Here is a 144,179-nt window from a genome sequence, read left to right as displayed (position 1 = left end):
TTGAAATTTCTGTTTTCTGATTACACAATATGGAAGGTTTCAAAGAAAATATTCTTCCCCTTCACTGGAGATTCATGAGCAAAGATGAAAATTATTAATAAGTTGTATGGAATTTAGATTCTCCTAGAAGTATCATTTCTTATGAGAAATTGTATGTCTATGCAGACCCCTACAGGGGGTTTGTAGTGTGCACAGAGGGGTGATTTGAATGGTCACCCTCTCATGTGATTACAAGACATCCCAACAGTGCAACAGATATCCTGCAATGACATCAGAGCAGGCATGCTCTCAGTGCGTCCCATGAGGTGGGCTGGCTCATCGTGTAGACCGACCCAAAATTGATCTTTATCATTCTGAAGGGTATCACTGTTATGGATCTCAGTAGGCCAGAGCTGCACAGGAAAAAGGGGTGGAAAGATTACTAATTAACCTCAGAGCCTTTTACATATATTCTAACTGTCCCTATTTGGTATTTACCAGGGATAGTCCCTATTTTAAGTATTCCTGATAAATCTCATCCAGGCTAGTTAGTCATGATTAAGCACCACTGAAATCAGTGAGACAAGTAAGTCATGATAAATGTCTCATTCATTTCAGTGGGATCCAGTCATGACTAACTTGCTCTGTTGCTGCCCACCGTCCTGAGTTTTGTCCTGATTCCAGTTCTTATAGTATACACATTCTACTATATATACAGTGAGGGATATGCATAAACTTCAATCAGATGTGCAATTCACACTGCACAGAGGATGCTTAGGGTGAACTGAGGCCTACACATCTAAATGTATTTGTGAGTAAGACCATTCCACATGATCTGTGCACCCTCTTTTGAGGTGTGCACATTGCTTCAGTAGGACCTATTAACATTTCAGTGTAGGAATAGAAGCTCCATTTCAAATGAAATATCCTACACATTTTGTGGGTAGGGATGCAGAAGGCTCTGTAGTTTGCTTCTGCATCTGCCCCAACAGATGAAGGACATACATGAGAGGGCCATAGTAATTACTTATAGTAAATTCCAGGCAACTAGTCAAACAAACTGTATAGAAATACTAAGGATGTCAAAACATGAAGAAAAACCTATTTAAAATGTCTGATTGTCTGCCTTTCTTTGCAGGGTGTGGCTTGGCTTACATACATGAGCCCTCTAGGCTTATCTGTACTGTCAATACTGAGTGTATTACAGTGCTGTGTAACACACAGTTCTTTATTGTGCAGAGGAGGTTCTGTGGGAGGATGCTAAGATGATTCTTGAGATCCTGGGTTGGTCCTGAGAGACATTTGATCATTCCTGGCCTTGTAAATCTATAAAAAATATCTTTTATAGGTTTTCTTTAGTTAAAAAGATCAAGTTTCTCCATATGAGCTTCCTCCATTCCGTTTGCAATGACCTTCCACTTATCTTTTCTATCATGAGCAGAAAGTGTTCTCACATTTCAGTCTTATGGCATACATACTGAAATTATTTTGCCGGTGTTCTAATCTTTCCAAGGCCATGAGTATGCCAGTAATCTGCAGCCTAGGGCTATCACTTGCCATCTTAATGGGCCCTTAGAACACAGTTAATTACAGGGAGAAATTTGGGTATCCAACTGTCAAAAAAAGCTGATGCACTATGCCACAATGCTTGGAGTGCTCCTGCTGCAATGATCTCCATTTCAATGAACTTTAACATTCTTACACTCTTTCCCACTTAAAATGGAGGTGACCCAGAAAAGCCCAGGGCTTAATGTAGAACATCATAAGCATAATATTTGAGGGGGGTTTTCAGCAGTATCCATCTAATCACCATTACACCCCTTATTAAGCTACTTTAATGCACATATCATCACCTAATTAAAACTGGACCAAAGCCATTAATGAAACTGTGACGTGGGTCACTGGTTCTTAAAGCACTTGTCCTAAAGCGAAAGATGATGTCTGGTTATCTAACAATGCAGCCTCCACTACAGACAGCTCAGCTTTATATTTATCATAGCAAGAAGCCGTTCTTGTTCTCTTCTTACCCCAGCAGAGACTAGAGTCTAATGCTTTTCTAAAGGCATCTGCTTTGAGAACATTTCTGCTATTCCAGGTTGGAATCAGGCAGAAGTGAAGCCACACTAGTGAAGACTTGCCAATGGGCCCATACTACACATGTGAGGTGTGGAGGGATTATCTTTCTGCTGCCTCTTGGGAGAGGAATGGAGAAAGGGATGACAGTGCAGAGGTTCTGAGGGCATGCTTGCCATGATGGTGGGTGGGTAGGTGCAGCCAATAGGCTGGTGCCTCCCCTGTCAGACAGCCTGCTGTCTCAGGGCCTAGTGTAGGGGTGTCTGTTTTCAACCCCCACCTTCAGCGGCCCTGTTTTTCAGAATAGCAGATTTATATTATTTCATTCTCAGATTTAATAATGATTAAATCATGATGGTGTTACAACCCTGAACCCACTTTTGTGTGCACTTTCCCACTGAAATTGATGAGTTTAAGCATGTGAAAATTGGGTGCAAGATTGCTGCCAGCATTTTACATGTTATTTCTGATTCCCATATTACTGTTGTATGGGATGATGATGGTTATGATGATAATGATGATGATATGAATGTACTGTTTTTAAAAAAAGAAGGTAAAGAGAAATTGTTTAATTGGTGGGAAAATATCGAGAAGTTTGGACTACTTCAGGAGTTTTATAACATAGATCTAACGTTTGCTACTTCAAATAGATCTTCCTTTGCTACTGCCTTTCAAAGTAGCAAAGGAAGTCTGTTGTGGGTTATGAAGACAATGGCTTGTTTCCAAAGGTGGCCACAATTAGCAGAAAACAACTTCTGCTCACAAAGGACTATTTTGGACTTCATTATTTATTTATTTATCACATTTTCATACCACCAAAAACAAATATCTCATGGCATTTTTGTAAAGCAACCCCCACACTAAAACCACAGTTAAAACCAAGCAATTAAAGCAGTTAAAATACTTCACAGTACTAATAACATATTAGCTGATATAAAGGCGGCACAATACACCTTGTGGATCTGCGACAATACTTCTCTACAGACCTCCTTTATTGTGTAAAATTAAAACATAAGTTTTAATTTGTTGTAGTTGTAGTTTTACTTATGTTTTAATTTTTGCTGGTCAATGACCGAATAAACTTATATCTTATGTTTTAATTTTATGCAATAAAGAAGGTCTGGAGAGAAGTATGCCAGTAACAGTAAAACCAACTTACAGCTAACCAAAGGCTTGATTAAATAGTGCCTTAAGAGTTCTTCTAAAGACTGTTAGAGATGATGAAGCTCTTACAGCAACAGGGAGTTCATTCCAGAGCCTCTGGGCAGCTATAGAAAAGGCCTGACCCTGAATTTCCACCAGACAGGCTGGTGGCAACAGTAGGCGGACCTCTCCAGATCTTAATAAGCAATTGTGGGGGTGGGGGTCCTGAAGCAGAAGGCAGTCTCTTAAATACCCTGGGCCCAAGCCATTTAGGGCTTTATAGGTAATCACCAGCACTTTTAAATTTACCTGGAAACATAACTGCAGCCAGGGCATCCACTTAGCAGAAGAGTGTTGGGACCCCAAATGTAACCTCCAAAGTCAGATAAATCTTTATGTTTGAGCAAGCGTTTGCACAAGCTCTTTGTTGAGACCTTTTAATGACTTACTAGTGTTTACATGCTACAGCCTGCACCTTCCTTATTCATTATGTTATTCATACTTTAATGCAACTACCAATATATTGGAGCACTATACTGCAAGTCTTGTGCTAGCATTTGCACAAGAATTCACAGAAGAGCATAGATACATTTTCTCTTTCAGCTCAGAGTTCTTTGGATCTAAGCAAACGGCTGAGTTCAGTGGCATAACAAGCTCTAAAGAGGCATGTGTGCAAGAATTGAACATGGGCCCATCAGATAATTTCCCCATAGCGATCAATGAGAAACTCAAAAACATTAATAACTCTGAGAATTATTATCCCTCTTTCCAAGCTAGAACTCCCAGGATAGGACTGGTATAAAATATGTATATGTTTGTAGTGTAGACAGGTGCCCACCAGCTACATCTCTACCCAGTGCTGAAGGATGATGCCTTGCCCCCACCTCTTCACGTGGCAATTATGACATTGTGTGTGGTTTTTCTAGTATGATGCACTCATTGTCTTCTTGGTGATGGCTAAAGCTCAGGTTAGCCTCAGTGGTGTGGAGGATGCAGGGGAAGAAGCAGCATCTCAGGCTTGGTTCTCCTCCCCCTATCCCAAGAACAGAAGGGATAGTCATGGCAAAGCAGTGGTAAACAAATGAGTGATAAGTATCTTTCCGTTCTAGGGCAGGGATTTGTAATGGTTGGAAGCAGTTTCGAAACCAAGTGATCCAGCAGATGAGGCAAGTATTTCAACATCTCTAAATGCCAAATCTTTTGCTTCCTTTTTTCATTATTATTTCTTTCATTCTTTTGGCTCTGTAAATAACCTTTGCCAAGGCTTAATTCTAGAGACAGTAGAGGAAAAGATACTAAGGTTGTGCACATGAGCTTGTAGAGCCCTACTCAGGTAGGGCTGCTTATGTGGAGTGCTGGAATCAGTCCTGATCCTGGTGCTCTTCACCGGGGTAGCCCAGGTTTTGTACCCGAGCTTATAGTGAGGTAAACCACTCTTGTATTCTACCAAGAATACCACATGGCTCTGTGATCGCCAGGAGTCAATACCAACTTGACAGCACAATCTTTCCTTTCCTTTTATAGTGAGGTAGAAGGACATGAGTGAGGCATTGCACCCCACTCCCTGGTCGTGTGAACGCTCAGGCTGCCTGCAGCCCAAGCATCCACAGAGTCGGGCAGCGATGTGATGTGATGCATTGTGGGATGCCAGAGAACATCCTTCTCCAGCTCCTGGCTGTGCAGCTCGCTGCAGTGCCCCTCATGTGCCGCATGAGTGACAGAGCTTTGAGGGGAAAGACAATTGTGTGCAGGGAGACAGATAGGAGCCTGCCTTCCCACCAACCCTCCCCACTGTAGTCATGTGAATGATCTTATTATGTTGCCTGGAGAAGAATCTTGTTGCCTGGAAATAAAGCAACTTGAACAGGAAACTACAGGCAAATTGACAACAATAAAACAACCTTGGTTTGGGGAATCATCTGGAAAAGCTTTTTAAAAAACCCATTGATCCCACTAAGCTTAAGAAAATAGACTCATAACAAAAACCATGATGCAAGTAAGAAATGAAGCAAGGTAAGGAACATAAGATAAGGAACATAAGGAAAAAGATAAGGAACAAAAGTTGTTGCACTGTTTCACAAAAAGGGAAGTGAAAAACTTCAGATATTAACATCACCAACAAAAAGCTAAAGTGCTTTATTGCTAAAGAATGCAGCCATTTGCTTTCTTTCCTAGAGAATGAGAGGCAACACCATCACAATGGCTTTACCAGCAGGATATGGCTTGGCTTGAAATCCATGGTTGTCAATCAGTTTAAGGAAGCAACAAACTCATAACAAAAAGTCCAGTGCTACACATCATTGCACTGTTTCAGGAAGGAGGAAGTATAAAAGATCACAGATGGTCACTACTAACATGGAGGTAAGCCCTTTCTTGCCAAAGCAAATGGCTACTTGTTTTGTTTTCTGGCCCACTGACCTTTTCTAACCAATCACAGATGGCATCTATCATGGTTAAATGTTCACCTGACCATTTTGATTATTGTTTTTCAGACTGGAAGATAATTTTCCAGTTTACAGGGAACTGCTATCTATCTATTATCATGTGAGAGAGAAAGATATGTCTCGAAGGTAAGTAAAAATGCACCTCTGTCTTGCATAGGAACAGACTTGTGCAGAGAACTGGGTGGGTGGGTGAAGGGCAATCTTTATTTGCACAAAATGGTGTGGCTTGAAAAGCATAAAACATTTCATGGTTTCCCACAAATTTAAGAAAGCAACAAACTCATAACAAAATGACTGGTGTGAATATCAGTATTGTTACTTTGCTTCAGGGCATTGCCAACATTGAAATAGACCTTTAAGAAGTAAGTCGTTTATTGCTAATGAAAGTGGCTGCTTTGTTCCATTTCTAGCCACTGGGCTAAACAGGGCTGCTAAGAACTAAGTGTTCATAATTTCAAGGATATTGGTTTACTCATTGATTGTTAATGAACTTTTTAAAAAATAAAATAAAATCTAAAACTGTTTAAAAGTGTAATAACTGCTTTGTTTCATGGCAGAAAATGACAAAATGTTCAGGAATTTAATCCCCTGCTCTGTCCATCATTCAAGCCTGATTTTCAGGAAACTGCTCCTTGTCTTCATATAAAAGTAGTACCCCCGTTTTTGTACCTCACATTATAACTCTAGAATGACTGGGCAGAAAGTTCTCAAAATGCATATGAGAGTAGCATATGATGATAGCATTAAATGTGTCGATGTTCAAAGAGATCAGTCCACTTGATGATTTTTAATGGATTTTTTAAAAAGTTTGTTTTAATTTTTGTAATTAAAAATCAGCAAGTGTACTGATCTCCTTGAACATCTACACATTCAATCCTACAATTATGTAGGAACACCATATGAAATTTCAGACCTTTCCACCCAGCTATTTGGGAATTATCAATATTTTTGAGTTTCCCATTAATTCCTATGGGGAAATTATGATTTGTCAGAAATTCAGACACAGTTCCCCCTAGTGGCAGCCCATGTTCATTGCACACATTTGCTCAATTGTAGATCTGCCCTTGGTTGGGTTCTGGCATAACATGAACCACTGTGTTAATAACAGAATCTACATCATGGACTGAGCTTCCAGACAGACATACAAAAGGCAAGCTATAATTTAAAGCTGCTTGTCTGCTTTTGTTCCCTATCTGCTCAGGAGTCAGCTTCATAAGTTCTGTGTCAGCTGGAAGAAGAACCTTGTGGGTTTAGATCCTATTAACTTTATACCATTGCAGTATCCTTCATGGCAGCTATTTGGATAATTCTGCATGGTCCATTTCTGGCCAATTTATGTCACAAGTAAGATTTATAAGGGATGTGTTTTGGGAATTAGATTTTCCCAGGTTCATAAAAGAGCCTAATATGCACAAGAAACATTTTAAATAAAATCCAGTGATTCGGCATTGTGCAAGGAAACAGCACATGATCTTCCATTTCCACAAATAAACTGTCTTGTGTGTTCACAGAGACTGATATGAATGAGTTTTCCTTCTAATGATTTCAAATGACCCTGTGGTTTCACTATTTTGGCACAATGAAGCAAAATAAGTAATTTAGTTCAAATCCAAACATTATAACGTTATCATTGAAAGTATATGAGGGTTTGTTGTTGTTTTTTTGTTTTTGGTCTAATCAGGATCTGCTCTGCAAAACAGAAACAGAAACAAAACATCTATAGCTGCCAAGGAGATGATTCTTATGAACAGGGAAGCCAAGCAATGCCTATTATTGATCAGTAGACTCAGACATTAATGGAAATAGCTAAATTGGAAAAGATCCCCCTTACACACTATGGCAAATTGTATTTATTTGATCAGGTAGGGCAACCTTTTATTGAACGGCATAGATGCTTTGCTGTTAAAGTGGCTTATTTTCCCTTTTGTAATGTTCCAAACAGTTCTAGAGATAGAAGGCTCTCCTTTTTATTTTCTCTCAACTGCTCTTTTTCTGTCCAATTCTGGAATAAATTGTTGTTCTTTCTACAAGTTATGTTAAACATATGACTGTGGTTTAATTCAGTGAAAGTCTTATAGAGCATCTTAACTGAACCTGGGAGGTCATTTATTCCTACTCAAACAGGTAAATATTTCTAATCTACCTTTCATTAGCATGTAGAATAGGGTTCTCTCTCTCTCTGCCAGGAGAATAGATCTAAAGGAAAGACTCATTTACCCTTTCGTCCATGTTCAGAACAACTTGTTCAAAGTTGAGATACTTTGTAGATACTTTATCTTTTCAAATTTGTTTAAAAAATTAGGTATATAAGCTTTTATGTTAACTTCAATAAAACTACTTTTTAAGAACTAAAAAAGATATGAAACTTTGCCTGATCAAAATTATTGTTATGATAATTACACAGTGGTTGTAGGGGGCGGGAAATCACACAAGTACAGGTGCTGGCTCGGTCTGGCCAATTAGAAATTTATTTATTTATTCATTTAACATATTTGTATACCTCCCTAAACCAAGGTCTCAGGGCGGTTCACAAGAAAACACTAAACAAAACATTAAAATCAATTAAATGCTAAAAACAGTTTATAACAAATCAATAGACAATCTAAAATTTAAAAAGTTTGAAAGTTTAAAAGCCTGGGTAAAAAGATGAGTCTTCCGACACTTTTTAAAAGCTGCTAGAAACGGGGAGACTCCTATTCCCATGGGAAGAGCATTCCAAAGTCTCGGGGTGACAACAGAGAAGGTCCGTCCCTGGGTGGCCACCAGACGACATGAAGGTAGCCACAGATGAGCTTCCCCTGATGTACGCAGTGGACAATGCAGAAGAAGATGCTCTCTTAAGTACCGTGGGCCTGAGCTGTTTAGGGCTTTATAGGTTATAACCAGCACTTTGTATTTTGCCCGGAAATGTATTCGCAACTCCTATAATTGCAATTTACTCCTGCAACTCCAGGAGTAATATGGTCTCTTCGAGATGACCCAGAGACCAACCTAGCTGCCGCATTTTGTACTAATTGTAGTTTCCAGACTACATACAAAGGCAGCCCCACATAGAGCACATTGCAGTAATCAAGTCTGGAGGTTGCCAGCAAGTGTACTACTGTTCTGAGATCTTGAACCTCAATAAACGGAAGCAGCTGGCGTATCAACCAAAGCTGATAGAAAGCGCTTCTGACCACTGCCTCAACCTGGGGAACCAGGGAAAGGTATGGATCCAGAAGCACTCTCAGTTTGCGTACCTGTTCCTTCTGAGGAAGTGTGACCCCATCTAGAACAAGTAGATCAATATCGCTTCCTGAGTGATGACCCCGCACAATAAATACCTCTGTCTTGTCTGGATTCAGTCTCAGTTTGTTATCCCTCATCCAGCTCATTATTGCTTCCAAGCAGGCATTCAGGGAGGATATGCCATCTCCTGATGATGTTGACATGGAAAAATAGATTTGGGTGTCATCAGCGTACTGATAGAACCCTGCACCAAATCTCTGGATGATCTCTCCCATCGGTTTCATGTAGATGTTAAAAAGCATTGGAGACAGTATGGAGCCCTGAGGGACCCCATATAAAAGCTCAGATTTTGAAGTGCAACAGTCTCCAAGTGACACCATGTGGAATCTGCCAGAAAGGTAGGAGTGAAACCACTGCAAAGCAGTGCCTCTCACCCCCAACCTCCTCAGACGTTCCAGAAGGATACTATGGTTGATAGTATCGAAAGCCACTGAGAGATCCAAAAGGACCAAGAGAGTCACACTTCCTCTGTCAATTCCCAATTGGAGATCATCCATCAGGCCGACTAAGGCAGTCTCCACCCCATAGCCTATCCGAAAACCAGTTTGAAATGGGTCTAGATAGTCAGTTTCCTCAAAGACCATCTGGAGTTGGGAGGCCACCACCCTCTCAATCACCTTGCCCAACCATGGGAGGTTGGAAACAGGCCTGTAGCTATTAAACTCTGAGGGGTCCAAGGCAGGCTTCTTAAGAATAGGTCTAATGATTGCCTCCTTTAAACAATTTAAATTGTCCAATTTAATGGACAATTTGGGACCGTGACCAATTTCTCATTAGGGGTGTAAACAAAACCAGATTTGTCAGTTTGGAATCCAAACTGGTTTTGGCCTGGTTGAGCTGGACATGGTTTCTGTCCAAACTGAGCTGGCTCAGCCAGCTCAGAGCTTTACCGGTAAAGGGGAATCAGTGTATATTTACCAGAGGGGTAACTGGCAGAGGGGCCTTCCTAAGTACAGATGGGGCAGGCGGGGAGTAAATATGTACTTACAAGTACAGGCTGTGGCAGTGGCTCCCTCCCCTGCTGCCCTCCCCCTGAGAAGCACGTCCCAACAGCGGCTCACGTTGGGCCTTCCCTGATCCAGTTAGGGCCTCTGCGCAGGTATGTGGGCCATTTTACAGACCTCCATGCATGCGTAGAGATCACTTGTATGATCACGGAGTTTGCATGGTCATGCAAATGGCCTCTGCGCATGTGCAGAGATCAGTAATATGGCCTCCGTGTGTGTGCAGAGGCCCGAACCTGGCCACGACAACTGCAACTCATACTTGTAGGTACATATTTACTCCCCTTCTGCTCTTTCTATACTTAGAAAAGCCCCCCTGCCCCTGTTTGTCCTCACCAGATTCCCCTTTACCAGTATCGCTCAGAGCCAGCTCAGTTTGCACCTGGCCTGGATCAGCTTGAATTCGGACTTGCTGAGGCCAGTCTGGTTCAACCCCCAATCCATTGAGCTGAGCTGGCTCAACATCTAGCCCAGCTCGAACCAAGCCAGCTCACACACCCTACTGCTCATTTGAACCACAAAGTGTAACTTATGACGTGTGATCAATATTTATGTACAGTGCTGGTCTAGGACATTTCTCTTCCAGCAGTTTCATGTAGATTTTAAAAAGCATTGGAGACATTGTGGAGCCTTGTGGAACTCCACACTTTAGCTCTTTCTTTGAGAGTAACAGTCTCCAGCGACACCATCTGGAATCTGCCAGAAAGCTAGGAACAGAACCACTGTAAAACAGTTGCACTCTATCCCACCTCCCTCAAGCAACCCAGAAGGATACTATGGTCAATGGTATTGAAAGCTGTCGAGAGATCAGCAAAGTCACACTCCCTCTGCCGATAGCCAATTGGAGATCATTCATCTAGTTGGAGATGCCATTTAAAAACAGTGACCAACATTCTTCTGTGCATATAAAAGGCAGCCCCAGGGCAGCTGTAGAGGTGGACTGTTGCAAATCTCCTTAAAACAGTGTGTGGGCACCTCTGTCCCTCTACATCTGTGTTTTCCAATGGAGATAGCACTATTTTAAGGAGTTTTGCAAGAATCCCAGGACTGCCTCAGTGGCTTGCTAAGGGCAAGGTTTCACTGTGCAGAATGTTAGCCAATAAGGGGAGTTTCCCTTACCTCCCACTTTGTTACAGAGCACATGTGATCGTTCCTCAAGAACATCAATAACTCTGGCTATTATGGCCATTACAAAGGCTCTGAAATATACAATACTCTTGCTAGATGTGCACTCTGTACACTGTGTAAAGCCAGCACTAGAGTTCTCATCCAGATTCAATCACAAAAACACCAGAAGTCAGAGTATGTCATTGGCTATCTCAGTGTTACCCCACCATTTCTTCCCTTGCAGCAAGATTGACTTCCTCATCCTTTGTGTCTGGGAATGGAATCTTGTGCTTCTGGTGGTGGATTGTGGCTAGCACAACTATAGTGCTACAGATGAAACCCTTAAAAAAAAATCTGACAAGGCTTGAAAATGCAACTTTGTTTCTCTACTGCCTGACACAGCTTTACAGGTTAAACTTTTCCTTCCAAATGTCCAAAATCAGGAGAAGTTTTGTCAAAAAAGCATTTGACTGAAGGAGCAATGTGCTGGCAAACTGCACACTTCAGTTGAATTTGGACTTTGTCCATCTAGAAGGAACTGATTATGCATGCATTGGCTTGGCCTTTCTCCCCTGAATAAAGTATTAGAAAATTCCTTTATAAACTTTTGAACACAGAAAAAAAAAGAAGGATTTTACACACTAGGGATTAATGGTAGGAGGAAAGAATGGGTTCTATGTAGGGATGTGCAGAACGTTATGCGGTCAGAACATTCCAACTTGAAATGGGCCATTTCAAGTGTTCCGAGATCAGAACAGAATGCCTTTCAAATGAACGGCCTGTTCCAAACTCAGAGTGGAATGGCCCATTTTGAGTTGGAATGTTCCAAGTGTTCTGAGTGCCATTTTGGAATCCAAAATGGTGCTTTTTTGGCTTTTGCATAATGTGGCGGCCATGTGCATGGTCAACATCACCGTGCAAATGGCTGCCTTATGTGCACAGAGGCCAGAAGAACTCCATTTTGGAATCCAAAATTGCATTTTTCTGGCCTCTGTATCTGCACGGTGGCCATTTGTGTGGTCAGCACCACAATGCAAATGGCCACCACGCATGTGCAGATGCCAGAAAAGCACCATTTTGGGTTCAAAAATGGCACTCAGAATGTTCCAGCATGGAACAAGGTCAGTCCATCAGAACAACTGGCTCAACTGGTTGTTCTATCAGAACATTCTACAGAGTTTGTGTTCTGTTCTGAACTCAGAATGGAATGCTAAATAAGTCTGTTTCATGCACATCCCTATTTTTATGGAAATCAATCTCCTTCATACATTTCCAAATTATTCTCCTAAACGAGAGGCCCCCAGCAGCTCTGTCAGTCATGATAATGCTATCACTCTGAGATATATTACAGGTTTTATTTTCATGTTTTCTATGGAAAACATCCCACAGGTGTGTTTGCATTACCAGAAATATATGAAGATTAATTACATGACTGAAGCCTGAAATTTATCGACATATTTTCTACTATTTCAGCTGGCTTAAAATGAATGGCTTTTAAAATATGCTACCTAGAAAGTTTCAAGAAAAATAATGTACTTTCGTGGAACAAAAAATCCCAACTATTTTAACAACTGGCTTGAGAAATTATGTTTGATTTCACTACTGGCTGGACAAAACATGGGTGAGGAGCAAGATGGAGGCACACACTATGTTTGTATGCTCTCTAAAACCAGGGTTCCCAACTTGTGGTACATCAGTTGTTGCTGAACTACAACTCCCACCATCCTCAACCACAATAAATTGTTGCTGGGGATGGTGGGAGTTGAAGTTCAGCAACATCTGGATTACCACAGGTTGGGAAGTTCTGCTCTAAAACAAAGCAAACCTGACCATCAGAACTCATATTATATGACTAACACCAGAACTAAAATGTCTAGTCTCACTAGTTGGATCATTGTTATTCAACTATTCAACTCTCATTGTTATTTAACTTTCAGCCTAACCTCTCACAGGGTTGTTGTGAGGATAAAAATAAGCATGTACACTGCTCTGAGCTCCTCGGAGGAAGAGCGGGATATAAATTACATACATACATACATACATACATACACACAATATATCCTTGAAACTTAAGTTGTTGCCAAGGCTATGCTGAGGCTATGGTTGTAACTTTAAAAATACCTATTTGCCAACTCAGGGTTAAGGAGGTCATTGGTTGAAATGGAGAAGCTGGATAGGAAATACAGAAGCAGAGGGTACCAGTCTGTTGACCAGCCAGATGCAGAAAGACCGGTTCAAATGAGGCTGGGCCAAATAAGTGGTTTCTACTGCTTGGCTATCACACAGGCTGGTAGCATACCAATGTATTCTGTGCCTGAAGAGGGATCTGATTTCTAAATTCACAAAGCCCCAGCTCAACCTCAGCCCCTGAAGTCCCTGCTTCAAGATCTATATTTGACAGATTTAATTAGTATCCTGTGGATTTAAAAAAAACCATACATAAATTCCAAGGGTGTCCACATAAATAATTGGGGGCAGGGGGTAAAAGGCAGTGGCAGCTAGTGAAATGTTGAGTTGGTGTGACTATACTTGGGACACACATATGCAGTGTGTGTTCTGAAAATGTGTGCATGCTTTTGGACAGACCATTCTCCCACTAAATAATCACAGCCATCACCACCTCACTTCTGAAATCATATCTACCAAATTCCTAGTTGCATTAGACCGATTAGGTAGGAAATTGCTTACAAACATATGCAGGGTAGAGACGTGTAAGTCGATTTGAGTTGAATTGATTCAAGCGCAAATCGGGGTGATTTCAGTGATCTGAACTCCATTGTTGCCCATTGTTTCCTATGGACAAATCACTCAAATTGATTTGAGTTGATTTGAGCTGATTCATTGAAACAGCCGACAACGGCCACTGTTTTGACAAATCAATTCAAGTATTTGGCGATTCAGTTGGATCTCAAACCTCTAAAGTGTGTTTCCTTCAATAAATAGTAGCAAAGTCACCCGAGTTCAGGGATCATATCCACCAAATAGTATCTCTGTTCTGCTGAGCTGAATGTCTAGAATAAGTCTACCATTCTTTAAGTAGCTCAGCTAAAGCCCTCGTCAGACTTTCCCAAAGAAGGGACACTGTCCCTGTGTACCGCATCCCAAGAGTGTGCTGAGAAGCCTCATGCCATTGGGCTGTTCCCGCTTACTGTGCTCTAGCCTTTCAGTCACAGAGATCAGCTCCATATCACTTACGACATTTGCCTCTTCAAACAAACACTGTATGTGTGGACAGCATGGCCCGGTGAGGCTTTTGGAGTGTGTCAGTGCCAAAGTGGGGCTTCCAGAAGCATATTCGCTCGGAAGTCTCACCCTGGCACCGATATGTTCCAAAGCCTCCCTTTTTTTTGGAACAGCGGAAGAGGACTTAGGTTGAAAAGGTGGTGAAATGGTAAATCTTTACAGCTAGTAGAAAATGAAACTTTAGTGTTTGAATAATAGCAAGAAATGACACTTTAGATATTTGTAAACTGCCACCTTGTTTTGACGTTACAGCACTTGATGCAGAAGGGGAGATTCCTCTAGACAGCTTTGGGTGCATGGGCTAGAGGAGGAGGAAGAGACAATGGCGGCTCAGGCTCAAATTGGCATAGAAACAGGCAGCCCTTGTAGCAGTTGCTGGCTGATTCACCCATACAAGATTCTCCCCCCACTACCACTGATGCTGCTTCAGTTCCATCTGCAGGCTCAGTTGCTATGTTGTGACAGTGAGAGGGGGAGAGGCCTGGCCCATTCCCAGTCCACATGCCACTTCCTGCCCACTGTTCCTCCTCCCCTGTCTAACCATTTTTCAGGACAAGGGGGAGGAGATGGAGGTGAACTGCTCAGTTGCCTCCCTCCCTTCCACAGAAAGTGAGAGCAAGGAAGCGTGGGGCTGGGAATGGAGTGGGTGGCAAGGGCAAGCAACTCCCAATTCTCCATCAGCTTCTCTGCTGTACATCTGTGACTGACACTCCACCAGCTTTGGCAGTAGCAGAAAAAAAATAAGATATCCATCCTTGGTTCAGGAATCAAACCCCCATTTATAATATTGCTTCCTGTGTGAAAACAGATTCTGAGTTAAGACATTTCAACAATGTAAGACAGGTTTCAGGAACCAATTGTGAGCCAGCGTGGTGTAGTGGTTAGAGTGCTGGACTAGGACAGGGGAGACCCGAGTTCAAATCCCCATTCAGCCATGATACTAGATGGGTGACCCTGGGAGGAAGAGTGGGATATAAATGTAATAATAATAATAAGAATAAGAAGAAGAAGTCTGAGGACTTCTGGAGTGCTTTGGAATGCTTGCATACAGTGTCCTTTTTAATAATGTCTAGATAGCACTTTTCTCCTCCAGAACAGTACAGAAGATCTAGGTCTGGCAGCTGGGGGCCTGCTACTGTTATCTCAGTAGGCATGGTCTTGGAGGTTTCTCTAGGCCTCCTGCTGCCTTCCTAAGTGTACTAGAGCTCTGCTCCTTAATTTCCAATTAAACAAAATTCAGAAATATGAAATTGCAAGAGGCATATGCCCCACTCCGCCGCAGACATCCATGATGAGTCTGACAGCAAGAACTGAAGAGAAACTGGCAAAGGGTTGGAAGTAGATATAGGCTGGTCTGATCAAACAGTTTAAAAATATATATATTCATTGTTCAAATATAGTGAAAGCATGAATGTATTAGAGATGCAATAAAGGGAAATACTTATGCTTACTAAAAAACCCACCAACACCAGCTTAGTTTACTATTTGTATGAAACACTGACATTAATTCTAAGCAATCTTGGTCAATTATTATTCAAAATAATGTTATGCAAATAAAAATGTATGTGAACAATATTCAAAAGACTGCACAGCTTTTCTTAGCTTCTATCCAGAACTCCAGGGATAAGTTAAATAGTTACAAACCCTTTTTGAAAAAAAGAAATTAAATAAAAACAATTATAATAGCTACCGTAAAAGGAAAAAAATATATATATATTTAAATTGAGGTACAAATATAATCTGTATGTATAAATCTGACTTCCTCAGGGCTGGAGTGCAGAGAGTATGGGTGTGCAAACAGGTTTGATGTCCGTGTTTGACGTTGAACCAGTTTGGTTCAACTGTTCGGGGTCGAACCCAACTACCCCCTGTTCGGTCCGACCCCAGACTGAATGTGCGAACGTTCGTGCACATTTTCTTTTTTAGAGGATATATATATATTTATGGGGAGTTCCTGGAGGCAGCAGGGGGGTCTACAGAGGTTCCCCCTCCCCACACTGGCTCTCTTTATAGCCCACTCCTGCTGGTTTGGCTGGCTCTTTGGCCAATTTTCAGCCTTCTCCCGGCCGCTCAGCGGCCATTTTGGAGGCCACGCGCCTGTGCAATTGGCCTCTGCATGGCCTGGGCCATCAAAGATATCAAAGAAGTGGTGGGAAAGCAAGTGATTCTACTTAACCCAAAGGGATATAGATACTGTATGGTTTTAAAATAATATTTTAGTATGGGTTCAGTGGTGAGTAGGGGTGTGCATGGAACGATTTTAGCGATTTGGTTAGAATTTGAACCGCTGGTCCGCAAGCTGATTCAGTCAAACTGACCAAATGGTCTGGTCTATTCATTCAAACCAGTTTGAGGGGCTATGCTTCTAAAGGGGAATCCAGTGAGGATTTCCCTTTACAAGCAAAGGGGAATCCTGGCTTTAATAAGGCTTCTAAAGGGAGGCCGGGGTTGGGGGCAGCCAGAGGGGCCTGGGACCGTCCTTCCATTTAAATGTAAATGGAAGGTGCTTACTGGTCTGGCACTCCCCCCAGCAACCCGCCCATGCAGCATGATTCTGAAACTGACCAGGTCAGTTTTGGAACCACACCTTGCTGCATGGGCAAGCTGCTGGGGGAAGTGCCAGACCAGTAAGTACCTTCCATTTACTTTTAAAGGTGCCCTCTCACTGCCCCCCCCCCCCCGCCACCCTTTTGAAGCTTTATTAAAGTCAGGGAATGACTGGATTCTCCTTTACCCCTCGAACCATCGAACCAGTCTGTCACGGACCGGGCTCAGTGTGGTTCGTTTGCAGACTGGCCCACCTCTCCTGGAGGCCAATCCAGTTTGTGATCAAACCATCAAACTGGCCCGGTTTGTGGCGATCCATTTTGCAATCGAACGGTTAGTGCACACCGCAAGTGGTGAGGGCAGACTTTTGTCTACGATGATGATGATGATGATGATTAATATTTATATACCACTCTTCAACCAAAGCACATAAAGTAGTTCACAAAGAAAAATACATAAATAGAGACTGCCTATTGTGAATGCTTCCACTGAAGCCATGAACTTTCAGCACTTGCTTCTACACTACTGCTCATAACTGGTTTTGGAAATGTATAGCAGCAATTTAACTTCAGGAGGCGAGAGGAAAAACTGGTGCCTGATTTAAATAACCATCCTGACAAGCAACATCCAAATAATCTACAGTAGTTCAGATGTATTGGTCTCATTCTGGGAATTGAAGTTAGCCTGAGAAAGGTTTCTGATTTACTGCTTTTCAAGACCTAGACAAACAAATATATAACCATACATATTATTTATATACTTCCAATTGATGCTAGAGTAGCACTTAGGCAATGAAGTATGGGCTGCAATCTAAACAAGGAAAAGAAATCACTATACATTATACATCTTTGTTAATATACAAAAAACCAGAACACCTAGTCAATAGCACTCAAAATGGCCTGGGTTGTAATCAACAAAGTTCATGCTTAACACATTCTAGATAACTGGCATGCTAACTAGGGGTAAGCACAAACCGAAATTTGCGATTCAGTTATAATTCAGACCGAATTCGAACTGAACTGCTGATCTGTGAACTGGTTCAGTCAAACCAATTGGCCAGTCCTTAACATTCAACAGAACCGGTTTGGCAGTTTGAGAGGCTGTACTTGTCAAGGGGAATCTGTTGAGGATTCCCCTTTACAAGCAAAGTAGTGGGAGAATCCTTGAAAAGTTGTCTAAGGGCAGCCAGTGGCGGTGGCAAGAGGGCACCTTTAAAATTAGATTAAGGTTCTTACTAGCACAGCAGCTGCTGCCACTGCCCCTCAAAGCCCCCCTGGCACAGCCCAAGCGTGAAGCACTCCCTCCAGCAATCCGGCAGCTTCATTCCAGCCTCCATAAATCAGTAGAGGCTGGAACTGCACCACCACTGTGTGGGCGGGTTGCTGGAGGGAGGGCTGCATGTTTGGGGTGCTCCAAGGGGGCTTTGAGGAGCAGCAGCAGCTACCACTGGGTCAATTAGCAATAGCAATAGCAATAGCAGCAATAGCACTTACATTTATATACCGCTCTATAGCCGGAGCTCTCTAAGCTGTTTACAACGATTTAGCATATTGCCCCCAACATTCTGGGTACTCATTTTACCGACCTCGGAAGGATGGAAGGCTGAGTCAACCTTGAGCCCCTGGTCAGGATCGAACTTCTGGTTACAGGGCGGCAGTTTTACCACTGCGCCACCAGGGGCTCAATTAGAACGTTAATCTGTTTTTAAAGGTGCCCTCTCACCACTACCCTGGCTAGAATACATTTCAAGGATCCCCCTTGCTTGTAAAGGTGAATCTTCACCAGATTCTCCTTTACAAGCATAGCCCCTGGATCCTGAACCAGTCCTCCATAGACTGGGCTTGGTTTGGGATCAGCTCTGGTCCAGTTCATGATTAGACCGTCAAACCTGCCCAGTTGAAGGTGAACTGGTTTGGGATCGAACGGTTCGTGCGCACCCCTAATGCTAACAGCTTGGACCAAGAAGGGGAAAAAAGATTTTACTGTTTATTACTTCATTTGTGATAGTTGCAACTTGTCTTACTGCACAGGGTATATACTTGATAGTAAAGTGCAAAATATTCCAAATTCATATAAGAGAACAGGGAACATTTTCTCACTCATTGGTAACAAGCCAGATCTTTAAAAGCCATTGAGTAGACTTAATAACTACAGGGTAATGCTTCAACAAAGCTATCCAGACAGTCTGCTAGGAAATATCTGTGTCTGCTTGCTATCAATTTCAAATTGTCCTTTTGAGTGTCAAGTCATGAATGGTCTTTATAGCTCCTCAGGCTGCTGAAGAGTGCTGGCTAGATCAAACTCATTACGGTAGTGTTTAGTCTTAGTTAATAATTTAGCAATAAGGTGCAGAGTCATGGAATGAGTTGAGAAGTTGGGAGATCAAAGTATGCCAAGGGCTTCTTCTCATGTTACCTCAGTAGTATGGGAGCTGCTTGCTCATTCATGCAATCCCACACTGTTGAATTAACTATTTGCATATTGGGACCATGTGAAAGAGACAGCCATGCTTTTTCAAACCTGGGAAGGAAGTCCGTTGTTGGGTAAGAAAGACCTATGCAATGCGTCCCAGGAATCAGGAAATCCAGTGACTGACACCCTGACTAAGACTGGCTTCACATGTCATGGAAAACCAGCAGCTCAGCCAAATTTCCGGTTCCTGGATTGCATGCAGGAGCACAACATGTTGAGATGTCCTCCCCTACTAGCAGTTCCAAACCAAACACCTGTTACTTAGTTTTGAAGTAGGTTACAGATGTTGGGTTCAGAACTGCAAGCAGGGGGCAGGGGATAGACCAGCACTGGTGGGTTTAGATGACACACCCAATGTTGGCACAGCTGTCTTTACACTGAAAGTCAGGCTCCCTCCCTCACTCTGGAAACCGGTGGTTTGGCTGAGCTGCTGGGTTTTTTTGTTTGTTTTGTTTTGTTACATTTTATATCCCGCTCTTCCTCCAAGAAGCCCAGAGCGGTGTACTACCTACTTAAATTTCTCCTCACAACAACCCTGTGAAGTAGGTTAGGCTGAGAGAGAAGTGACTGGCCCAGAGTTACCCAGCAAGTATCATGGCTGAATGGGGATTTGAACTTGAGTCTCCCCGGTCCTATTCCAGCACTCTAACCACTACATCACGCTGGCTCTCATTTTCTGAGATGTGTGAAACTGTCCTAAATTTACACAGGAAGTCCCATGCCTAGCTTGTTCTTTTAATTTCAATGAATAAATGTAGGCAGGATGTCAGCCACTGGGCTCAGGAAGGGCTGTCAATTGGCTAGGTTTAGTTGTGCCTTAAATATAATCCGTTTAAATGTATTAGCGTACACAAATGAGCAAAGTTCAGTTAGGTATTGAAAGTGGAAAATGAAGGGTGTGAGCTGAGCCAGGAAGCAGGCAACAGAACAAAGAGCCAAGGAACATCTTTTTGTTGTGGGGCCTTGTTCCTTGATTTGTGTTCCAATAAGATGTCATTTCAAGTAAATTTCTCATTTTAAAACTAATTAAATACTAAGCACAACTATGAACAGAAACTAAGTACAGTGCCTGTAGCGAACCAATTCTTCCTCTTCCAGAGACTGCTTCCAATATGATATCTGTCACAAAATGTTTGAAACAAGGCAAAACAAAAGCCCATCTAGGCTTTATTGGGGGAAGTTTGTAAGGCAAGCTGATTGACAGTAGATAATTCACAGAATTAAGGATAATTGTTTCAGCTATTTTACATTAATTTTACACTTTCCACTTAGCAATTCAGGGAGTAAACAGGAACAAGTGTTGATCTTATTGGATTCAAATGTAGCTGTGGCCCAAAGTATAACTTTGTCCCTTTGTTTTGAACATGAATGGTAGCTACAACCAAATTTGCTTAAGAGTAATCCCTAATCATGTCACACCAACATACCTGTCTTGATATAATAATATGACATCAGGATGTCGCACTGGCATAGCAGTGACTGTGCCCCATTCTAAGCAAATCTGCAGTTGTAAAGAAACACTAGGAAATGCAATTAGGCGGAAGACACTGACTGACATCCAGACTAACACTGTGCTAGTGAACAAAGATGCACTGACACACGAATGTCACATAGCCGACTGGATGCACAAAGTTGCTCAATCTCTTGTGTTCTCAGTCCACTTGTGTAAGTAATGTTCTTGTGCAACAAGGACAGCAGATAGCTTGCAATATTCCCTGCAACATATATGTACGGAGGAAGAGGTTTCAGAGCAAAAGGTACACCACAGGTTGCACAAGCACACTCTCTTGTGCAACACCACTCCTGACCTAGCATAGCTAGATAGTTGATACTTGTGCAGGGGTGGAGCTGTAATTGTGTGCACAGGTTCTTGGAGGTTCCAGGTTCCAGCTGCTGCCAGAGCTGCCATTCCTTTCCATTCCTTTCTGGGGGGCTTCTCCCCCTGCATGGTACCCCTTCTCTTCCATAGCAGGAGAGAAGGGGTGCCCTGCAAGGGAGAGGGCATCACCAGGTCCCCACTGTGGTGAGCGTAGCACCTCTTTTCACCCACCATGTGAGGCAAGAGCCTCCCTGACAAAGCAGCCCAGGTAGGCTGCCCTGCCCTCACTGCTCAGCACAGCAGCCAGCTGGGTGGCAGGGACAGGGCTGTTCCCTCGAAGCCCAGGTGGCAGACTTGGAGAAGCTCAGGAAGGCAGAGAGGTATGTGGATGAGAGGGATGTGAAAGAGGCACCCCACTCCTAGGCTAATAGTTCTTCTGCTGTCATGGAGAATGAAGGTCTCAGGGAAGGAGGACATACGTTTGAGGAAGAGGGGAATGCTCCCTTAGAAGGGACCCCTTCCTTGGGAGATGCACCCCATATCTTCTCACACTGAGGCCCCCAACTCCTCCAGGGGTTGGGGGCCTCCTAGTAGTGGGTGATTCGATCATTAAGGGCAAAGAGAGATGGGTTTATGACCGGCATGTTGACCACACAGTGACTTGCCTGCCTGGTGTGAAGGTTGAAGACATCATGTAGCATCTACTACAGATAGGCTGTTAGGCAGCGCTGGGGAGGAATCAGCTGTCATGGTGCACGTTGGCACCAACAATGTTGGGAAATGCAGTCAGGAAATCCTGCAAGCCAAATTTAGGATGTTGGGTAGCACATTCAAGTCCAAAACCCCCCAGGGTAGTGTTCTCTGAAGTGCTACCTGTTCCAGGCGCCGGAGCAGTGAGACAGGTGGAGCTGAGGGATCTCAATGTGTGGATGAGGTAGTGGTGCCGGGAGAAGGGGTTTAGATCTGTTAGGCACTGGGATACATTTTGGGGCAAGCGAAGCCCGTACAAAAGGTACGGGCTCCACTTGAACCAAGATGGAACCAGACTGATAGCGCTTAAAATCAAAAAGGTCTCAGAGCAGTTTTTAAAATGATGCCAGGGGGATTGCCGAAAGGAACTGGGTGGTATCTTGTTCATCAAGCAAAATCCCCTAACTTGAGAGAGCACAAACTTTTCAGATAAACCTGAAGGGGACAGAGTAGACCCAGGAGTAGAGCAGACAGAAACAAATGACAGCTGGTCATAAAGGTCAAATGACAATAAGGGAGATAGCACAAACCAACACCAGGTAAGAGACTCAGTGTATAGGGGTCTATATACCAATGCCAGATGCCTCTGGGCCAAGATGGGCAAGCTGGAGTGCTTGGTTGCTAATGAAAACATAGATACAGTGGGCATAACGGAAACCAGGTGGGGCAGTGAGAACCAGGGAGACACTTTTACTCCTGGATACAAACTCAACAGAAAGGACAAGGAGGGGTGAATTGAGGGGTGGAGTAGCACTGTATATTAAAGAAGAGTTCGACCCTAACAAGCTGGAAAATCTAGGAAGGCCAGAGTCCTTCACATAAAGATTATGAGTGAAAATGCGAAGACTGAAAGGAAATATGTTATGTGCTATCGCCCTCCAGATCAAATTGCTGAGAGTGACCTGGTATTGGAGAAGTAAATCAGAGAGGCATCAAAGAGAAACAGCTGTAATAATGGGTGACTTCAATTACCCCCACATAGACTTGGCAAATTCACATGTGGGTATTGACTAAGAGGCCAAATTTCTAGGCATGCTAAATGACTGTGCCTGAGAACAGCTGGTCATGGAACCAACCAGAGAGAAGGCAACCTTGGACTTAATCCTGAGTGGTGCCCAGGACCTGGTGTGAGATGTCAGAGTTGTAGAACCACTGGGGAACAGTGACCATAGTGTGATCTAATTCAGCTTATATGCAAGTGGAGCATTGCCAAGAGTGTCCAAAAAAGATGGATTGTGTCCAGCATATTCCAACACAGAAGAGGAATCTTCTTTTTAAAAGAAGAAGAAGGGACTGGTAAAAAGGAAGATAAAATAAAAAGTCAGGGGGGTCAGGTCACTCCACAAAGCATGGAACTTATTTAAAACCACAATAACAGAAGCTCAGTTGGAATATATACCAAAAAGGAGGAAAGGTACCACCAAATTCAGGGGGACACCAGTATGGCTAACAGGTAGTCAGCAAAGCTGTAAAATGGAAGCAGACTTTCTTCAGAAAATGGAAGTCCTGTCCAAATGAGGAGAACAGAAAGGAACATAAACTCTGGCAAAAGAAATGCAAGGAGACAAAAAATAAATAAAAAGGATGCAAAAAGAGAGTCTGTGGAGCATATAGCTAGAGGTGCCAAGGGGAATAACAATTTTTAAAAAATCTATATCAGAAAACCTGCCAGGGAGGCAGTTGGACCCTTAGACAATGAGGGCATAAAAGGGATTATTAAGGACAATGAGATTGCAAAGAAGCTCAATGGGTTCTGTGCATCTGTCTTCATGACAGAAGATAAGGACCATATATCCATTCCAGAATAGGGTTGTGCACAAAACTGGTTTACCTGGTCCAGTTTGAATCCAGGCCAGACGCAAACTGAACTGAACATGTTCAGTTTTGTGCCCCCCAAACATACCCGCGGTTTGGCTAAAATTTAAGCCGGTTCAGGGGTTCTAAGTTACAATTTTTTTTAAAAAAGATGCACTGCTGGGTCCGGGTCAGTGCCGGCAGCCATGGGGTGTGTGTGTTTCCTCTACAATCTTCCCTCCCCCCGCCGGCCTTCTTCCACTCCAAAAGGGGCCTGTTTGCTTCTGGCCCTTCCTCCGGTGGCGGTGGCCATTTTGGGGGCTGGTGTGCATGCCCAATGGGTCTCTGCATGGCTGGGCCATGGCCCAGGCTACACAGAAGGCCATTAAGCATGTGTGGTGGCCTCCAAAATGGCCACCACCACCAGAGGAAGGGCCAGAACAGCTCAAAAATGGGCTGAACCAGTTCTATTTAGAGCAGGAGAAGACTAGCAGGGAAGGGGAAGATGGCAGAGACCACCACCACCCCCAGCCACCACCATAGACCTGGCAGTGAGTCTTTATATATATATGTGTGTGTGTGTGTGTGTGTGTGTGTGTGTGTGTGTGTGTGTGTAGAACCCGCAAACTGGCTTTGAGCTGGCTCAGGGGATTCGGCTCAAGGTTGAGCCGAAACAGGCCTGGTCCAGCTTGAGGGAAAGCCCTCAAGCTGGCCTGGTTCAATGGCAAACCAGCTCAACCTCGAACCCATTCACACATCTCTACTCCAGAACTGAGTTTCTCAGGCTTGGAGACTAAAGAACTGGGCCAATTTGAGGTGATAAGAAAGGATGTTCTAAACTGTATTGAAAAACTAAAAGTTAACAAATCACCAAGGCCAGATGGCATCCATGCAAGAGTTCTGAAGAGTTATCCTAGCAAAAAAATGTAACTTGTCCCTACAATCAGGCTCTGAGCCAGAGGACTGGAAAATAGCTAATGTAACGCCAACTTTCAAAAATGGATCTAGGGGTATCCAGGAAACTACAAGCTGGTTAGCATAACTTCTGTGCCGGGTAAATTGATAAAAAGCATACTTAAGGACAAAATTGTTAAACATATAGATGAACAGGCCCTGTTGAAGGAGAACCAGCATGGCTTCTGCATGGCAAGTTTTGGCTCACTAACCTTTTGGAGTTCTTTGAGAGTGTCAACAGGCATGTGGATAATGTGATCTGGTTGGCATAGTATACTTGGACTTCTAAAAGGCTTTTGACAAAGTTCCCCTCCTCTTGAGTAAACTTAGCAGTCATGGGATAAGAGGACAAGTTCATGTGTGGATTGGTGAATGGTTGAAAGACAGGAAACAGAGGGTAGGAATAAATGGACAGTTTTCACAATGGAAGGAAGTAAGAAGTGGGGTCCCTCAAAGATCTGTAATGGGACCAGTGCTCTTTAACTTGTTCTTAAATGATCTAGAGGTTGGAGTAAGCGGCCAAGTGGCCAAATTTGCAGATGACACTATTTAGGGTGGTGAAATCCACAACAGACTGCGGGGAGCTCTAAAAGGATCTCTCCAAACTGGGTGAGTGAGTGACAAAATGGAAAATGCGGTTCAATGTAAGCAAGTGTAAAGTGATACATATTGGGGCAAAAAACCCCAACTTCACATATACACTGATGGGGGCTGAGCTGTCAGTGACTGATCAGGAGAGAGATTTTGGGTTTGTGGTGGTGGTGGACAGGTTATTGAAAGTGTTGACTCAGTGTGTGACAGCTGTGAAAAAGACAAAATCCATGCCAGGGATAATTAGGGAGAAGTTTGATAATTAAATTGCTATCATTATAATGCCCTTATACAAATCTATGGTGTGGCCACATTTGGAGTACTGCGTACAGTTCTGGTCACCGTATCTTAGAAGGACACTGTAGAACTGGAAAAGGTGCAGAAGAGGGTAACCAAGATAATCAAGGGCCAGGAGCACCTTTCCTGTGAGGCAACACTACAGCATCTGAGGCTTTTTAATTTGGAAAAAAAGGTAACTATGGGGGAGACATGCTAAATGTGTATAAAATTAAGCATGGAGTAGAGAGAGTGGACAGAGCGGGGGGAAATTATCCTCCTCTCACAGCACCAGAACTAGAGGCCATCCCATGAACTGAAGGCCAGGAAATTTAGGGCCGGCAAAAGGAAATACTTTTCACACAGCATATAATTAATCTATGGAATTCTCTGCCACGGGATGTGGTGATGGCCACTAGCTTGGATGGCTTTAAAAGGAGCGTTGGCAAATTCATGGAGGACAGGCCTATCAATGACTACTAGTCTGGTGGCTATAGGCCACCTCCAGCCTCTGAGGCAAGATGCCTCTAAATACAAGTTTCAGGGGAGCAACAGCCAGCAGAAGAGGGCAATGCCTCAGCTCTTACCTGTGGGCTTCTCAGAGGCATCTGGTGGGCCACTCTGTGAAACAGGATGCTGGACTAGATGGGCCTTGGGACTAATCCAGCAAAGCTGTTCTTATGGCAGCCTACTGTGCGCTCCTTCATCATTCCTGCAAGCACCAGGGGGGGGCACCCCCAACTGGTTGGGAGGTGGGCAACTCAAACATGGGCCACCTATGCCCTCCCTCCCTACGCCATTGTACTAGTGCAACCTGTTTGTACTAGTGCAGTATCAGCCATTGAGACCATAGTGTGTTTCTCATTTGTCTGAAGCCATTGTCCTTACATGGACAGGAGGTGGTGGAGAATTTTTCAACTCCTTCATTTCACTGCTCCATCTTAGGTCTGATTGGCTATCAGCAATAAAGATAGATTGGTTGATTTTGACACAGTAGCACACAGTCACAATCCTGAGGAAAAACAGATATTATCTTCTGAGGGTACAGGGCACCATAAGTTATCACAGGTTCAAGGTTCGCCGTTCAAGCTAGTCATGGATTGACTATATATATTTTTTCCAATTATCGCAGGGGTGATTTTGTTGGAAATGCAGCTCCTGAGGGCATCAACTCTTAGCACCAGCAACCCTATTGACCACTAGGGGCATTCAGGGTAGAGACAGCCAATAAGAGCATTCCCTCTCTGACTACGCTTTCTCTACTCCACTTCCCTTTTGTTAGACTGATAGTCTCAGTTTTCATTCTCTCATCTGGCAAGAGGGGTGGGTGGAGAGACTGACTTCCTTCTTCTTCCTCTCCTCTTCCTATTTGTAGCAAGTAACTAGGCATATAGGCTTATCTATCTCCCTGGTGTATTTAATAAATAAACTATTTTATTTAGAACTTTTAACTCTATTTCTCCTGACAATATTAATTAGCAGTGTTCTGCTTACCTACGTATTCCCGCTGCAGCAGGGATAGATAAAGAAATCCCCTTTCCTAGCTCTCTAACAGGGGTATGGGCCCAGTGAACCCAGAGAACCTAGTGAAAGCACCCAAAGGCAAACAAAGCCCAAAGAAAGCAGACAAAAAAGCACAATAAGTAAGTAAGACCATAAGAAAATAAGTAACACCTTAAGTAAGACCTTCTATAAGTAAGAAAGACCTTAAAGGCCAAGCTGGAGACAGATCATCCTGGAGAGAATCTATGTATGTGGTCACTAAGAGTCAACACTGACTTGACAGCACTTAATCAATCAATCAATTAATCAATCAAAGTGAGTGGAAACCTGCTTGATTGGAAAATAGTTGCAGAGAGAAAAAAGCAGGACACCTTTTCACCATGGGGTCTGCAACACAGGGGCAGCCAGCAATCCTGAGACTGGATGGATTTAATTATGAAACGTGGTCATTCAGGATGGAGTCCTTTCGCATGGCTCAGGGACTGGGAACTGTCTTGCAAGAGGACAGACCTGAAGCAGCTGGAGAACAAGCAGCATGGGATGCTAGAAATAGAAATGCTAAAATTAGAATTATGGGCTCATCTGCTTGTCTGTGAATGACCCAATCACTGTGCATTTGAGAAAGACCAGGATAGCTAAGGAAGCTTGGGAGACTTTAAAATGCCTGTATGCTAGAAAGACAACTAATACTAGCATTGATCTGATGGCCAGACTGTGTAATATGAAACTCAGAGGACAGAATTTAGCTGAACATGTTAATGAACATTGCAAGGAGATGTGCATTTTAAAAAGTAAGATTCCCAGATTAAGCAATTGTTGGATTTATTTTGAATAGTCTGCCTGAGAGATTTCAAGTGCAATGTTTTGTTTTGGAATCAAAAGAGAAGATTGATTTGGGACTTCTAGACTTCAGGATTTTGATATGAGATCAGATGCATCCTCTAGTGAAGTCTCTGACCAAAGGTGTCAGGTTGCGTGGAGTCCATTTGAGTGGTGCAGGACTTGCAGTAAGCACCTTCTCTTTCCATTTTAAAGGTGCCCCCCCCCGCCACCGCCTTTTATTACCTTTGGAAGCAAAGGGGAATTTTCACTGTTGGGACATGTTTGTGTAGAATTTGGAGTTTTTGTTTGAACCACAAATGCAGCTTGTTCCCATTCTTCCCACCCCACTCTGGCTGCCACTGCAGTGTTAATCCCTGGCACACGAGGTGGTTATTTGACTGGTTCCCCAACCCAGTGAATGATCAGCCCATGCTCATGGGGTTAATGCCACAGTCAGGCGAGGGAAAGCAAGGCAGCTGAGATGGGGTGAGATGAGCAGGAAAGAGCCATATCTGTGGCTCATTTTCTGCTCCCTCCCATTGCCCTAACTGGATGGGCTGCCACCGAGAACATCACAAACCTAGACTGTGGCGATTAAAAGTACGCCAACAGTATGCCTGATCCATTAGGATTAGGGATGTGCATGAACCGGTTTGGCAGTCCTTTTGTGGAACTGCTCCGAAGGTCCAGCAGTTTGGCTGGTTTGGTGGAGGGGGGGGTTACTTTTAAGGATTGGGGAGGGTCCTTTTAACCCCCCCCCCCACCACCACATTCCCCTCTCCCTGAAGCTGTCTTTAAAATCGCTGGTGCAGGGTTTCAGCATACCTCCTTGCAGTCCTGTTCAGCATGAATCACACGTGTGCCGTGCACTTCCGGTTTGACGCTGACCAGGCTGGCAAGGAGGTATGCTGCAACCCTGCACCAGTGATTTTAAAGACACCACCAGCAGGGGAAACATGGTGGGTGAGGGAAAGTACCCACCCTAATCCTTAAAGGTAACCCCGCCCATGCTCTGAACCAGCCATCTGCCAGTGTGTGCACATCCATAATTAGGATAAATACATTCATGCTTTTGGCTGCAGCTGGAATAGCATCCATGAATCAGAGCAGTTTGAGGGAGACCTTCAAGATTCTGTATTTCAAGCTGGGCTGTATTTCTGTTGTGCCTCAGGTATTCCAAAATGCACGTGACAAGGCATACTTAGACTATTCCTAACTTGATTTCTTCAATTTTGTTTTTCCTCCTACACTATGAAACATTGTGTATGTTTGTGCTGTTGCTTAGAAGGACCCCATCAAGCTTAAAAAAGAAAAGCCTTCTGTTTGAAGTTTGCCTACTGTTGTCACAAATAAAAGCTGAACATATGGTCTGATTGTAATCTGTTTGAGAAAGAGAAAAGCCTTCCATTTATTTACCTTGTGCGTGTGGAGGACCTTTCTAGGTATATTTCACTGTTTAGGGTGCATAGTTGGGTTCCCCTGTTTACACTGGGCTTTTAGTGGCATGAAAAGCCATCCTGAAGAATACTGGAAAGAGGACAGGGGGGAAAGCGAACCCTCAACAACATCATAATTCAGAGAATAAGTTAGCAGTGGAGAAACTCCATTCTGCTCAGTCTGGGACAGGGCTCGCTGCTGCTATCAGCATAACTAGTAACCATATTTTTTGGTGCATGTGTGCTTCTTTTTTAAGGAAATATACACATTTTAATGCCTCTTGGAATCATAGTGTGGAGGTAGGAGGAGGCAGTTCTGGTATTGGCATCTGGGCCATTGACAACAGCGTTGCCTGCCAGATGGGTGATCGCTGCACTGAAGAGAAGGCAGCTGTTGCTACACCACAGCTCCTTCAATTTATTCCCAGTCCCCGGGTTCAAGCAGAGATGGAGCCTGGTAAGTGACAGTGCAGACAGGTTTAAAATAAGCCTTTCCCCTCCCAAAGACTGGACTTCTGAATTGCTTTAAAGGTCACATTGGTGTTCCGCATGGCCTTGGGGCTTTTCTGACTTCTTCAAACCCAGATTGGAATTCCCCAAGAGCCAAAATATTGTTTGGTAAATCACATTCCTGTGTTCGTAAGTAACCGACCAGATTAAGGAGAATAAGGGGTTAAAATAATCAGGTTTTGAGTATATGACAACAGCAGCTGTTGGCTTGAAGTACCTAGTCGCAGGAATGCAGACTGTGCAGCTGCAGAATCAGCACATAAATTAGCAGTAGTCTTCAATGGCATTCTGAGCATAATCAGAATTTTAGGGCAAGGAAGGATACCTCCAGGCATTAAAAGGGGAGAAATTTTGTATCTTGATCCTTGTTTCTGGACTTCATCAGCAATCATAAGTGGCATCACCAGAACAGTACCAACTTTTCCCTTTAAAATCCCAAGACTGTATTGGGTGTTACCAAGACTTTAGCATGGTTTGGCAACTCCTTCTGCCTCTGTTCAACAGGAGAGTGCGGAGAGACATTTGCCAAAACCTTTTAGTGCCTTGGATAAGAATGAAGACATTTCCCCCCAGTTGGTAGGGTATTATTTTCACAAATTTCAAACAAGACGCACAATATTAATTATGTAGTTCAGGATTTGGAGAAGTATTATATGCATATTAAATGCCAGAAGAAAGAAATTGGATAGTTAACAGGATCCTTTCAGCTCAGCTACTCTAGCTGCTGGTGCAGTGTCTGAGTGGAGAAATTAGTTCCTTTTCCTATACAGGAAACTGAATTTTCTGGATCTTTCTCCAAACACCAGTGTTTAAAGTCCAACATGCCTGAGAACCTTGTCAGCTGAGATCCTGTAACCAAAAAGAAAGAGATGGGCTGTTTTTGCTTGCCTGGTTGTTCCTTCCCTGCCAGCCAATGGAAAATTAAGGGGGAGAGCCGAGTCAAATCATGACATCCTAACTAATACTCCATGTATGCACACTGAGCACACAACTAATGCTGGTCCGCATGCGAGTCCTCACATGTCTAAAGCATGGGTGCCCTTGCACAAGAATGCAGTTATTTTGGTGTCCTCCCTTCTCTCCAGAATAACTCTGTTGCAGTGGGAACATGTCCCTGAGAGGTTAGGGGTGCATTTCTGCCATAACATAGCACTTCTGGAGTGCGGGGAGATCTCTGAAAGAGTTACACCACCCAAGAGCACCCATGCATGTATTGATAAGTCTAGGGACTCTTGTGGGGGCTAGTGCTATGTGCATGCTGTTGTTTGAAGCACACACAGAGCATTAGTTTGAAGCACACACAGATGCTTTCCCTTTTCCCCTTCAAAGCATATGCATTCAAACAACAAAAAACAGCGTTGGCTCCTTCTAGTGCAAAGTCTGCGAGAGTTGGATTTGCCTTCGGATTTGTACTGGAGACATTGTGAAGACACTGTTCCTTGCTGCTGGAAATGCAGTTGCCATTGAGTGTGGCTTCTTAACAGCTGGCAGTAGTTCTCTTGAGATGTAGCAAAAAAGTCTCCATCTTCTCAAACAAAACCTCAGTTGTGTCTCTGCCTACTGTTACCAAAGTGCCCTTGCTGTGTTATGTAATTGATGATCAACAGTTCTGAGATCAGCAGTTGTAGCTGATATATGGAGACATCGCCTCAGGTGGCAATAAAGAATCAAAAGACAGGGCAGGACTATCTAAGAAAACACGACTTCTGGGTCAGTTTGCACAACCTCTTGAGTATAGGTCAGCTACCTTATTTTACTCTTCTTACAGTTTGCTCTTGGGAGTTATTCGCACATGGCTTCATGCTGTGGGGTAAAAGTTGAGCGAAGCCATGTCGAATCACACTCGTGGCATAAACTAACAGAGTTTCAGATGAACTAAAATAATATGCAGGTGCAACATTACTCTGCACCATGATTGCAGAACTTCAGCCCTTCTGCTCTGCAGATGTTGAACTTCAACTCCCATAATCCCTGACTACTGACCACTGTAGCTGGGGATCATGGGAATTGGGTCAAAGCTGTGTTGCCCAACTCGATGCATTGCTGGAATGTTTGTGTGATACAGATAAAATCTGGGCTTGTGGTAGAGCTATCCTTCAACACATTTGCCAGCAACAATCTCAGGACTGAAAAACAAGCTTAAAATGTTCCTAGTGGTGATATGAATAGGTTCCTGGCATTTAAAGAAACACTGGCATCTGTAAAAATGGAATCTGGTTTTTGGTTTTTTTTTGTTCAGGTATTAGCGTTCATTGGGAAAGTACCCTATATATTTGCTAATCAGTATAAAATTGTGCAGAAGTCACAATTTAAAGGGATTCACTATCCATAAAATGAACTTTTCCTTCCCAATGGAGCAGAAGCTGTTAAATTAAAGAACAGAGAAGTTGGTATCTTTTGAAGTAGGGAGGAAGGAAAGCAGGAAAGTGAAGCAAATGTTTTCATCAACCTGTCTGTATGGGGTGGGGGCAAGAAGGGAGGGGCTGGAGGGGAGAAATAACAGATGCAGGCGTCGACTGATTTTGACTTAATGAAAACATCCCCCTCCCCATAATGAAATGAAATTTCTGGCTCTGATGTGCAACAGAGCTGGTAGCAGAAATTCTGCTTTGATACAGACGAACAAGTGAAATTACATGCAAGAATGTTTAGGAAACCTGACATGACAGCCTGTTGCCTGGTCTCTTTGTGTACTCCACAGATGTACAACTTCACTGGGGAAGAGAAAGCATCCATCACACATTTCAGCCAGAAGGCAGAAGAGGAACAGTTTAGGAAAAGTTTTCATAGCTCCAAAAAATAATAAATGTCAGAACCTATGCCAAGAAAACGAAGTGCTTACACAAAGCAACAAAACCCAAAGAATGCTATCAAAAGGCATTGATAGAAACTTTTTGCTGAGAATAGATGATGTGCACATATGTAGAACTCACTTTATGTATGTATAACTCAACAAGAACTACCTTAGAAGCATGTAATAATGTTGAAAGGAGGCAGCAAATCTGCATGGGCACTTTTTACATCTAATTAATTTTTTTTTTTTCATGGATCTTCAGAATGCTGAGCCACACCTAGCAAAGCTAGCACACCAAACCACAGATACTTGGGCAGTAATTATTCCTTCTGCAAATCCCAGTTTTCATTTTAGAAGTGTGTAGATATGTTGTTAATACAAAAAGAAAGTGAAAGTATTATTGCATAGCTTGATAGTTCCCTGCTGACTAGGCAAAGGGGCACCTTTTTAATGTGGTGATTCTCTTTATTTAGCAGGGGGAGAGTAACTGGTCTGATCTACCCACAGCATAGTACTTTCAGTGACTGTTGCTGGTGTCTATCTTATGGTTCTGCTTAGATTGTGAGCGCTTTGGGTACAGGGAGCCATCTTATTTATTTATTATTTCTCTATGTAAACCACTTTGGAAACTTTTGTTGAAAAGCGGTATATAAATATTTGTTGTTGTTGATGATGATCATGATAAAGCATCCTTAAGACCTTCTCTCAAGTTTTACCAGAGGTAGGTTCTACTTCTTCAAATAGAATCTTAGTTCATGGTTTTCTACACTTGCCAGCTCTTTGAAACAAAAGAAGGATGTTGTTTGTTCAATGCCTTTGATGTCCTCCAAACAATGATTTGGATATCTGCCTATAGTAGCATAAATTGAAGCTGGACACCCAGCTTAAATATAAGGGGAAATCAAGCCTTGTATCCAGCAGTGATCATGTAAAACATTTTGAGCAACCACACCTAGTACCGTGGCTACCCTGGAGAATAAACAAATATTCTGTTCCTGCCAGTACAGAGTTTTAAAAAAACCTGACAGTGTCAGTGGAAGAAATTACTGACCCACCTCTAGTATAAATGTGGCCTTCGTGAAACTCAGGATGTGTAATGCATGCCCTCTATCTGTTCAACCAGTGATCTTAATCCTGACCCCAAAACGGTAGGCTGTAATTAGCAAGCTTCTAATTGATTTTTAATTTAAAGCAATTACAAAAGGGGGCATTACCATGCATCATTTATACTTACGGTATTGCTAGGCAAGTGCAATTAGGGCAAAAGGAGGCAGGGTGATTTTTGTTAGATGTAGTTTTGAGATGCATAATGAATGCTACAAAATTTCTTGAAGTGAATAGATGGAAAGAGGAACTGTTGTGATGGGCCTCAGTGTTACCTTTAAACCTCTACCCTAATCGTTTTTGAAAGAATACTGTAGGAACAAGGGCTAAAAGCCACACACATTCACTTCAATAAGTTCAACACTTGAAGGAAATTGGAATAGTTTTCAAAATAACATTAAAGTATGCAGTGGTAGTTCTGGAGATAGGTCTCTGAGACTATAAGGATTCAGAATGAGCTTATATATATACTTATTAAAAACTATATTTTCAATTTAACTTTAGGAAACAGCAACTAGTGTTCGACACGACTATGCTAATAGCATAAATAATTAAAGTATGAGGGAATAACGTGTAAGGTGACACATTCACCCTCACACTGGCAGCAGAACTAAGATCACTTGTAAGTGGAAGAGCTTCTTAGCCTGATCTCAGAACAGTCTTCAGCACCACTACTGCAGATGACTGGAGCCAACAGAAACCAGTTAATACAAACAACCAATAGCTTTCCATCTGGTGCTGGGAAGCTGCTGACTCTGAACTGGCTCCTCGGTTTCAGGAACACATTGCTCAGTCACAGGTTGAGCTGCTCGTAGATTGCTTCCCTGATTGAATCCCTTCAACAACTCTTTACTGAACCTCTGGTTTGCTTACCTACCTGACTCCAGTCCACTAACCTAGACATAATGGTGACAACACCTATTTCTTACTTGCTATCTGAGTAATTAATTAGTAAGTAATCCTCAAGCAAGTAAGTAAGTAATTCTCAAGTTAGTAAGTAACCCCCTTCACGTGCAGTCAACAGCGTATTAGCAAGAAACAGAGTCAGTATGGCATAATGGCTAGAGTGTCAGAGTGAGACCTGACTGGGAGTTCTAATCTTCACTCACTCATTAAGTCCTCTTGGGCAAGTTATAGCCTACCTCACCATTAGAATAAAATGGGCAGGACAAGAAACATGTTGCTGTTAGATCTCCTTGGAGATTATAATTACTATTATTATTGTTTACACAGTCAGACAGGTGTTATTGACTGGTTTGTTTTATCCAGACATCGAGTCCTTCCCAAGGACCTGGGATGGCTGAATTTTATTGTCAATGTTGTTGCTGTAATGTTGTTGTAATAGATATCGTCACAGAATATAGGCTGTTCCCAGTAAAGTTGCTTTTTGTAATTGGCTGATGGTGTTTTCTGTGGCCCCTTTGGTGTTGAGGTGCTCTTCAAGGTCTTTTGGAATTGCACCTAGGGTGCCAATTACCACTGGGATTATTTTGGTCTTTTTCTGCCACAGCCTTTCAATTTCAATTTGTAGATCTTTGTATTTGGTGATTTTTTCTATTTCTTTTTCTTCTATTCTGCTATCCCCTGGTATTGCTATGCCAATTATTTTGACTTGTTTTTCTTTCTTCTCGACTACAGTTATATCTGGTGTATTGTGTGGCAGATGTTTGACTGTTTGTAGTTGGAAGTCCCATAATATTTTTGCATCTTCGTTTTCTTCAACTTTTTCAATTTTATTGCCCTACCAATTTTTGGCTACAGGTAGCTTGTATTTTTTGCAGATGTTCCAGTGTATCATCCCTGCTAACTTGTCATGCCTTTGTTTGTAATCAGTCTGTGTGATCTTATTACAACAGCTGATTAGGTGGTCCACTGTTTCATCTGCTTCTTTAGAAAGGCGGCACTTGCTGTTTGTTGTTGATTTTTCTACTTTTGCTCTTATTGTATTTGTTCTTAGCACCTGTTCTTGTGCAGCCAATATTAGACCCTCTGTTTCTTTCTTCAAGCTGCCATTCTTAAGCCATTGCCTTTATTATTTATTTATTTCAACAGTCAGACAGGTGTTATTGACTGGTTTGTTTTATCCCCACATCGAGTCCTTCCCAAGGACCTGGGATGGCTGAATTTTATTATTAATGTTGTTGTTGTTATTATAGATATCGTTGCAGAATATAGGCTGTTCCCAGTATTATTATTATTATTATTACTACATTTACATCCCACTCTTCCTCCAAGGAGCCCAGAGCGGTGTACTACATATTTGAGTTTCTCTTTCACAACAACCCTGTGAAGTAGGTTAGTCTGAGAGAGAAGTGCCTGGCCCAGAGTCACCCAGCAAGTATCATGGCTGAACGGGGATTTGAACCCTTGTCTCCCCGGTCCTAGTCCAGCACCCTAACCACTACACCACACTGGCTCTTAATATAGTATAAGATAAGATAATCCTCTCTAATAAAACGCTTGGTGTCCGTCCGTGGACGGACACCAAGCGTGCGTTCGTGCCTCGACTGTTCTGAGCATGCGCGGAGCGCATGCTCAGAACAGTCCAAGAGAGACACAGCCGCCAGCACCCGGTGGCCATGTTGGGTGGCCAAAAACGGCCAAAGAAGCCGGGAATGCGGGGAAGGGGGAGACTGGCCGAGGCGGCGGCAGAGCCGCCGCCTCGGCCATTAGTGGCGGCAGGACGAGACAGCCAGAGGCGGCCGCCCCGAAAAAGCTGGGGCCAATGGCGGTGGCCAGAAAACAAAACAGAGAACGGGGAAGCTGGGCGAGGTGGCGGCAAAGCCGCCAACGAGGCCTGCCACGCCGACCAGAACGGCATACAGCAGAGCAATACTGCCCGCTCACCCACCCTCCAAGAAGCCGAAAAACAACTTCCCCGCATCCCCCCCCACAAAATGAACAAACAAGAACACCCTTGAACATTGCGCCGCCCCTGCCTATCGCCCTCCCACCCAACCAGCTGCCCAAACCCAACTTGCCCACTGCAGCCCGCAGCAATCGTCCAAAAACAAAAACCACAATTAAAAAAAACTCCACTGAGAATAACTGAAGAGCTCACAAAAAGAGCTTCTCCCTGTGGTAAGCCTCTGCCCAGACTGCCGGTATGGACGCGAAGGACGCCTGTTGCGTCATTTGCATCTATTACAACAGTCTGGGCAGCAGCATAGCATAGAGAGGAGCTCTTTTCGCGAGCTCCTCGCTTCTTCTCTGAAAGCAATGGGAATTGTAGTCCAACAGCGGAGGAAAACAAAGACAAAAAGAAAGTGAGCAACAAACGGGGGGGGGGGGAGACAACACCAGGGACACAAACAAACACACACACACACAAAAGGAAAAGGAGATGAAGAACGCATAAGGGGGGGGGGAAGGCTAGCGCCCGTTATTATAACGGGCTTAAAAATACTAGTATTAATATAAGATAAGGTAGGGCAAAAATTTAATAAACTGTCCTTCATGGTCTAGTAGCACAATCATGTGTAAATTTTGGTTAAGAATAATTCCTTTGAGGACAGAATTGCCCAAGATGGCAAATGATGCACAAATAAGACATTTAGTGCATCAGTGGGAGGCAAAATAAGCAGGAGACACTTTGGGACCAGAGATGGAGAGATATGTATTCCCCTGATTTTAATTATTTAATGTTATGTTGGGAAGCAGTTACTGATGCCTGATGGTCATTACCACCCTTTATCGCCTGCAAAGAAATCTGAGTTTTGAGTGATTGTGATGAAGAGAATACTATAATGCATTACATTTCTACCAAACAGTAGAAATCATTTAATCTTTTTCTTTTGAAAGCATACTTGCCCTTGTTCTTTGCTGCCTCCAGGAGACTCCTGCTCCTCACACCTAAAGCACATCTTTTTGAAACTGGAGGCAGGGTTGACTGCAGTTTGTAGAGGCACATTATTTTGCATATGAACAAAGCATTTAGTCACAAAAATATGGGCAAACTCTGTTCATAGAACAATGATCAATCCTTAAAAATTATGAATGGGTGGCAACCCCACTTTCAGGAAACATCACTAAGATGGTATAATAAGGCCTAGAAAGTCCTTCACATTCAGGGAGAAGTTGCTCCCAGAACTGTGAGTTATGAATGTCATATTTCCATAGTGTTATCTGAACTGACATCTACACATTGCTGTGTGACGCCCACAGTGTTATGTTAAATGACAGCTTTACTCTACAGTGCTACCTGGAGCCCATGTTAATTTCATAATGGTTTGGGGGGAAAGAACTTTGCGGTGTGTGGCGGGGAGCACATTAATGAAGTTCTTCAAAGCAGATCAAGTTAAGGTTGGCAGTCATGGGTCTATGTATCAGGAACAATATGTTTTTAAAATCCAAAACATTATCGTTTCCCAAGATACTCAGTAGGGCTTTAGCTCTGTTTTGAATGTATCATTTTTTTCTGAAAAGAATTATGCTACTGCACACATCTGTATTTTTGCTGAATATTTTTAACACGATTGGCAAATTTCAGTGACACTTTGGGACAGAATAAATTCATTCTTTCCTTATGACATGCTTCTTGGTGATCATTTAGAGCTTTGCATTTATTTTTTTCATATTAAATAAATGGAATCCATCCTCCCATGTAAAGAATATTAGACTTGTTGTTTTTAAGTGGTATGTCTGTCTTGCTTTTTGTATATGTGTCTGGTTCCGCATTGGCAATGACAGGAAGGTAATCTGATGTATAGATTTGAACTTTTAGCACCAGGGACTCTTTACACACACCTGGCTCAATCTAAAAGTACCTGGTGAATACCTCTCAGTGAGCAAAGCAATCATTGGCTTAAAAAGGAAAATGATGGGATATTACTGTTTCTTTTAAAGTCATCTGTTTCATATTTTATTCACCCTGGGCTGATTACTAATTTGCACTAATCAGCTCAAACCATGTGACCAAGATGATGATTTGGTCGTTGTACCATGTGACAGGAGAAGAGTGCTTCAGAATAACTGCAGAGTCCTTTCCTGCAGTTTCTACCCTAATAAGTGGCAACAGTATGGAAGACAGCTTCATGTCCTGTTAGAAGCCACAACCCAAGCCAGTAGAAAAGTCAAAAATATTTCCTGCTTGTTTAATAGCTGAGAAATTGTTCATTTTTTCCTGTATTTTTTTAAAAAGCCTGTCAGCAGTGAAGTGGTGTGTGTTAATAAAGCACACACATTTAATCTGAAGCCTCTTACAATAAGGGATCAAAATGACAGGGCATATTTGGTGGCCTATATCACCTAGCAACTGTCTTTCGAATAATGAGAAAAGGCAAGGGTCACGTACCCTAGTATTATAACACTTCTGTTTCCCTTGGCTTTTGTATTGTACCTTTGTCAGTGTAAATTTGATTTTTTAACATATTTTTATTAAAGTTTTAAATATATTGCTTTTACTTAACAAAAGTGTAACAGTTATTCCAAAAATGACACTACACGAACATTATAACATGAAAAAACAATTGTGCGCTTTAATGCCAACATTAGATTTCTATTTCCAAGCATCATGAAGATATTTCACATTGCTGTCTCCCATATCTGAATTTCAAAATGTAATACTTTTATACATTTTAGAAATCGTGGCTGACATCCAGACTAACAAAGCACTGGTGCTATGGGAGAAGCACTGAGTTCAGCTGCATTGTTCATGCAGCTGCGGGCGGGGGGGGCGGGGGGGAGCTTTACAACTTCCCCTTCCCCAGAAGTGCTCTGTGCCACCCAAAAATATTTTGACACCCTCAGTTGTCAAAATCCCTCTTCCGCTGCATGAGCAGTGGAGCTGAATTAGTTGAACTCTTCAGAAGCACTGGCACTTCTCCCATAGCACCAGTGCTTCGTTAGTCTGGATGTCAGCCAGTGACCTTTTGTGATTCATTCCTTTACAAATGGATTACACCAGTTCTTTGCAATAGGAATTTTGAATGCAGCAACAACAAAGCATCTTCTTTGTTTTATTTTTTATTTATTTATCATATTTTCATACCACCTAATATGTACATCCCTAGGCAGTGTACAGAATTTAAAACGCAATATAAAACAGAATAAAAACAGTTACAATTTTACAAGATACAGTAAAAAAAATAGTCTGATAAAAACAAATTAAACAGTTTAAAATTGATTTCAGTTAAAAGACTGCAAAAACAGGTGTGCCTTAAGGGTCTTCCTAAAAGCAAACAGAGACGGAAATGTTGTTATTTCAGTGGGGAGCATATTCCAAAGCCCCACGGCAACCACAGAAAAGGCCCTGTCCCCAGCCACAGAGAAGGCCCGCCACCAAACGAGCCGGCAGCAACTGTAACCAGACCTCTACAGAAGATCGTAATAGGCAACAGGGATTATGACAAAGAAGGTGCTTCCTTAAGTACCCTGGACCCAAGCAGTTAAGGGCTTTGTAGGTTATAACCAGCACTTTGTATTTTGCCCTCATCTTTAAAAAAAAAAAAAAAAGCAAAAGAACTTTTTATTTGAGGACAAACTACGGTTAGTCCTTCTTCCAGTTGCCTTTACTATTAGCTTCAGGAGCAGAGGCGTATCTAGGGTTGGGCAGGCAAGGCACGTGCCCCGGGCACTACTTGAAGGGGGGGTGCCATTTTTTAAAATTATTTTTTTTTAAAAAATGGCCACCAAAACCAAAATGGCCACTGTGTATGCTCAAATTGCATCTGTGAGGCCCTAGGCCAAGCCAGGCCTCACAGAGGCCATTTGAGCATGCACAGAAGCCATTTTGTTTTCAGTGGCCATTTAATTTTTAATTTTTTTAAAAAATGGCTACCACACATGCTCAAATGGTCCCTTCAAGGCCCTAGAGGCCAGCAGGGGTAGGGGGAACCTTTGCACACACACACCACGGCCTTTAGGAAGCCCTTGAAGGGGCTACAGGTAATTTTAAAAAAAAATAATTTAATATAATATAAGTCACTCTACACATATTTAGTTTGGCACTATGTACAAAGAATCAGGGCTTGTGAATACTGAGCTGAAGCTTATGAGCTAGTATTGTATTCATTTGCTCTTACTTGCTTCTTGTGATAAGTTTGTTAAATGTGATGTCGTAATAATATGGCTATTAATGCTGAGTTTGTCTTTGAATCAGTGTGAAATCCTTAGTATTAAGGCCCACTGGGAGTTTCTTGCTCTCTTTCTCTCATTTTAACTGTCTTTCTGAAATACTAGAATATATTCCAAGCAGTGACACAGTTTACTCTGCATATCCTTTAATTATTTTCAGAGTATTTGGGAAAAGTCAAATTCTCCATTTATTTTTAAGCCTTATGTAATAGTGATGCTACAATGCATAGTAGAGAATTAGACAGGCACTTCTGTTTAGTTTTCCAAGTACACCTTACATAGCATTTGGGTATTTCATGAGCCCCAGCATACTGAAATTTGTCGTTTTCCAGCATTTTTTGGTCTGGCTACATCCACTGCTAAATAGTTTTTGAAATATTAAAAGATTAACGAGCTTGACTTGTATTTTTCAGCTGATATTACGGTAAAGTTATGTGAAAGATGGGTGTCAGATGTTTGGACTGGGGGCGCAATTTCAGTGTTTGCCCTAGGCGCTATTTCCCCTAGATACGCCTCTGTTCAGGAGGAAGGGATACCATTAACACTTAGACTGATTAGTCTTACAAATCTGATCAATCTTTTGCGGTGTGATAAACCAATTGCACAAAATCTTATAATGATTCCTAGATTGACAGAAAAGTGGCAACCTTCATTGTCACTGTTTTGAACATTTTATCCCATGTTTCGAACCTATTTCCAGACAATTGCTCTTTCACTAAAATACATACTTGCATCTCTATAGTAAAGCTTTTTGTTATTTCAGTGTTTAAAATAGCATGAAAGCTAGCAAGCAGCAACCACTTCCTTCCCTTACATTGGCAGCCAGCTTGAAACCCACTCATACAGGGCTTATTGAGATAAGGGTGATCAATTCCTTGCCATTGAAGCAAACTGTATTGTTCTGCTGCCCCTCTTGACTTTTAGGCTTTCATCAAGATGCATATGGATGTCTGTACACATTTTTGTGTGAATGATGATACATGCATTCATTGTAAAAGTTAAACCTGGGTACAGGCTACTTCAAATGGAGGGTACAGATTGGAAGTCTACCTCTGTACATCAGTACATCCACTGAACATAATTTGTGAATAGGGCATTATTTGCAGAGGGCTGGGTTGAGTCAGAGGGGAGGCATATGGTATTTGATATTTCATTGCAAAGGTCAAAGGTTAGTCAGCCATTGAGGTGCCCTTGCAGCTTGGAAACAAACAGGTTTGTTCACCTTACTCTTGAGATTCCAGACATGGAAGTTTGGGGCGGTCTACATAGATAGATAGATAGATAGATAGGAACATAGGAAGTTGCCATATACTGAGTCAGACCATAGGTCCATCCAGCTCAGTATTTTCTACCCAGACTGGCAGCAGCTTTTCCAAGGTTGTAGGCAGGAATCTCTCTCAGCCCTATCTTGGAGATGCCAGGGAGGGAACTTGGAACCTTCTGCTCTTCCCAGAGCAGCTCCATCCCCTAAGGGGAATATCTTACAGTGCTCAGACATCAAGTCTCTGATTCATATGTACCCAGGGCAGACCCTGCTTAGCTAAGGGGACAAGTCATGCTTGCTACCAGAAGACCAGCTAGATAGACAGATTGCTTAGATAAAAACAGGATGTGTTGGCCACCAATTTGTGACCACAGAAACCTGAGCAGGTGGTGAACAAACTTTGAATTAATTCTTACCCAAACCCTGAAGCATATTCATGCTTCACCCAAACCCAGACCAGTCAAGCATATTCATGCAAGTCCTATAAGAGAAAATTGCACTGAGGTAACTACTTACCTTAATCATTGACCAGTTTGGGGTAAGTAGCTAGTAGCCTAGTTGTAGGTAAATAGCCTAGTTATGCTTCAAACATGTATGCATCTGCCATCTTGAATGGGATGAATAACATCACAAACGACGCTATCAAGGCTATGTGTCCTTACAACTGTTCCAAATTTGGTTCAAATCAGTTAGGTGGTTTACAGGTTAGCCCACTTGCACCTCAAACTTTCATGTGTCTGCCATCTTGAATCGGGGTGGATGACATCATCACATACTACACCACTGAGATGTCCCTATGTGTCACTCACTACAATTGTGTCAAACTGGGTTCAAATCGGTTATACGGCTCACAAGTTAGCCCACTTGCATCTCAAACATTTATGCATCCCCCATCTTGAATCAGGGTAGATGACATCATCACAAACTATGCCCTTGAGGTGTCCCTATGTGACCATACAACTGTACCAAATTTGGTCCAGGCATTGCGAAGTTGATGTCACACACACACACACACACACAATGCCGGGTGATCTCGTAAGCTTCCTTTCCTTAAGGAAAGTGTGAACAGCCTCAATGTGTTCTTCACTATGAGCCCATCGCCCATTAAGATCATCTGCAGAGGTTCATCTGCAGTTGCCACCAGCTCATCTGGTGGCTACACAGGGACGGGCCTTCTCTGTTGCCACCCTGAGACTGCAAATGCACTTCCTGCTGTAATAAGAGCCTCCCCATCTCAGACAACTTTTTAAAAGTCCTTAAAGACTTATATTTCCACCCAAGCTTTTTAACTAGACTTGTGTTTTTAAATTGTTTTAAGGTTTTAAATTCTGTTTTAATTTGTTTATGTTGCTGTAAACCACCCAGAGGCAGAGGTTTGTGGCGGTGTACAAATATAATACATAAATAAAATATAATAAAATAAAAATACATAGCTGACACTAGCAGCAGACAATGGAGGGATGCTGTGTTGGGGTTCAAAAGGGAGGGAGGAAACACTGAAAACATTTCTTCAGAGGAAGTGGTCAGAGCTAAGCTGCTTAGAAGTTGAATATTGTGCCTAGTAAGCCAATTCCACTGAAGAAGAGTTTTCACTTGAAACGCATCAGGATCTACACATCAATAAACTCTCATTGCACCATTCTTCTTTCTTTCCTTCCTTCCTTCCTGTTTGTGTGCTGCTTTTCCCTCTTGTGTGCTTCTGTCATGGAATGGGGTTCAATAGGGACACTTGCTTTCCTCCTACTAAATCTAAGAGAGTCACCATTTCAAAAGGTACCACCTTACCCAGTTCGCAGAGGCTGAGACTTCTTGTTTTAGCATTATGCCTTTTTCCTAAATCACAACCAAACACATCTACCCAGATTTAGACATAAACAATCATTTAAGTAACTGTATGTTGGCCCTTCCCAAAGATTTACAGGATTTGTGTTCATTTTAATATCCAGCCATGAGGAAATTACAATTGTTTCCATTCATACACATGGGGAAAGGTTGACAAAGGATGTAGTTGCAAAGAAATGTAACTTTTTGAGGAAAGGCACCAGTGTTCATTCAGATGGTTAATTATATGCTAAAAGTTTGAAGGTTTCCAAAAATTAACTGGACAAACAGAGAAAGAAAATGAAAAGTAAAGCTGGCTAGGTAGAAGAAACCATAATGATTGTGATGGAAATAAAAGATTACATCATGTATTTCCATAGCAACCAAACTTGTAAAAATAACAATTATGTTAGCAGAAGTTGTTCGAAATAGCTTCCATGATAGTTGAAATACAATTCCACTGAAAACCCAAGACAGACAAATAGAAAGATTTGTTCCTTCTATGGAGATTTGATCCACTGTTTGTCTCTGCTCTTGATATTTCTCCACTATATTTTAAACTTCTTTGGAAGAAAGGTACAACCTTTTGTCTCTCTGACAGTATAAAAGGAATGCTTAAACTTCTTCCTCTCTCCCCCACCACTTTGAAATAGCACTGCCATTATTTCTTTTATTCAGGATAAATGTATCACATGGACTGTGAAAAAGGGAACCAAAAAACATAAAATACATGAAATACAAAACATCCTTATAGGAAAAAACAAGAACAAGAACAAAATCTTTCAGGTGCTCTTTGAAATCTGTCTATTTAGGCTGAGTTTTGGTGACCAGAGATCAACATAAATGGGCATGAGATTTTGTGTGTATTTCTGTTTTGCCTAATTGTAGTTAATTAGAGTTTGGGTTTATTGTTAAATTGCATCCTGCCTTAAGCCCTCATGATGAGTCAAGCTAAAAATCCAAAGACAGTATCCCTCGCAACAGCCAAAATCAATATTAATGCAGTATTTCGTAAAGTTCTGCCATTTCTAGATATTGCACCGACTTCCATGTGCAACGTTCTTTTCATCTTTGATTCTGAGTAACAAAGCTTTTTGGGGTTTGTAATATGGTGGTTTAAGCTGTTGTAAACTACCATGGGCTGGCTTTATGTTTCACACTGGAAAGATGGGAAATGTGTGTATATTTGTGTGTGTGTGTATCTCCTAACAAGCAAAGAAACTAAACAAAGAAATATTCCTAAATGCTACTATAAAACTAACCAAAATCTAACAGTGCCTCCACAACAAGCAAGCGTACACAATATAGCAACACATGCAAATATGACTAGCTGGAATTAAGGCACTCATCTGAGTAAAGGAATAAATTCACCAGCTTTGTTGTAATCAGTTAATTACAACTATATCACACTGATACTAGATAACTATTAAATCAGTCTATTAAACCTGCATATGTCTGAAGATAGATAGGACAATTTAAGGGGGAAAATACATTTGTTTTAGTTCTATATATACATCTCTGTCACAACTGGTTTCATCTTATTTCCTAATGTGTTTTATATGAAATATATTTTTTTTCCACTTTTTATATGAAAAATTATCTATCTATCTTCCCTAATTACGTGGGAGGGGGCATTTATAACCAATCGTTCTAACTCATTAATCTACTAAAGGTACTCACCCAGTTTGCACATTGAGTGCTGAATGTAAATTTTTTGGAGTAGAATTTGGGAGGTTTAGTAGAGACTTCTGCATTCCTGTATAACACCACTTAAAATATGGCTTTTGTGAGGATACATTTGTCACGTGTGCCTCTTCCCTGGGTACCTCATTAGTGGTACACTAACATGCTTCAGTGTTTGCTTTTGCACCACCCAGTTACCAACTTACAGGAGCCCTTGTTGCAGTAAGCAGGACTTCATTTTTGTTCCATCCTGGGAGGGAGACAAGAGTATGGCTGAGCAACATGGCAGCTGCATCTTTCTCAGTGCCTCAGAGCTTTTAAAGGAACACACACCTGCTCTGGCTGAGCACCCAGCAACCCTAAGCCTAACAGCTTACAGTGTGACTACTTACAAACCAAAGCGTGTCACAGCAGGAGTCAGCTAAGTGGAGCGCACTGTTAGAGAAGCCGCAGCATTCACATTGCCCTCAGGAATGATATCAACTTTGCTTTACAGCCACTTTTTAAAACCTTTGTTTGCTTTTTTGCAAGAAATGTGGAAAACATTAGCTAAAATTGTGTTGGTCTGTACAATTTTATTCAGCTAAAGACAGGTTTTATGATACATTTAGCCTTTTAAATGACGCTAATAGTCTCGGGAGACACATGGGTTTTCCTCCAGCTCAACAATTAAGTCTATTTCAATGTTATTTGGATAAGTTGAAACAATTCAGTTACTGTATGTCTACTCCATGGCAAGTACTGTAAAACCAATAGAAAATCACCTTAGAGTAGCCTAAATAATAGCTTTTTAACTAAATGTAGACATAAACCAGCTCTCCTCAACACCCCCATATTTTTACCTCTTATTTTTTCTACCAGAAAAATAAATACTTTCAAATTTGAGTAGGTCAGAAGTCTGACTAGTTAATGAACACTATTAATCTCAATTGTGTTCCCTTTTTCTCTTTCAAGCCATAGTTTTGAAATGTGTTTTTCACTAGAGTGTAGTAGCAAGGATTATATATTTATAAAGACAGAGAAGAATGTATGCTTATGAATGACCTAAATGTCAGTATGCGTCTTCATGTAATATGCACGTTGTATTAATCAATATATCTTAGGGCTTATTCCACCTATATGTTTCTAATTGAGTGTTTATAGAACTGTGTGCAGGTTTCAAACTGGACTTATTCCATCTAATCATAATCACATTCTTACCTCATGATAAAAAGAAAGAGAAAGAAGCAAGAGGAAACAATTAAATGGGCCACAGTTCTCAAATCTTACCTCCACTCAAACTCCGCAAGTGAATTATAAGTAAATACAGCCATGAAACTATTGCAGCTGGAAAATATCCACTGAAATGCCTATGAGCTGGCAATGTTACTAACAGTTAGCGGGTGCCAAAGTAACTAACAGTCTGTGCTAGTGAGCTTGTTAATACAAGCAAATGTTGCCCAATGGAACATGGTATTAGTCAGTGTCATGAAGATAACCACAGCTTTAAAGTTAAATTATCCTCCAATTGTCCTTTTCATGAGCAAGGGCATATTTTGACAACTTCTTGCATATATTTAATACAAGAGGTTATCGACTTTCTCAAAAGTTGGGATTCCTGCCACTGAACTGCTTTCTGTTTCCCTTGCCAAACTCAGACTTTCTCCATTTCCCCCACACCAATAAAGATACAAGGCAAGATTTCTTGGAGGTAAGGGCCACAACTTTATTAATTAAAATCCAATCAAAACTGAAATGGGAATGAGCTCTCCACTCCCCTACAGTGCAGGCAGTACTTGCTTCTGAACCAATATGCTATCCCTGTACCTAACTTTTGTTGGGTATCGAAGCAGTTTCATGGCCCCAAGGCTGAGCATTGCTCTTCTTAGTCAACCCATATAGGGTCAAGGTGTCAGCAAGAAGCATCATGCCCCTCAAGCCTCACAGCCTTTAAGACTGATGATGCCTCAATGCCAGGAGAAGCTCCAGGCCAATTCTCCTGAGCCGTGAAGCCTCTAGGGAATGGCTGCAACTCCCCTTAATGCAAAATCATGTGTCTTATGATGCTCACCAATAAGCTGTGCCTAACCATCCTCCAACCCACACTGTAGCTGGCACGGGCAGGGGCTAGCCTAGCTAAGCCCCCACCCCCACTGATCACATAGAAATTCAGCCCACTGCTGCAAATCGTTCAATAAAATATCAGACCCCAGAGAGACAGAGCTGATGGCTAAAGGGTCGTCCCTTTCCTGGCTAACCAAACATTCTCACCCAAGTGGACAACAATAACATCACGAGGAGGGTTGGTACCAAGGAACTCCCAGATGGCAGGCTGGAACTGCTCCCAAAATCTCCCGTCTCCTGAACCAGCAGATCAAAGGGAAGTTGGATTCCTCCGCCCACACGGAGGGCTCAGCAAAGAGTAAGCAAAACTGAAACTGTAGCCAGTCTAGATGCAGCTCCATCTTCCAGAAGCGAAACAATCTTCAACACCAACCCAAGCAACATGGGCACTCCCAAACAAATATAACTCTTATAGGGTTAGAAATGACTGAACAGACCAGTATTATAGCCTCTCACCACCCTGCACCTGAGTATAAGTTGATTGTCCAAACTGATTGTCTGATATGTTGACTTCCATAAATTAGTATTCATGATAGCGACTAAACTGTGCCAAAATTAAAAGGTAGCTTGGAATATCAGGAGAGCACACCCAGAAAGAACACTGTTTCACAAGATCCCAGATGAAAGAAGAAGCAGCTATGCGAGGTACAGTAAAACTGAATGAGATTTTGCATCAAGAAATAGTTGAGTAATGGAACAATTTGCCCAGTAAAATTGAGAGGTTTTCACAATTCCCTATAAATGTCAGGGCACCTTTTATTTACATCCAGCATGTGAAAGCTCAGCCACCTAATGTTGCAGTGGGGAAGTAATTTGCCTAGGGAGCAAGAGGTTGCTGGTTCAAATCCCCGCTGGTATGTTTCCCAGACTATGGGGAAACACCTATATCAGGCAGTAGCGATACAGGAAGATGCTGAAAGGCATCATCTCATACTGCATGGGAGATGTCAATGGTAAATCCCTCCTGTATTCTACCAAAGAAAAACCACATGGCTCTGTGGTCACCAGGAGTCGACACCGACTCGACAGCACAACTCTATGTGAAAGCTATTAAGCACACAAAAACATCTTACCAGGTACTCTGCCCATGTATGCACTCCTGTGCATAACAAAATGGCTTGCCCAATGAATTTTGGTATGTTAGTTAAGTGGAGTAAATTCTAGGGAATCTTGCTGTCCGAAATGGTTGGACTGGATGATCACAATTGATTTCCCATCCCAATTTTTAAGTCCCATGAATAACAAAAATCATATGGAGTCTCTAGGCACTGACATTTCAGTGGATATCACCAAAGGAAAATTACTGAAGGCTCTTTATTTAGGCCAAAATATACTGTCTACTGATCCGTAGGCTGCAAAGGTACATTTTAATTACCACTGTGAAAGTGGATGTAAAATCAATAACCTGTTTTATTTCTCTCATTGATATGTATAAATACATACTTTAAGCCAAGGTTAAACTGAGTTTGCTATCATTAAGTATTAGGATTAATTCAGGCCATTCTAACTGGGTTAAAGCATCAGGATACAGCATAGCCCCCAGACTTAAAAAACTTGCCCCAAAGCTCCTGAAAATGAACATTTGGCACACTACAATCAATCTTCCATTTTATTTTACAGTCTACATAAACACTTAGATGCAGTCATGCTATGAGTAAATGAGGGATCCATTCCAATGCCTTTAACATTATGGATATATATCTTTAAAAATTTCCTGGTTAACCTGAAGGGACAGATGGAAGGAGGTTACAATGACATTTTGCACAAAATTGATTTTCCCTCAAAAGTTGGATTCCTTATGGGTCAGGACAGTCATCTGGGCCAGCCTTGGGACCTACACAGATCCCTTGTGGACAATTGAGCCATACAATACCTCTTGATATGATACGATACCTCTTGAGTTTCTGTGGAAATTTGCTTCATTGCTCAAGTCTGGAGATGGATTATTCTGCAAAGTTTAAGGGTGTTTCATAAGGGTATTTCATTCATCTCCATTCATTCCAGGCAGGAATGATTAAAGACCATTAAAGCTAAAATAATCAAGTAGAAAGAGGAACAAGCATTGCCAAAGGAGAATCAGCATGGTTTCTGAAAAGGTATGTTGTGCCTCAATAATACTTTAGAGTTCTTTGACAGGGACAGCAGACATATTGATGAAAATAATCTGGTTCGTCAAACTATCTCATGATAAAACTTAGCATGGTCATGGAATGAGGAGACAGGTACTTTTATGGGTTGATAACTGGTTAAAGAACGGTAAGCAGAAAGTAGAAATAAATGGACAATTTTCACAATGGAAAGAACTGAAGTCCTGCAAAGATTTGTACTGGGACTGGTGAATCTAACTTGTTCATAAATAAGAACAAAAGAACAGCCCTGCTGGATCAGGCCCAAGGCCCATCTAGTCCAGCATCCTGTTTCACATAGTGGCCCACTAGATGCCACTAGAAGCCTACAGGCAGCAGTTGAAGGCATGCCCTCTCTCCTGCTGTTACTCACCTGCAACTGATACTCAGAGGCTTCCTGCCTCTGAGGCTGGAAGTGGCCTATAGCCCTCCGACGAGTAGCCGTTGATAGACCTCTCCTCCATGAAGTTATCCAGACCCCTCTTAAAGCCATCCAGGTTGTTGGCTGTTGCCACATCTTGTGGCAGAGAATTCCACAAGTTGAAAAAAGTACATTGTGTGAAAAAGTACTTCCGTTTGTTGGTCCTAAATTTCTTGGTAATCAATTACATGGAACGACCCCTGGTTCTAGCATTATGTGAGAGGGAGAAGAATTTCTCTCTATTCACTTTCTCCACACCATGCATGGTTTTATAGAACTCTGTCATGTCTCTCTGCAGTTGTCTTTTTTCTAAACTAAATAGCCCCGGGTGTTGTAGCCTTGCCTCATAAGAAAGGTGCTCTAGGTCCCTGATCATCAAATGATCTGGAGTTAGTGGTAAGCAACTAACTTGCTTGAGGTGTCCAGTTTTGCAAGTAATACCAAACTATTTAAACCAAAACAGATGGCACAGAATACCAAGAGGATTTCTCCAAACCGGGTAAATGGACAACAAAGTGCAAAAGCAGTTCAACACAAATACCAAATATTATGTCTCTGTAATGCTGAGCCCTGGGGCTTCTGCAAACTCATAATGCAGCCCCAGCACTGTTGAGAATCGGCAGTTATGCAAGCAGCATTACTGCAGTTTTCCTCATCTGGTGATTAACCAGGAAAGAGAACTTCATGATGGGTTTGCTCAATGAAAATGTTGGTTCAGTGTGTGGCAGCTGTGAAAAGGGCAAATTTCATCTAGGGATCATTAGGAAAAGGACTGAAAATCAAACTGCTAATGTTATAATGCCCTTATACAAATATATTATATGGCTGACCACATTTGAAATAATGTGCTCAGTTTGAGCCACCACATCTCACAAAGGCTATTGTAAAGCTGAAAACAAAGAAGAGGATAACCAAAATGACCAAAGGAGTGGAGCATCTTCCTTACAAGGAAAGGCTACAATGTTTGGGGTTTATTAGTTTAGAAAAAAGACTAAGAGGGGGACATGATTGGGGCATATATCATTATGCATGGTATGGTATATGATAGCCTCATAAAACCTAAACAACCCACCTTTCTATTAACCTGTTACATTTCCCCCTTAATCCACTGCTACAATCTAGGAACTTAGGAAGCTGTCTTATACTGAGTCATAGGGGTTTGCACAAAACCACCTGGCCTGATTCGGTTCGAGTTTGAACTGGAACCAGACTGGACCGGCCAGTTTGGTTTTGCCCCCCATTGAACCCCCTGCCCCCTTTGGCTCAGTTCGGGGGGGGGGATGGGGTTCATCAAACATTCTTTTAAAAAATTATCTCTCTTTAACTTACCCCCTCCGGGGAGCTGCTCTGTGGTGGCGGGTGTGTGTCCAGAGAGGTTCCCCATCCCCCCGCCAGCCTTCCATTTTGTAAACATCACCCAGTTCAGGCATCTTCAGCCCTTTCTGGGCCTCTTCCCCCAGCACGGTGGCCATTTTGGAGGCCAGCATGCTTGTGCAGTGGGACCCTGCATGTCATGGGTCGTGACCGTGCACACTAAGCCTAACTGAGCACACATGCAGCAGCAAACTCTGGTCCAGGGAGGCACTGGGGCGGCAAGGAGTTACACTGCCACCCTGTCGGACCATTTTAAAAGGCAGAGCTGGTGGGGGAAATGTGGCAGGAGGAGTAGGAGCACCCCCTGTCGGCCTCCGAACAGGTTCCGTGCACATTCCTATATTATAGGCAGAAGTAATTTCTTGTCTGTTAATGATATTCTTCCTAACTGATCTTAAGCCAAATTACTCTTCTGCTATTTATATATCTTCCCCAGTCAATTCACTCTAACCTAACCTAAGCTCCATCCTGATTAGACTTCTACAGAGTGAGTTCAGCTGTAGGCATCACATGGAACCACAGTTAAATCTTGGTTCCATACAACATTTGAGTCTCAGGAGCACACACAGCCCCCTCCGTACTTATGCATGAAGAATTCTCCTTCTAATTGTAGTTAGAAACAAACCAAACTTGGTCATGATGTCTGAACCAACCAGCTTATTCCAGCCAAAGAGTTTGAGCACCTTTAAAAACCCCAGAAGTTTAAATAAATCACAATTTGAGTCCAAAGTCTGAAATGGGATTTGAAAAACGTTTCGGGTAGAGAACGATCTGTACCCGAATCTACCTATTTCAGGCAATTTGTACACAAAACAAATCACCCCTCTGCAAGCTCGGCAAGATTCAGTTCCAAAACAAATCACCCGAAATTCAGAGCCGAATGCTTCGTTGTTTTGGACCTTCATTTTGCGGCGATCTCCATGTAGTCTCCATTTTGTGTTTTGATGTCGATTTGAATTTCTCGCCCTTCCAGGCTTCAGATTGGTGAATAAAAGCATGGGCTGATCTGCTGACGATTGTCTCCTTGTTCCAGATTGGCTCTTTTGGCTCTTGCCAGTGCTCAGACCCCACATTGGCCAGCAAAGGGTCGAAGAAGGGGCAAGGGGGGGGGAGTTCAAGGAGGGATTTTCAAAAAGATTTAAAGAGGCAGCAGCCACCATTCTGCATTTCTGCCCCATGGGAGGGGGGAGAGAGAGAGAGAGAGAGAGAGAGAGAGAGAGAGAGAGCTTTGCTTTGACTTGCCTTGCCGTGCTGTCTATTGCCTTCTGCCTTGCCAACCTGAGTCCAGCCTGCCTTGCCACCCAGCCTGCCTGCCCCTGCTGCATGCCAGCCTGGAGTGGATTCTCTGCTGCATTGCCTTTTTGTTCCTGCTGCTGATTCAGGAATAGAGAAGAAAAGAGAATTCTATCTTTTTTTCACCCCCTTTCTGCTGCTAATCACTGCCTGCCTGTGCCTGATGTCTGTGCCAGCCACCAGCCCCAGATCCCCTGTGGCCACTGGCCACCTGGACAGCCACCCACCCACCCCCAGATTTTCCAAGCTTTTGCCCCAGCCCCCCCCCAATCTGAAGACTGAAGAAGGAGAAGGAGATTGTAGAAGAAAGAGTAGACTCAGAGACCAGACCACAGAAGTGGAATACTGGATGCAATGTGGGTGAAGCCCTAGACTGAGTAAGTTCCCATTTTACACACACACGCACACACACACACACACACACACACACACACCCCTCTGGAATTGTGTATTCTTGTGGTTTTTTCCTGTTTGGAGGGAGGTTTTGGGTTGCAATTGAATGTAAAAAGTTGTGTGTTGTTTAGTTTAGAAAAAGTTTAAATAGGGGTTATGTCTGTGAGAGAGATCCCCATTAGCTAGTAATAGTAGGTGGTTAGAAGGGTAGGGTAGCTGCGTGGTTTTAAAAAACAATTCTGTCTATTTTCCCATTCCAAAGATTTTTTTTTTTTTGCATTTTTACAAAACAGAAGTTTTGTAAAAAATCCAGCCCTCTATGCCTCCAGCCCTCTATGCCTATAATATAGATCAATATCAATATTCTCTGCCCAGCAGCCTACAGGCTCTGAGTGGGCACACACTACAGCCTCCTCACGGCGCATTGAGTTTACCACCACCCCAACTGCAGCCTTAAACAAGGAAAGCCTTCAGCCACCACCCCAGTCCAGCAGCAACCTATTGTATCTGTTCCCTAGGGCCCAGCAGCCTAAAGGCTCTGAGAGGGCACACACTCGAGCCTCCTCACTACACATTTAGTTTACCACCCACCCCCAACTGCAGGGGCCACACTTGCTGAAGTCAGCCCAACCCCTGTTCTTGGCCCTTCTCCCAACTGAGTGTCCCCTGCCCTGAGACACTCACCCTACTTCTGCCCCTTGCTCCCATTTCATTCAAAAAATATTTTTTGAGTCAGGATTTTTAAAAGGAGCTCCAAAAAAGATGGCTGGGAGGGGCAGAAGAGTGCCAGGTAGGGGGAGGGTTTTTCTTGCTGGTCGGGGGGGGGCAGCAACAGGGGCCTATTCCCCAACTCACACCCACCCCTGCTTTGGTGCACAGGCTAGACTTCTCTCGTCTGCCTGGCCCTATGCCAGGGCCTGCAGCTGGGCAGCAGTTAGGGGGGAGGGCCTCCCATGTAAGGGAAGAAGTTCTTCCTGCGGCAGATCTGGAGGTAGTGCAGGTGGAGTCAGCTGCCAGTTCAGACAAATCCACATTCCTGCCCTTCCCACCGATCCCTGGGGGGGGGGGCTCCAAGGTTGCATCTGAGGAGGCCCAGGTGGAAGCCCCTGTGTTTTCTGTCCCTGGGACTTCCCAGGCCAGTTCTGAGGACAGTGGTGGTAGCATGCCCCAGAAGGAACCAGCAGAAGCACCATCACCCTAGCAGCCCCATGTCACAGGAGAGTCCAGCAGTGTGGTGTGGGATCACTTTGAGCTTTGCCGTGGTGATCCCAGCCATGCTGCCTGCACCCACTGCAAGGCAGTTGTTAGCAGAGGTAAGGACCCTTAACACTTCAGCACATCGGGTCTGCTGTTGCACCTGCGGCTGTGGCACCCGAGGGTCCAAACCTCTGCTGGCAGCGGCACTAGACCAAGTTGCTCCTCTAGTAGCAAGCAGTCAGTGGCCCCTGCTAGGGATGTGCATGGGACTGGATGGTCTGGTTTGGTTTGAGTCCAGTCTGGATCCAAACTGGACCAGGCCAGTTGGGTCTGACACTCCCTCAAATCCTTGAACCCTCCCCCCCCGGGTTCAGGGGAGTTGATAGAGGCAGTGGGCGGGGGGGGGGGGTCCATGGAGGTCCTCCCTCCCCCACCTGCCTCCATTTATGCCCATACCCAGACCATGCAGAGAACAATTGTGCAGGCGCGGCGGACTCCAAAATTGCCACCGCGGCAGACAGGGAAGAGTCAGCCGAACAGCTGGTATGATCATAAAAGTAAGGCCAGAGGGAGGAGGGAGAACCTCCGTGGAACCCCCTCCCCCTGCTGCCGCCTCCACCTCCCCCAAAGGGGGTAAGGAAAAAATATTTTTTAAAAAATGTCTGTGGATCCCCCGAACAGTCAGGGGGTGTTTGGTTCAGTGTCAGACCGAACAGGGGATGGTTTGGTTTGACCCCAGATGGTCAAACTGAACTGGTTCAATGTTGAACATGTTCAACATCAAACATGTTTGCACATTCCTAGCTTCTGCTCCTAGGCAGGAAAAACTGACTGAGTGGTGGGTGCAGTCCCTGGGGAAGCGGTCTGATCACCCAAAACCATATCTCATTACCCGGGCCATTGGGGAGATGATGGCTTTTATCAGCCTTTTAATATCATGGAGAATGTTGGCTTCCACCATCTGCTCCAGCTGCTTGCCCCAGAGTACAAAATCCCCCCATGCACCACCTTCAGTAGGAGGGTGGTACTCTACCTGTACCATATGTGCAGGGAGGCTGTGTTGGCCCAGTTGTGTGCAGCCAAATCCAGCACCAGTGTGCACTTCACTGCGGATCTCTGGACGAGCCACAGCGGGCTGCACACTGCTTTCATGTCCCTGACAGCCCTCTGGTGGAGGCATGAGGGTGAGGCGACATCCAGCTCTGCTGGAGCTGTATCCATCTCCTCCCATGAAGACAAGCCTTCCTGGGCAGTGTTGCATGTGGAGGCAATGGACACAGACCACAGATCGAATGAGTTGTCGGTGATCATGGACCGACAGGTGGGGACTTGGCTAGCCAGGGAGCCAAACCTCCGCCGAGGCTTCATGGTCACTGACAGCGCAGCCAATGTTAGTAAGGTGGCCAGGCAGGTTCAGTTTGTGCACATCACTTGCGTTGCACACACTTTCAACCTGGTGGTGGAGGATGCACTTGGACTTAAGGAGGTGAAGTCCAAGTGCCAGCAGAGGTTAGGTTTAGTTCCCACCGCAGAACCTGCTGCTTCCGTGGCCACTCTTGTGGACCAGTGCTGCAAGATTTCTGGCCACTTCCATCAGAGCGAAAAGGTGAGGCACCTGCTCAAGGCCAGACAGATTGAGCTGGGCCTGCCTGAACACCTGATCCCTCAGGATGTTTCTACCCATTGGAACTCCACTTTTCTCTTGTTCCAGTGGCTGCAGGAGCAAGAGGGAGCCATCCACAGCCTGGCAAGGCGTAGTGGCTTGGATGTGTGCGACCTGTTCTCCATGGACTGGAAGCCCATTTCCAAGCTGGTCTTAGTACTTGAGCTGTTCTATGCTGCTATGAACAGCTTGTGTCCTGACGCAGCTACGCTGAGCCAGGCTTTGCCCACTGGTCTTCTTGAGAAGCTCTTCAAGTGATTTCAATTCAGGACTGCTTGTTTGTTGGAGTCTTGCTTCTTCTGCTACTGCATTCTTCTTTCTTCCTTGACTGACTTCTGTTGACTCTGGCCAACAAAAACCTCTCTGAGGGCACTGGCCTTATTTTCTGATCTGATCAGACTTTCCCACCAGTTTGCTTTCTGGTTGTTCCTATTGATCTTTTCCCTGCCAGGCAGCAATATATATTCAGAAATATCCAGGTATTTATTCAGATATGCCCCAACATACTTTAAATAGCAAAGATGGTATGATGCAGGGTGTTGGTCTGTATCATCCCTTCCCCAACTTAACTGTAGGGATTTCAAATTTATTAAATATTAATATCTGGAGGGAAAATCCATATAATAGTTACCCATGCTGCATTTGTAAAGTACATTCTCTTTGCTTGAACTCATTTTATATCACTTACATTTCACAGTGATGGCTCTTTTAGAAATTTGTAGCTTGGTTATTTCTCTGCGGTGGTCTGCAGAGGGACACAAACAACTAAACATCTGGTGAGTCTGTTATAGGCAGGGGAGATGAGCACAAGAAGAGTTTGGCAGTGGCAAAATGCCAGCCATGGATAAATTAGATGGAATTTTTTTTTCTGCATAGAGTTTGCAAAAACAAAGTAAACAAGTGACTGCCACTCTCTTGGCAGAGAAAAATATCTATGACATGGGTTCATAGCATCCACTGTTTATTACCACACACTTTATTCTAGGCAACAGCACTGATGGTTATCATACATTAAAAAGTTAATAAAGGTGATAGTGAGGCTGTTCTCATGCACAGCCTAACCCAGGCTAGGGACGCTCAGCCTGGGTTAGGCTGCATGTAAGAACTGCTGGGATCCATGCAGATCCCGGTGGTGCCTGGGCAACAAACCTGCAAAAGAAGCCTGCCAGTTAGCCAATGTTACAGGTGCATTAGCACCCTTAACTGTGTCTAACTGCTCATGTGTCAGCATCGGCTGCTTGCAGCCAGTACTTACACACTGCGGGGCTCCAGCTGGCACTGGGGAGATCCCCACAATGCACTTGTGTGGTGCATTGTGCATTTTCCAGGGGCTGAGACAATGCATCTTGGCCCCTGCACCTCCCACGCTGCCAGAGGCAACAGCAGAATGTCTGGGTGAGCAATCCACACACCCAAAGTCAGCAGCAGGATTGTTTTCAGGGAAAGTAAGCTCCTGCACACACCCTGAAGCCCTCATACAGGATCGTGAGAAAGGGCTCAGTGGATGAATTATACCCTTGGGCCAATATTTGAAAATGTTGGTGCATATACTGGAGCAAGTCACTGTATTCGTATCATTTTTTTTTAAGTATATGGAATACCACACTTGGAATCAGTGGCTGACATCCTGACTAACAAAGCGTAGGTGTGCAATGTGAGAAGTACCTGTGCTTTTGCAAAGCAATTAACTCAGCTCCACTGCTGGCTCAACAGTGGGGGCAAATTTCAAAGATCTCCCCTTCCCCAGGAAGTGCTTTGTGCCATCCAAAAATATGTCCCTGAGAGCTGTGCAGCCTTCAGGGATATATTTTTGGGTGACACAGAGGGCTTCCGGGGGCGGGGGGGTATCTGAGATACACACTAGCACTAGTGCAGCATTAGTCTGGTTCTTCAGAAGCACTGGTGCTATGCCTGTGCTTCTCTCATTACACTGGTGCTTTGTTAGTCAGGATGCCAGCCATTGTAATGGACAATGCTAGTGTGTGTGTGGGTGTTTGGGTGAGAGATAAAGTTACCAACCGGGCTTAACAGAACTCAGTGGATATATTTTCATGCAGTCTTTGGGGACATATTTTCATGCGACACAAAGCATGTCAGAGGAAATGGGAGAGCTTTGGAAATCTCTCCCTTCCCTCCAGCATGGGCACCCATGCCACTTTACTCTGTAATGCAGCAGCTGCATGCCTGTTTCCTTTGTAGCATGAGCACAGCATGAGTAAGGATGCAGCCAGTGCAGTGAGCTAATTTGTTCATGAATAATTCTCCATCTAAATCCAAGAAGCAGACCTCAAGAGACTATAATGTTCTACATACTATGAGATCATTCACACAATCAAAAACTGCCCAGGTCCAGGTCTGCCCAGGTGTGGGAGTTGTGTGTGCACCCAATTTTCAGTTGTGTGGAAGCAAGGTAGGAGGAAACCTAGGTGATTTTTCCTCCCACCTTGCTTCAACACAGTAACTTCTACCCAGGTTTTCCTGTTACCTTGCTTCCACTCAATCAAAAATTGGGAGCACACACAACTCCCAAACCTGGGTAGAACACAGTTTTTGATTGTGTGAATGACTTCTTTCTGTTTTTTTGACAACGTGCACTTCTGAAGATCAAAGCTTTGCTTAGTGCTTACACAAAACCAGCTCTTTTCAATACAGCACTGTTCACACAAATTTCCTGGCTAAATTGCATTGCATATTTACATCAAACATTCCTTTCAAAACTTATGAGTATAGAATGATTGATAGGGAATCAACCTTGTTTTTGAAATTCTCTGTATGAAAACTGTTGATCTTTTGTTTCTCTAGTTTGCCTAGGGTAGTTTGCTTAGGATTCTTCCTGCTTTGCTCTTTAATAAGCAGCAAATACCTAAACATGCTGTGGTATATAAATGAGTGTAATGATGCTGGCCAACATTCTGATTAGTGCTGCATAGGTGCTTCCCCAAAAGTGCTTTTTAACATGCAAAGAGCCCTCAAGTCCTTGAGGGCTGTGCAACCTTCAGGGAGACCAGTGAGAATCATCCCACCACCTTTGCAGGACTCTGGATTTCTAAACACTGTAGGGCACTTTGCATGCAGTGCCTCAGTGTAGTGATCAGCCACCCCTCCCCTAAAAAGTTAACCGGAAGTGAACCCTATAGTGACTGACAGGCTGGTGAACTCCAGGGCTCAGCCAATCAGCATACCAGGTGGGTGGACTAAGAGAGCTACTAGGAGGAAGAAGAAGTTCTTTGTTATCTATCCATCTATCATATTTTAATACCGCCTGATATGCATATCTCTAAGCTGTGTACAAAATTTAAAATATTTAAAAGTCACCAATTAAAATACATGACAATAAAAACAATATAATAAAATTATTAAAACAAGTTTTTAAAATTATTAAAAGTAATTCTAATTAAAAGCCTGAGAGAACAGGAGGGTCTTGAGATTATTCCTGAAAACAAACAGAGAAGGAGATGCTCTTATTTCAGCATGAGGCTTATTCCAAAACCCTGGGGCAGCCACAGAGAAAGCCCAGTCCTGCTTCACCACCAAACAAGCTGGTGGCAACCATAACTGGAACAGTTGCCGGACCAGTTGTTTGTTAGAAGAAGAACTGGCTGCGGGTGCAGAGAAGGACATGTAGCCTTGATGGCTGGCTGCAGGAAAATGTTTCTGCAAGTCCTGGAGGCTCTCCACACGAGCAGTGTAGAAAGCCGAAAGTGTGTTAGATAATCAGCAATCACCGAGCCCTCCCTGGGCAGCCAGTAGAGGTGTGCACGGAACCGCGGAGCTGCGGTCCGGCACTGGGGTGGGGGGTTCCAAGTAAGTACGGGGGGGCTTTACTTACCCCTCCAAAGAACAGCACCATATTTCTTTGAGTAAGCAGGCGGCATACCTCCCTGCCGCCCGCTTCATTCCCCCTCTCGGCGCGGCTCGGCTGGCTCCCTCCTTTTGAAATCTCAATCGGGCGGCAGTGTATCTCCCAGTCCCTGTCGCCCTCTTCAATGCCCCCACTCGGCTGGCGGCCGCCCCCTGCGCAGCCCCAAGACCCCTGCCGCCCCTTCCCTTCCCATTTCAAGGGGTCGGCAGGAGAACTCCCCTGCCATCCCCGTTCGCTTCGCCGGCTGGGCTGCAAATGGCTTCCTAGAAGCCATTTGCAGCCCAGCCGGCGAAGCGGACGCCAGGTAGTTCTCCCGCCCCCCCGTTCTCTAAAGTTTCTGAAGTTCCTAGAAGCCATTTGCAGCCCAGCTGGCGAAGCGAACGGGGATGGCAGGGGAGTTCTCCTGCCGACCCCTTGAAATGGGAAGGGGAGGGGCGGCAGGGGTCTTGGGGCTGCGCAGGGGGCGGCCGCCAGCCGAGCGGGGGCATTGAAGAGGGCGGCAGGGACTGGGAGATACCCTGCCGCCCGATTGAGATTTCAAAAGGAGGGAGCCAGCCGCGCCGCGCCGAGAGGGGGAATGAAGCGGGTGGCAGGGAGGTATGCCACCCGCTTACTCAAAGAAATACGGTGCCATTCTTTGGAGCAGTAAGTAAAGCCCCCCCCCGTACTTACTTGGAACCCCCCACCCGAACCAAAACCACCCCGTGTCCGGACCGGTCTGGAGGCCTTTAGAATGGCCTCCGAACCCGTCCGTGCACATGACTAGCAGCCAGATCAGCTGCCCACATGATTACTGGCTCCATCATGGAGCCAGTTGGGGCAGTGGGGATTGGGGGCCTTCTGGCCCCCAGAAGTCCCAGAATGCCCTGTGTGAGTTCATGGGGCATTCTGAGGAGTCCCCAGAAGCTGGGAGACTTGTAGCTTCTCCGTTGGGGGTCACCTCATGAGTTGCCGCAGCACGGAGGCGTACTGTGGTGGCACACCATCGAAAAAACAGGGTTAGCAGAGCACTTGCTCTGCTAACCTCATTTAATGTGGGCGGGCATTTAGGAGGGCTGGCTGCCAGGAGCCACATGACTCCTGGTACAGCACATGAGCAACAGAAGCTGGACTGGGCTCTCTTAACCTGGTTTCTGCTGCTTGTGAGAATAGCCTTCTGGAAAGTCAGGGGTTCAGGAAGCATGAGTTCTCAACCAAAGTTTGTTGAGTTCAAGAAGAGGAAGCCAGGGTTTTGGCTTTGGGAAGTTAATGAGGCTATTCTCACGATCAGGAGAAATCGATTTTGCCTGATCGTGAGAACCAATGGGCTCGCAGGCGATCCCGGTGGCCTCCAAGCGGTTAACCCACTTAAATAACCCTTCCCTAAGCTCAGGTTAGTGGAGCGAGCGCTCTGCTAACCCGGGCTCGACGATCATGAGTTGCTGCAGTGCGGCTCCGCAGCACAGCAACTCACAAGTAGACCCCTGACTGGGAGGCTTAAAAGCATTGGGGGTCTCATGCCCTGCGCGCTCGCACAGGGCATTCTGAAGCTTCTGGGGGCCACACGGCTCCCAATCCCCCCAACCCCCACCGGCTCCGTAATGGAGCTGGCAGTAGTCTGGGTGGCCGGTTCAGCTGCCTGGAGCAGACTGCTTGGTCATCTGTGGAGAGAGCAGGATAAGCCCGCTCTCCCCACTAACCGTCTCCAGGTGGCTCCCACTGATCGTGGGAATGGCCTCAGACTAGAGAAAAGTTTGTTTAGTCAGACTTTGCGCTAGACTTTCAGTTTCTTTGGTGTGTGTTTTGTATATTCCTGATACTGGTCTATTATTGCTTACCTGTAACATAACTAAACTAAGAAACACTAGCTTTCACCCTTCCAGCCAGGGCGTTGCAAAAGACTGGAAGCTTTTAAGTGTGCTTTTGTATTTTCCTACATACCTGTTCTTTGCAACCAGGTAACCACAATTTTTAAAGTGTGTCGCCCCAACATCATTCAGGGTGCTTTTTGAAGTATTCTTGTAACCTACTGAGTATTTTTACCTATAACTAAAAGCTGAGAAAGCCTCAGACAGAGCAGTCTGTAGCATTTGAATAAGACTGTTTTTCTTTTTGTTCTTTTCTTTTACAAGCCTCTCCGAGTGGATTTTTAACACAGGAGAAAGGGGAGGACTGAAAGCACCACACACCCCCGCCGCCGCCGCCCAGTGTAAACATGCCTCAGGCAGTCAACAGCTATCAGTTTTCTCACCATGTGTTGGCTTGCATATGGAGGATTTTTGTGTACTTTTCCAGTAGCAAAAGATTTCACCCCAAGTCCAGGGAGGTTCAAGCTTTGTAATAAAGAGGGGTGGCGGCGGCAGCCATTTTTTAACCTACCAAAAATAAAGTCGTGTTTTAGGAGAAGTCTAGTCATACAGCTCAGCAAGGATGATTCAGCATTTCTTCCCCTCATGTGAGCTTGCTCTGAGACAAAGGCTTTAATCTGCTACAGTCAGGATGCTGGCCATTGTTTTGAAGGCTCCATGCAAAGTGGTTTGCAAATAAATCCATTGCCATCCTGCAGAGAGGCAGAAAGACAAATGGGTGGGAAGGGCTCATGTTAGGCACTGCTCATATGGTCGGGAACACATTGAACCCTTTATCATGATCCCATGAGAGGGTTTGAGGGTGGGCAGCAGGGAAGACTGCAGGAGCTTCCCTTTCCCACAGACGATCCTGCTTCTGCCATCGCATGCCCAGACCTTCCGGTGCTGCTTCTGGCAGTGCAGAGATGAGGAGCTTGGGACACATTATCCTGGCCTCCAAAAATCCCACAATACACTGTGTGAGTGCGCTGTGTATGGTGGGGATCTCCTGGAGCCAGCCGGAAACCCCACAGTATTTCAGTGCCTGTTGCAAGCAGCCGGTGCTGACACACAAGTAGTGAGATACGGTTAAGGGGGTGAGCATGCCTTTAATCTTGGCTAACTGGCAGGCTTCTTTGCTGGGTTTGCCTCCGAGTTGCCACTGGGATCTGCACAGATCCAGGCAGTTCTTATCTGCAGCCTAACCTGGGCTGGGCATCCATAGCCCACTTAAGGTTGTGTAAGAGAACAGCCTCATAGTCTTTTCATCATGAAAAAATGGCTCCTACCTCAAGGTGTGTGTTTGTAATGGAAGGAGACCTAAGCTGAATTCAGACTAAGTTGTATGAGTATACAGATTTCTGTACACTTGAACATGTGTTTGTGTGAATTCACATACCTACATTCATATTAGAAATGAACCTGGGTACAGGCCCCTCAAATACATGGCACAAATAAGAAGTGTACTGCTTTACCTGTGTTCAATGTAATGTGTGAATGACTGTAGTGTGATGGTTCTCTTAACTCAGGCTACTTGAGTGCAGCTGAATGACACCTAGTGCCTCCCCAGGAGCTTTTGCCCATTTATCTGAAATTCTTTCAACAGCCTCTCCAACCTCTTGGGATGGGGAGGACACAGAGGACACACTTTATGCTGGCATGGAAAATAGCAGAAGGCATTGCTGGTATTTTTTTTTTTTTTTTTTTTTTTTGCTCTTTGCTTTCTGGTTCCATCCATGTACTGATATGCAGTGGCAACTTGAAAAGGGGTTGTTCCCAGGCAGTTTTAGTTGCTCAGAATTCACATGCAGCCCCTCATTCAAAGCTCAGCCTCTTATTCTGTTTGAGTATATTATTTTGGTAGTGTGTCATCTGTGAACATTACAATTGCAGCTTTGAATCAAACCAGCAAGACACCATTTCCTCAGATGTGTTATGAGAGACATTGCAATATCCACAGAGATCTGCCAGGTCTCACAGTTTTTTTTGACATATGACACAGATTCAGCAGGGCCAGTCACACTGCAAAATGTTTCATTTTTCCCCCCTTGTCTGTATGGCTCCCTTTACCCTTTTGCCAGCTGCCAAGCTGGCCTGTGTTTGACACCAACACAAAGGTAGTGGGACAGGATTTCAGCTGTCAGCTCAGTGGTACAAAAACACTGAAGTAAAAGTGTAAGAACAAACTTTTTTCATTTTAGTGGAGTTTAAAGTCACTTTATCCTGATGAAATATTGTCAGTAGGGACCTTTAAAGAAATAGATACCAACCAACAAGGATCTCCATGTGGCAATAAGAATCTTAAACATTAAAAAGTTCATACAGATACACATGTCAATTTAAAGACTACTTAAAAAGAAGAAAGAAAGAAAGAAAGCTAGCTTTGCCTTCTTTCACCACAGGTTAACCAAGGGAAGGGAAGGATGGCTTTGCATTAAGTTTTCTTATTTTAAAATGACAATTATGTTTTATAATGGGAACAGTCAGACTTTCATTTTAGGCTCAGGTAAAGTGGAATAGCCAAACAACATGTTTGAGAAGTATGCCTGGAAGATAGAAAGATTGTTTACAAACCATGTTGTCTGTTGTACTTTGACTAGTGATTCAAGGTCCACATAGGCTTGGTAAGAGGGTTTTATACAGCTGCCTGGAAGAGCTCTGAACATGTCTGAACATGGTTTCTCTTAGTCCAAAGGAAGGAAGGAGGGGAGAATCAGGAAGCTGGGTTATGTATAAGAGGACTTAATTCACTGTGCTTGAAGAATTATTTCTGTCCTGTAATGGAAATGACTTTCTCTATCCCACTATTGTTGAATTGGCCCTGATTCAACATTGGAAGTGTAATTACTGGGATGTGAGAAGGCACAATTTATTTATTTATTTATTTGACTTGAAACAATTTGAGTTTGAAACGTCTGTTTCACGTGTTTCAAGCTCAAAACGAATTACCCTTAAAATAAAGAGCCTGTTTTGAGCTCGAAACAAAATAATCCCATTTTGAGCTTGAAACATTTTGAATGTTTTGAGTTCCATTTCCAGGCAGAGCTGGTCTACCAGCTGGGGTTAGGGGGTAGACTAGTACTCCACGGCGGGCCAACGTGCTAAGTCCAGAGTGGAGGCCTGGTCTACCTTCCTCAGGCTTCCACTCCAAAATTAGCACGTTGGCCCACCTCCGAGGACTGGTCTACCCGCCAACCCCAATTGGTAGACCAGCTATACCCAGAAAAATGGTGCTCAAAACACCCAAATCATTTCAAGTGTTTCATCAAAACAGCAGGCTTGGCCACTATTTTGACAAAACATTTCATGCATTTTGAGTTTTGTTTCGAGCTCGAAACAAAACAAAAAATCTGTTTCATGAATATTTCTAATGAAGAGCTAGCTGTTCTTGGCCCCTCCCTCTGTTGTGCTATGGATGTTCCTTGTGCCAGCAGTAGGAATAGCAAAATAAAAATAAAAAATAAAAAAGGTGTCTTTGGCAAAAAAGGGATCTAGGATCCTTTCATCAGCATAGGGATGTTGTTTGACTGATTAGGATTTATTGTTTCAAAATTAATATAGTTTATTATTCCTTGTTTAATTATTATTCTACAAGATCTGAGGAATGCTGAGAGGAAAATGTTGTGACCTGTATAATGACAGCAGTTTAGCCATAACACATAACATAGCCATAACAACTGCCTATACTTATTTCTTACAAGATCTCTAAGTTTCTCTAGGCAATTGTATCATTCTTGGTCTTGATGAATGCCTTTTTTCTGGTATTTTCTCTTTGAATAATAAAGTACATGGATAGATGTTTTTGTAAAACACAATACAATTGCCAAAAGTCCATTTCAGCACACTGTGCCAACCAGTTGACACTAAGCTATGGTAAAGAATGGGCCTTAGGGCATGCACAGTCAAACTACTCTTGTGACCAGTGTAAACAGGATCAGTTCCAGCTCAGAACAGCAGAAATCTGTCTTTTCTGATAAAGGTTGCTGCTAAATTAGATATGCTAGTAAATGCAATTTATTTCCATAGGATATAAAAACAAAAAACTTTCGAAGGAGTCAAAAAGTGAAAGATAGACAATGAAAAAATGAAAGAAAAGAAAACTATTGAAACCTGTGCAGACAAGTATGAATCAATTATCCTAAAAAAAAAGAAATGTAAAATGAAGCTTAAACATATAAGGCACTTCTACATTGTATTAAAATAATGCTGAAATTATAGAGCTGTCATTTGCAGACCTGTCGAGGGTGCCTTTCTTATCATATTGAGATTTAGCATTTCTCTTGGAAGGTTATAGCAATTTTGACATTCAAGTCATTTTGGACAGAAAAGCCATAATATGCACCCGGGGCACCACCTTTCTTTTTAAATTTGTGGTCTTATGAAATTCTTCAAGAGCCCTCAGGAAAAGGAAGAAAAAGTAATCCAGGAGCAAGCAACAGATATGCCAAAATGTGTGAACACTAGTTCCAAGAGATAAAGTTAGATAACACATGTGTCTGAGGAATGAATGTAGCTATAAAAAAAGATTTCAATAATACAGCCACACTTGGCTTCAACTGACATGGCAGTAGGCTAATTTACTGAACTGTGAATTGCTACATTTTTTTCTGGAAGGAAAAACCCAGAGTGGATTCTGATGAGCCAATATCACAAAGAAAGAGTTGTTTTCCATTATGCACATGAAAGTAATTTTTGCACCATCACTCACTAAATCTGCAATTCAATTAATTCAGTGTATGTTGCCAGATACCAAAAAATGCCATTGAAAATGCAAAATAGGGATATTGTCAGTAGGGTTGTGCATGAACCGTGGTTCGAGCACCGATTCAGTGTGGGAAGGGGAGCGGGAGCTTTAACAAAGAGGAGAGCAGCTCCTCACCTGCTCTCCACTGCCTCATGCAGCTTCTTGCTGGGGTGGTGTTTGGCCCAAGTACCCCCACTCCAGCAGGAAGCTGCATGGGGTGGCAGAGAGCAGGCAAGGACCTGCTCTCCTCTTTCTTTAAGCTCCCGTTCCCATTCCCACGTCAAACCAGTGCTCAAACTGCAGTTCATGCACACCCGTAGTTGTCAGTGTCAAACAATACAAACTGAGAAGTTTGGATGAAAAATTGAGAACATGATGAGGTGGAAGCCACCTTCACATCTTCGGGAGCAGTAATTCATACAGGACAATCTTGTATAGTCAGTATATACAAGAACTACCCAATATTATGGAAATAACAAACAAATGTACACTCCAAACAAACCAATTATCTCATTTTCCTTTGTTGATATAATTGCCATAAAAAAGCAAAAATAAAATAAAATAAAAATAAACATGGGATAATGTCATTAAACCTATGTACGATACTTAGAAAGTGTTTCAAATTCTACTTAGCAGTCTTCTAGAAACTATTCCAGGGCTAAGATATCAGCATTTCCATTTGGTTCTCTATTGTGTCTCACATTTGGATCCTTAACATTTTCTCAGGAATACGCTGCCTGCAATGCTGACACAATTTTCTTGCAACAATGGTGTTAAGGTCATGGTTTGTCATGTTGCACTGGTATATCAGCCAGTCTGCCTCATTCGTAGCATTACATGCTGATGCAGCAAGTCTTAGAGTTGGACCACTAGAATAATTAGAAACAGAGATGAAAGCATTCCTTAACTGATCGGTGTGATTAATCAATTTATTCACTACAATTTAGTCACTAATCAAAGTAAAAGAAGGATTTGTTTCATTTTTATTTTAAAGAGTTTAATTAACATATCCAAGAATACAATAACCAATGTATCTTTCCTTTCCTTTTGTCAGATACAGAATGGAATGAGCCCAAATTGAATAAATTTTACAATTGAGATTCATGGGATTCACATACTATTACAGCAATTACTAACAAATATCTGTTGTATAAAAAATAAAAATTCTCAGTATACATATGGGTATCTCGTGACTATGAAACCACCTTAAGTGGCGCAGCAGGGAAATACTTGACTAATAAGCGGAAGGTTTCCAGTTTGAATCCCTGCTGGTATGTTTCCCAGACTATGGGAAACACCCATATCAGGCAGCAGCGATATAGGAAGATGCTGAAAGGCATCATCTCATACTGCGCAGGAGGAGGCAATGATTAACCCCTCCTGCATTCTACCAAAAAAACCCCACAGGGCTCTGTGGGCGCCAGGAGTTGAAATTGACTTGACGGCACACTTTACCTTTAGTGACTATGAAATCACAAAATAAAGACAGAATTTAACCTAGTTGGCCTTTTGTACATTCTTTCTTTGAGTCTACATACATTATAAAGTGGAACCATTTCCCAAAAAGTCTTCTTCAAAGTTCATGTAAAAGGGTGGCTTTGATTTCCTATCAGAGATATTTTAAATTGAATTCTAATAGGATCTATTAGAAGTGCCGACAATGAAGGAGGCTCGGCTGTTGAGCACGTGGGACAGGGCCTTCTCAGTTATTGCCCCTAGACTTTGGAATGTACTTCCTGTGGTCATCCACTCCTCCATCTCCATCACAGTTTTTAGAAAGCAAGTGAAATCTTGGCTTTTCACCCAGGCTATGAGTGTTGTTTTTGTTGCAGCTGCACTGTATTTTATGGTCTCATTATATATGTTTTTTAAAACCTTTTATTAAATTTTTATTTTTATATTTTTATATTCCAATTTAATATTTTTATTGTTTAACTGTTTTATAGTTTCATTTTTTTTAAATTGTATGTAAACTGCCTTGAGATTGTTTTAATGAAAAGTGGTATAAAAATCTAACAATAAATAAAATAAACATAAATAAGTGAATAAGTCATCCTGTCAATGTATTAGCAAAAGAAGACAAAAAGTGATACGCACATGTATGGAGAATCACACATGCAACTGAGTTTTCAATCATTGTTGTCTATGCAAGTGTTCCCACAGCCAAAGAGACAAGCCACTGTTCAATATAAAAAAACATATCTCTTCAGCAGTAGAACCTGCTGTCAGGGAAAACAACAAATGAACCTCACCTATTAGATAAATTCTTCCTCACACACGGATATTGCTGCTTTAATGCTTTGGCACTTGGAAAACAAGAAGAGTATGTTGACCACAGTTAATGGCCTCTGAAATGTACTTCACCTGGAATGTAACATTACAGTGCTTCTCTAATTAATGCAGTCCTAAACAAAAAATTCTTTGTCTCTGATAGTCAAGCAAACATTTGCAACTTTAACAAATATTTAACAAGTATTATTAATAACCCCTGCTAACTAGGCAAAGAGGCACTGTTTTAACATGGTGATTCTCTTTATTTAGCAGAGGGAGAGCAAATGCCCCTATCCATTCCCAGCACAGTATCCCTCCAGTGACTGTTGCTGGTATCTATGTTTCTTTTTAGATTGTGAGCCCTGTGGGGACAGGGATACAACTTAATTGTTTGTTTATTACTTCTCTATGTGTAATAATAATAAACATAATTATAATAAACATAATTATGCACAAGAACAGGCACTAAGAACAAATGCAATCAGAACAAAAGTAGAAAAATCAACAACAAACAGCAAGTGCCGCCTTTGTAAAGAAGCAGATGAAACCGTGGACCACCTAATCAGCTGTTGTAAAAAGATCGCACAAACTGACTACAAAAAAAGGCATGACAAGGTAGTAGGGATGATACACTGGAACATCTGCAAAAAATACAAGCTACCTGTAGCCAAAATTGGTGGGGCCATAAAATTGAAAACGTGGTAGAAAATAGAGATGCAAAAATATGATGGGACTTCCAACTACAAACAGACAAACATCTGTCACACGATACACCAGATATAACTGTAGTCGAGAAGAAAGAAAAACAAGTTAAAATAATCGACATAACAATACCAGGGGATAGCAGAATAGAAGAAAAAGAAATAGAAAAAATCACAAAATACAAAGATCTATACACTGAAATTGAAAGGCTGTGGCAGAAGAAGACCAAAATAATCCCAGTAGTAATTGGTGCCCTAGATGCAATTCCAAAAGACCTTGAAGAGCACCTCAACACCATAGGGGCCACAGAAATCACCATCAGTCAATTACAAAAAGCAGCTTTACTGGGAACAGCCTATATTCTGCAGTGATATCTATAATAATAACAGCAACAACACAGATAATAAAATCCAGCCATCCCAGGTCCTTGGGAAGGACTCGATGTCTGGATAAAAGAAACCAGTCAATAACACCTGTCTGACTGTGTAAACAAAAATAATAAAATAAACATGATAAACATAAATAATAATTAAATAATAATAAGAAGAAGAAACCACTTTAGACTCTTTTGTTAAAAAGCGTTATATAAATGTTGTTTTTGTTGTTGTTAAATAAAACTTGCCTTCTGTAGAATCAATACATTGCTGGTAACTGCTTCGCCCAGTCTGAAGGCTGCATTTAATATATATTAAAAGACCGCCTTCTTCGTTATGTACCCCACCACCTATTGATCTTCAAAGGAGGTTCATCTGAGGGTGCCGCCAGTTCATCTAGTGGTTACTCAGAGGTGAGCTTTCTCTATAGTTGCCCTGGGGCTGTGGAAGATATTTCCTATTGAAATTAGAGCTGCTCCATCCCTGATGGTTTTTAGAAAACAACTGAAGATGCAACTGTTCAGCCAGGCCTTTAGTTGAATGTTTACTATCACTTTGTTTTAAATTGTTTTTTAATGAATTATATGTTTTGATCATTTGCTTTAGCTTTTTTGGTTGTATTTCAACTGCCTTGAAACTTTTCTGGTTGGTGGTATTCAAATATATTAAATAAATAGGCAAATAAATAAAGGGAGTGGTGTCAAGTATTTGTGGCTTTTCCCATTTTCAGATCTTTAGTTGACTTCCTAACTTCCATTGCAAATCCCTCCTCCTCTGATTTTATACAGATTGTATTTTAAAAATGTGGTAGAATCAGTTCTTCACTGTGCAGACTGCAGATCTAAATGGTCTTTCATATTTAAAAACGAAGAACAAACCCTTCCTGAATACCGAAAGCTCATCTTCTCAGCCTTCTCCCAGACAGGCTTGTTTTCATATGCAAGTGTTCTTTTACATAGGGGAGCATATAAATATGACGTTCTCTACTTGCAGTATAGTACGTGCATTCAGGAAGAAGTCTGCCGTATGATTTTTCTGCATATTTGAGATGTCACTGACATGGGCGGAACTACCATTAGGCAAGGGGAGACAGTTGTCTGGGGGCCCCACTGCCTTGGGGGACCCCCCAGAGACACCTCACATGACTCCCCATTGCCCCCTGCCCAGCCCCAAGGCCCCTCAGCCACTTGCCCTGTTTGCGCTCTCTCCTGCTTATCCTCCTGGCCAGCAATCCAAGCAGCAGACAAGCTGCCTGCAAAGAGCAACTTTTCTCCCCGCCAATCAGCTGATCGGTGGGTGGGCGGGGCTTCCAGGGAGGCCTGCATGTAGGCCTTAGTGAAGCCTGAACTGGAGTAGGCCTGCAGGCCCCAAGCAAGCAAGGTCCCAAGTCCAATTTCCTGTCCTATCTGTGCCTTGACTTGTTCTCTATAAGGGAAAGGGTATGAGGAAAAAACATGTAAACATTGGCTGACATCCTGACTAACCCTGTGCCCATGCAAGCAAAGAAAGCACGAGTGCAGTGGTAACATCCGTGCTTCTGAAGCAAGAGTGCTCATGTGGGAGGGAATTTTTGCCAATCCCTCATTCCTTTGGAAGCATTCCATGCAACTCAGAGAAAGGTCCCTAAGGGTGTGCAACCTTCCAATGAGGCTCAGGTAAACAATGACCTGATACATATGAGGGCAGTTCCTGTACCTTTAATGCTTGCATGCAAGAGGGAATTTCAGCAGATGCAACTTTTCTCATTCTTATGAGACATACTTCACCTGCCAAAAATCTGTCTTCATTAAGGATAGGGTAATTAAAGGTAGAGTTGCAGCTAGTTATTCATCTGCAGCATTCCTATTTCAAATGGAAACTATTCCTGCTCCTATTTTAAAATAAGATTTTATTTCCTTTGCAAGTCAATGTCTTGCAAATGGTTATGGTGTATGAGCATTTGAAAAGGGAAACGACTGTACTATGGTTGCAAAATAAAGGGGAACGTTTGCCACCTGTCACAGCAAAGACAACATCTTATTCAGTATGGATTGATGGCAGTCTGATCCAATTCCATGAGTGGCAAAGGGGCATCACCTTTTCCCAAGAAGCATGCCATGCTTTTGTACAGTTCTAGGTGAATCCTTGGATTATCTAAGGCATTGTTGTTCGAAGAAGAGCTGGTTTATAGATAAAGGTGGTGCTGTCAGAAGTTCTGAATAGGTTACAGCTAATTGCTGACCCTAACAGGCCCAATTAGCTGTTACAAGCACTGCAAGGCAGCCCACGGGACCAATCCTTTCTTATACACACAGACTGGAACTCTCACTGCACCGGTACCTTGGTTACAAGCTCTGTAGTTACCTTTCAACAAATCAAAAGGGTTTATTAGCAAGAAGGACTGCTGCACCCGCTACAGACATGAACAGACATATACCCATACATGCTAATCACCAAAAGTGGGGCAGGGGAAAGAAGACTTCACCTATAGCATGCTGCTGAAATTTATATACAACATATTGTATATTCATTGGGAGGAAGAGATGATGGCAAACCGATTGGTATAGTTTGATGCACACATCCTAACAATGTAGGTTGTGGACAATGCCTAATGGCTACCATGGCTGTTGCTTGTTAGGGTAGGAGTGACTGCTTCACCTGGCTCTTGAGAATGGGAAGGGGGCTTCTTGTGGCATGTGTGTGTGTGTTTTTAATTTGCTCAGTCTCTCATTCAACATCAGCGGCCATCTGGATGAAATTCAGCAGTCCTGACACCTGCGTGAAGAATAAGATGCTGATCAGATGGAATGGGCCAGGGCTTTGTCTCAAGAGCCGAAAAGGGGGATTGTTGTTTAACACAATTGCTTAAAAGGTTTATAAATTATGTGCCTTCAGAGCAGCATATGGCTCATGTGAAATATGGATCAGTAAACTTTTCACTAAACTTGGGGGCTCAGATGGCTGCTTTATAAATGTGCATAATAAATAAACAAACTTTAGAGACACAGTGAAGGGGATGCCAATGGCTTTCTCAACATGTTTTTAATAATAATGCTTTGCATTTGTGGAGCTCCATATCTCTACCTACTTAATCCAAATAGTAAAAGGAGTCCTCCAGACAATAAAGTCTTGTGATCTGGAAAGCATCTCACTGTGCCACAGCAAGACAACCTTAGGATGAACATATAAAGTGGTTATACTGAGTCAGACCATTGCTCCACCTAGGTCAGTATTGTCTTCACTGACTGCCAGTGGTTGTCCAGACTTTCAGAGAGGGGTTTGTTGTTTTTACTGCAGTGCATGGATATCACAGAGATTGAATCTGGGACCTGCTGCATGCAAAGGACCGTTTGCATGCCCCATTATGCAAATAATGGGGAAGGACTCAGCTATGGTCCCTCCCCATTAAATTTAGTTTATGAACACCTGACCCCTATTGTTGCACTGTCCAAATGCAGTCTCAACATAATGGAGACTAGCCAGAGAGAACAAGCATTCTGCCATCTAATGGAGGCTGGAGTAGTAAAATAGACCTTAACATTTACTCACACTCCACTTTGAAGTTTTCATTAAAAGTTGGAGCTGTCATTTATCAGAGGTGTTTGTTCTTTTGGAGTTGTAGGTGTTGGCTGAGAAGAACTACTGAGGATGTGTTGTTAGCAAGCTTTTTCGAGACGCAAAATGCTTCCCTCTCAGATTTTGTACAGTCTGGCACTTGACAGTGAACTCTGACTTGGGGTCGTCATGGCAGTGGAATCTGTGTTCCTGTGTGCGTGAAAAAGATTGGCAGTTTTGAATCTAGCCAAAGAACAAGAAACAGACCTGCCAAAAAAGTAGTCTTGGGGAGCTGCAAGTGTGTGCATTGCATTTGGAGGATGAATGGTGCTTCAAGAATGGGACTATGACCAACACACTGATATAACCTCTGACACTACGCCAGTGCTGTGGTCAGATTCAGCATGTGATGACACCACAAGTACATCGTTTGGCATTTCTTCTTTGGTGTAATGATGACATCAGAAAGGTGTTACATCCCATTGAAATGGATCGAGGAAAGTGGTGATGTCCCTCTGACAATGGCACAGACCAGCATCTGATACATGAGCAAAGTGTTGGACTAGTACAGAACATAGAGGCATGGAGCCATCTTATTCATCTCAGAAAGACTGACAATATCTATGTCAGCTCAAAGGGGCTTGTGTGTAGGGATGTGCTGACCGGTCCGGCGGTCCAGTCCGGGGTCAAACCGAACCACCACCCCCGGTTCCATTGGATCGGAACCGAACTGCCGGGTCTGGTCTGGCCAGTCCGCAAATTTTTTTTTTTAATTAAATTACATTTTAAGTACCCTTAGCACCTTTGGGGGGCTTGCTGAAGCCACGGGTGTGTGTGTGTCTATGCGGGTTCCCTCTCCCCCCGCCGGCCTTCTTCATCACCGCCACGGCCGGGTAAAACAGAGCATTTTCAGCCCTTCCAGGCCTCCGTACAAGCATGCAGCCGCCGCACATGCGCCAATGCCCTCTGTGTGGCCTCACAGAGGGCATTGGCGCATGGGCGGCGGCCACCAAAATGGCAGCTGTGCGCTTGTACGGAGGCCCAAAAGGGCCGAAAATGCTCAGTTTTACCCGGCCGCGGGCGGGCCACAGTGGTGATGAAGAAGGCCGGTGGGGGGGACAGGGAACCCACGCACGCCCCCCTCACAGCTTCAGCAAGCCCCCCAAAGGGGCTAAAGGTACTTAAAATGTAATTTAATTTTTTTTAAAAATTCACGGACTGGTCCCGGACTGGACCAGGGGGGTTCGATGGGGGGCTGGATCAAACTGGCTCATTTCCGTTCGAGGCCAATCCGGCCTCGAACCGAACCGGGCCAGACGGTTCCATGCACACCCCTACTTGTGTGTGCACAGCTGTGACAATGCTTATGACTGTGGTGTAAAGGAATGCAGGGCTAAGACCTTCAATATTTAAAGATATGCTACATTAAAATTATGAAATAAGCAGGGTAATGCAACAGAATCAGAGAAGATGATATTAATTTTTAAATAAGCACTTAACAAAGAATTCCCCCCCCCCCTTTTTTTTAGGTAAACCATCACTAAGCCTAAAGACATCTTATACCTGTCATAATGCACACTTAGACACCGGTCAAACATTAAAGATGGTATTAAGGGAAATACTGCACTGTACATAAAATGCATGGCAAAGCATTGTTAGTATAGATAAATGACATGTACAACATATCTAGCAGCCATTTAATTAGATTAATTAGATCAATATAATTAGTTGTGCTATCTAGACTTAGCCTTGCAATGCACATTGCTTAAAATGGTTTACAGCACTAAAATAATATAACTGCACTTGCCATATCAATGCTATCACGCATCAATATAACCACTAACACACCATTAATAATGGAAGTTTATAGGACACTCATGGGATACATAAAACACTATCTTTGCAAGGGGAAATTTTGATAACATAGCCTGAAAAATAATTTCACCTGTCAAAAAGAGCTTACTTGAAATTTATACCAAACTAAAGGCTGGTTATGATTATATAGCAAATTAATTTAACAAACAGTTGCAGCAGCAGACATAATGAGTAAAACAGAGCAAGTGAACATGATTTGTCAATGAAGGAGACTCTTGGTTTAATTTCTGCCCATGCTTCATTTCCAGAGTAAATCACAATGGGATCCTACACATACCTCTTCTATTTGAACATGGACTAAATCCATGATCTATGAGAGATTTCTGGTTTTAGAAACATGATCATTTGGCAAAGCAGAAGTTACAAACTGTCTGCAGATAGAACCTAAGTAATGCAAATGATACAACAAAAATCAACATACCAAATTCATTTACTATCAGCCAGAAGGCTATATTTGACCCCATGAATGCATGTATGACCATGATGATTTTGAGAATTGCATCATCCACGGTGCTTATGATGGTTCTAGAGCAGGCCTGCACAGCCGTTGGCCTATCAAATCAAACAAAGCCACCAGTCATATATTGTGGCCTGCCAGGTGCTTGATGACCCCCTTGTTTTTGCAGGTTTAAGAAAGGGGATTATTGGGCATCTAATAGAAGTCATACATCAATCAGAGGATCCCAAGTGGTGCATTCATTTCCTAGAATCAATTTACAAGAACCTTGGGTACATGGCCAGCATTTATTTTCCATCTGGAATAATATTTTGTCAGACAAGATACTGGTCTTCTTGTGAGGAAGTGCTTTACCAAACATATGGTACTTCCTGTGGGGAAATCTTGTTTTGAATGCTTTATAATCAGAATATAGACTGTGCAATGAAGTGGTTAGAACGTTGGCCTAGGACTGGGGATACCTGAGTTTTCCCTTCAGCCACAAAGCCCACTGGATAACCTTGGGCCAGTCACTTATCTGTTAACCTAATCTACCCCACAGAACAGAGAAAGAATCATGTTTGCCACCATAAACTCCTTGGAGGAAAAGCAAGGCAAACAATAAGAAAGGAAGTGATCAGCAAAATTAGTATAAACTAGGGTTGTGCACAGGCCGACCCTGCTCCTGGCCATCCTCACATTGTGTTAACAATGCAGAGAGTGTTCAGGAACACATCTAGTCAATAAGTATCAGCTTGATGCCTCAGGATGGGGGTGGGTGGGGGAAAGTTACCTACAAGGAAAAGCGGGCCTTCCACAATGCTGGTAGCCACAGCAGTAGCTCTTCAAATCTTTCCCTGCATCGTCATGTCCTAGAGCAAGAAGCAACATCATTACATTGCATCCCTTTCTGGGTGAATTATGGGGTTGTGGGGAGGGAATGGCTGTTCTCTGTAACTATGTGGTGCTGCCATTTCCCCCTAGTATTGCACCAGGAAAAGGACGGAACACAATGATGTTCTTCTCAGTAGCCACTTCCTTAATGGAAGGTTGGCTCTTCATTTCAGATACCCCCCCTCCCCATGCAATGTTGATATAATGCAGTGAGCCCTTTCTCACAATCCCATGAGCAGACTTTGATGGCAGGTGGTGGGTAAGGCTAGAGCAGCTTACCTTTCCTGCAGACCTTGCAGAGTTGCTGGATGTGCGGATTGAGTGCCCAGACAAGCTGCTGCCGCCCTCGACAGCATGGGGGTTCAGGGGCCGGGACGCATCTGAGGAGCGCAAGTACCTGGTGCATTGTAGGGATCCCTCCCAGAGACGGCTGGGCCCCTTTGTCAGCACTGGCTGGGAGCAGCATTCATTCCCTTAACCTCATTTATTAGCCTGGCTTCTTAGCTGGGTTTGCTGCCAAGGTGCTGCCCGGAGCCCCGGGTCTCCCAGCGGTTCGGGTACCCTAACCAGGTCTTGGCTACTCATGAGAACAGCCTCAGCACTGTATCCAATCCATTGCCAATATCAGAAGAATTTCTCTCCAGAACCTTATCTAAGAAAAATGCCCCTATAGGAGCATTTATATTGCCTCAGAACCAATTATCAGTTGTATGTGATACACAGCCCTAACATAAATTGCATTGAGCAATGAATGCTAAATGGGGAGTTGTACTCCAGCACTCTTACCATGTTCTCTCAAGCACTCCAAAATCTTGGCTACTAATCCAGATACAAAATAAGCACCTGAAGAGCAGAGAAAGGGAGACATTGAGGAGGAGGTAATGAAAAAGGGAGATGTCATTTAACAACACAGGGCTTAAGGTATTCTTGACAGGAAAGTAGTGGGTGGGCAACATGGTCAGGGAGTGTGGCAGAAGGAAGCAGGGCAATACCCAGAGCAGGGACCTGAGGAAACAATAGGCAATAGACGTTTCAACAGAAGCTTGGAAAGAAGGAATTGGTTAAGGAAAAGGTTGCGTTGTTGCAGCAGCCCTTGAAACAACTACAATTCCCAGGATACTCTGGGCCTTTCCCAGGACAGCAGGAAGCATATGGTAGTGGTGGGGAGGGGAACCTACCAGAAGTTATTTTTAAAAGTCAAACCGTGGGACATACTGTCCCCTCATTGTTGGGAATGAAAACAAAGAAAACCCTGACCTGTCTCCTGCTGGGTAAGTAAAAGGGGAGTGATAGGTGTAGGAGGGAGGGGCCAAAGCTTCGGTCTGATTCATTGAATCAGGCTAAAGGAAGCACTGAAGCTTTGAATGAGGCCAAAGGTAGGAAGCACTCCCCTGATGAATGGAGTGAAATCAGGGGCCCTCTTGAAGTGCAGAGGTGGCCATTGATTCAGCATTGCCCCACACAGCCTTACTTAACAGCCCTCGTAAAAAGGGCTGGTTCTGACTAAGTGGGAGAGAATTGCATCAGCAAATATTCCATTTGTTCAAGCTCTTCTACAAAACTTTGCACCACTTTCCCCTGAGGTTTTTAAATCTAGATTTCGGCCTGTATATTTCACCCTGTTTCTCATCCTGCAACCCCTGATGTGTTGTAGTACAGGATCCAAGCTACTGTTTGTCATGCAGCTGCTTGTCTTTGGTGCTGTCTGCTGCCATTCAGTTGGAGGCCCTCTTTGCTGCAAGGCCTTTGTGAGTGTACAGATTGCTTTCCCCCTAAACACATTTGTAGAAGTAGCATCTTCATTTAGCAGCACCGGTCACCAGGAACTCCTCCCTCTGGTTTGGCATTCTGGGCATTCATTTCCCACTGAACACAATTTCAGTTCCAGTTTCCCAAACATTGCATGAGATTGGCCCTCTCTCCCTTAGAAGCAGTTTCTCTCTTTTTGTTAGTATGACCTTCCATGAGAGCTCCGTTCAACTGGAAAACTTAAACTGTTAACCATTACTGAAGGTTTGTAACTCAGTGACACAGAACCTCAGCATTACATGCTGAATATAGAATTCAATGCCATGGAAAATATGAATGGCCACATGGCACGACAGCCTCGGATCCACCTGCATAACACAGCATTTTGTCAGAAGACGCTTGCACCAAAATGTTAAGTCTTGAGTTTTCTGCTATTAATTTTTGTCTTTTGTATAAGAAATCTGAAACTATTGTTGGTACTAAATAAATTATATTTGTGAAACATATTTTTAAAATAGAAAAGCTGTAATTGTGTATTGTGTTAAGTGTTTAATATATTTGTATTGTTTTAAAGATATTGTAAACGGCCTTGGTATTTTTAAATGAAAGGTGGTATACAAATCTGAGAATAAAATGAATTAAGTAAATAAATAAATAATCCAACATGCAGTATTTAAAGTTCCTTATTTCAATGGAAAGATTGTTAGATAACCCTCATTAACTGCCTCACTGATGCAGATTCTCTCTCTCTCCCTCTCCCTTTCATATTTGTGCACTGCCCCAAACTTCCATCTCTGGCTTGTTTATTTTTAGCTTTTGCAATCACAGGACATCATATATAAAAAGGCTATTGTGCCCCACACATACACACACACACACTTATAACAACCAACATTCTTTTTGTATTCCTGTTACAGTAGTTCCTAGATGGAAAGCTTGTTTAACTTAAACTCCCTATGCTGGTTTGACTCTTATCAACACCACCATGGTTCACTACAAGGGTGGTTCTCCCATGAGTCCAAGTGAGGCAACAAACAGCCTCAGTCAGCAAGTGCATCACAGAGCAGCAAGAGCAGCCACCCTGTTCCCACCATGGGTGACCCCCCCACACCAACCTGCCTGCTGCTGCTACCCCACTTCCTCTCTGCTGCCACCACCCCTGTTCCGGGCTCTTTGCCTCTCTTCCTGCTCACTGCCCTGCTCCCCATCTCACTGGCCTGCCTGGTGATGACGCCACTCCTCTTTCTTGTCATTGGCCACACTTTCTGAGACATGCTCTCAGCACTAAGCCAGCATTGGCTCACCCACAATCCATGTTGTAAAACTCCTGTGCATATCAAAGCAAAATGAAAAATCAGTTAACCCTACATACTGATGTCATTCATTGATACACTTCAAAACATTTTGTCAGATAAGAAAATGAATCCATCAGTAGAATGCACTGTGGGTTTTGAGATGGATTTCTCCATCTCAAAGCTACAAGGCTCTCTGTGTGCAAAAAAGGGGGAGATTTTGTCTCTTTCTTCAAAGAAACCTTGAAGCAATCAAGGTAAGATCTAGTACAGGTCCCCTGACTGTGCTATGCCTCCCCTTTGGGAGGCATTTGGCATTACAAGAGATGGCACTATCTATGCATGCTGAGCATGCTGAAGACCTCCGAGCAAATAGAGGAGAAGAGGGAAGCTCTCTGGGCTGTGTATGGCTCCACCTTGTCTGCTCTGAGGTATGTTCTGAGACTTTTCTTCTCTGGAGCCTTAAAGGTAGGCATACCTAGCCCAGAGGAAGTGGATCCATAAACAGCCATGGTTCCAGCCCAAAGTCTGGTAAGGGCTTGGACTCTGGCCTATCCCCTCATAGGAATGGTGATGTGCTTCCCCTCATAGGTGGTAAGATGTATCATCTCATAGGTGAGACAGCATCAGTTTCAACAAGACAACTCTTTGTCAATTAGTAACAAGGAATCTGGATATCAGCTTGAAGATGGAAAACTTTCAGCTTCATACTTTGTAGAGAGAGAACAAAGAGAATATCCAATAAGTCCTTGTAGAATTCATATTTTCTGGAATAAAATTGACCTAGTTTCATTCCATCTATATCCTATAACTTTTCCATCCATGTTGCAGCTCAAGGAAAAAAATATAATATAGAGAGAAATAATGGATTGAATATGACACATACTGTATTTCTTGTGGAGAGATTTCATGAGTGCTATAAAAGAACAAACCCACTTTCTGCTGAAATTCACATCCATTTTGGTGATGTGTTTGTGAGTGTCCGGGTCTGTTGACACTCTTAGAAATACAAATTAAACATTTCCCACCTGTCCATGATTATAACACCATCAAGCAATATCATCAGCACAATCTCCATGATAGATCTAAATCAAAAACCTGTTTGCAAAGGCCTTGTGGTAGAATACAAGACTGGAATGGCAGCCGAAACAGAGTTATCATAAACTACTAGCGTCTTTTGCCCAAATGAAACATTGAACACAGCCTATCTAAAGTGTTTGTTCACAATTAAAGTATCTTTATAATTATCTTTATATCTGTTTTAGCTGCTGCAGTGCAAGCAGGGGTTTATGCTGCAACTGCTAAAGTAGGATTTAGGCTAGACAAATGGAGCAGAACCAAGTAATCCTTCCATGTCCATATCTTGCTGCAGAAACATTACATTTCCCAATAGTGGGAAAGAGATCTTGGCACAACAGGATTATTGGTGGGTTCACCTGCTCCTTGATGTCTTGCTGCTCTGGAAAGGGGTCTGAAGTAAGGGGGTTATTGGTTTTCATGCTCTGACACTAGACTATTGTATCCAATCCGATGCTCCATAGCAGCTATACAAAAAGCAGTGATCCTATGGCTATACTGTACATCCCACTTCCCTTCATGTAAATGACCAACATGACGTACGGTGTTATGTCATTGTTTCTAACCCACACTGGGACTGCTGCACATGTGGAAGGCAGTCCTGGTGGTGTTGCACAAGAGTGCACTTGTGCAACTACTCAAAGCAATGTGCATGCACTTGCAGAGCGCTACTTTCATTGGAAATGTGACGTACGGTTACGCACATGCTGTTTTAAGTAGTTGCACAAGTGCACTCTTATACAGCACCACCAGGGCTGCCTCCCATGTGCATAGTAGCCCTGGTGGGGTGGATATGTTAGCATTACAGTGCATCTTTATTGTAAAACTGAAATGATACATAACTTTAAGTGGAGCAGAAAATAAATATGCTGAATATTTTATGCCTGGGATTGATGATCATGTTGGACTGTGAAAAACATACTTGATAACAATTAGTTGGGGACTAAGGAGAATTTTTGCCCCATAACGAAGCAGATCAGAATAGCGATCAGAATAGCATGTGAAAACCCTGTCATTAGCCTCATTCTTTATCACACTGTTAGTAATGACTTTTTAAAAAACCTATTCCACCAGGAATATGTAGGGAAGATTGGTTTCAAAATGGCTGCCATTTTAATTATCACTCTATATAGAAATTACATCTATGGGCTTTTGAGATCTATGTTCATGAGTTGCCATCAGCACATGCTCCAGCCAATACAACACTGTTGTGATTTGTTTTGGTACCACAGTTATCATCCCTGATCCTCCATCCTTATTTGCCATTTCACCAGCTGATAACTTCTGGATGTAACTAGCCAGTCTGTTTAAAATCTGCAGCTTTTTAAAGTAGCAAGAACAACTCTTTTTCAAGTTATGCAATATCTAAACTCCACTCCATATATTATTTTGATTTAGATTTTATGGATAGCACATTAAATCACTGTAATGAGCCATTTCTATTCTTACATCAATATGAGGTCATTAGGTGTAAGACTACATCTTCTTTTATTTGCACTATTATTTCATGTTGCAGGTGTCAGAAGTGACTTTGATGGCTTTTCACTGTCAAAAACATGAAACAGAGGAAACAAAGGAATAAATACGGACTTGGTGAAAAACTCAAGAGTGACACATCCTGGTTGTGACAGAGATATCCTGTATACTCACAGGATAAATCCATTTAACTGAAATGTTAGCTCCACCAATTTCAGGTAAGCTTAATTTTTACCTAACATCTGAATGTCACCATCAGCTCAAAAGCATAGGGTTATACACTCACATCATTAGGAATATGGCTAAATAAAATGGCATCCATTATAATACTTTTTATTACAAGTTTGTCAAGTCATTTTATTCACATGTTCAATTGGGCACAGAAAGCTCCAGGCTTCCTTAGCATCTAATAAAGCAGTGATTTTCAAACAGGAGTTTCCTGAGACCTGATCAGAGGTTCTTGAAGGGATGATCAGTAATGGCAGGCAAACTTCCTTGCAAGTCAGTTTGTCCACCACAACTAATCTTTTTCTGCAACCCAGTGCTGCTGAAATTCCCAGTGACTGTGTTTTAGGGTGCACTCTCAGTTGATGCAGGACTATAGTGAGGCCTGACAAGTGCTTCACAAAGATTATGGGTGCTAGAATCATGGCCTAGAATCCTCTGCAGTTTGCAAGGGTTCCATGGCACATGCTCAACTTGTCTTTGGAAGACAAGTTAATGTGAAAAGGAGTATTGTCTCTGAAAGCCGTTATAACATAGCCTCCCCCTACCTTATAGCCAGACAGTGGTAGCACCAGGAAAAAATAGTTGAGAGAATGGGCCACAGAAAGGGCAACATCCATTTCTAGAGGGGATTAACTTTGTCCCACGTGTTCAATTTCTGAAAGCAAATAATAGTATATTCGACATTAATACTCCCATCTGAAGCATAAACAAAGCGGAGCTCATGGGGAAATTTTCATGGATAAGATATAGGCTGCATTTGCATGTAACACAGAACCACAGATCCAATGGACCCACTGTACCGCTCTTCCCCCTGCCCCCTACTCTCCTCTCCAAATTCAGAGAGCACTCTCTGCAGTCAGCAAGAATGCAGAGAGGAGGGGGAAGCTGGCTGTGCCAGCTTCCTTCTGGCATGAAGGAATCACAACCAATCACAGCTGGAGGGAGGGCAAGGAGTGCCTTCAGCACACACCTAACCTGCCATAGTTAATTCATTGTGCAAGCTGAGCACAGCGCCCCCTACAGGTAGGGCCCCTAAGTGACACCTGACTCACCACCCCTAAGTCCAGTCATGAGTGCCTGTACTCATGTTTTGTGTGAATGACTGTCTGTGCATTCATTTTGTACAAATGCTAGGTACAAAAAGGAAGCGTACTACTGTCTAGGAATGTGCACAGAAGTGGCTGAGCTGGATTCTGTGCATGTGCACAGAGGCCAGAAGAGTGCTGTAGGCAAGGCAGCCTCAACGTGAGATGTCAGGCAGGGCACTGCTGCTGGTGGGAGCTGAGCAGTAGCCAACTAATAATAATTAAAGGTACCTCCCGCTGCCTCTGTCTGCCCACCCTGGTGCCACCCTCATGGGCCAGAATGTTCTGACGCAGAATGGAGTCATTCCATTCCAAGCTTGAAACAGGCCCTTCGTTTGAAGGCTGGTCTGTTTCGAGCTCGAAATGGGGTTTTTGGGTTCAAGTCTCTCTCTCTGTTTATATATCTGAATATTTTGAGACAGTGTATTTCCCAGTGGTTGCAATAAAGAGAAAGAGAACAAAATAAATAATAAATCATTTCTAATGCCAAACTCAAGGGCTTACATTTACATTTGTTTCCTTTGTAGAACCGAATTTGCCAAGCATGCATAGAGGTAAACTTAAAATACCCAATTACAAATTAATAGAAAATCATAAAACAATCATACATATAATATTATCATAGGGTCACTAAATAAAATCCAAACCAAACCCCAGTCTCTTTCTTCTAAAGGAAACTATCCCAACAGTACTCCAGCATAGTCCATAGTCCCAAAGTCCCGTGGGTAAGCAGCCGAAATGATCTGGTGCAATGAGGTCAGGTGGGCCCATCCAGAATATCAAACCAGTGTGCAAATCTTGCCCAAAGAAGAACTGCAATATATAGGCAAGTTCATATAAGAAAAGAAGATCTCCAAATATCTATCTATCTATCTATCTATCTATCTATCTATCTATCTATCTATCTATCTATCTATCACATTTTTATACTGCCCAAAAAACAAGTTCTCTGGGCAGTTTACAAGACAATAAGAACAACCAATAAAAAGATTAACACATTTCAACAATTAAAATTTAAAACGTTAAAACGATTAAAACACAATTAAAATACAAATAAAACAATGTCTAATTAAAAGCCTGGTGAACAAATGCATCTTGACTGCCTTTTTAAAAGTTGTAAGAGATGGGGAGGATCTTATTTCAGAAGGGAGCATGTTCCAAAGCCTCGGGGCAGCAATGGAGAAGGCCCATCCCCGAGCAGCCACCAGACGAGCCAGTGGCAACTGCAGACGAACCTCTCCAGATGATCTCAATGGGCATTGTGGTTCATAGCAAAGAAGGCATTCTGTTAAATACCCAGGGCCCAAGCTGTTTAGGGATGTATAGGTTATACAAAACCTTTTACTTTACCCAGAAACTTATCGGCAGCCAGTGTAGATCTTTTAAAATGGGAGTGATATGGTCTCTCTGAGATGACCCAGAGACCAACCTGGCTGCCACATTCTGGACTAATTACAGTTTCCAGACTACGTAAAAAGGCAGCCCCACATAGAGCGCATTGCAGTAGTCAAGTCTGGAGGTGACCAGCAGATGTCATTTATCTCAAGAAATAAACACAGCTGGCATATCAGCCAAAGCTGATAGAAGGCACTTCTGGCCACTGCCTCAACCTGGGACACCAGGGAGAGTTTTGTGTCCAGAAGCACCCCCAGACTGCATACCTGTTCCTTCTGGGGAAATGTGATCCCATCTAGAACAGGCAGATCAAAATAATCTCCCAGGTTCCGACCCCACACTATAAGTACCTCCATCTTATCTGGATTCAGTCTCAGCCTATTACTTCTCAACCAATCCATCACTCCCTCCAGGCAGGCATTTAGGGAGGTTATGCCTTCTCCTGATGATGTTGACATGGAGAAATAGATTTGGGTGTCATCAGCATACTGATAGCACCCTGCACCAAATCTCCTGATGATCTCTCCCAGCGGTTTCATGAGGATGTTAAACATCGGAGACAATACGGAGCCCTGAGGGACACCACACCAAAGTTCAGTTTTTGAAGAACAACAGTCCCCGAGGGACACCATTTGGAATCTGCCCAAGAGGTAAGAGTGGAACCACTGCAAAGCAGTGCCTTCCATCCCTAACCTCCTCAGACACTCCAGAAGGATACTGTTGTGGGTAAGCCTGTGGCTTCCCGTAATCCTGTTCGAGTCTCCTGGTTAGGTCAAGTACCGGACACCAGTATCAGAGTTTCATAGCAAAGTTTTATTTAGCAAGTCAGCAAAGAGCTCGAGTGATGGCAGTCGCCCTGAGGTTTGGAGCAGCCTCCTTATATACCAAGCAGTAAACCTCTTATTCTCGCGGCTGCGCACACAAGCTCAGTTCAGGCAAGCATCCCTATATGGTTACATTTCAGACATACAGGCTCTGATTGGCATAGCTGTCTCATCTCTCTTGTACACGTTCAAGTCATCTGATGCTCTTGCCCTTCCTAGAGGGCGAGGCCCATTTTCCTACAACAATACTATAGTCAATAGGATCAAAAGCCGCTGAGAGGTCCAAAAGGACCAACACGGTCATACTTCCTCTGTCAATTCCCAATTGGAGATCATCCATCAGGCCGACCAAGAAAGTATCCGGTCTTTCCTTATCTCTTTCCATCTCTGCTCAGGAGCTTTCAGCTGGGCTTGAAAACTCTAAAAATTTCTAAGGACTTTCTCCTTAATCTTTTACATTTACTACACAAATGCATATAACTATTGCAAGATACATTTAACATAATTAAATCTAATTACATCATTTATCACAATCTCTTTCTGAAATGAAAGACCCTCTGGCTTTTACCTGCAAGTTCATAACAGAATAGATCTCCAAATCTGTCTTTTCTTCTCCGCTCATGAGCTTTCTGTTGGGCTTGAAAATACTAGAAGATTCTAAGGACCTTCTGAGCAGGCTCGACAATCCATTAAGAAGGGGGAGGGGAGATCATATACCCTTTAGTTGCCAGTTCAGGAAACCTACCAATAGTACTGGTAGTAATGGTGTGGGTTACATGTTCACAAGCACAGTTGAATGAACTATTTGTTTATTCAAATGGTTTTTCACCCAGAGTAGCTTGTCCATATGATTATGCTTTCAGATGTCAGCCATGCAATTTGCTGCACTGTTACTATTCAATGAAAGTGCAGAGTTTGAGTTTGAACATGTTTTCAGTCAATTATATATTCTAGGAATTCAATGGACATATTATCAGTGTATCTCTGCAAATAATAATGACTCAGTAGGGTTTTTCAGTGTTGTGGATCTAACAGTAAACCATTCTACAGTACAAATACAGTACAGTATTTATAAATTTATTTATTTACTTAACAATGACATGTTGTCATTGTCATTCCTTCTATGAAATATGTGTACATAAATTTCCTCTGTAGTATTATTTATTATTGATCTTCATTCTAAGCAGGCATATATTCTGTGCCTTAGGCTAAAATTCTTTGGGTGGGGGGAGGGGCACAGTAATTTTTGTGCTTTTGCCAGTTTGAGGAAACGTTTGGAGAACTGAATGAGAATTTTAAGCAGCAATTGAAAATTATCATTTCCTTTCCTGCACTCCCTCAGACAAAAAGAGCTTAATTATCTATATTCAAATAACAAGGAACAAAGTATAACATGAGGAGTGACTTCTGCACAGATTTTTGGCTACATTCAGGGAACTTATTTCTAATCTATTGTCTCTCTATTGTGGGTGCTTTATAACACTTGACACCTTTTCAGTTCTTTAAAAGCACCTGTAAATGTTTAGTGAATTGCTTCATTTTGTTAGAGAGATTGCAGTAGATCATCCTGACTTTTAAAGTGTTTTTGTCTTGCCTGCCTTGTTTATCCTTATAACTGGATTCATACATCCAGAGGTTTGCTGTGGGCTTATAAACGACTTAGCTGCTTTACATTCTTAATGATTCACATGAAACTTGCTTCTTGGCTCCAGTTTAAAGGTATTAGCACTCATCCAAATGCTTCATTGATCATGTTTGGATTTGCAAGCACACATGGAGCTTTCCCCAATGTTTATTTGTACTGTCAATGTGCTCCCCATTGTTTGAGTGGTAGGAAGTTAGTGGTAAGAAGCGTAGCCTGGGTGTGACTTCATTTGGAAAAATGACAACTGGAACTTTATGGTATCTTTATAATATTTGGTTTATTTACAAATATGGAAGCTGAGCACCGGGTGGAGGTGAACATTATATGCTCCAGTCAGGCAGCAAGAATCTGCTTCTTAGCCATGTACGGAGGTCATCTTCAGAGGCCATCCTCCAGAAGCCTCTACCTTTGGAGGTGAGGCTGGTGGCAGCTGCAGAGAGGGCCTTCTTGGTTGTGGCACCTGGAGGCTCGACTGTCTAATTATTGTCCTTTTTATTCCCCTGGTGCTTTTAAATAATGTTTTAGCATTATTTTAACTGCTATTTTAATCTGCTGTGCCTAACATTGCTGTGTGGTTATCTATTATATGAATTCTCCTGGGTGTGCCTTGGTATGTGCGTCCCAGAGCCCAGCTGATTGGCTGGGTGGCGGATGCGCCTGATTGGCTGAGGCGCACCCAGGAGGATTGGTTGCCACGGTGGCAGCCCGGCCGTGGAGGCCAGAGGTGACGGGCCCGGCCACGGAGGCAAGGCCCAGGAGGGGGGGAAGAAGGGGGGGCAGAAGTGGCAGTGGGGAGGAGAGGTGGCTGGGCCCAGCGTGGTGTAGTGGTTAGAGTGCTGGACTAGGACCGGGGAGACCCGAGTTCAAATCCCCATTCAGCCATGATACCAGGTGGGTGACTCTGGGTCAGTCACTTATCTCTCAGCATAACCTACTTCACAGGGTTGTTGTGAAAGAGAAACTCAAGTATGTAGTACACCGCTCTGGGTTCCTTGGAGGAAGAGCAGGATATAAATGTAATAATAATAATAAAGGTGGGGAGAGGTAACCGCTGGCCCCAAAGAGCGCACAGATGCTCTGTGCGGGGTCGGCTAGTTTTAGTTATTGTTATTGATTCCATCATACACCACTTTGCATATATTTAAAACAGAAAATATAGCCTAACAGATTTTAAATAAATAAATAAATCATAGACAATCCCCAGAGAGAAGCCCTATAGCACCGGGTGGCTTCGAGGACTCCCCCCACCCCCGCAACACACACACCCAGAACTTCTTATCTCCATCTCACCCTCATTTCTCAAGAGTGAAACCACTGTCTAGTGTTTGACCTGAAATGGGGTTGAAATTTTGGGCATCTCCATGCAAACCAAAAAAGCTGGAGGCTTGAGTAATCAGTTTGATCAATTTCAAAAGGCTCAAAGCAAAAGCTTGAGCTTTTTTCCAAACCAGCAAATCAATCAGTTGCAAAGGCTGGAATGAGAAGTGGTGACTGATGCTCATTCCACATTCAACCAGGGTAGCTTGAAATATGCAAGTCTCCTGCTCAAATGCTTGCAAGCAGCAACAAGATGAGCAAAGGCCTGCTGGTGGTAGCCTACCTTGAGCAAGTGAGAAGGGCTTGTGCAAGTCCCCATTTTGTGAGTTCTAGGGCCCCAATGACATCCTTGCCCAATGACAAAGGGCACAAGGACTATCATCCCCAGCATGGAAACTAATGCTATTTTTCTCCTTCCTAAGGGAAGCAATGCAAACAGCATCAGCTTCCTGTCGAGGATGCTGGAAATGCTAGCCCCGGGATGGAAAAATATGTTGTTGAGCTGCTAGAAACATTCACTGCCACCTATCCCCTCCCCAGAATCAATAAGCACTTCATTTGGGGGGAGGGGGAGTGGGGAGAGCTTGCAAAACTGAGGAGGGCTCAGGCCTGCTCATGTGCTTGAAGCAGGCTGCAAGCTGACCGGGGCTTGCAATAATGCAAGCAGGAAACTTCACTCCCGATCTGAGGGCAAGTTGAGCCAAGCCCCTGCCTAGTGAGTTAGCTCAACAGTATACTTATAAAGGGGAATCCAGCAAGGATTCCCCTTTACAAGTAAAGGGCTATATGCAGGGCATTGGAAGGTGGAGGGGAAAGGTCTCCTTCTGTCTTTTATCTTTTTACCTTTGAAAAATCAAGCCACTGCATGGTGGGATGGGGGGGGGAGGGCAAGGAAAAAAAACTCCTTCCATGTTTTACCATTGCAAAATAAAGCAAGCCACTGCACATCAGGATAGCAACAGCCACAGCGGCTGCGGCTGGCTGTGGGCCGTTTTGGGCCTCTCTGCACACGCCGAACTGGGCAATCAAGCCGAACCAGGCAATCTGGTTCCATGCACATCTCTAATGCCATGTCCGACAGGAAGCTGCAAACTGAGGTTTCTTTTCACTCGCCCTTTATTTCAACTTCTTTCCATAGCAAGTGTTGGAATATTATTTGCAGATAGCTCTCAACAGCCAAAAAGCATGGTTGCTTTGCACAGCACTTAGCTAACTATGATACATGGCCTATCAATGACGCTTGCAGCTGCTAACCCCATGCCTTGAGGATATTTTATGATGGCACTGCTTAAAGGAATGTCTCAACTGGGAGTGGAAATCAAGGCCACAAGCTAGATGTCTTGAGAGTGTAAATGGGAAATATAACACTTGGAAGCAAATCAGAACCTTTAGGGTTAAAGTAACGCTTTGGCTTGTATGTGATGCGCAGGTGCAAAAGTTGTTTACCCTAGGGTATAAAAAGGGGGTGGGCTGCCAGACCAAGCACCCAAAGCTTTTGCTAGCACTGAAATAAAGCTTTGTTTGAAACTTGATACTGGTGTCTGGTGAAAATACCTAACCAAGAGATGAGCAGAACAGGGAGTAAATCTCTCATCTAACACCAGGAAGGGGTGTTCCCAACTCCAAAATGACTTTTCACATTCCAGAGCCATTTAGTAATATATTGCTGACTACTAATGGAAAGTGTGGATTGGCAAAAAGCCTCCACAAGCTCCCATCAAGGGGGGCAGTTGTGGGTGCTGGGAGGGACCACAAGGCATGGTAAAAAAATTTAGTTGGTGAGGAAGCGGGACCTCCTAACTCAAATCAAAACTGAAGAAGCAGAAAGAAGAAGAAACAGAAAGCACATATGCTTTGCAGCCACACAGTGTTTGAATGACAGTTCCGAGAGGAGGTTGTTTTCCTACTGCTAATCAACAGGAAACAGCCCGTAAAACTGGAAGCTTGGTGGGAGGAGGATATGAGATGAATTGGGAGAAGTGGGAAGAGAGGCAAAGATGGGGGGGGGGGCATCCTGAGAAGATTCTGCAACCCTACATTTCATCTTCCTGCTGTCCATCAATACCCTTCCTCACCAATATAACACATGAGCCTTCAGATCTGACATGACATTTTTATTATGGATTCCACTTGTCTCTATATATCTCCTAATCATTAACTCTCATTAAGGAACATCTACTGGCCATTAAGGAAGATTAACTTGGCTTCCTGGACAGTTAAACAGGAATCTCCCCCTTACAAAAGAAATAGCATGCCAGTATTCATATAATACTTATATTGTAAGTATAAAGATCCCCCGCCCTGTCCATGGGCTCAGATAAGATACAGATATCCTCAAATGCTCACATCAAAATAATGGGTCGGTACTTGCTCACACAGAATGAGAGCTCCTGTGTTTACTCTGCAGCTTCTGATTGGGGTGACTGTTGAGCTTGGTTGTGAGATAACTCCATTTGCAACTGGAGTTCTCTCATCATCAACTATGGAAAAGGAAACTCCCATATATATTTGCAGTGCTTTGTGATACTGTAGCCAGAAAAGGGAACTCTGGGGGGTCTCCATGATGTAATCATGAGATGTAAGTGAAGCTGGCTGACAGTGAGCCACACTTCCAAGAGGAATGAACTCACTAGTTCCATGCTAGCCAAGAATCTGCACACGCAGCCTCCGAAGGCAGAGGCTTCTCCATGTCTCCAAAGCTGTGTGTCATCACAGCTGCGACCAACGCCTAAGGGAATTATGGGGGTTGGTCGCAAGTGCAATGACGCACAGTTTCAGAGGCACAGAGCAGCCTCTGCCTTGGAAGCAGCATGCATGGGCTCTTGGCTCGATTGATTGCACATCCTTCTTGGATGTGAGGCTCGCTGCACAGTATGTCAACCACTGACACCAATTATCTATCTATCTATCTATCATATTTCTATACTGCCTCATACAGACATCTCTAGGAGGTCTACAAAGTTAAAATATAACAAATGTAAAAACAATATAAAACAGTTAAAATTCAGGAAATAAATACATTAACATTTAAATTTCAGTTAAAAGCCTGGGGAAACAGGAACATCTTGAGGGTCTTCCTAAAAGCAAGCAGAGAAGGAGATGCTCATATTTCAACAGGGAGAGTATTCTAGACCCCATTATGTGGACGAGTCCTATCAAATTGAAAGGGGATTTTGAATGAGTGGAATTGACTTCTTATTCTCTGCTGCTCCAGAAGGCAGGACTAGAACCAGTTATTAGAAATTGGAAAAGAGAAGGAAATAGAAGGAAATTACAAGAAAAATTAGAAGATGTTTGCTAGACATTAGGAAGAATTTCCTAAGTGTAAAAGCTGTCTGACAGTAGAACAATCTGCCTCATGCAGTAGGGGACTCTCTTGCTCTAGAGACCTTCAAACAGATATTAGATGGTCATCTCTCAGGGATATTTCAGTAGTTTCCTCCAACGGGGGTTGGATTAGAAGACCTCCATAGTCACCTCCAACTCTAAAATGATATGGCTCTATGATTCTATGAAAAACTGAAAACAGGATTTCAGCCTAAGTAGCTAAGAAGGAGTTCAAGGTGTACCATCTTGTTTGAATGTTCACATGTGCATTACATACTGCCCTTCATCAAAAGACACCAACACAATTTACAGACATAATAAAAGAACATAAAAACATAATGGCTGACATGCAGAATAACAAAGCTCTTGCACAATGAACAAAGTTGGTGCCTTCCTGCCCTCCCCCCAGCTGTTGAGTCCTGGTGTCTGCTCGGCCCAAGAGTACCTCCAAGAGCAACACCTGGCAGACTCCAGCTGAAGAGGCCGGAAGCCCTCAGGCAAAGAAGCCAGAAAGTGAGCAGCCCCCCTCCCCTTTGGGCAAGTTATAGAACTTAGAGTTCTTTAAATAGGGCCTAATTTGGGGAAGGGAGGGATTCAGTATTAGTAGGGCTGTAGGACAGAAGGGGTGGGTTGGGGTTAGAGAGACCACAGTAATCCACTGCCCTTTGCCTTCTCTTCCCTTAGACTTACCCCATTGTAGGGATGTGCAAAACGTTTCGGATACAAAACATTTTGTACCCAAAACAGCCTGTTTCGGGTGTTTTGTAGACAAAACAAAACACCCATTTTCCAGATGCAGATTGTTTTGTATACAAAACAAAACGTCCCTGTTTCGGCTACAAAACGTTTTGTTGTTTCGGCCCTCCATTTTGTGGTGATCTCTGAGTCAGTCTCCATTTTGTGTTTGACATCTCTTTGAATTTCCCACCCTTCCAGCCTTCTGATCGGTGACCTAAATCATGGGCTGACCTGCTGACAATTCCCTCCTTGTTCCGCATTGGCTCTTTTGCTTCTTGCCACTCTTTACTGACCCCGCATTGGCCATGGGAAGGGTTGCTAACCCATGGGGTGCTGGGTTCTGTTGATCCTGTGGTGTTCTGAGTCTAGATTTTCTGGTAGCATATGAGAGTGGATTCTTGTTTTTCACTGAAAATCTCATGTCCTGCCAGAGAATCTACAATGAACACCTCAGAAACAACAAAACCCAGTACCCCACGGGCTTGTGGGTATGGGGGTGGTTGGCATCCTATGTGCACTACACTCTGGGCAACCCCAGTGCCCCCCAAGTGGAATTATGGGGCTGCTGAAACCTAAACCTCCATTATTCCCTACGGGAGAAATCTTAGACACGTAAACTTCATCAAATCACAAAAGATCAGCCCTTTGCCCAATTTCTTTGAAATAATTCTGGAAGTTTCCTTGCCCCCATTGGGCACTACCACCCACCACACTCCGCTCTGGGTCATCCCTTTCCCATTGATTTGAAGCGATACATTTGCTGGAATCCCCATTATTCCCTATGGGAAAATTCTTAAAGATGTGTAAACTTTAAAAATTCACAAAAAATCAGCCCTTTGCCTAATTCCTTTGAAGTTTGGGTGCTAGCTTCTACCCATTGGACGCTACCACCACCATGAACTCTTTTTGCCCTGGGACCCTTTTTAAAAATCCAAATAGATTCGGATTCGGAAAATTCGGCTACAAAACAAAACGGCTGATTCGGATTCAGAAAATTTGGGTACAAAACAAAATGGGGGTGTTTCAATTTGGATACAAATCGAAACTTGAAAATTCCAAAATGCACACCCTTACCCCATTGTTGTTTGCTCCCCTCCAACCCTCCCTCCCAATAACGCCTGTTTATTTGGGAGGATTTAATTTTTAGTTTCTGTATATGCACCACAGTGCTATAGGTAGAACTGTGTGTGGTACACTGAGGTAAATAGACCACCCCAACCCCATACCTTCTTTAAATACATGCCTTAAAGGCACTTATTTTCTCCCCACCCTCATCAGAGTTAGGACTTCAATTTAAAAAGAACAAGATGCCCGAGAGGGTGCGAGGCAGAGCCAGGAGCAGAGTGGCAGGCAGCGGGAGGAGTGATGCTGCTGGTTGTCATTGGCAAGAAGAACCTACTTCCAAAGTTGTCTCCGCCTCCACTGATATGGTTGTACGCAGGCTCTGTGGCGGCTGGGGTAAAATGGGGTGGGGTGTCCTCCCCTGTCATGGAAAAAGCTATTCCTGTGGCAGTGGAGAAAGAGCTGTCATTGGCTGCTAGCCCATCCAGATCACTCTCTCTATCATCCTTCCCAATCCCCGTTGGCAGTACAACCCCACCACCAGTCCTGATACTGAGGAGGAACACTTCTGCCTCCTAGACCTTCTTGGGCCCAGATTGAGGATGGTGGTGGTGGCGGCTCCCAGAATGAACCAGCAGCCCCAGTACCAACACCACCGAAATGGTCCCAGACCAACAGCAGCCTGGTGTGGGATCTCTTTGAGCTCTGCCATGGTGACCCACACCATGCTGTCTTCATCCACTGCAGGACACAAGTCAGCAGGGTTGAAGACCATTACTCTCCCTAATTTTTCTCATTTGTGTGTGTAATGAGTTTTGCTCTGGGTGGCAATATCAAGGCAGTATGTGTGCATGTGCATTCAGAGTGGGGCCCTCCTAATTCAATCTGAGTGGGATATAAAATTGACTGAGCAGACATTAAAAAATGTGTGAGTGTGTGCACATGTGCACACCTTAGAGGGAACACTGGTCAGCACCCTAAGCATCTTGCGATGATGGAGATAATGCAGCACCTGCAATGGCATCACCCAGGGGTCTCTGGTCCTGCTGGCAGTAATAGCCCTGGTATATCCTCGGCTAGTGTCAACTCAGATCACCCCATTATTCCCCACTGGTCCTAGGGACACCTTTCCCCCAAACCCCCATAGTCAGTCAGTCTTTATTAATACAGCCAATGGCCAGAATTACAAAAATAAAATCATTTAGAATTAACAACTTCATTCCGAATAACACCACAAATATAACAGAATTTAGCAACATTGAGTAAGTTCTCCTCTTTACAATCCTTTAAAATTAAATTTAAATAATCAGTTTCAGTTAATCCTGGAAACAGGATAAGTTGAGGTGAAATGTATTTCTTCCTAATATCACTGTAAAATTGGCAATACAAAAGAACATGAGCCGTCGTCTCAACTTCTCCCGATCCACACGGACAAACACGGCAATGATAAGGAATATTTTGGAATCTCCCCTGCAGCACAGCTGTATTCAAGGCGTTACAACGGGCCAAAGTTAAAGCCCTACGAAATTTAGGTACTGTAAGAAGAGATACATATCTGGCTGGGGAATAGCTTACAGTTTCGACATTCAGGAAAACACCCCTAGGAATTAAACTCCTGTCAATCTGAGATTCCATATCGAGAATCCTTTCCTTAAGTCTGCCCCTAGCCTCCTCATAAGGCAAACTAAGGATGGCTGCAGGTGAAAATCCATAGTACTGCAATCTCGTTTCAATAGCTTCCAACCAGGCTGAGCGATAAGAATCTTGAAAAATCAATGAGACAATACCAATAGGCCTAAACATCAATTTGAGCCAATAGCTCAAAATGAAAAGCCATGCCCAGGCTTCAACTTTAATCAATCCTGCCTCAAGGCGCAGCACTACTCTGGGCACACAGCCAGGTACTTGAAAGATGTTTTTCAGAAAGGTTGATTGTATTGCCTCAACTTTCTCGAAATTGGAGTATAGCCCCAACTGAACACCATACAGTAGTTGAGCCCTTACCTTTGCATTAAATAGTTTGATGGCTGCTGGGACATACTGAGCACCTCTAGAGCGGAAAAAGGACTGGATCAAATTAGCACTTCTTCTTCCACTCTGGATAACATAATCTCTGTGCAGTAGTCGTGATCCAGTAGCAGAAAAAACAATCCCGAGATATTTGAATTGTTTCACTTGTTCAAGTTGGACTCCATTAAAAAACCAGCGATGTAAAATAGGACGTCTTGCAAATACCACAATTTTAGTTTTGGAACAATTAACTTCCAGCAGATTCAACTTACAATAATCATCAAGGGCACGCATAGCTCTCCTTAAACCCACTTGAGTTCTAGATAAAATTACCGCATCATCAGCATAAAGCAAAATGGACAAATGTCTTGTGCCTAACTTAGGTGGATGGTGATGCAGTTGATTCAAGTGAGCGATCAATGAATTAATATATAGGTTAAACAGCAAGGGAGCCAAAATGCATCCCTGTCTAACTCCTCTAGATACCAGTACTTCCTTAGTAAGATGCCCAACTCTAGAACAACGAACTCTGATCCTAGAATTATTATGAAGCTTGCGAATGAGGCATAGAAGATGACGATCAATTGTGGATTCAGACAGCTTAGACCATAATTTATCACGCGGGATCAGGTCAAATGCAGCCCTAAAATCGATAAAGGCGGCAAAAAGAGCAGCCTTATGAGCAAGCACATATTTCCCAACAAGATGTTGAAGGATTAAAGCCGGATCCAAAACTGATCGATCCGCTCTAAATCCAAATTGCTCATCCGATAGAATGTTTTCTCTATCGCACCAATCCACCAATTTGCCATACAGATGCCTAGCATAGAGTTTAGCAATAGTACTAAGTAAACTAATTGGGCCCCATAGGATCCTATGGGGTTTGGGGGAAAGGTTAAGCAAAATTAAAAATTGCCTGCTTGCCCATTTCTTTTGTGGGTTGGGTGCTATGTAGCACCTATCATGCCTTACCACCCAACCCACTTTGCTCTCCATAGGTAACAATTGGGTGATTCAAGTTCTCCATTGTTCCCTATGGCTGAATCACTCGAATCATTTTGAACTGATTTGTCAAAACAGCCGGCAAATTGCTACTGTTTCAGCAAATCAATTCAATATTTGCGATTTGATTTGAGCTTGAATCAAATAGCAAAATATGATTCATGCACAATTCTAATCTCTTCCCAGTTCTAGATGAATCTAAGCTGCTGCAGTGTCAGTGTATGTACAATATTGAAGCAATAAGCTCTTATCTGAATACTTGATCATGTAAAGCATTGTTTTACAGTTCATTCAAATACCCACAATAGCTGCAATTTTGGAGATACTTATTCATGTACCTTTCAGCGCTTGCCAGCATGAGGATCTGATGGGCATGTGTTGCAGCTGTGTGGTCATTCATTTGCTTTAGCACTTGAACATATCACATTCAATATCATTAATGAAATGAGTGAAAAAATGTACTCATTCACCACTTGCTGAATGGTCAGTTCAACATGCAGCAAAATAATAAAGACCTGCTTTGTCACATGACAAGCTATACTGTGTGTCCATTGGGTGCTCTCATGTTCACGGAATTTATAGTTATGAGAAATCTTCTATTTGTGTTTGTGGGGAAATAGCAGTGAAGAATTCTAAGGACAGCTGTTGCATATGTTGAAACAGGCTTGCCAAGACAGCTGTTATATAGTTGCTTCCTGTAAAATCACAATATCATCTTGAGTAAACAACAATCATTCAAGATATAAGTAATATTAAAACTGGGGCAGAAACAAGGGGAAAGTTAGGTATTTGAATATCTGAATTAGTTAGGTTTATAAAATGTTTGTGGTAGACACCTGTCTAAGATTTTATAAAATCTAACGTTATAAACTAGGGGTGAGCAAATCAATTTGCTAATGAATTGATCTGCTGTGAATTGGGGCAATTCACTGATTTGTTTGTGCATCTAATCACCCCTTTAAAAGGGGGGCTGATTCAATTGTGAATCAAATTCCCCCCCCTCCCGATTCATGCGAATCAATTTGCTAGTGATTTGTTTAGTGGACACCATTTTGTCTCTGTGTTTCTCAATCGCTGATTGGTCTCCTGACACTAGCTACCAATTGGCTTACAATTTCCTTACTACTTGGTTGGCTAGTGTAATTTCAAATGAAGGGTTGGCTGGGGCATGTGTGCCCCCATTGGCTGGAGGGAAGGAGCAGGGAGTGAGGAGGCCAAAGAAGAGAGTTTCAAAATGTATATATAAGGGGCTGCTTGGAGTCAGAGAGAGCCACTGCTTTTGTGTCTCAGGAGAGGAACCAAGTTGGATCAGAGACAGAAAGAGACTGCAGCAGCACTGAACAGAGTGGTGGTGGTTTGGGCCTACCTGCCCAGACCACTACTGTGGCCTGGCCCCCACACTGTGACTGGAGAGGGAGACAGAGGCTTATCTCTCTCTATTTGCAGTGCCTGTGCCAACTGCTTTTATTATTATTTTCTTTAAAAAAAAAAAAGTACTACCAGCAGCACCAGTGAATTTAACTGGGTGCTGCTAGGAATTTTATTTTATTATTCTTGCTTCTAGCTAGCTCCACACCCAGCGACTTTAATAACTGGGATGCTGTGTGTGTGTGTGTGGCCCTGCTGCCACCTTTGCTGCTGCTGTCTGTGTGCTGCCTTCCTGTGCCTGATGGATCTCTCTCTCTCTCTCTCTCTCTCTCTCTCTCTCTCTCTCTCTCTCTCTCTCTCTCTCTGGTGGGGTTTTTTGTAGGCTGCTGTGGTGCCCAGCCTGCCAGGCTCCCTCTGTACTTTTCAGGATTTTTGTTTTGTTTTGATTGTTTGGGTGTTGTGGGTGGGTGCCTGACCCCTACACCCCCACCCCCCCAGGCTGGTAAGTACTGGTGTCTGCTTGGTCCAAGAGTGCCTCCAAGAGGGACACCTGGCAGACTCCTGCTGAGGATGATGCTGGAAGCTCCCTGCTGAAGATGCCAAATAGGTGATAACCCACCCATGGCCTCCGTCAGGTTGTTTGGAGAAGAGAGAGATTAGGTGGTCAGACTGTAGGCAAGGAGGAGTGGGTTAGAGAGAGGCTACTGTAATCCCTGACCTTCTTCACATTCCCTTCCCTTGTACTCCTTCCCTTGTTCTTTCCCCCATTGTTGCTCATCCCCCCTTTAAAACAGCCCCCCCCAATAAAGCCTGCTGCTTTATTTCTGAAATTTTATTTTTTAACTGTCTCTGCGTGCAGTACAGTGTTATATGTAGCACTGTGTGTGGCATACAGAACATAAATACACCTCCCCAACCCCCCTTAAAGGCACTTATTCTCTCCTACCTCCCAGCATCAGGGTTAGGGCTTAAATTTTAAAAAGACCTTAGATGTCCAGGTACCCACCTGGAGGCAGAAGCAGGATCAGAGTGGCAGTCAGAGGGAGGGGTGATGCTAATCGTGGCAAGTGACAGCGAGAGGAGCCTATTCCACAAGTTGTCCCCACTGATACGGTTGCACACAGGATCTTCTATCTAGACCCTGGCCCCTCAGCGCAGCCCCCTGTGGCGACTGAGATGGAAGTAGGGGGGAGGTCCTCCCCTGCTATATTGGGCCTCAGCAATATAGGAAGATGCTGAAAGGCATCATCTCGTACTGTGTGGGAGAAGGCAATGGTAAAACCCTCCTGTATTCCACCAAAGAAAACCACTGAGCTCTGTGGGTGCCAGGAGTCGAAACCGAATTGATGGCACACTTTACCTTTACCTTTTACCTCCCCAGTCCCCATGGGGGAGGAAGCTCTTCTTTTTGTGGCAGCAGAGGTGGATGTGTCATCAGCTGCTAGCCCAGCCAGATCATGCTCTTCATCCTCCCCAGTCCCCATTGGCGGTGCAACCCACCCTGTCTGAGACTGAGGAGAAGCAGGAGAAGTAATTCCTGTTTTTCCCAGACCTTCTTATCCCCAGATGGAGGGTAGTTGTGGCCCCCAGAATGAACCAGCAGCCCCAATATGACCACCAAAATGGTCCCGGAGCAAGAGCAGCATGATGTGGGACCACTTTGAGCTCTGCCCTGATGATCCACACCATGCTGTCTGCACCCACTGCAGGACCCAGGTCAGCAGGCGTAAGAACCCCAAGCATCTAGAGACAACGGGGATGCTGCAGCATCTGCTACAGCATCACCTGGGGGTTCCTGCTCCTGCAGGCAGCCATAGGCCTGGCATGTCCTCAGCTAGCGGCAAAGCTCCTGCTCCTGCCCCCAAGCAGAGGAAGTGGACTGCGCAGTGGGTGCAGTTGGTGGGCAAGTGGTCTGGTAGCCTGGAGCTTCATCTCATTACCCGGGCTATTGGGGAGATGACCAGCTATTCCAGGTGGTGGCTGCTCCGACAGCTTGCCCCCAACTACCAAATCTATTCACGTAACATCTTCAGCAGAAGAGTAGTACCCTCCTTGTACTGGGCATGCAGGAAGGCCATGTTGGGGCTGCAGTGTGCAGCAGAGACTAACACCAGTGTGCACTTCATTGTGGATCTGTGGACCAGTCCCTGAGGGAGTATGCTGCTATCCTCTCCATGAGCAAAGCATGAGCCAATGGACCCTGAGGTCATAATAGCTGAGACTGTAATGGGCCATCTCCACACCTCTCTCTTAATTTCAAGAGAAGGCAATCAGCCAGCAATAAGACCTAATTCAAAAGGTACATCTCAAGGGAATTAAAAACTCCCTTTCTGCAAGAGAGATATCATGCCAGCAACTATATGTACCCCTGGCCAAGCCACATGTTTATTCCAAAGTCTTGGAATCTGTATGGATCTTTTCCCTGCTGGTTCAAAAGGGTGCAAATGGTGGCCCTTTATCTGGGTTTGACCCAGATAAAATTTAAAAACTCATTTAAAATTGCCTAATAGCCTGATTGCTTTGTGTGTTGGGTGGTAGATAGGTTGGGTCATGCCCTAACAACCAACGAACTTTGGTGTCCCTAGGACCTACCCATGGGGAACAATGGGGTGATTGAAGTACCCCAAAGTTCCCTATGGGAGTGATTCATGAATTATTTTTGCAGATTTCCAATTTGATTTGTTTATTTGCTATTTGATTTGCTAGCGAATCTAATCACACATACACACACACACACACACACACACACACACACAGATTCATGCACAACCCTATTATAAACCAACTCAGAATACAAATTCCCATAGCTGGTATAATCATCTAGAACACTTTTAGGCCTATTTGTCTAGAGAAGTTATTTTGAAAATAGGATCGTGTCACAAAATATAGATAATATTCAGACATTTTTGTCAGTGATCTTGGTTGCTGGTTCATTCCCTAAAATACAATATTCTGCATATTATACTAAGAGTATACAGCACAAATTTCCATCACTCAGGATTGCTACCATTTAAATCAGAACATGTAAATGAAATATTTTACATGGCAAAGCTAACTTTCAGGATGGTGTAATGTACCTCTCTGATTGACTGCACTCTCTAGTACTATTGAAGGTGAGAGTCTTTTAACTTAGGTTAATGAAAAATATAAATCCTGGCTTTACTAAGGTACCTTAAAATAATTCAGTACATAGAAGAAAAAATAGATGAGCCAGCCACCAGAGCCAAAGCAATAGGAAAGAAAATATATATAACTAAAGTTGCATTGAACATCTGTTTATGAATAGCTCTGTTTTTTGCTCTGATTGCATGTTTGAAGTCCACTTTCCATAAATTATCTAATAATTGCATGTATAATATTTGTTTTGCATGCTAAGAAGGGAAAATAAAAGTAAACAAGCTATTTTCTCTAAAGCTAAAGCTAGTAGTCATGGTAATGCACAAAGCATATAAGTGGCTTTGAATAACAGAGATTATACTAGAGACTCTATTCCTTAACCAGTACAAATGGACCCAATTCACCTACACAGAAATATAGTTGTCAAGAGGCTACCCTGGGAAATCTTGGAGATGCTCTCAGGATCTCTCTGTCATTTTGAAGACAGTCCTGTTCGGCACTCTTGCCCTGTAATTATCAAAGATGAGAGTTTTTCAGGGAATAAGAACTACTCAGTGTCTAACATGGAACAGCATCTTTTACATCCAGGAGACAGTGAGTATATGCTGTCATAAAACATTGTGAGTTTACAACAAAATCTAATTGCTTAATTAGCATGAATAATTTGAAAATGTGATGTTTGCTCTAAGTGCATTTGTATTTTTATGACTAAAAAAAAATCTAGACTAACCAAGGAAGAAAACCAATAGGGCCAAAACCAACAAGATGAAGCTCAGTACACACAAACGTAAACTTCTGAATTTTGGTAAGAAGTGTCAAATGCACAAGTGCAGGATGAAGGAGGCCTGGCTTGGTAGCAATACATATGAAAGGGACTTAAGAGTCTTAGTAGACAAGATGAACATGAGCCAGCAGTGTGATGCAGCTGCTTAAAGAGCTAACACTATCTTAGGCTGCATTAACAGAAGTATAGTGTCCAGATCATAATAAATAATTATTCCATGCTATTATGCGCTGGTCAGATCTCACCTGGAATTCTGGCCAACACTCAGCACAGTGTTACATCTCCATAATTCTGTGCTGCGGGGTTGCTGCACATTTCAAAGGCAATGACAAGGGTACATAAAAGAGGAGGTTGTGCAAGCAGCAGGCGAATGAGGAAACTTGCAGAAGTGCTGCTTGCCTGACTGCTTCTTTGGCCATTTTGCCTAATCCTGGCCCCCACATTTGAAGAAGGACACTATCAACTGGATCAGAGTCAGAGGAGGGCAAGAAAGATGGCGCGGGTCTGGAAACCAAGCCTTATGAGGAACAGTTGAAGGAGTTAGGTATGTTTAGCCTAGAGGAGAGAAGACTAAGAGGGTGTATGCTAGCAGTCTTAAAATGTCTGAAAGATTGAGGCAGTTCCCACGATCAGTTAGCAGGGAGAGTGGGCTTAGCCCGCTCTCCTTGCAGATGACCAAGCAGTCTGTTCCAGGCACCCAAACCAGCCACCCACACGACAGCCGGCTCCGTAACGGAGCCGGCGGGGGCTGGGGGGCCATGTGGCCCCCAGAAGTTCCAGCATGCCCTACGCAAGCATGCAGGGCATGCTGGAGAGACCCCTGAGCCGGGAGGCAGCTTTTTGCCTCCCCTCCGGGGGTCTACTTGTGAGTTGCCATGGCATGGAGCCATGCCGAGGCAACTCATGATCATAGAGCCCGGGTTAGTGGAGCGCTCACTCCGCTAACTTGAGCTTAGGGGAGGGTTATTTAAGTGGGTGACCCGCTTAAGAACCACCGGGCTCGCAGCTGAGCCTGGTGGTTCTCACGATGGGAGAAAATTGGGCTAGTGGAGGCTAACCCGATTTTCTCCCATCGTGTGAATAGCCTCACTGTCTCACAGAAGAAGGATATGACTTGTCCTCTGTTGCTCCTGAGGGCAGGACTAGAACCAGTGGCTGAAATTACAAAGAAGAAAATTTGCTCTTGACATTAGGAGGAATTTCCTAACTAAAGACTTTTCAACAATGATACAGTGGTGGGCTCTCCTTCACTGGAGTTTTCAAGCAGAGACTGGAAGACATCTGTCGCAGATATAATATAACAGATTCCTGCACTGAGCAAGGAGTTGGATGTGAAGACTTCCAAGGTCCATTCCAACTTCGACAATCTATGATTCATGAGTCTTTGAAGATGCTCAGTCCAGCTCATACTGTATCTGAAAAACATAAACAACTATGGGTCAATCAGAGTGGTTCTGTACCACATCGCTAATCAAATTCTAGATTTGTTTGTAAACATCTGTATGATGAGGTAAGACTCATGAGGCAATGGATGCCTGTTTGCCCTGTCTATTGTCTGAAATTGTATGTGTAAATGCTATGCAGGGTTTAACTCAGTGAGATTTTGGTATCCATTCAGTTGAGAATGGAAATGTCTTGTACCTTTGCTAGGTCCTGTTCAAATCCTGGGGCTGAAAATGGCTGCTTATGTCATGAATGCTCAATGAGATAACCTAGGATGGAAATGAGCATTGAGCCAACTAATAACCTCCATATCATAAGGAATGGTGTCCATCTACTATACACTAAACAGAGATTCTAGCACAAATAGAGGTGCTTGGGAATACATTAAAGTAACATTTCTGCATGAATATGTAAGAAGCAGACACATGACACATTGTCTGTGCATTCTGTATGTGAATCAGGATTCCTACTCCTTTTGAGCAAACATGCTAGAAAAGTATATTCTACAGGATCAGACACTGGCTAGCCCTGGTATGTGAAGTACAGTCCTTGGGAACAGATGGCTTAATATCCGACAATAAATCTCACATCAGGGCTGCAGCATTGTGCTTCAGACAAACATATTCTTAAGCTACAAGCTGTGAACCAAATTCTCTCATATACAAACAAGAACTTTCTGCTTCTGAGAAATCTTTGTCTGCATACCCAAGGACAGCACTCACTTAAAAAAAAAATACACTAATTTGAAGTATTTTTCAACATGTGCATACTTTGAAACCATAATTCAACAAACAGAATGTACAGGTTGACTTATTGCCAATTAAACCTTCAGCTCTATAGCACCTTACTGACAATCTTTCCCCACAATCAGACTGAGAAAACAGAATAAGGCCTTTTGACTTCTTAAGCACTAAGGAGTGACGGATAACAATGAAGACAGTTTGAATAGTCATGTGAGCTACAAAATCTCTTCATAACTATCAACCAAATATCTTGCTTCCGGAACAGAGTACACAAAGCTCAATAGGGTCCGACTACCACAGAGATGTCTTATTAATTTGAGGAAAAGGAGATCATGTATCAGAAATAAGATTAAAACTTATTTTTAGGAGAAATGTATTAACTATTCTTTTTATAAGTGGAAAATCTGATTTTTAAGATACATGTTTAAAAAAGAATACCTGGTACAAATTGAAATCATTCCATTTGAAATTGTAATTCTAATATCAGTATATTCAACTCGGGGGTTTTAGTACATTTGATAGTATATTTCATTGAGGCACAATCGGGCACTTGTTTCTCTCTAGAGACAGCAGCAATGCCGATCATCATCATCATAATCCTGATTCACATGTTTTGCTATTATAAGTCTAGTCCAACTAGAATAGGTTATTTTAAAAGAATGTACCAAATTTGGAAAGAGAAGCATCCAGATACAGAAATAACAGAACAAAGGCTAGCAGACCAGAGAAGATTCATAATAAGAAATAAAGTATTCACAGGAGTTGAGCTGGAAGAACTGCAAAGAGCAACACAGGCTCAAGATATGGAAGAAGAATTACCACCAACTGAAGCAGTTGCTCAGGCGCAGGTGGAGGAGATGTTGGAAATAGAGGATGCTACTGTTGCTGAACTGTTTAAAATCAAAACTAGGCAACCTCCCCTTTGCCTTCAACTCAAAAACCTGAATGCCATTTAACAGAAAAGCAACAAGAACTAAAGCAAAAAATAACTGAGCACATGAACCAAACAACCACCAGGGTTTGACTTCCAGCTCTAAAAACAGTTGCCAAAAAACAACTTGCTCAGGCATTAAAAGATGTCAATGCTGCATTTGCAGAAATAACAACCAATAATTTGCAAGAAACAAACCAACTAATGTACAGTGCAGCAACAACAACAACAACACAAAAGCTTGGATATAAGATGAGTGGACCTGTAAAAAAAGAAAGTAGTACATCACCTAAATGGAAGATTAGATTAGAAAATAAAATCTCCAGGCTTAGATCAGATGCTAGTAAATTGAAAGAAATAAAAGACAAGAAGCTGAAGAATGAAAACACCAAACAGGATCTGATCCAAAAATACCATCAAGATTCAAGGAAAATTAGAGAAGTCCTGGAAATAATAAAGCAGCAAATAACAGCAGTGTCAAAGAAGATTAGCAGATACAAAGCCAGAATTACACAGCACATGCAGAATCTCCAATTCCAATCAAATCAGAAACGTTTTTACCAAAGCACAGAAGGAGAAACTGCAAGAAACGTAGAAACACCAAATAAAAAAGAAACAGTGCAATTCTAGGGGAAATTATGGGACAATCCAATAAATTATAATAAAAAAGCAGGGTGGGTAAAAGAGGTCAGAAAATGTAACCAACAAATGCAAGATCTAATAATAATACCAGAATTAATAAGTGAAAGAGCAAAGAAATTTAAAAATTGGACTGCACCAGGTGGCGATGAACTGCATGACTTTTGGCTTAAACACCTAACAAGCCTTCATAAACAACTATCAAAACAGTTCAATCACATTTTGCAAGGAGGTGATATTGAACAATGGATAACAACCGGGAAAACTCATCTCATAATGAAAGACCCAGCATAAGGTGTAGTTCCAAGTAATTATAGACCGATAACCTGCCTACCAACCATGTTCAAATTATTAACAGGAATAATAGCAGATGAAGTGATGCAACACTTAGCAGCTTCCAGTTCTACAGAAAGGAAATTGCCTGAATACCAGAGGCAAAAAGACCAGCTGCTGATTAACAAAATGATTTTAGAAAATTCCAAGAGAAGAAAAACAAAATCTAAGTGTTGCATGGATTGACTACAAGAAAGCCTTCGATTCATTGCCTCACACATGGATACTAAAATGTTTAGAAACAACTGGTGTCAGCAAAAACATGCAGATATTTATAAAACAAAGCAATTAGCATGTGGAGTACACAGTTAACAATCAATGGCGAGACACTTGGACACTCTCCCCTGTTGTCTGTAATCTCCATGACTCCACTTTCACAAATACTAAACAAAACAGGCCTCAGATACCAAACATCTAGAACATCAATTAAAATCAACCATCAACTGTACATGGATGATCTGAAGTTGTATGGAAAGTCCCAGTCAGAAATCGAATCACTGCTAAACACTGTCCTGAAGTGTGCTGCATTAATAATGAATAGAGCAAAAATAAGAAAAACAGAAGGAATAGAACTGCCCAATGGAAGCAAGATCAACAACCTGGAAGAGAAAGAACATTACAAATACTTGGGCATTCTCTAGGCTGATAACATTGCACACACTGAAGTCAAAAGAAAAATTGGAAGTGAATACATCAGGAGAGTTAGAAAAATCCTAAAGTCCAAACTCAATGGCAGGAACACCATACAAGCCATAAACACCTGGACTATACCTATTAACAGATACATTGCAGGAATAATAGACTGGACCCAGGCAGAGCTAGAGACACTAGATCGTAAGACCAGGAAAATAATGACCATCAATCATGCTCTGCACCCCTGCAGTGATGTAGATAAGCTATACCTCCCTTGCAGCTCAGGTGGAATGCTGCAAATCCCTCAAACAGTAGAGGAGGAAAAAAGAGACCTTGAAGAATATATAAAGGACACAGAAGAAGATGCACTGAAAATGGTCAATAACGAGAAACTATTCAACACCAATGAAAGAAAGCAGGCCTACAAGAAAGAACAAGTAAAGAACTGAGCAGAAAAATGCAAAAATAAGCCACTGCAAGGTCAATATTTGCCCAATATAAGTGGAAATTCAAACATCACCAAGACCTGGCAATGGCTTAAGAATGGCAACTTGAAGAAAGAAACAGAGGGTTTCATACTGGCTGCACAAGAACAGGCACTAAGAACAAATAGAATAAGAGCAAAAGTAGAAAAATCAACAACAAACAGCAAGTGCCGCCTTTGTAAAGAAGCAGATGAAACAGTGGACCACCTAATCAGCTGCTGTAAAAAGATCACACAGACTGACTACAAAAAAAAGGCATGACAATATAGCAGGGATTCTACACTGGAACATCTGCAAAAAATACAAGCTACCTGTAGCCAAAAATTGGTGGGACCATAAATTTGAAAAAGTTGAAGAAAATGAAGATGCAGAAATATGATGGGACTTCCAACTACAAACAGACAAACATCTGCCACACAATACACCAGATATAACTGTAGTCGAGAAGAAAGAAACACAAGTGAAAATAATTGTCATATCAATACCAGGTGATAGCAGAATAGAAGAAAAAGAAATAGAAAAAATCACAAAATAGAAAGATCTACAAATTGAAATTGAAAGGCTGTTGCAGAAGAAGACCAGAATAATCCCAGTAGTAATTGGCGCCCTAAGTGCAATTCTAAAAGACCTTGAAGAGCACCTCAACACCAAAGGGGCCACAGAAATCACCATCAGCCAATTACAAAAAGCAACTTTACTGGGAACAGCCTATATTCTGCACAATATCTATAATAATAACAGCAACAACATCGGTAACAAAATTCAGCCATCCTAGGTCCTTGGGAAAGACTCAGTGTCTGGATAAAACTAACCAGTCAATAACACCTGTCTGATTGTGTTAATAAGAATTATTTTTATTATTTATTTATTTATTTGCACAGTCACACAGGGCCTTCTCTGTTGCTGCCTTCAGGCTTTGGAATGCTCTCCCAGTAGCCCGCTCCTCAGACTCCATCACAGTTTTTAGAAAGCTGGTTAAATCTTGGCTTTTTATCCAGGCCTTTACATGATTGTTTCATTGCTGCTCCTGTGTGTTTTTATCCATGTATAGTTTTCTGTATTTGTATATTATATATTTTAATATCAGATTGTTTTTATATTTTTAGCTAAATACTTCTAACTCATTTTTATTATGTGTTTTAACTTTTGTAAACCGCCTTGAGATTGTTTTTAATGAAAGGCGGTATATATAAATCTAACAATAAATAATATCTGAATAGAGCTAGAGAGACAGAATGTTCTGTAAGACTTTCCTGGTGGTCTGTTTACCAGACACAGATAAAACAATAGAGAAAACCCCTGTATTAAACAGAAACCAATCAATTCTGTATGCTTTTTGAGACATACAGGACAATAAGACTTAGCAAAATGAAACCCCAATTCGGTCCTTCATTGTGCTCTAATAAAGGTATTCTACGTTTAAAAGGTGAAATGTTTAGAAATGTGTGTCCTTTCAACAGTCAACAAATCAATGATAAAAATAAACCCTACTAAGCAACACATCCTATATTTTTTAGCAACAGGAACACACACGTGGTTGAATGTGATAAGTAAGCAGACCTAAAGAAACCAATTTAATATTGCTTCTGCTCTTGTGCTGTGTGTTGTTCTGACATGAAGGAAGCCACCTGGCTCACAGAGAGTGTACGCCTGTCCAGGAGGAATAAATCTCTATAAATAATATGTAGATGTCTCTGGAAGGCTTGTTATATAAACTCTGGATTTAGAGTGGTATTCAAAATTGCTTTCCCATGACTTGCTAAATCATTATAAGTGGGAAATAGCTATGAGAGAATAAACTCTGGATTCTCTGTAAAGCATGTTAAACAGAGTGAAAATTCATATCATAACCCTTCATGCGTTTTGCGGGGTAGAAAAATGTATTAAATAATAATAATAATAATAATAATAATAATAATAATAATAATAATAATAATAATAATAAATAGTCAAGTAAGAACACATGCAGCACATGCTTTACGTAGGTTCGCGTTGATTTCTGCATCTGCAATGTCTACCTGTCTCATCTGAACTGTAACACATGTCTCTTCTGCATTGTCTAGCCTGATGAAAAATATGAATCTGCATACTGTGCATTGTACATTGAGAACTCAGGGTAAATCTCCCTGCTTCCCATGCTGTAGAGAAATGCATGGCAATCCTGACAAATTGATGAGAAACTTTCTCCCAATCCTTTTGTTCCAAAGAGACTCTAGGACAGGTGTTGTTTCCTTCACTATACTTTTATGCATTTTTGCAGATTCTCCTGCAATTGCTAATAGCAATTAAAAGCAAACATAGCAAAATACAAAAGTGCTATTCAGATTTATGCCTAGAATGTACAATTTCATTCCAGTGTCCATCATTCCCAAGTTCTTATCAAAGATTATGACAAGGAAGAAGGGAAACGGCAAGAAAAATGTTGGAAAGAAGTCACAACAGGGACAGCAGATGTGATACTAACATCTGAGCAAACTAAATGGAGTAGATACTATGGCTGTGCATGGAATGAAAATCATAACTCCCTTTTTGTTGTTGTTGGGGAGCTGACCACTGGTACCATTTGTTTCCTACTCTTGGGGGTTAGATTATTTTTATTGAAGAAAAAACATTCATCCTGGCAGCTGCTGTAAAACGCAATATCACCATCAGGCTTTGTGGGTAAACATGGACGTCTCTACAAAAAAAGTGCCCACTACCCTCTCACATCCCTATGAAAAAACAGTGCCCACCCTCACACATTGAAACTCTTGCCAATGACACATGACAGTATTAAAGTGTGGGGTTTTAAATACTCATTGAAAACAAATCCCATACCAATTTGTTCCCTATTCTATTTATTTCAGAATGAATGGAATACAAATCAAATTGACCCTATTAGTTACAGGTTCCATTAGTGCTGAAAATGAATGGACACTACAGCCCTACCAGAAAAGCATTCAGAAGGAACAACCACACCATGTAGAAAAGAATGATATGCAGTCAAATTACACTGCAGAAAATGGGCAATTTGCCATGAACATGTGGCTTAATTTTTGAGGGTCAACCGTCATAACCATCTTGTTCTGCTGCCTGCCCAGCAAGAACACAGGCTTCTATTAGCACTTCATGGCCAACAACTAGCATTTCTGGATGTCTTTTCCACCTGTAATCTACAGCACTTGGTTAGCTCTGTGGCTCCACATGGACTCTGTTCAGAACCCCTCACCTAGCTGTTTGGGTAATATTTTATATCCCACATGGCCCTAAATCTTGTATCTACTCTTTTTCTCAATTATTTTGGTTTGCCATTTGAGAGTCCCCTCAGATGTTCTCTTCAAGATTAACAGCCAGAGAGATGTGTGTGAACAACAAACTTCTCGACTATTATTGCATTATAACATACTGCCATCTCCCCTTTCCCTTTTGAAATCAGTTGTCACCCACACTGACACATGGGCTCTCCCTTTTTTCAAAAAGCAAGTCTTTAGTCTTTTTCTTGACATGCTTTAGGGTTCTGCATTCATCATTTCTTACACAATTACAGGATTGTAGATCAAAAAATGTAGTGCCATTCCTTTCTGTATAAGAAAGAATGTGGACCATTAGATAATTATACAACCCCAGATACTGAGCATCAAACTAGATGTTTCATTAAATACTTCTGTCTAGCTCTGTCTTTCTGGGTTTTTAGAAAAGTTTAAAACCCAGAAGTGCAGAGGAGGGGCAAATCTAAATCAGTGCATGGGGAAGAGAGTTAGCAACTTGTTGTCCCTCCCGTGTGCAGGTGGTGTTTTGGTTCTGATCCAGAGAAGCCTGCAACAGCTGTTCTTTGCCCAAGGATGAAAGCTGCCATTAGTGCCAGTGCTATAGACTGATGTAGACTGATACAGATCAGGACTTTGTGGGGGCAAAAGGTTACCATCCCTTTTCCCCAGGCAGGGGGCCCCATGGTCCTAATCTGACCTCCTGCAACTTTTATTTTATAAAAAATAGAAAAATGGAGCTATACTAACAAATTTAAGAACATGTGTCATTTTACTCCAGTACTTAGACTGATGAAGTGAACAGACTATGAGGATATACTGTATAAAAATAAACATAAGACAAGTTCAAATGATATTGGCTTCTTCAGCACGGCTGAAGAAGGTGGTATTCTCAGATGTGCCGGTTGAGATGTCCTCCATAGAAGACTTGTTCAAGCAAGTCATTTGGATCAATGCCCCCACACATGATGAAGGAACATGCCAGGAGGGTGTCAGGACATCTGTGCAGGTTGTCCTGACAGATGCACTCTTGGTATCCCCTTGCCTTCTTCTCATGTGTTGTGGCCAGTGTCATTTGAACAGATGTGTTGTGGCCAGTGTCATTTGAACAGATGGAAAACATTTGCATCAAGAACCAAAAAGAGTGTGGAAATATAAACAACTCTTAAGACATCCCAAATATATATTAGGGGTATTCATAGAATGCCCAGAGGGGGACATGGCATTCTGGCCACTCTTGGCCTATCCACTGGATTCTAGGTACAGTCCCTAGGCCCCCTACATTTTACAAAGTGTACAAACACATCAGCTTTATATCTGTGCACAATTTGCACACGCATAGGAACTGTACAAATGCACATAGGTCCAGGACAGCACCTGATGCCAAGAACCCACCTCCCCCTTATACTCTATGTGCTTTGAACATCTGAAAAGGTCTTAAGTATGATATTAAGTTTATTGAACTGTGCCAAAATCAAAGTTGTCAGTGTTTTTTCTCTAGGAAAACTAGAAAATCTAAATATGTCCTTACTAGTCTATAGTATGTATGAGTATTTTAAAGCAATGCATATGCTGTACTCTCTAATATATTTGTAAGTAATGGGAATTCACACAATAACATTATAAACCACCACAAGGGGTTAATTAAAACATTTTGGATTTCAGTTATTCTTTTGTAAAATGCCAGATAATCTATTGCTTTATCCAGCAATAGCAGGAGAAAGGGCATGCCTTCACCACTTGCTTGTGAGATTCCCAGAGGCATCTGATGAGCCACTGTGGGAAACAGAATACTGGACTAGATAGGCCTTGGGCCTGATTGAGCAAGGCTGTTATTCTGTTCTTACACAGAATATCCTTGGAGACTATTATGTGTTACAATCCTGCTTATGGCAGTGCTCTGCTGCTCCCTCACTCTCTCAGCCTCAGCAAATCTGGAGTCTGGACACTGCAGGATCTAAAGTCTGTTCAACTGCCTCTGTAACTCACAGTAAAAGAAAGAACTGCTCACACCCAAAAGTGTTTTCCAAGCCATTGTAATTGTTCCAAGTGTTTATAAATGGTTGATGTGGCATGGCTTACAGAGTGCCAGGAGTTTGCTGAATTGGATACTGGCAGTGAAAAGCATCACTGCAATGCAGCCTACCTGCATTGGTATGACTGCAAGGGGAAACATTTTGACATTTGATAGAACAGATGGAAGAAGAGGAATGAATGACTTGTGCTTCATCCTTACAGTTCTGAATCTTGTCTAAAGATGTGAAAATACCAATATTTCTGTTCTGGAAGGGTCACACTTCCCCAAAAGGAACAGGTTCTCAGTCTGGGAGTACTTCTGGATTCACACCTCTCCCTGGTTTCTCAGGTTGAGGCGGTAGCCAGGGGTGCTTTTTATCAGCTCCGGCTGATACGCCAGCTGCACCCATTTCTCGAGGTCCATGACCTCAAAACAGTGGTACATCTGTTAGTAACCTCCAGACTTGACTTCTGTAATGTGCTCTACGTGGGGCTGCTTTTGTATGTAGTCCGGAAACTTCAGTTGGTTCAGAATGCAGCAGCCAGGTTTGTCTCTGGGTCATCTCAGAGAGACCATGTTACTCCTTTACTGATGGAGCTACACTGGCTGCCAATAGGTTTCCGGAAAAAATACAAAGTGCTAGTTATAACTTATAAAGCCCTAAACAGCTTAGGCCCTGGGTATCTAACAGAGTGTCTTCTTCACTACGAGCCCCACCGCCCATTGAGGTAATCTGAGGAGATCCGTCTCCAGTTACCGCCAACTCGTTTGGTGGCTACACAGAAATGGGCCTTCTCGGTCGCTGCCCCAAGATTGTGGAATGCACTCCCTGGTGAGATACGATCATCCCCATCTCTGGCGATTTTCAAAAAACACCTGAAAACCCATCTTTTTGCCCAAGCTTTCTCAGCTTCCTAAATATTTTGGGTTATAATCTCTGGTTTATTTTTAAATTGTTAAATTGTTTTTAAGTTTTTTGTATATGTTTTTAACTGGTTTTATGTTATTGTTAACCATCCAGAGATGAAAGCTTGGGGTGGTGTACAAATTTGATAAATAAAAATAATAAAAATAATACCCCCCTTACAGATCTATGTTTTATCCACACATAAGGGGAACACTTCCTTATGGAGGATAAGAACATCTCTCCCTAGGGACAAGCCTTTTTAAAAAAAAGGTCCTAAGCTTCCAGTTTGTAAATATTTGATTGCCAGAGTACTATTATATAACCTGAAAGCTTTGGCCCTTTGAAAGACTACAAAAACAACCTTCTTCTCTATTTCTACCTCCAGGAGACATTCAGACAGCAGGCTTTACTGTGGGTTTACCGCGAGGCTTTACTGCAAGTTCGAGGCATAACTGATATTCTGACGCAAAAAGAGGATTTTTTAAAAAAAAAAATTTTTTTGCGCCAGACATAAATTGGGCTAGGTTCAAATATGGAGGAAGAAACCCAAATCATGTGTGAAGTGCTCTCTGAAATATCACATGGACTTGGGGTAAATATGTGGCCAATATGTGAATGCACACCCACCCTCCCAAAGCAAAGTTGCGGTAAAGTAGCCCTCTGAAAAAGCTCCTGTAAACAATTTCTGTGACATTTAAAGGGTCTGTCGGATGAGATTTCAGAATTCCAGAGAGAATTTTCTGTCAATCAAATATTGTCAGGTAAAGCTGGAAGCTTCATATTAGGTTTTAATTTGGAATAGCCAAATACATTTTATATCTGGAATACTTCATAATCTTTTTACACACACAACAGCAAAGTCGAATGTGGAAAACTCAGAGACCTTTTGGCTAATTATTGAACGGTTGTAAATCTCTGTCCTGGCAATGCTTACAAAGCATTGTCCAAGCCCTGTACATATGCCAAATTTACAGATCCTGGTTTGTATTACTTAGAGTTGCAGAGGCTTCTGGGACAACAGTATGCTCAATTAGTCACAAGGCATGAAACAGGAAAGAGATAGATCATCTTCACAATTGTACTGACTTGCTTCTCCTTGGAACTCAGACTTCCACAATCTATCTTTTCCCATTTGGTTAGCCAGTGAATGGTGGCAAAAGTATACAGGCAGGTGCTGCTATTTACCAAGTATTAGGCTACACCTATTGCTTGAATAAATCTAAACAGCATCTTAAAGCAAAGGAGACACTGCTGCAGTAACATTGACAGAAGACCTAGCTATTAAGCTGTCTACAGAGTCTAGTATCAGTGAAATGTTTGACAGCCGCAGGGACAAATATGTATTAGCAACATTGCTTAATCCATGTTTCAAGGGCAGAATTGAAACCATGCTTTCACCCTATGCAGGCACAGATTGCTGGAAGGATACTGTCATAAATAATAGTGCTGGAGGCCATACCATTATGCACTTCCTTTTCTCCCTCATCCTTCCACTTTGGTCCCCTAGGCCAAGTATATCTCATAAAGCAGGGGATGCACACGTTCCTGGAACACCACAGAGTACAAAAGTAGCAATCACAGCAATACCCATAGTTCTGGAGTCTTAAGTTATCAGCTCAGAGTGGGGCAGTGCCATCCAGGAAAACTCATTTTGTCTGTATCACTGAAAGAATCTATCCATTATGAAAAGTCTATAGGTGTCATGGGAGATCCTTTCATATAGCTGGAATGGAGAAGTAGACTTCTGAAGGCCAGCAGTGGCCAAAAAAAAAAAAAAAAAGGAGGGGGAAAAGAATAAATACTGTTCTCAAGAAGTCACAATTCATTGTGGAAATCAGCTTTCAATTACAGTTCTCTTGGAGGCCATTCATCTAAATGGAGATGTGGGTTAAAAGAGTAACAGAGGTGGGCTCACTTTTGTAAAAGAATAATCAAGAAAGAAAATACAGAAGGATTTTGATAGCGAAATTAAAACATGCTTCACACAATATACTTGCTTTATGGAAGTCTTTGGGCATTGACCCCCAAAGTGTAGAATGCCACCACTGTATACTTAATTTCTCACAAGCCATTGCCACAATGTTTGCTGATTGCATGGTGTGGAGGAACAGCCCTCTATTCCTCTGTCATTTTTACTAATCTATCTGGTCCTCCCTCCCAAGTCTTGCTATGCTGCCTCATCATGGTGGGGGGGTGGGTTTCCTGGGAGGGATGAGCAAAGTACACCAGGAGGTATACTCCCAGTAGGGTCACCCAAAGTACGAAGGTCATCCCAGCCGCCCAGCTAAAGCAAGCAGGCACCTATATTGGGCAGCAATGATATAGGAAGGTGCTGGAGGCGGATGATCACTTCAGGGACAACGACAAAGGCATCATTTCATACTGCTCAAGAGAAGGAAATGGTAAACCACGTCTGTATTTTACCAAGAAAACCACATGGATAGACAAAATGGAATGATTGTTGATGTAGTGCCAGTTGATGGGCCCCTCAGTTCGGATGGTACTCAACATGCTACTGAGGAAGAGCTGAGGATCTCTCAGAGTACCGATGGTGTTTATGACATGGTTAGACTAAAGCCTTTCGGATATCTAGCATCTGATGTTGCCATGCGGGAAAAGAAAATCTGAAGTTGCAAAGACAGAATTACAATGGGGATGTGGAACATAAGAAGCAAGAATATGAGAAAGCTCGACACAGTGAAAGATGAAATGGATCAACTACAGATTGACATCTTGGGCATCAGTGAATTAAAATGGACTGGAATGGGACACTTTCTGTCAGAAAACCATACTGTTTACTACTCAGGACACAAAAACCAGAGAAGGAAGGATACAGCAATGACAGTACTTGGATACAATGCAGTCAGTGACCGAATAATATCAATTAGATTTCGTGGACAACCCTTTAACATGACATTTCTTCAAATCTATGCCCCGACTTATGCAGAAGAAGAGGAAGTTGATGAGTTTTATGTTCAAGTCCAGTCTGAAATTGACAGAACATGCAAGCAAGATGTGATGCTAGTGGTTGGAGACTGGAATGCCAAAGTTGGAAAAGGTAAGGAGGAAAACACAGTCAGCCTATATGGCCTAGGAAACAGAAATGAAGCAGGAGAATGACTTATCAGTTTCTGCCAAGCCAATGATCTCTTCATTGCTAACACATTCTTCAAACAACCAAAGGATTGCCTATACACAAGGACATCGCCAGATGCCACCATCTTGGATTGATGGGATTCCTGTAGCCCATCAATCCAAGGCTACAGAATTGATGGGCTACAGCAATTGATGGGACTACAGAAATATGGCAGGCAACAGAAGAAGAATCAGTCAAAGCTCTAACCAAACTATGCCAGCAAATTTGGATAATGACACAGTGGCCAACAGATTGGAAGAGGTCAGTCTACATACCCATACCAAACAAAGGAGACTTAACAGATTGCGCAAACCAGCGTATAATATCCTTGATTCCACATGCTAGCAAAATAATGCTCAGGATCATCCAACGTATATTAGAGCACTACATGGAAAGGGAAATGCCAGATGTTCAAGCTGGTTTCAGAAAAGGCCGAGGAACAAGAGACATCATTGCTGATGCACGCTGGATAATTGAGAAAGCCAAAGAATACCAAAAAGAAGTCAATATGTGCTTTATTGACTAAAGAAAAGCCTTTGATTGTGTTGACCATGTCAAGTTGTGGAATATCCTTAGGAAAATGGGTGTCAGAACATCATCATCATCATTATTTTACATTTATATCCCGCTCTTCCTCCAAGGAGCCCAGAGCGGTGTACTACATACTTGAGTTTCTCCTCACAACAACCCTGCAAAGTAGGTTAGGCTGAGAGAGAAGTGACTGGCCCAGAGTCAACCAGCAAGCATCATGGCTGAATGGGGATTTGGGTCTCCCCGGTCCTAGTCCAGCACTAACTACTACACTATGCTGGCTCTCATTGTTCATCTCATTGTTCTCATGAGAAACCTATACACAGGACAGGAAGCCACAGTCCAGACGGAACATGGTGAAACAGACAGGTTCCAGATTGGCAAAGAAGTAAGACAAGGCTGTTCTCCTTCTTTATTCAATTTATATGCTGAATATATACTGAGGCTGGATTGGAAGATGAGCATGGTTTTAAAGTTGGAGGAAGAAACATCAATAACCTGCGCTACGCGGATGACAGCACTCTGATAGCTGAGAATGCAGATGATCTGCAAGCTCTAATAATAAGTCAAGGAGCACAGTGAAAAAATGGGACTACGACTAAATGTCAACAAGACTAAACTAATGACAACGGGTACAGCAATCAGCCTCAGAATTGACAATGAAGACATTGAAGTGGTGGATAGCTTCTGCCTTTTAGGATCAACTGTCAACAGTAAAGGATCCAGCAGTCAAGAAATATGCCACAGACTAGTGCTTGGTAGGGTAGCAATGAAGGCCTTGGGAAGGATATTTAGATGCCATGACATGTCCACACCTACAAAGGTTAGAATCATTCAGGCAATGGTTTTTCCCGTGACAATCGATGGATGTGAAAGCTGGACTTTGAAGAAGCAAGATAGAAAAAACAATGACACTTTTGAACTTTGGTGCTGGAGAAGACTTTTGAGGATACCATGGACAGCCAGGAAAACAAACAAAATGATTCATAGAACAAATCAATCCAGAATTTTCACTCGAAGCACAAATGACCAGGCTCAAACTATCATACTCTGGACACATTATGTGAAGATCCAGCTCCCTTGAGAAGTCCATAATGCTGGGGAAAGTTGAAGGAAAGAGAAGAAGAGGACGACCAGCAGCAAGGTGGATGGACCCAATTACGACAGCAATGAATGCACCACCGAGAGAGCTTAAAGGCCAAGTTGAAGACAGATCATCTTGGAGAGAATCTATCTATGTGGTCGCTAAGAGTTGACACTGACTTGACGGCACTTAATCAATCAGTCAGTCAATCTGGTCCCTAATCCACTGACCTGATACATCAAACAAAACCCTGTTCTGCTCAGATGGGGAAAAATACTTTCCCAAAAAATTCCAATTACAAAAATCATTTTTTTCAAAAATGCCAATTAATAATACTTGCTTGTCTCCACAAAAATATGAATCCCATGGAGGAACAGCCCTCTATTATTTCTAACCTGCCACCAAGTGGACTTTTGGTATGACTGGGTCCACTGCCCTTCACATTTATCAAGAATTATAAAAAACCAAAAACAAACCTTAGTAGTGTGGAAAGGCCTATAGGTGTGAGGTCGCTACAAATCAACAAGCTTCTAAAAAAAATTATAACAATAAAGTTTACTTTTTTAAACATTGTTAAATTAAATCATTTCTTTTACAGAAAAATACAACTCAAAACAGTTTCTTATAGAACAGGTCAGGGAAAATAAAAAACTGGAGAAATACAATCACTACCTGGCTCTAAACAGGTCCCTATTCAGAATCCTCTTGTACTTTCTGTCTTCTCAGTTTTGGCTTTGCGGGGCAGACTCTTTGTTCAGATTATGGCACAGGTCTGGGGCTCAATCCAGTCTGGCTCTTCCTTTTCTTCCAGTGATTTCATCTGGAAGGCTTCTCTTCCTCTTGCAGACTTCCAAACTCTCTCTTCCTTCTGCTGCCAAGACTCTCTTGACTTCTCTTTCCAGGACTCTCAATCAGGACTCTGTAGACTTCATTTCCAGACTCTCCCCTCCCTCTCTAAACACTCCCAATATATGCAGTTTCTCTGCCCAACAGTTCCTCAGCCCAGCCAATAAGAACAAACAAAACTTTCCCTCCATTTTTTTAAATCTCTTTCCCCCCCAAAAAAATCAACTGTCAAAATGCTAAACCAAAGATGAAACTACAGAAAACCAAGAATGAACTTTTGACCCTGCTATCCTTCTCCATGCACAGGGATCTGCAACCACAAAACCCTATTTACAATAATGATGTTTTGGAAATATAACATAACACAATTCATTTATCTGGGCTTATTTACAGAAACCTAAGAGGTCTAGGCCTTGTTCCCTCACACATGGAAACAAACCAAATGGCTAAGCCCAATTAACACGAAATTATGGAGGCCCAGTCATCAGAGGCATATCTAGGAAAAATAGTGCCTAGGGCAAACACTGAAATTGCGCCCCCTGTCCAAACATCTGACACCTATCTTTCAGATAACTTTACCATAATATCAGCTGAAAAATACAAGTCAAGCTCGTTAATCTTTTAATATTTCAAAAACTATTTAGCAGTGGACGTAGCCAGACCAAAAAATGCTGGAAAACTACAAATTTCAGTATGCTGGGGCTCATGAAATACCTAAATACTATGTGGAGGTATACTTGGAAAACTAAACAGAAGTGCCTGTCTAATTCTCTACTATGCATTGTAGCATCACAATTACATGAGTTTAAAAAATAAATTGAGAATTGGACTTTGCCCAGATACTCTGAAAATAATTAAAGGATATGCAGAGTAAACTGTGTCACTGCTTGGAATATATTCTAGTCTTTCAGAAAGACAGTTAAAATGAGAGAAAGAGAGCAAGAAACTCCCAGTGGGCATTAATACTAAGGATTTCACACTGATTCAAAGACAAACTCACAATTAATAGCCATATTAGCAAGACATCACATTTAACTCACTTATCACAAGAAGCAAAGTAAGAGCAAATGAAAACAATCCTAGCTCATAAGCTTCAGCTCAGTATTCACAAGCCCTGATTCCCTGTACATAGTGCCAATCTGAATATGTGTACAGTGTCTTATATTATATATATATATATTTAAAAAATTACCTGTAGCCCCTCCAGGGGGCTTCCTAAAGGCTGGGGGGGGGTCTGCAAAGGTTCCCCCTCCCCTCTGGCCTCGAGGGCCTCACAGGGACCATGTGAGCATGTGCGGTAGCCATTTTAAAAAATAATCTTTTTTTTTAAAAATGGCCACTGAAAACAAAATGGCCACCGTGCATGCTCAGATGGCCTCTGCAAGTCCTGGCATGGCCGAGGGCCTCACAGAGGCCATTTGACCATGCGTGGTGGCCATTTTGTTTTTGGCAGCCTTTTTTAAAAAAAATTTTTTTTTACCAAATGGCGCCCCCTTCAAGTGGCGCCCGGGGCACGTGCCCTGCCTGCCCTACCCTGGATACGCCCCTGCCAGTCATCTAAACCAGAGAATATACATTTCCACTAGACCATTCAGACTAGAACAATTTCTAAGGCCTACCAGTAGTTAACTCTCTGTATTATATGCCACATTAACTGCATTCACACTTTTTAAAAATAATATGCTATAACGCCAAATAACATTAATAGTGTCACCTCTGAAAGTATCTTATGCTTCAGCTTCTAACATTTTTCTTGAAATTTATGACATTCCCCTTCCATTATCCTTCCATATTAAACTTTGCCATGAAGGTAAAATTACGAACACAAATATTTATTTGCCACTTTTCAGCAAAGTTCTCAAAGTGGTTTGAGAAAAGCAAATAATGGTTTCCTGTCCCCAAAGGGCTCATAATCTAAAAAGAAACACAACAACAAAACAGCAACAAAAACAACAAATATTTATATACCACTTTTCAACAAAATTTTCCAAAGCAGTTTACATAGAGAAATAATAAATAAATAAGATGAACATAAGGCAGACACCAGTGACAACCGCTGGAGGGATGCTGTGCTGGGGTTGGATAGAGACAGTTCCCCTGCTAAATATAGGAAAATCACCACTTTAAAAAGTGCCGCTTTGCTTAGTTAGGAGGGGTTACTTCACTAGTGACTGTATAAGCTGTATTCCTGCAAAAATAGCCTCAGAAACAGTAACCTCTAGTATAAGAATGGGAAACGGTGCTGACTTCCTGTGTTTTGTTTTTCTCTTTCTGTGTTACATAACGAGAGAGAAAGAGTCTGTAGGGATACTGGGAAAGAGGCGCCATATTTCTCCTTGTCTTCAATTCATCTTCAGAGCCTAGACACATTGGTCCAGTAGTCGTTCTAGTGTTCACTCATTGTTCCTCACAGCTTATCCCAAGAGCAACTGAACGCCCATCTAATTTCATAAGGGACATCAGTCTTTAGGAGGCTCTTCCATTGTATTGGAGTCATGGGGGAAAATAAGCTGGCAAACACTGTTAGAGCTTCACCAACTGGCACTGGTTACTGGGCCTGGCTGGCACAGTTCTGGCAAAAGCCCTCCAGCACAAGGGGCCAGAGTAATGTAGGAAGCCTTTGCCCAGCAGTGAGCTGGAAGAGGCTGATAATGAATGACTGATGATGATTATATGAAAGTTGAAAAAAGGAAAAGAAATGTGCAAAAGGAAGAATAGTAACGAAGTCAGCACCACATAGGGAGAGCTTTGTACAGCCATGCTGAAAGGCACATTTGACAACAGACCTACAGTTTGTTTTCATCTCTAGGCAAGCAGAGAGATGTTCCACCTGGAAACATGAGTCCCAGCAGCTCACAATGCCACTTTGTGTAAGACAAGACTATTCATAGTGCCAGTTCACTTGCCACATACCCTGTTATAACAGCTGGAATGTCATATAGCAACTTTGTAGGAGAAATGTATGGTAAGAAGAAACTTTGATCATTAATTGTTCTGTGATTAGAAGGTGACTTAACAGGTGAAATGGAACAGTAGGGAAACTGCTGCTTATAAAACCTCTGCCATAGAAGAGAAAAATGTAGCAGCACTTAGAGTACTAAATAATAAGATCACACTTTCTTAATTGCTTAATCGTTCACATATATTACCATTGTAATTTTTATAATTCTGAATATTTTCTCAAAGACTCCTGAGAAAACTTAGCAGTCATGGGATAAGGAGACAAGTACATGTGTGGATTGCTAAGTGGTTGAAGGACAGGAAACAGAAGGTAGCCATAAATAGAGAGTTTTCACAATGGAGGGAAGTAAGAAGTGGGGTCCCCCAGGGATCTGTACTGGGACCGGTGCTTTTTAATTTATTCATAAATGATCTAGAAGTAGGGGTAAGCAGCGAGGTGGCCAAATATGCAGATGATACCAAACTCTTTTGGGTAGTGAAATCCAAAACAGATTGTGAGGAGCTCCAAAAGGCCTATCAACGGCTACTAGTCGTAGGGCTATAGGCCACCTCCAACCTCAAAGTTAGGATGCCTCTGAGTACCAGTTGCAGGGGAGTAACAGCAGGAGAAAGGGCATGCCCTCAACGCCTGCTGTAGGCTTCCAGTGGCATCTGGTGGGCCACTGTGTGAAAGAGGATGCTAGACTAGATGGGCTTTGAGCCTGATACAGCAGGGCTGTTTTTATGTTCTTATGAACATTCAACCAGTATTATTATTTCACATTTACAAATAGAAGGTGGGGATACTTAGGCACTGCTGCTCCTCGCTGCTGCACATACTAATCTACAGGGACAGCTATGCGTTTTGGGCCAGTCGAAGAGCGTGGCAGACCAGCATAGGTATCCACTTGGGTTAGGGTGCCGGTTAGGGTTAGGGTGGGAAAAGTGCAAATGGAAAGGTGCAAATTTCTCCCTATAGTGTGTCTTGTCTTTATTGGACCAGGAGGTACAATTCCAATCCATTTACATAATTCCTAAAAAATGCAATACTAGCGTCTGTGTGTCGAATATTTCTTTTGAATGTTCGGTGCTAAAACATCAATGTGCCATCTCAGTTTTTCCCCATTTTCTTTGATCTCATTCCTAGATTAACGATAAAAACTGATAGTCTGCCACTCAACATTTTTTGTCTAGCTGACAAACAACACTTCAGACAGTTGTCTTTATTACTTAAATCCAGAACGCAATTTACAGTTGCTCTGTGGGTACCATGGAAAATATCCTCACCATGGCCAATCCATCCATAATATCTTGCATCAGTGATTCTTTAACTGTGAGGTGGGTGAAGTGGATAAGGAAAGGACCGTGCGGCACATTGAACTTATACAGGTAACTCCCTTCCCACTGCCCCCAAATCCCAAGCTCAGTGGGGGAAAGGAAGAAGCCACTTGGTTCCAATTTAATTTATCTGTATTTGTGTGGCTTTTAGAAGGAAACAAGTGTGTACTCCTCTTATGCCACACACTATCACAGATCCGAGAGAGAGAGAGAGAGAGCATGCGCACACGCACACACACAGATTCATACTTATGGAACAGATTATTGCGTTAGGAAGAGAGTAGCCAGTTCACAAGCAAACACAAGCACAAAAGCCTGAAAAACACTGAGTTATGCGATTACAGACTCAGTACTTTGGTAGGTGCTATCACGAGATAATTCTTCACTTTCTGTGGATGCCCAGAATGGAACCACAATATGGTTTCACTGATCCATGTGGTGTGTAGTTATAGACATCAGGACCAGCAAGACTTTTTCCTCAGCTCCAAGTTTCCCTTCATATTAGACCCTTTCTCATGTGGCCTGACTTGTAATCAGTCCATCTCTCTTAGACATCCATGCAATGTTGTTCTCACTCATAAGGATGAGAGAGATTCTCTGTCACAATCTGAATAAAATCCTTCAACCACTCGTTTCAGCAGCAACTGCTGTTAGACAGGCTGCAGTTTCCATGAATGGCTACCTGTCAAACAAATGCCACCCTATGAACCCTAAAGTTATATGATGCTTCATAATGGTTTTTAGGGGTGTCCATACTGTGATGATTGAGGACTTAATACAACATGCAGGTACTTGGAATATGCATTTCTGACCGGGAAGAATTTTTTCCTTCATATTTTTATTGGTTCTGTTTTATTACTAACATTGCTCTTCAGCTCTCTGCAGCATTAGCAGCAATGCCATTAGCTTTAGATGAAGGTGTGCATCCTTTCCCATCATAGCTGGTGAGGTGAGGTACTACAATAAAACCAATATCAATAAACAGTGCAGTGCAGGAACAAATTAATAAGCAGTTTCATGGTGGATTAATGATAGGCGGCGGCGGCAGCTGAAGAAAGAAAACAAGAATTGGTTTTATTAAGCTTACCTAAAGTCATTTCTTGTTCTTTGTGTAAAGCACAGACAGAGCATGTCTCTATGGCACATGGAGCCATGGAAGTATTGTGCTGGATGGCACCAAAAGGTGTTTTAGTGCAATCCTGCACCAAAATGAGCACTCTTTCCCATCAAGAACACAGTGTGCTATATATGAAGAATGAATACCCATCAGAGAAGGTGTTTTGGGACCCAGACATGAAAAGCCAAGAATGGAGGAGAGAAATAAGGCTTACACTAGATCCCAGATTTCCACAAGGCTCTTAATAGCACATCTATGAACAGCTGTAGGGTGCTCAGTGAGGAGGGTCGTTACAGGGTTGCCAGCCCATGACATTTAACTCCCAGAAAGGGAATACTAAATGACTCCCTTTCCTTCTCTTTCTCTGTTTTTCCTATTAAAATCACATCCCCAATGCCTTTCTGCTTTCAAATACCTCTTTCACACACCACCTTCCTTCTTTCCTTCCTTTTCCATTATGAAGGGGAGCGGAACCATGAAGTGGTATCATTTTGCCTTCCCTCCTGCGGGCCACCTGTGGAGGGCAGTGCTGGGTCGACTGCCATGCTGCCCCTGGGAACTGGTGCACAATATTGCTTCATGGTAGGGCTCTAAACAGCTGAAGCAAATCTGCCAAAAGGAGGAGGAGACTGGCTCCTTCCTTGTTTGAGATGCTGGCAAACAACTGTTGATGTTGCACGAGACCCAATTGTTGCACTGAGGCTCTGCCTGGCAGATAAGAAGGAGAGGATGGAGTGTGAGGCTGGGAGCTAGGCGGAAGAAAGGAAACGTTTCATACATAAAACCCTGGTCTTCCTGACAGGCCAATCAGCACAGTATGATCACCACGATGAAGCTACCATATTGCCACTTTTATCAAATGCTGGGAAATATAGTGATTCACCATGTAATTCAGATGATGTTTCATTGTGTCATACCACAAAATTTTATTTTATGATAATTGTGACATGATGAAAACTACTTGATACACACAGAGCTCTTTCTCACAATTGCAGAGAAAGGGCTTGAGGGAGAGCGGGAAGGAAGCCTTAAAATGCTTACCTCCCTGCAGACAATCTTCAGCACCTTGCTGGGTGGGTGGATCACCCAGACGATTGCCAGCTTGTGCTGGCAGCAGGGCAGTTTGGGGGGCTGGGAGGCCCCAGGAACTCCCACAATGCACTGCACGAGTGCATGGTGCATTATGGGGAACCCCCCCGATGCTGGCCGGGAGCCCCACAGTCTTCCCCAGGGCTAGCAAACAATTGGAAAAATGAGGTTAAGGGAGCACTTTCTCCCTTAACCTCATTTTGAAGGAGGGCTCCGGAGGCGGGTTTGCTGCTGTGCTGCCGGCTGGAGCCAAGCAGCTCCCGGTAGTTCTCTCAAACGTGTGAAACCAGGCTGGGCTTCCTTAGCCCGATTTTGCCTGCATGTGAGAACAGCTCCGTACACACAGAGAGACAGAGAGCAGAATAATAGTCGCAATACTGAGCAGGATTGTCAGACACAACGTTTGGCATCTTAGCAGGCCCAGTACAGCTTGCACACTCCTACCAAACTCCACAGAAATTACTGACTCATCTTTAGGGCTTGGAAGCAGCAGTGTCCTTAATGGCCGACCAGGCCTCAATATCACTCTCTTCCTCGTTCCATTTATATTAGCAACGCAAATGTAAGGGGGAGCGAGAAGCATAGATTTTTGCAGTGTCCTAGTATCTGAAATCAAGAGAAATGTTCAGGGTGGTGAATTGGGTGGTGATGACCCTTGATCAATGATCAATGAGATTTGGATAATAAAGAGAAGCCTGGGCTGGCAGGATGCAAAATGGGGACTACTTTGGCATATGAGAGGATTTTAGAGGGCATGTAGGAAGCAGAACCATATGGGAAAGTGGTTTAGATTTCGTAAAAGTGCATGGGATATTCAGACCTTGGAGGGTGGTAAGGTAGCTATTGGAAATGCTGATTAAGGGGTCTGGGGAGGGATTCCCCATCTGCCCCCAAGATGTCTACCTTGGAAAGGTTGCATTATAGGATTGGACAGCAAGGTGTATTTTTTATCTCAGCTACTGGTCCTGCTACTACTGTCTCCTCTCCCACTGAGACCAGTACCTGGTTGGGGTGGGTGGGTTGGGAGTTGCATTAAATTAAGAGTGTAACTTGTGAACATCTGCTGGTGAATGAGGATGTGTGCAGATGCTGGCTTTCCAACTCTTTTCCATTTGGTATCCCTATCATAAGAAATTTAAAATTGTAAACCGCCCTGAGCCATTTTTACATAGTACATCGCTCTGGGCTCTTGGAGGAAGAGCAGGATATAAATGTAACAACAACAACCCCGGGGGCACTACTTGGCGTGGTTGTGGGGCTTGCATGCTCTGAGGAAGGTGAGAGCTATGCCAGAGGTCCAACCATACTGGACAGGTCTCACCAGAGGAGCCAGACAAAGAGTGCCTCTCCCATCAACAATACGGTGAGACGTAGCTTTAATAAATCTATACCGTATCGGTGGTCGCCCGGGTCAACAAGGACTGCACCAGGTGCTGGAGTCCCTGGACATCTGGTGGCAAGTGGGCAACAGGACTCAGGATCTTCAGTTGAGCAACCAGGGCTAGAGACTGCAAGGTTACTGAAAGAAACGTCGCTTAACCGAAAAATATATACAAAAACCGCCAACAAGGAAATAATGATCTGCTATTACAAGTCTAGTGGTCCACGGTTTCATCTGCTTCTTTACAAAGGTGGCACCTGCTGTTTGTGGTTGATTTTTCTACTTTTGCTCTTATTGCATATGTTCTTAGTGCCTGTTCTTGTGCAGCCAGTATTAAACCCTCTGTTTCTTTCTTCAAGTTGCCATTCTTAAGCCATTGCCAGGTCTTGGTGATGTTTGATTTTCCACTTATATTGGGCAAATATTGACCATGCAGTGACTTATTTTTCCATTTTTCTGCTCGGTACTTGACTTGTTCTTTCTTGTAGGCCTGCTTTGTTTCATTGGTGTTGAATAGTTTCTTGTTATTGACCATTTTCAGTACATCTTCTTCTGTGTCCTTTATATATTCTTCAAGGCCTCTTTTCTCCTCCTCAACTGTTTGATGGACTTGCAGCATTCCTCTTCCACCTGAGCTGCGAGGGAGGTATAGCCTATCTACATCACTGCAGGGGTGCAGAGCATGATTGATGGTCATTATTTTCCTGGTCTTACAATCTAGCGTCTCTAGCTCTGCCTGGGTCCAGTCTATTATTCCTGCAGTGTATCTGATAATAAGTTTAGCCCAGGTGTTTATGGCTTGTATGGTGTTCCCACCATTGAGCTTGGACTTGAGGATTTTTCTAAATCTCCTGATGTATTCACTTCCTATTTTTCTTTTAACTTCAGTGTGTGCAATGTTATCAGCCTGGAGAATGCCCAAGTATTTGTAATGTTCTTTCTCTTCCAGGTTCTTGATCTTGCTTCCACTGGGCAGTTCTATTCCTTCTGTTTTTCTTATTTTTCCTCTGTTCATTATTAATGCAGCACACTTCGGTACTCCAAACTACATTGCTATATTGCTACTGAATATACGGACAGTGTTTAGCAGTGATTCGATTTCTGACTGGGACTTTCCATACAACTTCAGATCCTCCATGTACAGCAGATGGTTGATTTTACTTGATGTTTTAGATGTTTGGTATCCGAGGCCTGTTTTGTTTAGTATTTGTGAAAGTGGGGTCATGGCGATTACAAACAACAGGGGGGATAGTGCGTCCCCTTGGAAAATGCCTTTTCTAATTCTAACCTGTCCAAGTGTCTCGCCATTGATTGTTAACTGTGTACTCCACATGCTCATTGCTTTGTTTTATAAATATCTGAATGTTTTTGCTGACACCAGTTGTTTCTAAACATTTTAGTATCCATGTGTGAGGCAATGAATCGAAGGCTTTCTTGTAGTCAATCCATGCAACACTTAGATTTGTTTTACTTCTCTTGCAATGTTCTATAATCATTTTGGCAATCAGCAGCTGGTCTTTTGTGCCTCTAGTGTTCGGGCAATTTCCTTTCTGTTCAACTGGAAGCTGTTTGTTAGTTAATAAGTGTTGCACCACTTCATCTGCTATTATTCCAGTTAATAATTTGAACATGGTTGGCAGACAGGTTATCGGTCTATAATTACTTGGAACTGCACCTTTTGCTGGGTCTTTCATGATGAGATAAGTTTTCCCAGTTGTTAGCCATTGTTCAATATCACCTCCTTGCAAAATGTGATTGAACTCTTTTGATAGTTGTTTATGAAGGCTTGTTAGGTGTTTAAGCCAAAAGCCATGCAGTTCAGCGTCGCCTGGAGCAGTCCAATTTTTAATTTTCTTTGCTCTTTCACTTATTAATTCTGGTGTTATTATTAGATCTTGCATTTGTTGGTTACATTTTTTGACCTCTTTCATCCAGCCTGCTTTTTTATTATAATCTATTGGATTGTCCCATAATTTCCCCCATAATTGCACTGTTTCTTCTTTATTTGGTGTTTCTAGGTTTCTTGCAGTTTCTCCTTCTACGCTTTGGTAGAAACGTCTCTGATTCAACTGGAATTGGAGATTCTGCCTGTGTTGTGTAGTTCTGTCTTCATATCTGCTAATCTTCTTTGACACTGCTGTTATTTGCTGCTTTATTATTTCTAGGACTTCTCTAATTTTCCTTGAATCTAGGTGGTATTTTTGGATCAGATACTGTTTGGTGTTTTCATTCTTCAGCTTATTGTCTTTCATATCTTTCAATTTACTAGCATCTGATCTAAGCCTGGAGATTTTATTTTCTAATCTAACCTTCCATTTAGGTGATGTACTACTTTCTTTTTTTACAGGTCCATTGATCTTATATCCGAGCTCTTGTGTTGTTATTGTTGCTGCACTGTACATTAGTGGGTTTGTTTCTTGCAAATTATTGGTTGTTATTTCTGCAAGTGCAGCATTGACATCTTTTAATGCCTGAGCAAGTTGTTTTTTGGCAACTGTTTTTAGAGCTGGAAGTTGAATCCTGGTGGTGGTTTGGTTCATGTGCTCAGTTATTTTTTGCTTTAGTTCTTGTTGCTTTTCTGTTAAACGGCATTTGGGTTTTTGAGGTGAAGGCAAAGGGGAGGTTGCCTGGTTTTGATTTTGAAACAGTTCAGCAACAGTGGCATCCTCTATTTCCAACACCTCCTCAACCTGCGCCTGAGCAACTGCTTCAGTGGGTGGTAATTCTTCTTCCATATCTTAAGCCTGTGTTGCTCTTTGCAGTTCTTCCAGCTCAACTCCTGTGAATACTTTATTTCTTATTATGAATCTTCTCTGGTCTGCTAGCCTTTGTTCTGTTATTTCTGTATCTGGATGCTTCCCTTTCCAAATTTTGTACATTCTTTTTAAATAACCTCTTCTAGTTGGACTAGACTTGTAATAGCAGATCATTATTTCCTTGTTGGCATTTTTCGTATATTTTTCTCGGTTAAGCGACGTTTCTTCCAGTAACTTTGCTGTCTTCAGCCCTGCTTGCTCAGCTGAAGATCCTGAGACCTGTTGCCCACTTGCCACCAGATGTCCAGGGACTCCAGCACCTGGTGCGGTCCTTGTTGACCCGGGTGACCACTAATCCGGTATAGATTTATTAAAGTTACATCTCACTGTATTGTTGATGGGAGAGGCACTCTTTGTCTGGCTCCTCTGGTGAGACCTGTCCAGTATGGTTGGACCTCTGGCATAGCTCTCACCTTCCTCAGAGCACGCAAGCCCCACAACCACGCCAAGGTAGTGCCTCACTGTTGTTGTTGTTGTTGTTGTTGTTGTTGTGCCTTCTTCTTGTTGTTGTTGTTTTTGTTGTTGTTGTTGTTGTTGGAAGGGCAGTATATAAATAGAATAAATAAATTAAATATAAATAAAATAAAATAAAATAAAATAAAATGACCTCTACATGATATGTGTAAATCTGTCGTGCCTGTGCTTGCTGTTTCACACATGTTGTATTAGTGCACCATGTCCATTTGCAAATAAACTGATTATTCCAAGCATCCAGAACTCCAAAGAAAAATGGCCTGGCAGAGATACCTTGATTTCCACATCAGCTGATGAAATGGGAGCAACACAATATCGGCAAAGCAAGTAAAATAAGTAGGACGTGATATGGAAAGGCACTGTGATTTTCTGACCACAGGGTCAGAAACACTTGGGGGTACTATGATGTCATGCTTCATCCCATATTCTCAAATGTTGATATGAAAAGCCTAACAGTATGATTGTAAAACAAAAAACTGCAACTTAGCTAGATGACATTTTAGACAGCTTAAAATAGATCTGTTAGCTTCACAACAAAGTCTTTGGCATAATTACTTCATAATAGTATTCATGTATTTGGAAGTGGGGGGGCGGTTTGCTCAGATTCTGTCTATCCATAAAGCAATCACTTGATTCCCACCAGAACTTTACCAAAGGAAATATCAGAGACAAAACATCTCTTTTGCAACATCCCATCCAGATGGCCGTTCCAAAGTTTTATGTTTGTTTATTAATTAACATCTGTTTTTGCTACAGAACACAGAGTGGACATTTTGTCATAAAGCTTTCCAGGTTTTCAGATAAAAAATGCACTAACAATTCCGTATTATACAAGCTTATAAATATAGCATTATACTAACTTAGACATTTGTTCTTAATTTCAGCAAATCTATATGAATTGCCTTCTCTACCTTTAACATTATTCTAAACCTTACTACAATAAGGAGCATGTAGTAGAAAATAATCTGATAGTTTTACTGTCATATATGCAGATCCAACATATTATAATGGTTGAGGTTTCTGCATCATGGACAGCTCAGCTATCAAATTGTCCCATAAGTCAAATGAATGATATTAAAATGATAACATTTTAATTTCTTACCATAGTTTTCATTCTTTTTACTGTTTAAACCTTCCAAAATTAATATGAAAATCGTACATCCTCATTGGTGAGATCGCAGGGAAAGGGATGGAATGAAAATTCTGCTAAAAAGTGGGGGGCAGGATCACACAGAGTTTGCTGCCTTATGCCGCTCCCAATCACCCGTATATGGCTTTGCGGCGGGGGGGGGGGCTGGGTTGTGGTCCTGGCCCTTGAGGCAGACATGGGGGCCGCCATCTTGGCTCCCATGCCACATGTCTCAGACTGTCCAATAGGAGAGCAGGAGCAACTGTATAAGCAGCCGGCTCCTATTCTGTCCTCCCTCTGTTGCTTTGGTCTAAGCACCATCCATCCCATCCCATTTCAGTGAGGGTTGTCTGGTCGCCTTTTGGGGCCAAGTAGGAATGTTTTGGGTTATGCCTTATTGGCTTTGGTGTGACCTTTTTTGCTTACTTCTCACTGAAGTTAATTGTAGGGTTGTCATTTGAATGTTTGGTCACTTTGTTGGTGAGTGCGGGTTGGTATAGGTTGTCTTGATTGGTGTCTGACTGGAGGACCATTTAAAAAGAGTAGGCTAGCTGAGCAACAGCCCTTGCTGGTTTTGCAACCCATGGGCTGGTTCTGTGTCTACTCGGAGGCTGGCTGGCACCCACCACTCTGAGTTCTGCAACCTGGATGGCTGGGGCTGCTTGGCCTCCCCTCAGCGGGGTTTATTTGTTATTTTTCTGTGTAAACTGCCCTGAGCCATTTTTTGAAGGGCAGTATAGAAATCATTCAATCAAATAAATAAATAAATAAATAAATACTCATGGTTGTTATGATGTCCAGATTTTGTACAGGCTGAATTAACACCCAGTCTTTTGCCCTCTTTGGGGAGGTGCTCTCTATGAGGCTGACCCATAGAGGGGATACCCGCACTCTAATTGTTGTTCCTCGTTGCAGGTTATGTAATATTAATTAATAAAAGTGGACCTAGTTCATCCAGTCACATGGGTCTTGTCTTTATTGGGCCTGAGTGTGCAATTGAATTTACAGATGGATTCTGTAAATCTACCTGCTGCTATTGTCCTCTTGTTCTGCTCTTTCCTAAATCTACATCATTCCATCAAGTGTGACTCCCATATCTACCAAAATGGAAAGTAAGACTTCATTGTGAGATTGTGAGTACCCCTGGGAACAGGAACATCCTTTTTGAATCTAAAGCCCAACGCATATGAAGCTCTTGAAATAAAACAAGCTCATTGCACAGGAACTGTGCAATCTCTGCTAGTGAGATTACGAAAAGGGCTAACTTGTGAACTGCCTAAACGATTTTAACCAAATTTGTTACAGCTGTATGGACATTTAGGGATACCTCAGTGGCATAGTTTGGACCAAATTTGGTAGAATTGTGGGGACACATAGGGACACCACAAACACACAGTTTGTAATTATTTCATCCACCCCAGTTCAAGATGGTGGATGCATGAATGGTGCAAGTGGGTTAACTTGTGAACTGCCTAACTGGTTTGGACCAAATTTAGTCCAGTTGTAGGGATTGTCAAAGGAAAGTTGGCAGATTAGTTCTTAGGACAACGTGTTTTAAATATACTAACAAATCTTATGCCCTGTGGGATGCTGCAGCTAATGTCAAATTATTTGAGCACAATCTGTGCGCTATATCGTGCGTGGGGTGGTCGTGGGTTTACCTCACAGGATTTTTACATTGTTTTCCACTCACATTTTTAAAAGGACCTTTCAATTAATCTCCCCTACCCCAAGACCATTTTTCAGGGGTTGTTTAACTGTTCCCTCATTGTATGGAAGCAAGTCCCATTGAGTTTAATGGAGTTTACTTCTTTGTAGGTGTGCACATAGAATTGCAGGTTCAGTTATCAAAATGCTGCTGGAAAAGGCATGTGTACTCCAGTCCAGCATCCTCTTTCTCACAGTGCTTACTACATGCTTCCAGAAAGCAATAAAAGTGCAGCAAGGAAATCCCAGAAACTATTCCCACTTCGTGCCAAAAAATGTTTATTGTGGTGTAGATTGCCCTTGAACATGGAGGTTCTACATGAAAGTCAAACCACCTGCAAATATGGAGGCTTTATTTCTTAAGTATGTTCAAGTGAAGCTTCCATATTTACAGTCAGTTCATCTCCGCTGTAGAAACTTCATGTTCAAGAGCAGTCTACAGTCTAATGGTCAGGAGCAGAAACCAGTCTAATGGTTTCTTGGTGCTGGGTAGGAATGGTTTTTAGGAATTCCTTGAAGTTCCTTCTTCACGACTTCCAGCATGGTGTCCTTTGTCCTAATACTATACATTTTTACTCAGAAGTAAGCCCCAGATAGAAAAATGGGGTTTCCCTCTCAGAAGGGTTTCACATTCTATGCATTGCTGAGGGGCTGGGAGGAAGGAGAAAAAAGAGAACCCACATTCTTGCCTAGGATCTCTGCTGGTCCTGATTCCTATGTGCATTTACTCAGAAGTAAGTTCCAGTGGAATCAGTGGATTTACTTCAAGGTAATTTATTCCAAGCTTTTCTGAGTTGCTTTGCTTTTCCCTCTGGCTGAGGTGAGAGAAAGGGGGCAGAGAGAGAAAACAAATGCCCATAACGGGAAAGGCAGGGGAGGGACGTTTATTTATAAAAGTGCCAAAGTGCTCATCAAAGTGCAACAATATTCAGAACCAGTAAGTCTCTCACTAGAAATTGCCAGGATTTGCCCCTTCCAACATTGGCTTCAGCATTCTCAGTGGGCAGACTCAGTTATGCTCTTAGCTGACTGTCCCTTAGTTATTTTCCCCATTATTATAGGGATTCTGAACAATAGTTACTCAAAAATCACTAGACTGATGTTTTTCAAAACAGCAAAAGGCACCAGTCCAGTATGGACCTGGATTTTTGTGGAATACTGAAAAGACATCAAAAATGTTAAAATATACATTGAAGCTTTTCTCACGATCAGTGGGAAGAGCTTCTCTGAGGTCTACGGGGAGAGCAGATTTGCCTCTACTCTCGCTACAGACAATCACTCACCCCTCACTGTTCAGGTGGATCTCCCGCCCAGACAAGCGGTGGCTCTCCTGTGGTCTGCCCATGGCTCGCCCAGCAGCTCCAGGGGTCAGGTGCAGGGAGGCGCCGCTATGCCTTAATAATGCACCACATGAGTTGCATGGTGCATCATTGGGCTCCCTCCCACCCCGTGTGTGCCTGTCACAGCTGCAAGCAGCCACGCAGACACACAATCAATTAAATGCAGCTAAGGGAACGCTCGCTCCCTTAACCTCATTTAACTACATAGGTGGGTTTGCCACTGTATAGCCACCGGGATCAGGTGTGGTGAACCAGTGGTTCACATGAGCGTGCAAAACTGGGCTGGATTCCCTTAGCCCGGTTTTGCACACTCATATGAATAGCCTCATTATCTGTGATGAAAAAAGGTTGCCAAACTTTGAAATATCTTTTTAGGAGTTAAAAACGTGTATCTTGGCCATTTCACAATGGATTTGCACTAAATTGGGGGGGGGGGGTTGCCTATTGAACCCTATTTGATGTGTGCGTGATTTCTGACCGATCGGGGGGAAACCTTTGATTTGATAAGCAACAGAATATTCAGGGATTATAATGCAGAATGTTGAAAATACTCCTCATCTTAACTATGTGCCAGAATAATTGCCAAGTAGACTTATAAAGTAAGAATTCAAACAAGCTGCAGTTTTCTTCACACTATGGATGCCAAAGGAGGCAGGGTGGTGGTGCGCCGGAACCCAAGTATTTGCAATGCTGAGAACAGCAGAAAACTCTGGAGGGACTAGGCCTTTGAATGGCCAAAGCTGAATAATATGCATATCTTGGCACCACACCACATGAAGTGGCTGTTCCGACCACCCAGCTCTGTGCAGAGCAGTATTGTGTGTGGCACCAGGGAGAGCCCTTAGAGAGAACTGGAGCCACAGCAAGCCGTAGCAAACCAAGGGACATCTGGAAATGTAGTGCATGGAGTACTGGGAAATGTAGTTCTTCCCAGAGCTTTCCATATAGAACTCTATGGGGAAAGCACTAGGAAGGACTACTCAGTACTCCTTGTGAGCCTTCTTGGACATTGCTGCAGCTCACTGTGGCTTGCCACAACTCTGGTTCTCTTTAAGGGCCTTTCCCAGCACTGCATACAGCACCATTCTGCTTGAAGGAGACACGCGTCTCCTAGAATATGGGGTAAGGTATATGCTCTGTTCATTTATTTACATAAATGAAATGTCTTCCTGTCCTGAAATACATTTTAGTTCTGTGTGTGTGTGTGTGTTTAATTTGAAAGGTTACAGATATATTCAATATGAAGTGAGAAAAAACACTGGGAGAGAAAGCTGCATACTTATAGCCAAGAAATGGCCTGTGTTTTCAATTCCTATACGGCAAAGTTAGTTCTTGGCAGATGACTTGTAAGCACTTTTTTTGGTTTCATAATTATATGTGGAATGTTCTTTAATGTGCAATAATAAGGTTCAAGCTGTGCTATTTTGCAGCTAATAATTATACACAACAGCGTGGGGCATGATAGCTAACAGAAAGTTTCCAGGCTTAATATATTACTCCTATCTACCTGCTTGATTTGCTATGCCTTTGCTTTTCAAGCCATCCTTTATTGTATTAATACAAGACTGAGCAAAGCTTGAGTTACTTAACTTCCTAAGGAAATAGTGCAAGGCAAGATTGCTGACTTGCCTAAATCATTCCTATAAAGAGAAGCATTTAATAGATTTCTTTTCCCCCCATTGTTTGCTTTAAAAAATAGTCAAACGTCAGGAAATGTGGTTGCTTGAAATGTTGACTTGCTTAAGAAGTTTTTTTCTTTCAGATGTGCTCAGCGATTCTCCAAGCAAGACTGAAAACTGTTAATAAACATCAGAAGTGCATGAGTACAAGTTTTTGGTGTGCCATTGTGGCTCACAAATATGGCTCATTATTTTATGACTGAACTGGTCACAGTAGACATGCACCATTTCCAAGATTTCTTGTGGGGTGAGAATACTGCATATCAGAGCCAGCTTCTCCATTATGCCTTTAACCACTGTGCCCCCAGGTTTTGCCAGTTAAAAAATCCATATAGGATTGGGCTGCGTGGTTGTGTGGGTGAGTGTATGTCTGTGTGTGTGGAAGAGAAGCACTGGAAGTGAATCACTTGCTAAATTAAACTGAAACTTGAGAGAACAGACAACAAGAAAGCAGCTACCTAAATTGCATCTTTAAAATTGCAGAAATTAAGTTATTCAAAACTACGGTGTGAGTAATAACTGGAACGAATTTCTTATAGAACTATTGATTCACAAAAGCAAGCAGTCCACCTCAATACAGAGCTAATATCAGCTTAGAATATTCCTTGGACCTTTCTACTAACATTTAGCTTATCTACAGTCATTCAATACACAGATGTATAAGAACAGGTCAAGGTGACAAAATCACACATGCTTATGATTCTTGGCAATCTTTTCCTTCATTGATTGATATGTAATACTTCATCAGATTTAACAACAATTATTTGACAAAAAAATATACTGGCTGACGTTGTGACTTATGAAGCACCAGTGCAACAACAGAAACCCTGGTGTAGCACCAGTGCTTCGGGAGAGTTCCACAGTAATGCTGCAAGGATACTAGCCTCTGTGTCACCTAAAATATGTCCCTGATGGCTGCATGACTCCCAGGGACATATCTATCTATCTATCTATCTATTTATCACACTTGTATACTGCCCCATTTCACGTCTCTGGGCAGTTCACAATGATATAAACAGTTAAAAACACATATAGAGACATATAAAAACAAATAAAAACTAACAATTCAAAAATCAGTCACAAAATTAAAACCTATAAATTATCCAGAAGCTGAAAAAACCTGAGTAAAAAGGTGGGTTTTTAAATTTTTTTTTTAAATTGAGAGAGATGGGGAGGATTGTATCTCACTAGGGAGTGCATTCCACAGTTCTGGGGCAGCAACCGAGAAGGCCTGTCTCCGTGTGGCCTCTGGACAAACTGACGGTAACTGAAGACGGACCTCCACAGACAACCACAATGGACAGTAGGGCTCATAATGAAGGAGACATTCTCTCAAATACCCAAGGCACAAGCCATTTAACTAGCACATTGTATTTTGCCCAGAAACCTATAGGCAGCCAGTGTAACTCCATCAACAAAGGTGTGATATGGTCTCTCCGAGATGACCCAGAGACCAACCTGGCCGCCGCATTCTGAACCAACTGAAGTTTCCGGTCTATGTACAAAGGCAGCCCCACATAGAGCGCATTACAGAAGTCAAGTCTGGAGGTTACCAACATATGTACCACAGTTTTGAGGTCAGTAATCTCCAGAAACAGACGCAGTTGGCGTATCAGCCCCTGGTGGCGCAGTGGTAAAACTGCCGCCCTGTAACCAGAAGGTTACAAGTTCGATCCTGACCAGTGGCTCAAGGTTGACTCAGCCTTCCATCCTTCCAAGGTCGGTAAAATGAGTACCCAGAATGTTGGGGGCAATATGCTAAAATCATTGTAAACCGCTTAGAGAGCTCCGGCTATAGAGCGGTATATAAATGTAAGTGCTATTGCTATTGCTATTGCTATCAACCGAAGTTGATAGAAAGCACCTCTGGCCACCACCTCAACCTGAGAAATCAGGGAGATGTGTGGATCCAAAAGTATTTCTGGGTGGCACAGAGCATTCCAGGTGAACAGGAGGTTGTCAAACGTGCCCCCACCACCTTCCAAGTGCATGAGTGGTGGAAATGAGTTAGTTAGCACTGACTCAGGAATGCCAGCGCTTCTCCTGTAGCACCAGTGCTTACTTAGTCTGGATGGCAGCCATTGTCTTGTAATACTTGCAACAACCTTCTAAAGTTGGTTAGTATTATACCCATATTGTAGAACAGAGGTTGAGGCTGAGGAAGAGAAGGGGGAGCTTGCCTATGAGTCCTTAGAGAGTTAATGGAAGAGGAGCAATTTGAATTAAGTACTTCCTGATTTGTAGCTCTATATATTAACCACTGTGGTACATGTGTTAGGAAAGCTAGACTTTCAATACTGTAATGCAAGGCGGCTCAGATTAACAACTGCATGCAAACTAGTAAATCCCAGGCTTTTACATGTGTGAAGTTGCTCAAACAAATTATGGTTGTATTCTTCTGAGTTGTATTCTTCTGTGCTGAAATTCTTCTGAATTTTCTATTCTACCAGGAAAGCTGTACTAAAACAAAACACTGCACATCTCTATAGATGGGTCACATGTTTTAACTAGTGATGCTGCTGAACTTTGTCTGAATCCAGCAGGTTTATAGCTTGCCTCCAGTGCAAGTCAAACATTATAACAGCAAGCATGACTTGTCCCCTTAGCTAAGCAGGGTCTGCCCTGGTTGCATATGAATGGGAGACGAGAAGTGTGAGCACTGTAAGATCTTCCCCTTAGTGGATGGAGCCGCTCTGGGAAGAGCAGAAGGTTCCAAGTCCCCACCCCGGCATCTCCAAGATAGGACTGAGAGAGACTCTTGCCTGCAACCTTGGAGAAGCTGCTGCTAGTCTGTGTAGACAATACTGAGCTAGATAGACCAGTGGTCTGACTTGGTGTAAAGCAGCTTCCTATATCCCTACGTTCCTATAATCCAAAAGTTGTCTTCCAGTTTAGAGTTTCATCTGGGCTGGAGAGGAATGTGTCCTGCCTCCCATCCTCACTCCCATCCATTGATCCACCCACCCACCCACCTTACTCCCAGACTATAAGCACTTACTGGCCCACTCAACTTCCTTGTAGTTCTGGCCAGGGGGCTGTCAAGAGACTAACATGACAGCTCCTCCTTCCACCTTTCCCCACTGGCCAAAGGACCACAATGATACAGGGGGTCTTGGGAGAAAGCCCACAGGTGGGTAGAAGGAACAGCTGCTGCCAAAGGATTCGGTAGTGGTGATGGCTCATCTTCTTCTCACCCTCCACTTAGTAGCTCCTCTTCCTGCTAGACTCTAGTTAAGGGAAGGGGAGGAGTTGCCATGACCATCAACAAAGATTCCTCCCATTCACCAATGGAAAGGGTGGGAAGAACCACTGCCTGCCAATAAGCTTGAAGGTGTGGGAACCTAACACACCATAAGACCAATGCAGGTCTTTACCCCAAGCATTTAGCAACCTTGCACTGGCACTGGCTCTGGAAGCAGTAAAAGGAAAACAAAGAGCTGTCACTCTCTCCCCTACCCTTCCTAATGCCTGGCACTATGACAAGAAGCACTGAGATTCATTTGGGTTTTCCCCCACCCTCCCCAGCACTATTGACATGGGTTCTTCTTCTGGCAAGACAGTCATCACAATATGTCAGACATCAAGAAGAATAGGAGGGAAAGATACACCCCTTCCTTCTCCTTTTTCTATTGCCAAAGCCACATGAAAGATAATGGAGTGAGGTGAAGCAGGAGGCATGTTGAGTTGTGAGAAGGATTGAATTGCCACAATCCCACTGTCCCACTGACCATTGGGACAACCATAGGGCCAAACAGATACAGGATTTCTTTTTTAAAAATAACTATTTTTGAATTTTCAGTTACAATTCCAAGCCTAATTGGAAGGTCTTCACTCATTACTAATTCTAGCATTATATCATCTATTATGTATATAAATATTGGCCCACATGTTCCTCAGTGTTTCCAATCAACCACATTGCTGTAGTTGTCTAAGGAATCACTGGAGGTCTTGTGCAAGAGCATATGTGCACAAATATTGTGTACCAGCACTTTGAGAGTGCCTTCATCTTCCTCAATTTGCCTGCCTGCTTCTGCCACAATAATGATTGAATTCATCAGCTGAGTGATCTATCTCTGTTTGATTATCTTCTAGGGATGTGCATGAATTGAAACGAAGACAACCAATCAAGATGAATCATGGTCAACCATACTGACTATACAAATGGCCACTGCACATGTGTGGAGAAAATGTGTGTGCTGCCACCATGTGAGGGGTACGGGGGGGGGGGGAGCTGCCGCAGCAGGAAGCTACATGGGGCAGCAGAGGAGCAGGTGTGGACCTGCTCTTCTCACTTTTAAAGGTTTCGAATCTGTGCACGAATCTTGATTCATGCACATCATTGTCTTCCTCTGTGGAGGCCCACAATAGTTCCCCCCCCCATTAATATTTGTGAACTCCTACCATAGGTTTATGATCATTTAAAAATATGTAGAAGAAACTATGTTTTGAAGTCATTTTAACCATTCCAAACTGATTAAAAGATCACTTTAGAATGTGTTCATTCAATATTTAAATAACACCTCAAATACAGCTGTTTAATGGAAATGTCTTACTTAAGACTTATGGAAACACTTCTAATAGAGATCCATGCTTTTGCTAGGAATACATTCCTATCAAGTGTGGAGCAACTGAGACATTGTCTGAAGAAGTATTTCCAGCATCTTTTGGCTTCATAGGATACCATCCATGGGAGGGGAAAATACTGATTGTCTGCTTTTCCTACAAAAAAGATATAGGAAATAGACTTGATGAGATCAGGATGTTTTCAATGCAAGGGCCTTTTCGGTTGTGGCTCCACAGCTTTAGAATGCCCTCCCTGAAGAGCTTCGCCATGCTCCCTCTCAGTGTTTTAAAAAAACAACTAAAACCACATCTTTTTAAAGATACTTTTTAATGTTTCATCTGTTGTGTCTATCTGGTAGGTTCTGTTTTTATAATTCTTAGATTTTAGCTTTAAGAATTTAATTTGGAATTTTAAAGCCTAATTATGATTGTGGTTTTAGCTTGGATTTTTAACTTGTTCCATTTGGTTAATTTTATTAGTCTGATTTTATGTTGTAACTGTTTTATACATGTTGCAAGCCACCCCAAGCAGTAATGTACTGGAGGGGCGGGGTATAAATATTTTAAATAAATAAACAGACAAATAAATAAAGTACTGCTGTTTCATTTCTACCTCTTGATTGCCTGAGGCATAGAATTTCACTGCTGGCACTAACAAGACCATTGCAGCAAATTGGGGGCATTAAGTGGTGTGTGCAGTTGCTGTTCTTTTGAGCATGCTGACATAGCAAAATATATGTATTTATCATGACTGCAGTGCAGTGCAAACCCATTTATCCAATTGGCCTGGAGGGCATCCAAAACATTCAAATAATCAGATGTTCAAGTAAATAGAAGTACATATTCATATGTGCCTGGGATTACCTGGGAGATGTAAAGTAAATTTAATTCTATAGTATTGCCTGGTTCTTTTCTCTAAGACAAAGTAAATCAGTAAATGTGGCATGTGAAGAGAAACGGTAACCCATCAGATTAGTGGGAGATAAAAAGATAATCTTTTCATCTTCTAGTGTTCTAAAGAAATAAAAGCATATATGTACAGAAATCATTTTTATTTCTCATTTCTTTGAGATCTTTATGCACTTTATCACAGACATATGTTGGATGAACAGATTTTTAAGCACTTCTGGCTGAATCAAAAATCTTTCTCTTCTTTCCTATCTAATAATCTCTCAGTACTTATCTTGATTCAAGTTAACTGCTATTTCACAAGAGGGTTTTTCAGCATGTCACAAATACTAGTTTCAGTGTGGAAGAAGATCAAGACTAGGTGAAATGGTACAACAACCTCCCATTAGCCTTAAAGCCTCAAAATTGGCCAGTGTGGAAGCTTAGCTGAGAACTATAGGATAGGTACCCTGCTGCTAAAAGTAAGTTACAGCAAAGATGTAGCCCAAATGTTACTTGGACTAAATTTGGTTACACCTGATTAACTGAATCTATGAGGCCATGTGAGGTGCTAAATGTAAGGCAACCAGATGGGAAGAATGGTAGGGATTTTCTACCATTAACAGTTGTATAGCAAAGGACATTTTGGTGGATACAACTTTTTGTATAAAGATATTGCTTACTTTTGCATAACTATAGAAAGTTCAAGAGGCCAGTCCTTTGCATCTGGTCACCCTATATAAATGATTCTAAATGCTTTAACAGAAGTTTGGGAACCAGTTTAGACAATACTGTATTTAACCAAATGGATGATGACCCTGAATTTAAGATGACCCCCTTTTAAAAATATGAGTTAATATAGGTTATGCAGGTGGCCCTTGTTATCCTCAGGGGTTCTGTTCTTGCCTACAACCATGGATAATGAAATCACAGATAATAAGACCTTGAGTCAATGGAAATTGGGGTTCCTGGTTCCTGGAGGTCAAAAAAGGCTTTTTAAAGGGGGGGGGAGGGAGGAGACAGAAATGAGAGCAATAAAGTACCACACCATGCTGTTCATGTCTCCTGCTGTTCAGCAATGCCCCCCACCAACAAAATCCCAATTCCACTGATTTTCCATGAAAAATCGTAAGGTTTTGTGTTTTTTAAAGAAAGAGCCACAAAATGGCTCTGTTCAACAAAGCAAACATGGTGGCTGGAAATGACCTTGGAGGTAACCTTGGAGGTCATTTCCAGGCACCCAGGGACCACAAATAAGTGAATTTTCACTATTTTTTAGAACCATGGATAACGAGGTCAGGTCTCCATTGCCCAACCATGGATATGTGAAATTGCAAGTGCCAGGACCACGGAAAATGAGGGCCACATCTCCTATTTACCCCAAAGGAAGAGGACCTTTAATTTAAAATGATGCTCCCATTTCTTACACTGAAGAACTTTGAAAAAACATAGTCTTAGATTCAGGTAAGTACAGCATTTTCCCTTCCTGAACTGGCCTATGTGATTAAAATGAGAGGTTTTCAGAGTCTGGTGAGGCACTTGTCAGGGATGCTGTACCAATTTTCTAGGGGGTTGGACTAGATACAGGGATTCTCAGTGTTGGGTCCCCAGATGTTATTGGACTTCAACTCCTATAATCCCCCACCAAAGGCCTCTGGGGCTGGGGATTATGGGAGTTGAAGTCCAATAACATCTGGGGACCCAACATTGAGAATCCCTGGACTAGAAGACCACCAAGGTCCTTTCCAACTCTAAACATCTATGCTTCTATGACTTGTACTTGGCACTTCTATTCACTCAGCAGCCACATACCTGAACTGCAGCTACACAGTGTCCTCCAGTAAGTGTGCCAGGTCTCCTTTCCCCAATGCAGTGGCGGTCATAACCTATACTGGATAGCTTACTGGTGAAGCAGCATAGAACCTGCCACTAGCCTGTCTTAAAATCATATTTTGTTTTCATTCTCTTTGTTAAGGAGTTTGTGGTGGCAAGCATGAATTGTCCCCTTTGCTAAGCAGAGTCTGCCCTGGTTTGCATTTGAATGGGAGACTACATGGGAGCACTGTAAGGTATTCTCCTTAGGGGATGGGGCTGCTTTGGGAAGAGCACTGCATGCTTGAAGGCAGAAGGTTCCAAGTTCCCTCCCTGGCATCTCTAGATAGGACTGAGTGAAAGTCCTGCCTGTAGCCTTGGAGAAGCTGCTGCCAGCCTGTGTAGACAATACAAAGCTAGATGGACCAATGTGGTCTGAGTTGGTAGAAGGCTGATTCCTATATTTCTAAAAGCCATTCAAGTTCCATGAAAGGAGGCTGCACTTTATGCAAACAAGCAAACAGATGAAAACCAGAACAGTTCTTGGTTGTGACAGGACCTTGTACAAGGAAAGAATCCACCAAAGTATTAATTCATGTGGGTTGTAATATGAACAAACTCTGGCAAAACAAATGCAAAGCTACAATAAGACAAGCCAAGAAGGAATTTGAGGTGTGTGTGTGTGTGTGTGTGTGTGTGTAGAGAGAGAGACTCACACTCACAATAAAAGTGAAGTGCGCCAGAAGCACGAAACCAGCCTGAGGTGGCTGATAAAGGAATGCTGAAGGAAAAGAGGGAAATTGCAATCAAACTAGATTAATTATTTGCATCCATCTTTGTTGTCATTGATATGC

At 42.6% G+C, this 144,179-nt stretch overlaps 3 long non-coding RNA genes across 3 annotated transcripts; 2 read left to right on the top strand and 1 right to left on the bottom strand.

Annotated features, from left to right (window-relative positions):
• Positions 1 to 5,064: 5,064 nt before the first annotated feature.
• On the top strand, positions 5,065 to 7,852 carry LOC128352871 (uncharacterized). Its single transcript, XR_008320669.1, has 3 exons — positions 5,065 to 5,556; positions 5,688 to 5,765; positions 7,321 to 7,852. It is a non-coding gene; the product is annotated as an uncharacterized LOC128352871 (long non-coding RNA).
• A 68,640-nt stretch (positions 7,853 to 76,492) lies between these two features.
• LOC128325150 (uncharacterized) lies at positions 76,493 to 141,217 on the top strand. Its single transcript, XR_008307286.1, has 4 exons — positions 76,493 to 77,854; positions 82,218 to 82,395; positions 136,146 to 136,309; positions 140,155 to 141,217. It is a non-coding gene; the product is annotated as an uncharacterized LOC128325150 (long non-coding RNA).
• Positions 82,146 to 86,357, bottom strand: LOC128325151 (uncharacterized). Its single transcript, XR_008307287.1, has 3 exons — positions 86,278 to 86,357; positions 82,951 to 83,060; positions 82,146 to 82,246 (listed from the first exon to the last, which is right to left on the bottom strand). It is a non-coding gene; the product is annotated as an uncharacterized LOC128325151 (long non-coding RNA).
• Positions 141,218 to 144,179: the final 2,962 nt, after the last annotated feature.

The sequence above is a fragment of the Hemicordylus capensis genome, chromosome 4 (assembly GCF_027244095.1).
Source record: "Hemicordylus capensis ecotype Gifberg chromosome 4, rHemCap1.1.pri, whole genome shotgun sequence".
Taxonomy (NCBI): domain Eukaryota; kingdom Metazoa; phylum Chordata; class Lepidosauria; order Squamata; family Cordylidae; genus Hemicordylus; species Hemicordylus capensis.
This window is presented reverse-complemented; position numbering and strand designations above follow the sequence as displayed.